At 41.1% G+C, this 144,179-nt stretch overlaps 2 protein-coding genes across 7 annotated transcripts; one reads left to right on the top strand and one right to left on the bottom strand.

Annotated features, from left to right (window-relative positions):
* Positions 1–1,602: 1,602 nt before the first annotated feature.
* Positions 1,603–20,528, bottom strand: DLEU7 (deleted in lymphocytic leukemia 7). Its single transcript, XM_053447924.1, is given in 6 exon segments — positions 1,603–1,869; positions 18,065–18,138; positions 18,141–18,196; positions 18,198–18,328; positions 18,330–18,738; positions 20,461–20,528. Coding segments are annotated over 6 exon segments (1,005 nt in total).
* A 51,426-nt stretch (positions 20,529–71,954) lies between these two features.
* RNASEH2B (ribonuclease H2 subunit B) lies at positions 71,955–139,384 on the top strand. Of its 6 annotated transcripts, none has more exons than XM_047853383.1 (11): positions 71,955–72,081; positions 96,652–96,723; positions 98,587–98,694; positions 102,178–102,254; positions 106,527–106,641; positions 116,802–116,866; positions 118,459–118,564; positions 120,924–121,005; positions 122,576–122,618; positions 127,037–127,117; positions 129,076–129,524. In XM_047853383.1, the coding sequence occupies exons 1-11, from the start codon at positions 72,030–72,032 to the stop codon at positions 129,181–129,183; spliced, it is 909 nt and encodes a 302-aa protein (XP_047709339.1). In that variant the 5' UTR covers positions 71,955–72,029; the 3' UTR covers positions 129,184–129,524. The 6 variants fall into 6 exon arrangements, 4 of the variants coding, with proteins under 4 accessions (XP_047709339.1, XP_047709330.1, XP_047709320.1 ...); XM_047853354.1 differs by lacking the exon at positions 71,955–72,081 and adding an exon at positions 72,232–72,693; XM_047853374.1 differs by lacking the exons at positions 71,955–72,081; positions 127,037–127,117; positions 129,076–129,524 and adding exons at positions 72,221–72,693; positions 138,834–139,384.
* The last annotated feature ends 4,795 nt before the right edge of the window (positions 139,385–144,179 follow it).

Raw genomic sequence — 144,179 nt, 5'->3', positions numbered from 1 at the left:
GAAACATTGCAAAATGAGGAAAAAACACAAGAACTGATACAAAGAAGCAAAGATATTCAATATTTCCTGGGGATGAGAGTTTAAAAAGCCTTAATATTTATTGAGATAGCTATTGATTACAATGGGCAAAGTGGCCTATAATGATGGGTCTTTAGAGAAAGAGTCCTGGGGTAATTTCACTGAGGAAAGAAAGACTTGACTATATAATATGGTGACAGTCCCAGAATACAATGTTTCTTAGGAATTGGAGAACCAAGGGCTAACAATTGTTTCCAAGAAATACATGCTCTTCTCTTCTGGCCCACCTCACCCTTATACACACACACACACACACACACACACACACACACACACACACACACACATGCACAAATACACACCTTTCATCTTCCATTTAGAATTCAGTCTCATTAATGTAATTCTCTTCTATGGAATAGTCAGTTACATCCAAAGAGAATCAATATATATACCTTTCATCATTATATCCTGGAATAAATTTTGGAACCAACTAGGATTAGAACATGTGGGATTAAAAAGGCTTTGATTACTACTAATACTTTATTTTTTAATAGCAGATCAACTCTCAGCATACAGACCTAGTTTTTCATTCCTTCAGAAAACAAGATGCACTGTTTACAATATACATTGTACTCTTTTTTTTTCTAAATACAATGCCATTTCTATTAAAATTTTAAGGGTAAGGCATCACTTTAATTTACTTTGGTTCTCAATACAGCCATTAAACGATACAATCATTAAGCAATAGGAAATTTAGTTTTTCCTAGCATGTTCAGATCATTGTTGCAAAAAAAGTTAGCCTCTCTTTTCCCAGCTCTAAGTATTTAGGGAAACCTGCCAGTATATGCACTCCCTCCTTTTTTTTCACAAGAATTTCCTACTTCAATTGGAATATTTAGAAACAGTAAGAAGAGCTACATGTTTCCACATGAGACTTTAATAATACTGTACTTTGTATTTACATATCATATATCCTTGGTACTTCATAGCTCATTATCATTATAAATTTACAAATCAGTACATGAAAGCACAAGGCTTAGAAGCAACTCTTTTCCTGTCCAACAGTAAGTTATTAATGCCAGGATTGGAACTCATAATTATTGACACATGTGGTCCTACAACATCTAAAGATCATTTTCATAACATGAAATGAAGTGCTCAGTAAGTAGAACATATCAATTATCAAATATCCTATTTATTCAAGATAATTTTGAGAACCATGAAGCTTTAACCACATAACCATATATAAATAACCATATTAAATAACCATATTAAACCTCATAGGCCTACATTAATATAAGTATAGATTAATGTATCATTTGATCAAAACTAATCCTTCTATGGATTGGTAAATATAAACATATATGATACAATCAGCTCTACCAAGTGGAATACATTTCAATCAAACAGTAAGCAAATATATCAACATACTTAAAAATGTGAACTACTGCTTTAAAAACCTGTCACCAACATGCTGTGATTCTGAAGGGTACAGATGCCACTGGTCAGACTGCTATATATGTCATCACCTCTCTCCTTCCTGGGAATAAAAGCACCCACTGTCTGCTGATTCAATTAGCAATGTCAGGTACCCAGTCCTCTTAGCAGTACTGGCTGTGGTTCTAATTCTGGTGTCTTGAGCATCCATATGTCTGGGAGATTCTGTAAGATCTGTCCCAAAGAAGCACAGGCTACCACGTGGGCATCTGAAGGAAGATTAGCAAGTGACTGAATCAGCTTCATGACTATTGTCTTCAAACACCGGTGGGCAGTATCCAGATCTCTGTCAAACTGTTGTCCTTGAATTTGTAGAGCCAAATGACTGCAGATGTGTCTAAACTCAACACGATCCTGAAATAAACAGCAAACACATACAATTAGACAGGTTATGGGACATTTGTTATGTTTTGTGTACCTAGCTTCCATTCCTGTCTCTTCTCATCACAGGACCTCATTTTTTCTCTCAGAGAACCTCTCCCCTCCATTTTCAGCCTATGTGGTTTGACTAAAGCTGACCCCAATTCTACGACTCCAGGGACCAGACCAATCGGAGACCACCCCCCTTCAGCCACTTGGAGTGGTCAGGAATGGACAGGTCTAACACAGACCAATAAGCCACAGTTCCAGAATGTCTGTTAGGTTGCGAAAAAGAAGCTCTCTTGAACTGGGGCTTTTAGAAAGCATCTTGTCACTCTAAGGGGAGAATCCAAATGAGAATGAAGACAGCACAGAAGAAAGTAGAACAAATGTATTAAAAGCAATTGATTCTAATGACATTGTCTGAGCATATTGACCCAGCAATACTTGAACAATAAACCCCAGGATTTTGGGGGTATCTGAGTCAATAAATATGCCTTTTTACTTAAGCCATTTGGAGTTGAGTTTCTGTTATTTGTTCCTAGCAGAGCTTTGAAGAATACACAGATAGCCTTTGTTGCTATTATTCCATATTCACTGTCTTCAAAATTCCAATACAGGATTTGTATTTGATAACATCATCTCAAGAAGTTTCCAATGCAAATTTAGAAAGAACAGTTCCCAGGTAGTTAAAAATAATGAAGTAACTAAACAGATTTTTAATCCCCAAATGGTTCACATTCTAAAATCCATTATATAGACATGGTATACTAAAATTATTCCAATAAATAATCAAAATTATTCCATCTCAGCGATAATGTTAAATAGATAACTTATTTTAAATACATGTAAATGACTCTCCACAGGCTTCCGGCTCTGGTAACAAGGCACACTTAGTTTCCCCGAAACCTTTTGCTAACTGAATTCTAAATAAAATAGAACAAACATCCTTTCTGATATTGCAAGAAAGCAATGGAAATTCCTAACAGCCAAAGATAAAGGAAGAGTAGATTATTTGAGCTGTGCATCAATACTCATCAAAAAAAGAAAGTCGGTCTCTAGCTGGGTTTGGGATAGAGGATAAAGTTGCCCCGAGGATGCATAACTATTGACCTTTACTACACAGCAGCTTAAGTTTGGAGCTGCCCTCTACACTCCATACCATATATACGTTACGGAAACACTCACGCTAAGAAATTAACTTAAAAAATTGGAACTGGGCTGAAATATCCACAGACACGTTGGTAAAAGCAAACAAGAGCCTAATCCATGGGGACACATCCACAGCCCATGCCCCACAGTAGTATTCTCATAAAGCTTTGTCAAAGACAAACTCAGAATATGAAATTTAAAACATAGTCCACCATGATACAGCAGATACCAATGCAGGGCAGGATTAAACTCCGAGTATTTCAGCTAGAAACTATACAATCTGTTTAAAGTGATTAAAAATATAAAAAGGAATCAAAACTATTTTAAGTAAAAACAGGCTTGAAAAAGAACCAAATACCATTTCTAGCATGACAACTATCATGACAAATTAAAAACTCAACAGACAATTTATACACCTGAATAAACCTCGGAAGTGAGGAATGGTAAACTGGATGGTTAATAGGAGAAAATTACTCAGAATTCAAGATGAAAAGTCAGGCATGGGAAATATGAATGAGATGTTAAGCAACATGGATGACAGAATGATGAAACCCACCAGATGCACTTCCAGGAGAGACGAGAGAGGCTGGGGGAGAGGTGGGGAGGCAATATTCAAAGAGAAAAATGGATAAGAATTATTTGAAATTGATCCAAAACATGAATCCAAGTTCATGAACAGAGATTCAGGAAGTAAAATAATCCGAGAACAGAATAAGTTAAATGAGATTAAAATCTAAACTTATTAAGGCAAAAGTACTTAAAAAAATTTTTTTTTCAATTTTTTTTTATTTTTGAGAGACACAGAGTGAGTAGGGAAGGGCAGAGAGAGAGGGAGACACAGAATTCAAAGCAGGCTCCAGGCTCTGAGCTGTCAGCACAGAGCCTGATGCGGGGCTCCAACCCAGGTACCATGAGATCATGACCTGAGCCGGAGTTGGACGCCCAACCGACTGAACCACGCAGGGGCCCCAAGGCAAAACTACTCTTAAAGGCAACCAGAGAGAAAATGGCTGATGGCTTCAGGAGATGACAAGTCAGACAGCCAACAACTGAGCTACAACCACTGAAGACAGAAAGGAATGAGATAATTTTTCAAATAATTGTCAACATAGAGTGGTTTTTTTAGTCCAAATAAGCTATTATTTAAATGTCAGGGCAAAATAAATATACCTTCACTTAATAGCACAACAAGAGTTACCCCACTGTCATATTTTTCTAGAGCTCTAATTCAGAAAGGAAATTTAATTCAAAAGGAAAGAATGAGATATAAGAAGCAACAGTGAACAAAGGAACTTAAAAATATGACGCGAATCTAAAGAACTGATTAGACAATTAGCTAACAATGAACTTGGGGCTTACAAAAGCAAGATGCTTCTAAGACGCTGAATAGGAGTAGCATGTAGGATGGAGTGGCGTTCTGAGGCTTTGTACGTATTCAGAGAAAAGTGGCAAAATTGATAAATATCAGACTTGTTAAGTATGCATGTGGGAAATGTCAGTGCTATCATTAAAGCACAGAAATAATACGTAAAGTTAAAACTCAGCAGACTTAAGAGGTATATTAAAACTTAATTGATCCTATCATTCGTCAGTAAAAATGAAGAAATATAAATCGAGGTGAAAAGAAAACATCAAATAAGCCACCTTTTGAAATATAGTGTTCATCAGATTGGATTTTTTTTAAAAATCTATTGGTACGTTCTTTATAAGAAACACATTTAAAACTAAAAACACCTAAAAACTTAAAACAAATGGATGCTAAAATATATACAAAGCAAACAGAAGCCAAAACAAAGCCAGAAAATTCATTATTGGGGATAAAATAAACAACAATTAATAAAAGAAATTATACCCCAAGATGTTATAACAGTTTTGTACCTGTGTGTGCCTAATATGATAATGTCAATTTACATTCAATCCACAAACATAAAAGCTGATTTTTACCCGGCTTCCTCAGGAACTAGTAAGTCAAACAACAAAACAATCAATCAACCTTGAAAGAAAAGATGGAAACACTAATCACAAGATGGAAACACTAATCACAAGCTTGGTCCAATAAGATAAGCAGATACACTTATTCTCAAAAACATACAGAAAAATTATGAAAGCTGATTATATTATAATAGGCCAAAAGCAAATTCTCAATGAATATCTAGAAGTCTATATCATACAAGTCACAATGCAAATAAACGAGAAATCAGTAACATAATCTTCCCAGTACATATATGACTTAAAAGTCGACTTCTAAATAATTCATAGATCAGTGAAAGAATAACTGAAATTTTAAAATTCTTTATACTGAACAATTATGGAAACAGTAGATCGCGAATTTGTGGGATCCAGCTGCATTGAGAAATACATACACTTAATGCTATAGATAAGTAAAGAATAATCACTGGAAAGTCCTGAGCTAAGAATTCAACTCAATAATTTAGGAAAAGGAAAACAACAACAACAACAACAGATAATCCCAAAGAAAATGAAAGAGAGAACTGAAAGCTGAAATTAGAGTTTGGAACTAGAGTTTTCTTCCTAATTCTGTACAGAAAGAGAAGGTATTCTTCTCCCTAACAAAAAATGCTGTCACTTGGGTTAGAAGGACGTGGGCTTCTGGCAAAGTGTTTATTACAGAACATCTTCTGGGAAACAAAACAAACATTCATCTATTCGATTCAGCAAACCATGGCAAACCATGGCAGCAGGACCCAGGTGACTTAGGTGCTGGGATAAAGATAAACACAAGACACCACAGTTCCCTTACTCAACTATTCACAGACACCCATGCTTCTTGTTTTGAATTCCTCTTTAAAGCATTCTCGCGTCCCTGCCTTTGTGTGTTGCTCCTTTCTGCTCAGAAGGTATCAAGGGGCTACTTAGATAATCTGTCCCCTACTTTATGGAGCAACCTATATTCCTGGAGCATATTGCTTGGGAATGGGAAAGTAGAGGGGGAAAAAAATGCCTCTGGACTACTTCCCCTAGATCCACATCAAGGGAAATTGTCCGCTTGCTTTATAGAAGTAATACAACTCTAAGTACAAAGTGGAAGGATCAAAGACAACATGCAAAGGGAAATTCAAAATTGAAGGAACCACCGAAATGTGTGCTGACGTGCGCCTATTAGCCAGTCTGCAAAGGCATTCATCACCCAAATAAGATTAAAATGCCTTTAAAAATATGTTTGTGGGCCTGAAATCTGAAGTCAATTTCACGTTTACTGTAAAGAATCAAAGAAGGCATCGTCTGAGGAAAGTATACATATAATAAAATTCCACTGCTGGGCTGTACTGGTCCCTGAGGCCCTGGGTAAACTTCAAATCCCTGGCAAGCTCTGCAAAGTCTCTCTATTTTACTCTTTTAGTACAGTATTTCTTTTTAATCCTTTCTCAAATATATTCACAGTCAAAGAAAACAAATTAATAGGCACAGGCTTTCCATGGGACTCTTAAGCCAGGGGATGGAAAAATAGAGCAGGTGGTTGCTTCTCTTCCTTTCTGAAGGGTCTGAAGGCCAACTGTGGATCCAATAATCATGGCCTCCAACTAAACCTCTACTGATTCTGTTGCACAGGCGGGGGCCAAAAATTCACAGCATAGAGGCAACGGAATATCGAATGGCTCATGGGCTTTCAGTAGAAAATCACATCATCAATATTCGTGATGATTTCCTGTATGGTGCTTTCCGTTCAATGACAGAGCACATCCTCCCGGCAGCCTTTATTTGACAAGTCCCAGATGCTTCCAGAAATGATGTAATATCCTACGTAGGGTTTTGAGCACATTGTCAGCATTAGCACTATGAGCAATCTAGAAGCAGGTTTTGGAGCTTCTAAAGCCTTGTGTAATTTCAGACTCTGGATATGAATTGTATTGATTGCTACAGTGGTCCAAACTGATAGCCAACATCTACATTTTATACGGACTCAACTAATCTACTGGGGTAATGGCCTCAGCCTGTTTGGCTCAGTTAATTTAAGTTAATAATTACGTTTATTTCAAACGTGTAAAATCTCCACTACATGCTTGCCCTCACTGGGTAAAAAGCATTAAGACATGAGTGCCTACTTTCTAAGGAGCTTCTAACCTAATAGGAGGATTGAGACACATAGAGCATATATCCAAGTGTCTAGGGAAATGGGATGGGGGCTATGGTAAAAACACGGAAACCCAATCCTACAGAAGACAAACATTTATAGACTCATAATCCAAGCACTGCAGAAGTTCATACGAAGCTCGTTCCGATGTGTGAATCCTTTCTATGGCATACCTGGTGTCCCACTGCTTGCCACACTGGAGGCAACCTGTGGCTCTAATCTTCAGAACATTTTTTCTTAATTCCTAGCCAAAGTCTGCCCTATAGTAGACAGAAGAGTGGCCTCCCGAAGATGTCTATGTCCTAATCCTCAAAACCTGTGAGCATGTTACCCTATGCGGCAAAAGGGACTTCATAGGTGTTAGTTAGGATGGGACAGCCCTCCAGGTATCTACAAAGACACCTGGAATGTGGGGTTGACTCCTTCATGAGCACTGGATTTGCCACCAGAGCCCTGGTTCTGCCCCTCTAATCGGCCATCTGCGGACAAGACATTTTATCTATGGAATAGTCAGTATTCTAATCTGTAAAATGGAAACAGCGACCACGTGGAGAGACCGTGAAGGTCAAATAAGCTTACGGTCCCACAAACTCTGCATTTATAAGGCACTCCATCAACCTAAGCTTGTGCATAGGGTACTCCGCTAGATGGTGATATCAGCAAGAAGGACAGAAGGGGAAGGAAGGACAGCAAAGCAAAGAAAAATATGTCCCATAGGAGTTGGGAATCTAACTGGTGAGATGAAACTATTTAAACTGTTCAGTAGAGATGTCACACAGGATAAGATTAAGGCTCAAATAGAGTGGTCGAGCTCACCTCATATCCATTAGGATGACCACCGTCAGAAAAACCTGAACACAACAAGTGTTGGTGAGGATGTGGAGAAGCTGGCACCTCCGGGCACTGCTGGTGGGAAGGGAAAGTCACCGAGCCACTCTGGAAAACAGTATGGAGGCTCCCCCCAAAAATGAAACGAGGAATTACCATACGACTCAGCAATTCCACTTCTGGAACATACAAGTACAGCCAAAAGACGGAGTCAGGGTCTCAAAGAGATACCTGCACATCCACATCCACAGCGGTACTCTCCACCAAGAGGGGGAAGCCAAGAGGGGGAAGCAGCCCAAGTGCCCGTTGACAAATCGATGGATAAACAAACTGTGGTATATACATAGGAGGAAATACTATTTAGCCCTTAAAATGTGCTATGACGTGAATGAACCTGGAGGACATTATGCTAACTGAAATAAACCAGACACAAGACGATAAATACCGTACGATTCCACTTAATGTGTGGTACTTAGAGTCAAAGTCACAGAAACAGAAAGAATGGTGGATGCCAGAGCCGGGGGGGGGGGGGCGGGGGGGGAGGAGAAATGGGGATTTGTTGGGTTTTTTTTTTCATTTTTAAAAAATGTTTATTTATTTATTTTTCATAGTAGAAGCCTTTATTTTTTTTTAATTTTTTTTAACGTTTATTTATTTTTGAGACAGAGAGAGACAGACCATGAACAGGGGAGGGTCAGAGAGAGAGGGAGACACAGAATCTGAAACAGGCTCCAGGCTCTGAGCTGTCAGCACAGAGCCCAACGCCGGGCTCGAACTCACGGACCGCGAGATCATGACCTGAGCTGAAGTCGGACGCTTAACCGACTGAGCCACCCAGGCGCCCCATAAGCCTTTATTTTTTTAATGTATTTTTGGGAGAGAGAGGAGAGAGAGAGCGAACGGGGGAGGGGCAGAGAGAGGGAGGGAGACACAGAACCTGAAGCAGGCTCCAGGCTCTGAGCTGTCAGCACAGAGCAGACATGGAGCTCGAACCCACCAACTGTGGGATCCTGACCTGATGTGAAGTCGGAGGCTCAACCCACTGAGCCACCCAGGTGCCCCTGGGGATTTGTTGTTTAACGTGTACAGGGTTTCAGATGTTCAAGATGAAAAAATTATGGAGATTAGTTGCACAACAATGTGAACGTTCTCTATACTGCTGAACCATACGCTTAAAATAGTAAACTTTATGTTATGCCCTTTTTTTTTTTTACCACAATAATCTTCTTTTAAGTGGTCAAGACCATCAGAGTTCTGTCCTGCCAGCCCTTGCAGAAGAAATGAGGCATCAGAGAAGTGGTGGGAAGAGTGTACCGATATTACGAGGCAGGTGATTCTAGGGAAAGCAGTATCGGCCCCCCAGGGAAAAGACGGCCCCCACAATCAGAATGAATAACATGAGCTACGGCCTGAAGTCAAGGAGGGGCTGGTACTGGGAAAGGGCCAGTCTGAAAGATCTCTGTGCTCCGAACCAGGACAGAAATTAGTGTGTGAGCCTTGAGCGCCACAGTAACGTCCCTGGACTCTTCCAAGCGTGGGGATAACTGGGCGAGCCAGAGTTTTAAGAACGCTGGTCTGGCCTAACCCACTAGATGCAGGATCCAAAGCCAGGCTCCTGACACACCCTGTCTCACTCAGTCCTCACAACAGTCCGTGAATGACAGGGGTTTAGAGAGATCAGGCAATGTACCCACCTCGCACAGCAAATGAGTGGCAGGGCTTGAGTTATCCTCTCTTCCCAAACTCAGATGTTCATCAAAGACCCGCCCCCAGATCAGAAACCGGGCTGGTACAGCAGTGATTCGCAAAGCAGAGTTTACTCTCCAGGGCAGGCAGCAGAAGGGGGTGGGGGCCTGGATCCCCCCCCCCCACCATAGACGCCACAGAGGGGTGAGCAGGGATACCATGAAAGCACGCAGCAGAGGCACCACACTAGCTTCGGGATGGAACAACAATGTCTGCAAGTGAATGTTTCTTCTTTGGCCACAGTCACTCTATTTTTCTTAAGGCTGAGTGTTACGAACCTCAAACTGGCATTGGTCACATACAAACTGAAAATTGGTCCATTGGCCCATCCCTCCTCCCTGCAACATAATTGAGAGGGTTTGGCTGTCTGGAAGACGGTCAAGGTGTGGAACCTTCTACACCCCATGCAAAGCCAACCCGTTAGCTAATCAGATACCTCCTAGCTGGAGCTCACTCTTCCGCCGCTCGGCCCTCTCCTACCTGGGAGAAAGGGAGGTCTCTTACAAAAACTGCCCACTTGCCCTTTGCTGCCTTCTGCGTTGTATTTATTAGGAATGCGCACATCTGGCACCCTGGAGCAACCGTAAATGCACCTGCAAAATCCAAAAGGGAAGAAAAGCTAAGCCTTTTTTTAGCTTCTTACTGAAAATAAACACTCCCATCGAAACTGAAGGCTTGAAGGCAAAAAGAGTCTGGCAGCAGCAGTTTCAAGGCTTGTTTTCTGAAACCAACACCAACGGATAGTAAAGTCAAAAACACAATATGACTTTATAGGCTCTACAATTCAGATAACTTTTAAGCAATCCATGAGGAAGATTTTTGGCTTTCCCCCTACCTCATCACCTTCAAAATCACTTCTAGATCTATAAAAACTAAACACCAGTTTGTATAGGCTTAACCGCCGGCTTTAAAATAAGTCCATTCTTTTGGAAACAGCAACATTTTAAGCTATATTCTCTTACAAGGGCCTCCGCAACCTTGTTTCTTTTCACATTTTCCTTTCTTGCTCCCCATGAACCTAATGCCCTCTACAGAGAGGATTGAAGAAAGAGCTTTTTCCCAGCTTTCTGGGATGAAGCCTGACCTTAATGAACTTCAGCTTGGCCAGCAGGCCGCTCTCCACTAAAGGAACACAAACCCCCTCCCCCAGACCCATCACAACCTTCTGCACTGGATGTGTACATAAAATGGGAATGCCATTTCTTTATTTAGAGGTGTGTTGTGAAAACCACGCTATCAGAAACAGTGTACTACAAACTGCCCCTTGGTTCATCAACATCTGGCTTTGAACTACAAGTTCACAGGGCCCCCCAGAGCAGCCTCCAGTTGCCTGGACCCCAGGTCAATCTCAAATAGATATGCAACTGTGTTAATAAAACACTCAGTGAAGAACCAAAGTATCTGCCAGTCACCATAAAAAGTCTATCGTCCACAGGAAATTAAACATTTTTACGTGTGGGATACCCAGTTTCAACACTCAAAAGTAACTAAGGTTCCTTATGCATTTGCTTTGGGTATGGTACCGTTTTCATTAGAAAAGTCCAGTTAAAAGCACTTTGCGATGGATACAAGCACTTGATTCAGGTACGTTCACAAGGCAAACCTCGAAACTGTAAAATAAAGCACGGCAGCATTTCCAGCAAGATGTTATATATAAGTAGTTTTATTTTAGGGCCTTTCTGCCCTATTTTTCCCCAAAGTTTCATTTTGGAAGCATAAATGCCCTGATTTTCTTATCATTCACATTATGAGCAATAACAAAGCTAGAGTTAAGCTACTTGAAGAGCAGTCACTGGGCCTTTATGTCACAGAAAAACATGATTTTATCCCCAGTGAAGGGCAAGTCTGTGGCTGTGCTACTAACCCTATAACCCTGAGCATTTATTTCTTCAATAGTATGTTCGTAATTTTTAAAGGCACAGTTCCCACATTTGCAGAAATTGGCTTCACAACTGATGTTAATGAGGAAAAAAGCAGTCATCACCAATGTCTTCCTCTGAGTGACCCAACATTCACACTTGCAGTTTGCAAAGAACATTAGCAGGGACCGTGAAGCCAAAGCCAATGGTTTTATGACCACCGCACTCGGTATGTAGAATGAGAAAACCAGCAAAGACTACTGAACATGAAGGAATGACTGCTAGTGGAATTAGCTCATTGAAATGAGTGAACCCACAGGCAGGTTTTTTTTTAAGCTTTATTTATTTTGAGAGAGAGAGAGAGAGAGACCCAAGCAGGCTTCACAGTGTCAGTGCAGAGCCCGATGTGGGTCTCGAATTCATGAACAGTGAGATCATGACCTGAGCAGAAATCAAGAGTCTGACACTTAGCCGACTGAGTCATGCAGGTGCCCCTCCAAAGGCAAGTTTAATCTGTAACAGCAGGAATGTTCTCTTGCCTCCGAAAGTTGGCATCAGCCATAGTTTCCATGAAACTATGCTCCAGAGCAGAACTCTTGGAAACTGTAAATGGTTTTAACTCCTCAAAGGAAGACAGACAAACTCAATCAGAGTGACTTCATAATTGGCTTGGTTAATGGTGTCTATGTGAGTTGGTCATTTTCAGCAGCTCTTAAAATCCTAGACTGCGTGTTTCTATGTTCCCTTTGAGCGGTGAATGCCTAAAGCATCCTTGATAGTTATTACCAGTTTGATAATGATTTCCTACATTTGTCTGGTGCTTTTTGTCACTATGTAAAGTGGCCATCACATAAAGGGACACACAAATGACCCAATATAATGAGCTAAATTGTGTCCCCCCACAAAAAAACTCATATGTTGAAACGTAACCTCTAGCGTGACTGTACTGGAAAAAGGACCTCTAGGGAGGTAATAAAGGTTATATAAGCTCGTAAGGGTGAAGTCCTAATCTGATAGGATTGAGGTCCTTGTAAGAAGAGGAAGAGACATCCAAGATCGATCTCTCTCTCTCTTTCTGCATGTACAGAGGAAAAGCCATTCATGACATAGCAGGCAGTCTACAAGCCAGGAAGAAAGCCCTTAACAAAACCCAAATTTGCTTGCACCTTGATCTTCAACTTTCCAGCCTTCAGGACAATGAGGAAATAAATGCCCGTGGGTTAAGCCCCCCAGTCTATGGCATTTTGTTACACCAGCCCACGCTGACTAAGATACCCAGTCTATAAGGTGACTGTTGTAGTCCAAGCAGTGTGCAGTGCATGGCACATACGACTGTACCCCGTCAACTGTACACACTCATGTACTTGATTTCAGCATGATATTCATAGCCCCTCTCTAATTGATTTGGTAGAAAAAGTCAGCTAAAACCACGTTTGGATCATGGGCCATGACTTCCCAGCTATGAGATCTTTAGCAAAATCCTAAATTCCTCTGAACCTCAGTTTCCTCTTGTAACAGACGTTTGTCAAGCTGATTAACTCTAGGCTCTCCAACAAATTTAACAAGACTCAGTACCGTGAAGCATTTTTTATCCACTATAAAGAATCTCACTTCATGTACGTTTGGCGTGTGTTTGATAATCTCTAAATATTCAAAAAGAATATTGTGTTGGATTCTTTAAGAAAAGACTAAAATACTATTTAAAAATATCCATTAGTATTGTGCTGAGAGTTTCTCTGCCTTCGAGCCTAAAAATTTCACTTCCTTAATTAATCCTCAGTGGTTTGATCAGGAAGTCATTCAGTGATAACGTCTCTATGCTATTCATAAGAGACATGGGCTAAAGCTGACCTCTGGAGAGCGGAGGCTTCTTAAAAGTCTCCCTGACTCTGCTTCTGTAAACTCAGAAAATTAAATAGAGTCCATGGGTCAGATCCATCAATATCAAGAATGCAACACAATAATAACAGTTGACAAGAACATGAGGCATCAACTTATTAATAATAATAATAATAGCTCAAAGGTATTGGGACTTTATATGGGCAGCCACTAGCTAAGACTTCATGTGCATTATCTTAATAACCCAGTAAGGTTAGATCCCTCTACCCCCACTTTACAGGCAAGGGGATTGAGGCACAAGAAGGATACTCTGTCCAAGGGCCTACAGCAGGCAGTGGCATAGTAGGTTTGAAATATTCTGGAAGACCAGATCACCGAGCTGTGCTGCACTGTCTCTGCTTTGGGTCCCTGCTGCCTATCACCTGGGCTGTGGGCTTCAGGCCAAGTGAGTCTTCCTCTCTGTGGCAAGTAACACTGTGAAAGAGACCTGATGTTGGAGACATTTCCACACACTTCCAAGTGACACACAAGTGTTATTTCCATTAGTACAAGTCCTCCTGAAATCATTCTGTGTAGAAAATCAATCTGCGTGTCCTTAATTTGAAAATATAGAAAACATGAAAGGAATTGGAGAAGACACACATAAATGGAAATATATTCCGTATTTAGGGATTGAAGGAATTAGTACTGTTAAAATAGCCATACGAACCAAAGCAACCTACAGGCTCAGTGCAATCCCTATCAAAATTCATGGCATACTTCAAAGAACTAGACCAAATAATTCTAAAATTTGTGTGGAGTTATAAAAGACCCCAAATAGCCAAAACACGATTAAAAAAGAACAAAGCTGTAAGGATCATGCTCCCTGATTTCAAGGTATACTACAAAGCTATACCACAATGCTGGTGCAAAAACAGACACACAGATCAATGGAACAGAACTGAGAGCTAGAAATAAATCCATACATATATGGGCAATTAATCTATGACAAAGGAGCCAATAACAATGAAGACAGGACAGTCTCTTCCATAAATGGTAATGAGAACCTTGGAGAGCCACAGGCAAAAGAATGAGACGGGGGTTACAAAACATAGGCAGTAAGCTCCCTTGACATCAGTCTTAGGGACACATCTTTGTGGATCTGACTCCAACAGCAATAGAAACAAAAGCAAAAATAAACAAATGTGACTACATCAAACTAATGAGATTCTCCTCCACAAAGGAAGCCATCACCAGAATAAACGAGCAACCTATTGAATAGGAGAAGATATTTGTAAACCAAACATCTGAGAAGGGGTTAATATCTAAATATATATAAAGAACTCATACAACTCAACAACACAAAAGTAAACTACTGGCTAAAAAACGTGCAGCGCATGTGAATAGACATTTCTCCAAGAAAGCATACAGGTGGCCAGCAGGCACAGGAAAAGATGCTCAACATCATTAATTATTAGAGAAATGCACATCAAAACCACAGTATCTCCTAACACCTGTTACAATGGCTAGTATCAAAAAGACAAGACATAGCAAGTGTTGGTGAGAGCGTGGGGAAAAGGGAACCTTTGTGCACTGTTAGTGGGAATGTAAATTGGTGCAGCCACTTTGGAAAACGCTATGAGGATCCCTCAAAAAATAAAGAACAGAACTGCCATAGGAGTCAGCTCTTCCACTTCTGGGTACTTATCCAAAATATATGAAAACACGAATGTGAAAAGATACACGCACCCCTGTGTTCACTGCAGCATTATTTTTAATAGCCACGATATGAAAACAACCTAAATGTCCATTGATACATAAATGGTTAAAGAGGTGGCTCCACACATGCACACACACACACACATAGCCATAAAAAATAATAAAATTTTGCCATTTGCGACAGCATGGATGGATTCAAGGGTACTATGCTAAGTGACATAAGGCAAACAGAGAAAGACAAATATTGTATGATTTCACTCAGATGTGAAATCTAAAAAACAAAACAAAAGGACAAACAAAATAAGGCAAAGACAAAAATCAGAGATACAGAGAACAGACTAGTGGTTCCCAGAGGGGAAGGGGGTGGAGGGGTGGGTGAAATGGGTGAAGGTGGTCAACCGTGTGGTGATGGGTTGTAACAAGACTTATGGTGGTGATCACTTTGTAGTATATACAGGTGTCAAATGATAAAGCTGGGCACCTAAAACTTACGTCACAAAAAATATATAGGAAGACAACTCTCCCGACTTTTTCGAGTTAACACCAGTGATAATGAAGCCAACTCTGCATAACCAGCCCCCTGGAAAGACAAACTACTGTGTCCTTAAGTCTGAGTTCTTTATAATCATTACTCCACAACCAAATGGAGATACTACCTTCTCTCCAAATAGAAAACCAAGAAAAATCCCAAGATGTTAGTTAGCCAGGAGGCAAATCATCCAGAGAAACCTCTGCCTGTTTCTCTCCCTTCTGAAAGTACTGGCTCTTCTCAGGAGCTCTAAGAACTCACCCTTGCAGGTGAGCAGCAGACTCCGGGAGTAAGAAAGTTGACAGCTCTGTTCCTAATGAGCACTCTGGACACTTCTAGAAAGTGGAAGCAACACATGCAGATGTCTACTTGTTTTCTCGGAAGGTGAATAAAGGACTGGGACTCAAGGTGCGGGGAGGTAAGGGAAGCTTGAGCAAGTTTATGGACTGAGGAACCGGCAGAGTGCAGGCAGCAGAGACTATATGGATGGGAAGGGAATTGATAGAACGAGGTCCAGGGCAGATGAAGGATTTGCTCTAGCAGCTAAGAGGAAGGCTACTTTGGTTGGGGGTCAGGGGGACCAAACAGCATTTCTTTATTAGCGACGAGAAGGAGGATGAGTGGAAATGAGATTCTTCAGGTCGAGAGGAAGCTGTTTGTGTCTGTCGGCCTCCATTTTCTCGGAAAAGGAGTGACGGGGTTGAGGTTTGGATAAAGAAAGCTTGAGGACGGTGGAACATGTTGAGGACAAAAGTCAAGTCGAAAGCGTTAAGAGGGTCACCAAGTAGAAGTGACAGCTGGGTGAAGTTCTGGAGGTGTGATTTGTAGGCCAGAGCAGAGAGCTCAGTGCGTCTGAGCTGGGTCAGGCCCTCGGACCACGGTCTCTGACCTGACCCCCAAACTGCGACCTCCCCGGCTGTGATTTATCCAGGGTCAGGTCCTCGCCTCAGCCATTTCAACAGTTGCCTTTGCCTGCAAGACGATTCAACGTCCTCTGCGTGACACACAGGCCTTTCACCACCTGACCCCAGCATCAGACCCCTTAGTCTCCAGCATCCTTTTATACCTTCTGCCATAGCGAGCTCATTTCAGTTCCCCCAAAGGCCCAGGCCCTTTCCTTGCTTCCGGGCCTTGGATCACACAGCTCCCCTGAAATGTTTTTTCCCTTTCATGTCTGCGAGGCAAGCATTCATTTTGTTTCTTAAAGATCACTTCCTCTGAGAAGCCTTCCGAGATCACCTAAGGTGGAACTCATCACTCGGTCTCTCCTCTTGCCAACCTACCTGTGCCCCAGATAGGTTCCTGACATCACACAGCGCTTCCTACTCCGTCAGTTCTAAGATGCACCTCTTTTCACGAAGTTTCAAAAATCTCGGAAGTGGCGATACATCTTAGAAACGGCGCATCATAGTTTAACTGGCAGGAGTTTTTATTTCTTTGGGGTGCCAGATACAAGGTGCATTTCACACGAGAGAGCATTAGTGAAATGCAGCTGCTTTTTTAACTTTCTAACATGAGTGGAGCAGCACTTCCCATTTTTGCCCCAAACCCTGACTTGTAGAGCAAGAAAAGCAACTCTTGAGGACGGTTCTAGGCTTTCTTCAACATCCCTCCCTCATTTCCTTCTGCTAGCCGCCTGGGAGGCAGCAATGAAGCAAAACTGGAAAGCCAGAAGATCTCAAGATCCGTGACCTTCAACCAATTAAGGTTAGTTAATGACAAAGCGGAGACTGGATCCCAACCCCCCCCCCCCCAAGGTTTCCACAGCCCCGCTGGGCCTGAGAGGCGGCCGCTATGTTCCCTGGCTCGACTGACTTAACAGTTTGGTACCGTAAGAGGAAACGTGCCCTACAGATATGAGCTGCATGACTTAGCAGGAGTTTAGCATTAGTATTCACGCTTCAACACCCGAAACCCACCCCGCTCTCACCCCACTTTATGAGAATTTAGGTTGACTCTGTAAGGCCTCTGAACTCTGCGGGGAGTTGGATTTATGCAAAAATAATCGTGAGTCTTAAGTGTGAAGGAACTTTAAATAAATCTAGGTGATTTTGTCATGCAAAAGACAGAGGGGACCTCATACGTGTATGCAAGGCTCTGGAGAAAGGGCTATTAATTTAGAAGGGGGGCAGGGGGAGCGGTCCTCCATCCACAGACCGCTGCACATGTGGAAAGGGCCTTCAGCTGGAGCAGGAAGCTGATTTATGTGAGAGACAGAAAGGAGTTCCAGAGGCAGGTTTTGGCAAGGCTTCCCTGCGTCTCGGCTCCGCAGTCAGGTGGGCTCCAGGTGGGCCCGAGTTCCTGGACTCAAGTCCCCGGGGGTGTCGCCTCCCGCGTTCTCTCTCGCCCGGGCGGAAGGTCTGTGGCCAGCGCGGCCTCGCAGTGGGCGGCCCCGCCCTGCCCGGGGATCCTGCGCCCCACGCGGGTGCGGGAGGCCAGACTCGCCTTCAGATGGTTGGGGAAGGACCTCTCCTGCAGGAGGGGGCCCAGCAGCGTCTGCTCCACGCTGACCAGCTCGAGGTCGAGGCCACCACGCGCGCCAGCGCGCTGCGCATGCCCATCTGGGCCAGGGTGCAGCTCAGCGCCCCCCTCGGCGCCTCGCACCGCTTCCGCTTCTGGGGAGCTGACCCGCGCCCCAGAACCCCCCATTCCTGCCCTCCCCCCATCCTGGCGCCCCAGGACAGGCCTGGCCGGCCGAGGGCCTGCCTATGCGACGCGCTGGGGCGGAGGACACGTGGTCTGGATCGCGCGGGCTCCCGGGGTCGCTCGGACCGTCCCCTCAGCCCCACTCCTGCTGCAGCAGCTGCAGAATCTGCAGAGCCACCATTTGGTGGCTGATGGAGGCCACTAAGGGGGCGGGGCTAAGCCGGCTTCCCTGTCGGCTGCTCCGCGCGCTCCGCGGGCAGGTGCAGCAGTGAGCGAGAGGGGCGGGGGCGTTTGGGGTCGCCAGGGTCACATTTCCTAACCCGCGGCCTCGCGGCCTCCTGGCCTCTCCCGGGTGGGGCCGGCCCCGCCCCCGCCCCCGGCCCGCAGTGGGTGACCCGGGCTGGCCGCTGAATTCGCTCCGTCCGCATGGGCGTGTGCAGACCCAAGGCTGCCCGAAGCGCTGCCTCTGTGCGCTCGAAAATCAGCCAAATGCTGAGCGCTGGTTTTACACCGACTCCAGGACTTTGCCGGGGGGGGGGAAGCGTGCTGCTTTGAGCGGATGCATCTACCTGCAGGGATGGCCAGCCCCCATCTCCTTTGAAAGAGGCCTGTCAGTGACCATTCGTGCCTCGGGTGCTGGAGGTAGCCGGTGAAAGACCCGCCCGGATCAAAAGTGCGAAGAGCCAGAGAAAGCTCACGAAAGGAAGACAGTGCCTGATCATGCCCCCCCACCCCCTTTCCCAACCCTGAGAATTTTCAGGAACTTCGTCAAGGCCTTGTGTTCCCCCAAACCAAACAAGGGGACTCGGGTATGGGAAGTCCTGCCCCTCTCTGCCTTGCCCCATGCCACGTGAGCTCAGAGGATCTGACCCCTAAAGTAGCATCAGGGCACAGCATGGCCGGGGGGGGGGGGGCGCTCCTGAAGTGACTGGGGAAGCGCGGGTCTGGTAACTGCCCAGATGAGGGGCCTAAATGGCTTTGTGTGAAAGTCCCAGAGGACAGGGGCAGGGAGGTTTGAAGCTAAATCCTTTTACGAGCCATGAAGCCCGAGACAGCTGTACAAATAGTTGCTGCTTTTAATTAAACTTAACTTCGCCGCGTCCTTGACTTAGGAGAGAAGACTGGGACATTTAAGCTTTGATAGATTGGAAACTATTGGTGTGTGGTTACATGTTAGGAGGGGGGAGAAAAGCAACACACGCTTGAAGAGAATGGTTGGAAGAGTGTTACAGAGCAGCATGGTCTCCGCTTTCTTCCCGCATGGGAAACTGTTTGCATAACTTAGCAGGTAAGGAGGGTACAAGCCCAGGGACAGACCCATAGACCCTAGCCCCGGGGGAGGGGGGGGGGGAGGTGGGGGAGGTGATGGAAAATGGGATTTCATTCTTCCTTTAGAAGGGAGAGTCCACTCTTGGTGCCGTCCAGTAAGAGCTGGAGAGACCTTTGTGTGGGAAGGCTGCTCCAATGAGTCTGTTAGTCTAAAGGGGAGTCCTCAGAGCTATGGGGTGAGATTCAGGGTCCTTTAAGGTTTCTTCAACTCTGGGATAACATGACCCCATATAATCCTCCCAATTCTCCAGCGAAGGTTCCTTCTAGTTCTCAGTGTTTTCTTCGCCTATGAAAACAAATCTGAATGCCAAGGTAAAGAAAACCTTTCTTAAACAAAAACGAGCATGTTCACACTAATTATAACTAAGTAAAAATGCATGTCTGTGCATTGACAGAAAGGAAATTACTTTGGAAGGAAGTAAACAGCTTAACATTGATGAGATTCTCTTGATGAAGTTACTTAAGTTCATGATAAAAAATTAAAAAAAAAATCTTTGAGTTTGTGTGTGTTTTAGTCCTCAAACACTGAAATACATTAGGTTTAGCGGAGACTGACCAGGAATAGCAAAAACTAAGCCCTAATTTGCACAGAGCACCTCAGATCTCCAGGCGTGCTCCTCTTTCTAGATAGGCAGGAAATCCAGCCTCGTGGGCTCACTCTTCCACTATCAAATGGCTGACTGCAAAACCTCCTTGACAGATGAAATTCCAGCCAACAGCAAAATTGAAATGGCTAGACACAGCCTGACCTGAGGCCCCACTGTTCTACAGAGCAGGCTGATTCTGAGACCCAGGAGACCAGCTGAACTTCAGGGACTATGAGAGAAGGGGCCACAGAACCGTGGGGTCCAGGGGCTGGTACATACTGCTTATACTGTCTGGGTTTCCTCGTATCTTTCAGAGAGCCCTGGATCGCCCGGCAACTCAGGGCCATCTCCGGCATCTGTCTTAGCCATGGACCACATTTTTCTTTGCTATGACCTTCTAATGGCTGATGTCCCAAAGCTGGAGATATGAGGCCCTAAGTGAGGAAAAGTATTCATAGGCTTATTGAGATGGGTCAGCAGCACAGCAGATCTACCTTTGGTTTAAACACCCCCAACGTTACACATGCTAGGCTACCAGACCAAGCAACTAATTACACACTCCCAGCTCACTATGGTGACAGTTTGAGGCCCCTGTGTAACAGAAGGCACACTCAAATTGGATGAGGTACTGGACACCAGATATTGTTGCTTCACAGTATCTATTTCACTCTTTAATGGAAACAACATCCTCATCACCCAGTAGCTATCCGTCCTCCTCCATGCTCAGTCCATGTAGTCAAGTAGGATGAAGCTGTCCCACTGCACAAGTGGACAGGGGCATCTTAGGCTGGGGCCACTTACACATCACATTCTCATTGTGAATGATCACATGACCCAACTGGAGCAAGTTTGACAATAATATTTAAGATGCCTTCAGCTGAATGTACTATATCAAATAAAATGATGGAACTAGAAGAAAGTGTGGACCAAAAGATGAAACAGCAAAAAAAGATGAATTCCTCTTTTAACAAGAAACCAATATAAAGGCATTTAATCAATCAGAATAAGCTATTGTCTCGGATCACACACCTTAAGGTAGGATGGCTCCAGGGTTGGTTAATCTCCAGGGGTGTCGCATCTCCAGGCATGCTCCTCTTTCCAGATACCCTGGAAATCCAGTTTCATGCAGCTAATCCTTCTTCTATCAAATGGCTGACTGCAATGATCCCTTGTGGATGTGGAACTAAGAAGATGTAAGCTCTGGAGCTTCTGCAGCCATCTTGTGAGTCTGAGGGATGAGCCTGTCCAGGAAGGAGCCAACACTCCAGAGAGAAGAGCAAGGGGTCCATAGAGAGAAGCCAGTGGCCTTACAACACACGTGAGCCCTACATTTGGCAGCATAACAAGATGACCCCACCTCTGAGCTCTTCAATTATATAGGCCACTGAAATCTCTTTTTGTTTGAGCCCCTTTAGGTTGAGTTTATGGCCTCTTGCAACAGAAAGTCACAATGAAAGCAAATTGCTTCACATAGCTTATAGGGTGGATACGATGTTACAATGTTAACAGGAGTGATCCTGTAACCCAGTGCCCCTCAGGCAAAACACTGCTAAAAGGTCCTTCCAACCAGTTCCAGCAACACCTCTGTCATTCACCTCAACTTTCTATTACTTCAGCACTCGTGGGGAAAACTCTTGGATCAAGTCCGGTATTCCGGACAATTGATAGGAGCATTATGAAATGAGCAGTGGAAACACTCATGACCCTGGGTGATGTGGGGTGAAAAGGAGAAGAGGATAGAAAACTCGGTGAAATGAGAAGCAATGTTCTATCTGTTAAGAAACTTGATAGAGTGTGGTAGAGGAATACGTATTCCGGCGCCTCTGTTCATCCGAAGGTTCTTTTCCACATGAGCAAAAGATATGAACTTCTTTCTTCTTTTCTCTCTCTCTTTTTGTCGTTTCTTCTATTGGCATACAGTCAATGCACAATGTTACACTTGTTTCCGATGTACGGCGAGTGTTAGACATCTCTACACGTTCCACTGCGCTCACCAAGAGTGTAGCAAGATACGAACTTGGATGTGGAATCTTGAAGAAGCCTGGCACAGTGAGGGGAAGGGAGGTGCAGCTACATGAGGCCTTCCTCAAAGGACTTGGTAGAGCCCAGATACATTTGAGCTCTCCTTATATACTTTGGCACTTTTCTCCAAAAGGGATCCAAGAGCATTCCAGAAATGGAGCTGGTAACCTTCAACACACCCTGGCAAAGTTCATAGGCGGGAGCAAAACAAAACATGTCCAAAGAGACCAAAGAGTTATTATTTTTGAATGAAAATTATGGTTGAGGAGAAACAGATGCTGAAGAGATATCCCAAGATAGGAAAATGTAGCGTAAAAGAGAAAACAATGGCCCTAGAAAGGATGGAAACCTGAAGAAGAAAGAGCAAAAAAGATCAAATTCCCTTTGTAAACATACAATTGTAATGTTTGAATATGCCAGGTCATAAAAATGCACGTGCAACTCCAAGTTTGGCCCAAACATTTGATTTTCAGAAAAAAAAAAAAGAAAAATGCAGTCCTGCCACGAAACCTCTGAACTGCCAAAAACAATTGTTTACATAGGGCAAAGTGTTTTCAGGACATCATATACGCACTGCCTGCCCAGACCCTATTAAACTGGTGAAGCTAAGTGAAGTTTAGTAAAACTGAGTGGAGAAAAAAAAGGGAAGTGTAGTAAAGGGAGGGGGAGAAAGAAGAAGTTTAAAACGCTGAGTCTCACCTGACTGTGCCGACATAATCTGATGTGCAAGTCACATCCTCACCAGAAAATGCAATTCTTTCTGGACATGTAAATCATTTTACTTGGTTCTGTCTTTCTGACAAATTTACCTCCAGGAGGAATTCTTGATGTTGGCAGAAAAAAAAAAAAAAATCAAAAGGGGATTTTAAAAAGCACAGATAGGATTTTTCCTAATTCTTGTAGCTTTGGTGGATGACTTTATGTTGAAGAGTGACAGAGTTGTTTTGGATTTCATGCTGCCTACACATAATTTCAACAAGACAACCTGGCTGGGTTTCCCCTTCAATTTCTGGTTACAGAATGTAACCCTTGAAGAATAACCTTTCCCTTGGAGGAAAAAAAGTTAAAAGCTGCTTAATTCCCTGAACTATTTGCAGGTTCTTTAATGTTAGGGGCGGGGGGCTCGTGAGGATGTGACCACCCTCATCACTTCCCATGGCCATCCTGTATTTCCAGTAGGTACTCTCTTAATACGATCTAAAGAAATATACTATTCCTTTCCTTATATTTATCCTCATTCCCCAATGCATTTTTTTTTCTCTAAGGAATTTTCTGTTCTTGTTCCCCAATTCCTCTTCTGTCAGGCTTTATGGTGGAGCAGGCATTGGTGTTTTTATCTACGTTCTCATTTCCTCCTCTCTCCCTTCTGTTTTTCCGGAGCTCTCTTTCCTAAGAGAAATAAAAGAAAGGCGGGGCAGGGAGGAGGGATTTGGGGAGGTACACAGTTCTATACAAGATCACTGCAAGATCACTATGCTTATGTTTCTGCGAAGTCAGAACTTCTTACTGGGAGCTTCAATCCAGTTTCCAACTCTTAAACCCTGCGTGAGGGGAGGGGGAACTCAAGCAGTTTCGAGAACTGGATTAGTGCCTTCCCACATTGGCAATCTGTGTTAGGAAAACAAGCGAGGCTGACAGATCTGCTTGTTTTATTTGTTTGGTCATTTCAAACCTTTGTTTCAAAATATTATTGAGAATAGTCAGAAGAGTTGAAATAAGGTAAAAGACATTTTAAAAATAAAGATGTGTTGAATATGACTGGAAGCAATCCATTTCCCCCCCCCCCTTGGAGGAAAAAGATATAAACTATTTTAAAACTTCTGTTTACAGAAAAACATGACATTGCGTATTTTGGCATTACGAATGTCTATATTTTAATCCTCATCATCTGTTTCTTTGTTTTTGTTTTTTTTTACTGTTCACTGTTAATTAGCAAGTGGGGTCTTACAGATGCTAATCTGACCATAAAACACCAATGGTCCGTAGAAGTGATCAAATTTCAAGCATTTGTTCAAAAAACCCATATATAAATTTTATTTGGTCTGTACTTCCCATTTGAAAATTGAAACCACATCCAATAGGATCTATAATGCTTCTGTTCAAATATCTAAGCTTACTCATAAACTTAAATTGTAGTCTTTAATGGATCATTCATAGATAATGGTAGATAATTTGTTAAAGAAGTGTTGAAGGAATTCTTAACATCTCCTTCATTTCAGCTAAGAATGAAATTTAATGCTTTCTGAGTAAATGTTAATTTTAATACATGATTCTATTTTACAAAGGCTTCGTTTTCTTTTTCTTAATTTTTTTTAGCATTTATTTATTTTTGAGAGATAGAGTGTGAGCGGGAGAGGGGCAGAGAGGGAGGGAGACACAGAATCCAAAGTAGGCTCCAGGCTCCCAGCTGTCAACACAGAGCCCGATGCGGGGCTTGAACCCACAAACCGTGAGATCATGACCTGAGCTGAAGTTGGATGCTCAACCGACTGAGCCACCCAGGTGCCCCAACAAAGGCTTCGTTTTTAAAAAAAAATTTTAAGTAAGTATTATTCCAAAGTCAGCATAAAATATAAAATGCGTGTGACGGGATGCCTGGGTGGTTCAGTCGATAGAACATGTAACTCTTGATCTCGAGGGCATAAGTTTAAGGCCCATGTTGGGCATAAAGCTTACTTAAAATAAAATAAATGTATATGATGAGCAAAAAAATATACCCTAAAAACTCTTATTTATCACAATTTACACTATGCTTCAAAATAAAACCTTTTTTAGCTTTCTTAAATTTCCATGTTAATATTTTAAGTTCCCAAATTTAACATTCATGGAAGCTAACAGATTGGGCTTTTGTGGATGATAGAAACACCTGCCTGTGGAATCCAAGAAAATCAACTTAAAACTATAAGAACAAGTGAAATTTATTTCAGCTATATATAGAGTCAACATACAAAAACTGATTAGCTTTCCTATATACCACAATAACTGATTAGAAGTGTCAGGGGGGAAATGGTCCATTTCATAATAACAGCAAACCTAGAAAATAGCTGGAAATACAGTAAACATGGACATTTTCAAGACTTGTGACAAAAATTATATGTAAAACAAAATTACTAAAAAACTGTAAAAGAAGATGTAAATTACTAAACTGTAAGAGAAGACCTAAAAAGAGAAAAATACTCCCTTAAAGATTCAACAGTCCAAGTGTATAAAGTTATAGATTTTCTCTAAATTAATCTAACAACTCAATGCAATCCCAATAAAACCTCAATAGGATTTTTATGAAACTCAGCCAACTCATTTGCAAGTTCATCCAGAAGAGAAAACATCAAAATAGCTTAAGAAAATTTTATTTAAAAACTTTTTTAATGTTTATTTATTTTTGAGAGACAGAGAGACAGAGCATGAGCAGGGAGAGAGAGGGAGACCCAGAGTCTGAAGCAGGCTCCAGGCTCCGAGCTGTCAGCATAGAACCTGACACGGGGCTTGAACTCACAAATCGCGCCATCAAGACCTGAGCCGAAGTCAGACGCTTAACCGACTGAGCCACTCAGGCACCCCAAGAAAATTTTTAAATGAGAAAAGTTAGGAGGGACTTTCTGTCCTGTGTATCAAAATGTGCTATAAGCTATACTAACTTTAAAAGTGTGATAATGGTACCAAAATGGACAAATGGCTCAACAGAGTCAGAGCCAGGTATGTGTATATATACTAGAAGCTGCACATATGGTAAGGGCTTTCAACAGGAGCAGGGATCTGATTTATGTGAGAGAGGAAAGCGTTCCAGAGGAAGCTTTTGGCACGGACTTCCTGCATCTCTGTTCTGCAGTCAGGTGGGCCCCACGTGGGCCCCAAGTTCCCTGCCTACACTGTGTTCCCATAAATGTATACAAGGTACAGTATATATACCCCACAAAGGAAAAACTGGATAGATTTTATTACATAAAATTGTAAAACTTTTATTTGATGAAGACCATAAATAACATTTGAAAACTAGTGAAGTCTGAGAAAATATATTTGCAGCATAAAAAACAGGCAAAGGATTAATATATGGACACACAAAAAGAAGCGATACAATATTTTAATGAGACAGATTTTAATAAAATATAGGCACAAGAGGGGCACCTGAGTGGCTCAGTTGGTTACGTGCCTGACTTCTTGATTTCAGCTCAGGTCATGATCTCACGGTTTATAAGTTTGAGCCCTATGTCGGGCTCTGACTAACTGCAGAGCCTGCTTGGGATTCTCTCTCTCTCTCTCTCTCTCTCTGTCTCTCTCTCTCTCTCTGTCTCTCAAAGTAAATAAATAAACTTTAAATATATATATATATATATATAGGCAAAAGAGATAGAATCAATGGTCTAATAAATATATGAAAAGATGGTCAACCTCACTAGTTCTTAGGAAAATCATGATCTCACGGTTTATAAGTTTGAGCCCTATGTCGGGCTCTGACTAACTGCAGAGCCTGCTTGGGATTCTCTCTCTCTCTCTCTCTGTCTCTCTCTCTCTCTGTCTCTCAAAGTAAATAAATAAACTTTAAATATATATATATATATATATATATAGGCAAAAGAGATAGAATCAATGGTCTAATAAATATATGAAAAGATGGTCAACCTCACTAGTTCTTAGGAAAATGCAGGTGCAATCAACATTGAGATATGGCCTTCTACTCCTCAGCCCCTCAAACTGGCAGAAATAAAAGCTGATTAAAATACATGTGGCCAACAATGTAGGGTAATGCCTACTTTCATATACCGTTAGTAGGAGTATACTAAGTCAACTGTTTTGGAGCCTTTTATCCTCCAGAAAGAGTCACATGCGAGGACAGTTGTACATACACTGTGTGCAATAAAGGAGGAAAATGCAAATAAACGAAATGCTTATCTGTAGGGGAATGGGTAAAGAAAATCATGGGACACTGAGAGTATATGTCTCTGTTACAAAGAATGCTGATACGAAACATAAGTAGAACTATAGCCCTTAACATGGAAAGAAGGAAGTCACAAGGCAATGCCCTCACCTGACAAATATTAATACTGATTGAGCTTCTCAACTGGTCAGACACTGTCGTAGACTCTGGGACACAGAAATAAGCAAAACAGGTCAAGTTCCTTCCCAGAGCAGCTTACACTCTAATGCAAGTTTGAAAATAAACAAATCAACAAATAAATGTCACCAATCGTGTTCAATAATCCCTGTGAAGAAAAAGCAAGCATTGTGTGTCATTTTACTGCGTTCAGCTGTAGGAGAGAAACGCAAGCAGCCAAGGCTTGAATAAATAAGGATTATTTATTTATCAATGTGTAACGGAAATTCAGGCTAGGGAGAGGGAAGCTGAGGGTAGCTTACCAAAGAACGACGTTCCTTCCAGCTTTCTGTTCTACCATCCTCATTGGTGGCTTTCGTCCTCTTGCCTACAAGAAGCATACTGGCTGTGTGATTCGTCAGCATTCCAGGCGGGGACTATTCTTTCTTCAGTAAGCTCTACACCCAGCATGGGACTTGAACTCACGACCCTGAGATCAAGAGTCACGTGCTCTACCCACTGAGCCAGCCAGGTACCCCTCATGGGGCCTATTTTAGATATGGCAGTCAAGGCAGTGACATCTGAGTAGAGACCTATGTGAGGTGGAGGGAGTGAGCCTTGAGCTGTTGGGCCTGAGGGAAAGGCTAGCAGTGAGGCCCATGGCAGGAGCAGGTCCATGTGTTTGAGAGCAGCAGGCTTTGTGGCTGGAGCAGAGTGAGGGCTGGGCTCAGAACACACAGGGTGTTCTGCATGGACCTTGGAGGTTTTTTCCTAAAGTTTTTATTTTGGAAAATATTCAACAGAAAAGTTCTAAGAATAATGAAAAGGACTCACGTACTCTTGATCTAGAATCTGGATCAGTGGTTGGCATTTTTGCCCCATTTGATTTATCTCTCACTCAAATCTCTTTCACTACATGTATTTTGTATAACCCATTCAAGAGTAAGTTGCAGACATCAGGACTCTTAATCCCTACGCACTTTTCATGAGTCCATTAAAACAAGGACGTGTTCTTATATAATCATGGTGTGATTGTCAAATTCAGGAAATTGAACATTGATTAAACACCACTGTCTAATACATCCAAATTTCACCAGTTGCCCCAGTAATGTCCTTTTCTTTCTGAATCAAGATTCAATCCTGGATCATACATTACCTGTAATTGTCATGTGTGTTTAGTGTGTAAGCTGGAACCATTCCCCAACTGCTTTGTCTTTCATGACATCAATCTTTTTTAAGAGTACAGGCAATTTTGGGGGAGGTTTTCCCTCAATTTGGGTGTATAAACGCTCTCTCATGATCAGATTCAAGGCCTGTGCTTTAGACAATGATGCTGCACAAACCACATGTCCTCCCCGGTGTGTCGTATCAGGAGGCACGCAATGCCGGTTTGTCTCGTTGCTGGTGGTTTATGCTTCCGATCACTCATTTAAGATGGTCTCCTCTGCACAGACACCTTTTCCTCTTGGTAAGTAATAAATCATTTGTGGGGAGATATTTGAGACTCTGTAAATATCCAGTTCCCCCCTCCCTCACCACCACCACCAATAAACTTTGACCCAATGGATCCAAGGACTTTAGACTTTGTATTGTGGGAAGCCACTAGAGGGTAATAGTGTGATTCCAATATTTTAAAAAATTACATCTGTATGTAAGTGCTCAGTGCTAAAGGCTGGGAGCATTGTTAAGCAAGTGATTAACTGTAGACTTCTACATTATTTAGGTATTTGAGAAGAATAACATGTCCTTGAACTACCTGGGTAATTGTTTTTAAAAAAGTGTGTTTTTTTTCATTGAAGTGTAGTTGACATACAATGTTTCAGTCGTTTCGGGGATACAACAGACTGATTTGACAAGTCTATACATTATGCTGTGCTCCCAGTGTCGCTCCCATCTGCACCATAGAACGCTACTAAAATACCACCGACTATATTCCCTACCCTGTACTTTTTATCCCCATGAATTAGTCATCCCCTGACCTGAAGCCTCTATCTCCCACTCCCCTTCACCCACTTTGCCTATCCCCTTACTCACTTCCCCTCTGGCAACCATCGATGCCTTCTTTGTATTTATGGGTCTGGGTCTGCTTTTTTTGTTTGTTTGTTTCTCTGTTTGTTTTGTTTTTAATATTCCACATGTAAGTGAAATCATGTGCCATTTGTCTTTCTGTACCTGACTTATTTCACTTAGCGTAATGCTCTCTAGGTACATCCACGTTGTTATAAATGGCAGAATCTCATCTTTTTGTGGTTGAGTCATATTCCATTGTATATATACCATGTCTTCCGTATTCATTCATCTATAGATGGACACTTGGGTTGCTTCCATATCTTAGCTGTTGTAAATAATGTTACGGGAAACACTCGGGTGCATGTATCTTTTCAAATTAGTGTTTGCATGTTCTTTGGGTAAATACCCAGTAGTGGAATTGCTGGATCGTATGATATTGCTTTTTTTTAAATGAAATTAATTTAAAATTTAAATTCCAGTATAGTTAACATACAGTATTATATTAGTTTCAGATGTACAATATAGTGACTCAGCACTTCCATACATCACCCGGTGTCCATCACAAGTGCACTCTTTAATCCCCATCACCTATTTAACCTGTCCCTCCACCCACCTCCCCTCTGGTAACTATCAGTTTGTTCTCTAGTTAAGAGTCTGTTTCTTGGTTTGTCTCCCTCTCCTTTTTCTTTCTTTGGTCTTTTTTTTTTTTTAATTACTGTACACAAGTGAAATCATATGGTATTTCTCTGAGTTATTTTGCTTAGCATTATACTCTCTAGCTCCATCCATATCATGGCAAATGGCAAGATTTCATTTTTTATGGCTGAATAATATTCCGTGTGTGTGTGTGTGTGTGTGTGTGTGTGTGTATAACCCATTCATTTTCTTTATCCATTCATCTATCAATCAATGAACACTGGCTGCTTCCATAACTTGGCTATTGTAAATAATGAAGTATCATAAACATAGAGGTGCATGTATCCCTTTGAATTGGTGTTTTTACATTTTGGGGGAGTACGTCCCAGTAATGTGATTACTAGATAATAAGGTAGTTCTACTTTTAACTTTTTGAGAAACCTCCATACCGTTTTCCATAATGATTGCATCAGTTTGCATTCCCACCAACAGTACAAGAGGGTTCATTTTTCTCCACATCCTTGACAATACTTGTTCTTTCTTGTGTTTTTGATTTTGGCCATTCTGACTGGTGTGAGGTGATATCTCAAGGTAGTTTTTTTTTTTTCCTTTCATTTCCCTGATGATGAGTGATGTTGAGCACCTTTTCATGTGCCTGTTAGCCATCTGGATGTCTTCTTTAGAGAAATGTCTATAAATTTCTTCTGTGCATTTTTAAATTGGATTATTTGAGGTCTTTTGGTGTTGGGTTGTATAAGTCCTTTATATATTTTGGATGCTAACCCTTTATTGGATATGTCATTTGCAAATATCTTCCCCCATTCTGTAGGTTACTGTTTAGTCTTGTTGATCATTTCCTTTCCTGTGCAGAAGCTTTTTATTTTGATATAGTCCCAACAGTTCATTTTGCCCTAGGAGATCGATCTAGAAAAATGTTGCTATGGCCAATGCCAGATAAGTTACTGCCTGTGCTCTCTTCTGGGATTTTTATAGTTTCAGGTCTCATATTTGGGTTCTTAATCCATTTTGAGTTTCTTTTTTGTTTTTCCTTTGTGTTGGTGTAAGAAAGTGTTCCAGTTTCATTATTTTGCACGTAGCTGTTCAGTTTTCCAAACACCATTTGTTGAAGAGACTGTTTTTTCCCATTGAATATTCTTCCCTACTTTGTTGAAGATTAACTGACCATATAATTGTGGGTTTATTTATGGGTTTTCTATTCTATTCTATTGATCTATGTTTCTATTTTTGTGTCAGTATCATACTGTTTTGATTACTAAGACTTTGTAATAGAACTTGACATCTGTAATCCTGATACCTCCATCTTTGCTGTCCTTTTTCACAATTGCTTTGGCCATTCGGGCCTTTTGTGACTCCATATAAATTCTAGGATCATTTGTTCTAGTTCTGTTGAAAAATGCTGTTGGTATTTTGACAGGGATTGCATTAAATGTGTAGCTGCTCTGGGTAGTATGGACTTTTTAACAATATGTGTTCCTTCAGTCTCTGAGCAAGGAATGTCCTTTATGTGTCATTTCTTGGTGTCACCTTCAATTTATTTCATCAGTGTTTTATAGTTTTCAGAGGACAGGCCTTTCTCCTCTTTGGTTAGGTTTATTCCTAGGCATCTTATTGTTTTCGGTGCATTGTAGATGGGATTTTCTTTTCTTTTCTTTTTTTTTTTTTTAATGTTTGCTCATTTGTTTATTTGTTTGTTTAGAAAGTGCAAGGTGGGGGAGGGGCAGAGAGAGAGAGAGAGAGAGAGGGAGGAGAGAGGAGAGAGGAGAGAGGAGAGAATCCCAAGCAGGCTCCACACTGTCAGCATAGAGCCTGACACAGGGCTCGAGCTCACAAATTGTGAGATCATGACCTGAGCCGAAATCAAGATTCAGATGCTTAACCTGCTGAGCCAGTCAGGTACCTGGGACTGTTTTCTTAATTTCTCCTTCTGCTGATTCATTGTTAGTATATATAATGTAACAGATTTCTTCATATTGCTTTTGTATCCTTTGACTTTACTGAATTCATTAATCAATTTTAGTAGTTTCTTGGCAGAGTCTTTAGGGTTCTCCCTATATAGCATCGTATCATCTGCAAATTGTGAAACTTTTGCTCCTTTCTTACCGATATGGATACCTTGGTACTTCTATTTTTAATTTTTTGAGGAAACTCCATACTATGAAAATAATTCTTCCAAAACATGAACAAAGTCTGGAGTCAGGCCGATATGGAGTTAGGCCCAAAACATCTATCACTAGCTGCGTAAATTGAGGAATTTATTTACTCTCTGTGATTCAAGTTCCTCATCTGTAAACTAAGAGTAATATTAGTTTTGTATGAATTAAATAAGAAAAAAAATATGTAAAACACCTAGTACACAAAGCAATCTCTGAATTCTTTTTTATTGTTTTTTCCCCTCATAAATTTCCAATTGCACTCTTTATAGTGGCTTCTTTCCATCAGATATGCTTGTTATTTTTCACATCTTAAAAATTCCATCTTCCCTCAGTCCAGTTTCTTTTCTTCCTTCACCTCTTGAAAGACCTGCCTATTCTCTGTGTGCTCACGTCCTCACTTCTAACTCTGTTCCCATGCTGCAGGGATTTGCCTGCCAAACTTCCTCCACTCCAGAAACAGGCCCTTCCCCGGGTCCCGTCAGCCTCCTGCTGTCAGTTCAGTGGTCACTTGTCAGTCTCTTAACCTTTCCATTCTTGGAAATCTCTCTTCTCATGGCTTCTGCTACCTTTGTGTATGGATGCTCTCCCAGATCTCAGGTTGGGCCTTCCCAGTCGTCCTTGTGGGATCCTGTCTCTTTGGCCTTTAAAAGCCAGTCTTCCTCTGGTTTCAGTCCTTGGCCCTCTTATCTCTTGGCTCCGATAATACAACACCTCCTCAGAGAATTCCTTCCCTAAACACCTGATCTGAAACACAGAGTCATTCACTGTTATATTTTTAGCACTAGGACGAATTGAAAATCTTATTTATTGATGTGTTTACATGTTTATTTTCTGTCCCCAGAGGTTCCCCCTCTGGATTGTAACTTCAGTGAGAAACAGATCTTGCTTCTTTAGTGCTTTTTCCTAAATGCTGACAGTGACTGACCAGTTTGATGAATGAATGAACTCTACACATTCTTTTTGAGCCATTTCTTTACTTCAGGCATTACCTGCTACGTTTATGATAATGACATCCCCAAATAAGACTCACTTAGCTCTCTCTAGAGTTCTGTGGATGAATATCAACTTGCCATGAGACATCTCTCCCTGGATATATCATGATCACTTCAAACTCAACTTATTCAGGACCGACCTAATTTTCTTCACTCTTTGTAACTACTCTTCCTGCTATGTTTCCAGCTCCTCTTCCAGTGTCCCAGACAAAAAACTAGATGTCATTCTTTACTCTTCCCTGTCCTTCACCTTCTCCATAAACTCAAGCCTTGTGATTTGTCCATCTGCCTCTGAAATATCTCTGTAACCAACCCACTTCTCTCCACCCACTACCTACACCCTACTCTTACCCATCATCATCATCTGACATCTGGGTGGCTACTACTTTGTCTTGTTTTCTCAGCTTCTGTTGTTACTACCAGTTAACTCATCTTCCATATGGCACTCAGAATAGTTTTTTCTAAAATACAATCCAACATTTAGAAAAACAAATGTTCACTAGCTTCTCATTACCCTGAAGATAAAGTATGAACACAGTAAGACAGCTTACATGATCTTCATGAACTTGACCATGTTCCAGCATGTGTCAGTTTCCAGCATCATGTCTCTCTCTTCCTCTTTCTCATATTACACTTTGGCCACTTAGTGTCCCATTCACACTCAGCTCTTCGGATTCAGTATACTTTCTCTTGCCATTGGAGCTTTTTCCTATGCCGTCCTTTTTGTCAGGAGCAGGGAGCCATTCTCTTCCTATTCTAACTTCTATTTCATCGATGCTTAACTTAAGTATCACTACTTCCAGGACACCCTCTCTCACCTTCTAAGGATGGCTAATTGTCTCTTCTATATACTCTCAAAAACCCCTATCATACCATTATATTAATTAAAAGCTAAAACAAGTAAATTTCAAAAATTCAGTAGTTTAACACAATAGCAGTTTGCTTCTTCCTTCATTGACTGTCCAGTGAAGATGCTCCTGGTTAATGGGGACAAGAAAGAAGGGCACTCACTCTGCACTTTAGGTGCCAGTGAAGATGAGAGCTGTGGAGATTTTTAGCACCCTCAGTAACTTTGAAAGCTTCACAAGAATATAGCACGGATTTCCATCTCAGGGATGCCATTGTTGCATTTTGGTCCTGCAGGGATCTGAGGACTTTCAGTTATGAAATTTTAGCTCCAACCTAAAACTTTAGTCTGTGTTGTGGTTTCATGGCTAAATATTTTGCATAAGATAGGATGTTGAGCATTATATGGCTTAAAGAAGTATCAGTCAGATAAAAGTAATACCCCTCACAAAGGAAAGACAAGTGTATGTGGCAGAGTGGGGCAGGATGTTTTCTTTATCCTCATCAATATCACCTCTAACTTGCTAGTACCCTGGGTTCTCACAAGGCCCGAGGTCTAGCTATGTCTCTGTAACTCATCATATGTGAGATCTTGAGCAGCGAATTAACTCTTTGGTCTTCGTCTTTCCGATTTGCAGCCTTTACATGTGTGATTTCCAAATATCCCTGCTGGTTCTGATTTCTATTTTGTTCATTTTTTCATTCTTTTATTCATTCACTCAACAACTATTACTGAATGTCTCTTATGTATAAGGCATTGTTCTGGATATAGCAGTGAACAAAACCAGACAAAATCCATACCTCTTGGAATTTATGTTCTATAAATCTGCTTCTTTACCATTAATGCAATACAAATTATAAGTGGTCAGAATGCAAATGTTTTGATGCCTTCGTTGATTGTGACTTACATTTCTTGATTTTTCTGATTCTAAAATGAACCCTCAATTGATAATATCCTGGATTAGTGAGGATGTAGAAAACGGAATGAGCAGTCTCTGAGCCTGTAGGTACAATGTAAATTAAGTCAGCCATTTTAGAGGATGGTTTGGAGGTATTATTAAGTTGTCAACCAAAATTTTAAATGCACATGCATTTTGATCCAGCAATTCCCCTCTGTGGAATATTCCTTATGGACACACCATGTTACCATTCTAAAAAAGGAAAACTATATGATTGTATCAACAGATACAGTAAAGGTAGTTGACAGAATCTCACATCCATTCCTGATAAAACTTGCAGCAAACTAAGAGTGGAAAGGAATTTCCTTAATCTGAAAAAGTACATCCTTGAAAAACTTACTGCTACACCATATGAATGGTATAAGACTGAAAGTTTTCTCACTAAGATTTGAGATGAGGAAAGGATATTATTCACTGTTACCACTTCTATTCAATATTGTTCTAAGAGATTCTAGCCAGTGTAATAAGGCAAGAAAAATAAATTATGCATCTAGTTTGGAAAAGAAAAAGTAAAACTATTTTTCTGTTTGCATTCAACATGATCATCTATGTAGAAAATCCAATGGGAACCTATTAAAAAAATCACTAGAAGTAACATTAATATAGCTTATTTACAGGATAGAGGTCAATATTCAAAACTCAATTGTATTTCTATACATTAACAACAAATCATTAGAAATTGAAGCTTTAAAAGAAGTGTCATTTATAATACATCAAAAAGTAAGAAATAACTAGGGATACATTTAACAAAACATGTACAACACTTGTGTGCTGAAAATGATAAAACATTGATCAGGGAAATTAAAGAAGATCCAAATAAATGGAGAGATATGCCATGCTCACTGATCAGAAACATTAAATATTATTAAGATGTCAACTCATTGTAAATGGATATACAGATTCAACACAATCTCATTCAAAATTTTAGTATTTATTTGTATAAATTTACAAACTGACACTGAAATTTATATGGAAATGCAAAGGCCTAAAATAGCCATAATATCTTTGAAGAAGAATAAGGTTGATTTCACAACTTTTTGTAAGCTACAGTAATCAAGACAATTTGGTATTAGAATAAGCTAGGCAAAGAGATCAATGAAACAGAATAGAGTCCAGAAATGGACCCACACATATGATCACTTGATTTTTTGACAAAATTGCTAACGTAATTATGTGGGGAAAATCATTTTAACAAATGGTGTTGGAATACTTGCAAAGGATTTAGAATAGTGACAATTAATTCTGAAAAAGAAGAATGAAACTATAGAACTTCTATACAGACATTTCAGATAATTTTTTTGACAAAACATCTATCCATGGGGGAAAGGAAAGTCTTTTTACTAAAATAAAGTGCTAGAAAAAAATTGGATACCTATATTTTAACAGCAAACTTCAACCCCCATGTCATTATAAAGAAGAAAATTAATTTAAGATGCACCACAGCCTTAAATGTAAACAATATGTATTTATACAGCTTCTAGAAAAAGAAATGTTCTTAGAGAGGGCTCCAAAATCACTAAAAATAGTTGCAAAACTATTGATAAAATGCACTTCATGAAAATTAAATTTTCTGCTATTTAAGAGCTATTGTTGAGAAAATAAATAGGTGAATCACAGACCGGAGAAAATATTTAAAATTAATATATGACAAAGGACTTGTATTCTGATACATACATGTTAATAATTGAGAAAATCCTATTTTTAAAATAGGCACAAAATTTGAACAGACATTTCACAAAAGAAGCCATTAATAGCCAACAGGCACAAGAAAAGTAGCTGAACATCGTTAGTCATCTGGAAAAGACAAATTAAAACCACAACGTGCTACAATTTCACACTCACTAGAATGGCTTAAAAAAAAAAGAAAGAAAGACTGGCAATAACAAATGTAGAGAGCATATGGCACAGTTGAAACTCTCATACATTGCTAGTGGGAGTGTAAAAAAATTGTACGAGCAACTTGGAGAACTGTTTGGCAGCTTCTTATAAAATTAAACATACATGTCCCCTATGACTCAGCAGTTACATTCCTAGGTACTTACCCGGAGAAATGCAAACATATGTTAACTAAAGGACTTATAAAATTATATTCACAGCATTCTTATTCACAATAGCCAAAAATTGAAAAAACACACATGTCAATCACAGAAGAGTAGATAAACAAACTATGGTATATTCGTGGAACAAAATACTTCTCAGGAAAAAAAAACAGTTTAAAACTATTTATGATTGCAAAATATGCCTAAATCGTACAGGTATTAATCTGATTGCAGCAAATGAACCAAAAAAGAGGACTCACCACAGGTGACGGAATTTTGTCCCCATGACCTTGGTCATATGGTTATGCTTGTGAATATGTTACATAACTTGGCAAAGGGACTTTACAGATGCAATTGAGGAAACTCATCAGTTGACTTTGAAATAGGGAGATGATTCAGGATTATCCTGGGAGGCCTAATTCACCATATGAGCCCTTAAAAGCAGAGGCTGAAGGGAAAGTCGGAGAGGTTCAAAGCTTGAGAGGAACTCCGACTGGTTTCAGGGTGGAGGAATCCATGAGGAAACTGTGCGAAGGAAATGGATTCTGCCAACAACCAGCGCTTGGAAGATGACCCTGAGCCCCAGACGAGAACTCCCCTCAGCCAACACCTGGATTTTGGCCTTGTGAGCCCCTGAGCAGAGAATTGAGCCATGCGGTGACAGATTTCTTACCTACAGAAACTGTGAGGTGATAAATGTCTGCCGTTTTAAGCTGCTCGGTTTGTGGCAAAGTTTTATGCAGAAATAGGTAACTAACACGCTATGTGATTTCATCTATTTTAATTACTAGAACAGCAAAATGGATCTATGATAATAAAAATCAGAAAATAGTTGCCTGTTAAAGGAGAGAGCTAACTAAAAGGGGCACAAGGCAAATTTCTGGGGTAATAGAAATAAGTGTTCTCTATCTTATTTTACACAGTGACTACTGCATGGTTTAGAAAACCTTCCAAATTCAATAAACTTTATATGTCCATCAAAAACAAAGAAACACAATGAATGCACACCAGAATGCCTAAAAACAAAACAAAACGAAACCGAACCAACCAGACAAAATACTGACAATAAGCGTTGGCAAGAATGTGGAACAGTTAGAACTCTCCGGCATTGCTGGCCAGAGTATAAAATGGTACAACCAATCTGGAGAATGTTTGGAGGTTCCTTAAAAAGTTAAATACACATTTTCCCCATAACCCAGCGATTCCACTCATAGGAATTTACCTAAAAAAATTAAAACTCTGTCCACAAAAAGACTTGTGCAGGAATGCCTGGGTGACTCAGTCGGTTAAGCATCCGACTTCAGCGCAGGTCATGACCTCGTGGTTCATGGGTTCCAGTCCCAGGTCAGGCTCTGTGGTGACAGCTCGGAGCCTGGAGCCTGCTTCAGATCCTGTGTCTCCCTCTGTCTCTGACCCTCCCCTGCTCACACTGTCTCTCTCAAAAATAAACACTAAAAAAAAATGTTTAAAAAATATATTTGTGCATCAATATTCAAAGCAGTCTTTTTCGTAATAGCCACAAATTGAAAAATAACCTAACATTCACCAGTAGGAGAATGGGAAAACAAATTGTGGTATATCCATACCATGAATACACTGTATACTAAGTGGCAAAGAATGATACGGCCACATGGATGAGTCTTCAAAATGGCATATTGAGGGGTGCCTGGGTGGCTTAGTTAAGCATCTGACTTCCTTCCGCTCAAGTCACGATCTCGTGGTTTGTGAGTTCGAGCCCTGCGTCGACTCTGTGCTGATGGTGGAAGCCTCCTTGGGATTCTCTCTCCTTCTCTTTCTGCCCCTTCCACGCTCTTTCTCTCTCTCTCTCTCTCAAAAATAAATAAATTAACTTTAAAAAATTTAATAATAAAATGGCATAGTAAGTACAATAATTTCGGCACAAAAGAATGTATAGTGTTGATTCAATTTACGTGAAAGTCCGTGAACAGGAAAAACTAACTATGGTGATAAAAATCAGAAAATGGTTGACTCTGGGTTAGGGGGATGGGTAATGAATTGGAAAGGGCCAGTAAGAAACTTCTGGGGTGATGGGAGTATTCTATATTTTGTTTTGGGTGATGATAACACAGGAGTAAGTAATTATTAACAATTATTAGACTGATAGCATAATGTATAAACTTGTCAAATCACTAAATTGTACACCTGAAACTAATGTAACATTGTGTGTTAACTATACTCAGATTAACAACAAAATTATTGGACTGAGCACCTGAGTTCTGTATATTATATGTCAACTGTATTTCATTAAAAACGAAAAAAAAAAATCCTAAGGAGGCAGGGATAGTATTTATTTAATCAGCATTCACTCTTTTACATAGTTAATTGAGTCCCTTCTATCTGCCCAGCCCTGTGCTGAGCTTTGCATTGGAAGACCATTTTGTTTTGACATTCTCTGTCCTGTTTTCCAGACAGATGTGCCTCACACCAGACATATTCCCTTCCTTAATGGCAATTTCATAATTTCAAACAGATCTCTATCACATCCATAGTGGAAAGCTACACATTATAAATACACTACTAACATGTAACATTTGTATTTCGCAACAACTATGGTATGAAACAGGACGTAGCTTATTTTCCTAGGAAATGGAAATTGTGTATCTGCGAAACGATTTGATTTAGAATTCTGGGTCCAAGCAAACCTTATGGGTTTGAAAGTTTTGAGATTTACGTGAAGGAAGACCGTGAGATTTATATTCCTTTTTCACCTATTTTTATGCTGGCGGGTGTCTACTATGGATTATTTATTTACTGCTTCCACCTTTGCTGATACCATCCAAGATGTTTTTAATATATTGCAGTGATTATAAAGATTTGAAAGTTTGCTGCTCAGTAGAGGGATTATTACAGAGATAGAAAGTTTACTTAAAAATTCCACTCAGCCTTTGCAGAGCATTTTGCTTCAAAATTTAAAGCAGTTCAGGAAAGGAGAAATACAAACGATTAATAAACCTATGACAGATGTTAAGGTCTTCTAACAATAAAAGAAAACTAAATTACGAATTAGGTACTATTTTTTTGCCTCTCAAATTATCAACGATTTTTAAAAGTGACATTATTCAGGTTTGGCTGGGATGGACCATAGGTTGCATCCTATGGTACCACTTTGGAAAAGCAATCTGGCATGTGTGTCTGTAGCCATCCGAAGGCAGGTGGCCCTCTCTTTTGCACACTGTTGTGTGACACTGAAACGCAATCATATAAGAACCATACAAAGTGAGGGGTGTCTTCACGGCTTTAGACACAAAAACCTCCACCCCCAAGCATCTGTGTAGAGGTATTAAATAGGGATGCCTGAAAAGATTAACTATATTTATTGAGGCATTGTTTATAATAAAAAATGGGAAGTAATCCACATGTCCAACAATAAGGAATTGGTTAAATAAATTCTGATGCTTCCATACAGTGGAACAGCACACTTCCATAAAAATCATGTTTTCAAACAACAGCTAAAGACATTTGGAAATGCTTATGATACAGTATTCAATAAGAAAGCAGGATGCAAAAAATTACATACAGAATGATCTCAATTTTATGTGCATCCGTGCAATCGTGCTCCCAAGGAATATACACACATGATACTATTTTAAATTGAACCAAAATGTTAAGAGAGCTCTTTCTGAGTGATGAGATTATGGGTAATCTGTAATTTTTCTTATAAGTTTCTGTACTCCCTGAATCTTTGTTATGAAACCGTACCTTTTATAGTACATTTTAAAAATCTGGACCTATACAGAGTAAAAAGTTCAAATTTCCAGCCTACCTCCCTGTACAGAGGTGATGGTCCAAACCATTTTCTGTGCCCTTGCATATGCCTGAAGTTGTATATCCATATTAAAAAAATGCCTTCGTTGAGGTGTAAGTTACGTATAATAAACTGCAACTTTTTTTTAGTTAATTTATTAACAGAGAGAGACAGCATGAAGGGGAAGAGCAGAGAGACGGTGAGGAGAGAATCCCAAACAGGCTCTGCTCTGTGCTGTGAGCACACAGCCTGAAGCCAGGCTGGATCCCAGGAACCATGAGATCACAACTTGAACCAAAACCAAGAGTTGGACGTTTAACCAACTGAGTCACCCAGGAGCCTCTAAACTACATCTATTTAAATTGTACAGTTTCATAAATTTGACAGATGTGCATCCCTGTTCAACTGGCACCATAATTAAAACATAAAACATTCCTATCACCCCCACACACAAATTTTTTCACGTCCCTTGGCAATCCAATATTCCCTCCACTAATCGATTTTTTGTTACTATAGATTAATTTTTTTCTAGAACTTTATAGAAACGAAATTGTACAGTATTTAGTCCTTTGCATTTAGCTTATTTTACTCATCATTATGGTTTTTGAGAGTCATCTATGTGGTTGTAAATAGACGTAGTTCTTTTTTATTGTTGAGTAGTATCTCAATGCATAGATATACTACATTCTGTTTATGTATTCACCTGCTGAAATACTGGGGTTGCTTCTAGTTTTTGACTAATATGAGAGCTCTGCTTTATCATTTAGTGCAGAAGCTTTTTATCTTGATGAAGTCCCAAGAGTTTATTTTTGCTTTTCTTTCCCTTGTCTCAGGAGACCTATCTAGTAATACGTTGCCACGACCGATGTCAAAGGAGTTACTGCCTGTGTTCTCCTCTAGGATTTTGATGGTTTCCTGCCTCACATTTAGGTCTTTAACCCATTTGAAATTTATTTATGTGTATGATATAAAAAAAATAGTCCAGTTTCATTTTTTGCATGTTGCTGTTCAGTTTTCCCAACACTATTTGTGGGAGAGGCTGTCTTTTTTCCATTGGATATTCTTTCCTGCTTTGTCGAGTATTAGTTGACTATATGGCTGTAGGTCCATTTCTGGGTGTCATATTCTGTTCCATTGATTCATGTGTCTGTTTTTATGCCAGTACCATGCCGTCTTGATTACTACAGCTTTGTAATATACCTAGAAGTCCGTAATTGTGATGCTTCCAGCTTTGCTTTCCTTTTTCAAGATTGCTTTGGCTATTCGGGGTCTTTTCTGGTTCCATACAGATTTTTGGATTGTTTGTTCTAGGTCTGTGAAAAACACTGGTTGTGTATTGATGGGAATTACATTAAATGTGTAGATTGCTTTGGGCAGTATGAACATTCTAACTATTTTTCTCCCAGTCCATGGGCATAGAATGTCTTTCCATTTCGTGGTGTCATGTTCCATTTCTTTCATCAGTGTTTTATAGTTTTCAGAGGACAGATCTTTCTCCTCTTTGATTAGGTTTATTCCTAGGCATCTTATTACATTTGATGCAACTGCAAATGGGATTGCTTTCTCAATTTCTCCTTTGCTGCTTCAATATTAGTGTATAAAAATGCAACGGATTCCTGCACATTGACTTTGTGTCCTGTGACCTTACTGAACTCATTCATCAGCTTTAGCAGCTTTTGGGTAGAGTCTTTGGTGTTTTGCTTTGGGTAGTATGGACATTTTAACAATACTCATTCTTCCAATCCAGGAGTGTGGGATGTTTTTCCATTTCTTTGTCTCATCTTCGATTTATTTCATAGGTGTTTTATACTTTCCAGAGCACAGATCTTCTATCTCCTTGGTTAGGTTTATTCCTGGGTATCTGATGGGTTTTGGGGCAACTGTAGATGGGATCGGTTCCTTGATTCCTCTTTCTGCTGCTTCGTAATTGTTAATTACATGTATACTGGATGATTTGCTATTTTCCCACAGGTGTTTTAAAACAAACTTTCTTGGGGCGCCTGGGTGGCGCAGTCGGTTAAGCGTCCGACTTCAGCCAGGTCACGATCTCGCGGTCCATGAGTTCGAGCCCCGCGTCGGGCTCTGGGCTGATGGCTCAGAGCCTGGAGCCTGTTTCCTATTCTGTGTCTCCCTCTCTCTCTGCCCCTCCCCCATTCATGCTCTGTCTCTCTCTGTCCCAAAAATAAATAAACGTTGAAAAAAAAATTAAAAAAAAAAAAAAACAAACTTTCTTAAAGGAATAGTTTTAGATGACAAAAAAAGTGCAAAGATAACATAGTTCCCATATACCCCATATCCGATTTCCTCTGTTGTTAACATTTGGGCCATCTGTGGATCTGCTTCTAATAACATTATTTGTATCTTGACTTTGGGTCACATTGTCCTATTACTGTCAGTAGCTCATGATATTGTTGTTTTATACTGGCCATGTGGTCTAATAGAGCAACAAGGTTGGAGGTAAATACTATCTACTCCTACTGTGCAGCATGGATCCTGCTCTTTTAGTCCTCTGTGTTTGAGGGGCTGGTCAACCTGATCTTTAGTTGGGCGGGTTCCAAGCTTTGTTGCAAGTTTTTGGATTCAGTTTATGACTGGTTTCATGAGCTTTAAGAGTGGGATCAGGACTTTCCTTTCGGTATGTCTTGAAACCCTAGAGCCTGCAAGACTGGAAATTTCCTCAAGCTTCACAGGCCAGCTCCCAGATTTCCAAACTATGGAAACCTGTCTGTGCTTTAGAACCCAGCCACCAAATTTTGGGGGTTGTTGTAGCATTTTCTTTGCCCCCCCCCCCCCCCGCTCCCACTCTGCCTCTTCATCATAGAAGTTTGGGATATCTATTTCCAGTCTGATGCCCTCCCTCCAGCTTTCAGTAGGCAGCTGCAATGTGTTGAGTAAGGGCCTGCTGTGCCTCCAGTAGGGGGCATTCCTGTCAGTTCTCCTGCTTTGCCTCAGTTTCTACAGGCTGCTTCCTGGCCCCGGGTGAGAGCCCGTGCTCTGAGGAGAGAACTCCTCGCAGCTTTGCTGGCTACACCCAAGCTTTGCAAGCCAATGCCTAAGAATCAATGAAATTCATGTACCTAAGAGAATCTCTCTTCCCACTCCGGTCGGCTTCCACCTCCAGCAGGCTGCTTTCCTGTACTGGGGAAGCCTTGATGTACCTCTGGGGGATATTTTTTGGCACCCCTGCCCTGGCATGAACTTTCAGTGTACTCAGCCCATGTACTCAGCACAGGTATCATGCCTGCCCACATACGATCATTGAAAGTGTGTTTACAGATAGGCTGGTCTCTCCCTTCCTTTGCTATACCCCTTCCAGACTGCCCTAGGGGTGAAAGCAGTGTGGGACTCCTCTTCTAGAAAGTACCTGATTCTTTCTAACATTTAGTTAATTTAGTTATTTTTGCCTCACGAATTCTCTGATGGGTATAAAACAAGTAAACAAAAACAGCAACAAATCCAACTATGATTTTTTAGCATTTCTGGCCTGTTCTTGTTAGGGTAAGAGTGACAGACTTGAGGGGTTCCTGAGTGGTTCCATCAGTTGAGTGTCTGACTCTTGATTTCAGCTCAAGTCATGGTCCCAGGGTCATGGGATCGAGTCCCATGTGTGGCTCTGGGCTGAGCGTGGAGCCTGCTTAAGATTCTCGGTCTCTCTTTCTCTCCCTCTGTCCCTCTCCCCCACTCACTCTCTCTCTCTCTAAAAATAAGATAAATTGTAAAAAAGAGATGAGTGACAGACTTGTAACTTTCTGCATCTTATACAGAAATTAAGTCTTGTCCCCTCATTAGATGTGCATTGTCCTGAGGGGGTGGGTTGTATACCTGAAATACACACACACACACACACACACACACACACACACATCCCTTTTAAAAGTGGCTAAACAATGCTTTAAAGCCTCAAAGTTCAACATCCATACTAATGTAAAGGAGCTTAAACTTCCCTTTGTCTTCAAAAATGCCCTCTAGAATCTCCCATATTAGTGATGGACTTTATTCACATAATTCTTTATCCAACAAATGCTTGTTGTGTGCCTACTGTGTGCTGGGGGCCATCTCAGGGCCTGAAGGTACAAGATAAAAGTCCCATGGAGCTTACATTTTAGTGTACTTGTAGAAAAATAAAAGGGTCATGATTTAGATGGGAGAACTCCCACAATGTACAAGTTCACCATACTCTAACATTGGAAACAGCCATTTCAGGAGCCAAATTATTAAGGATAATTTATTCCAGATCTCTGCTGAAATAAACAATGCTTCTGAGTTCTGTACAAATGCGTAGCCAGCAGGGAGCCGCCTGACTCCATCAGTTTCTAGGCATCTTTCAGCAAAGTCAGAGCTCCACAAGGAAAGCCGAGTATTCAGGGCCTCTGTGCATATGCAGGCATGCCCTGGGGTCTCAGGCTAATGAGGGGATTACACTCTTCTTTGTGTGCCATTATTTCATTGGTGACAGACTTAATGTGGACAGTAATGCTCACTTAATAAGCAATGCAGTATAATTTAACAGGAGTTGTGAGTGTACGTTAAAGTGAAGCTTCATCTGCAATTTGAAGAGCTTCATGTCTATGACAGAACAGTGAATGGAGAACTCACCTAAAAATAGTGACATCCCGAATTATGTTATTACATTCAGTTCTTTTACTTAAACTTCTTAGATGACGAAAAGTGGAAAAATATATTTCATGATTCGGGTATAATACTAAGAGCTTAAACCAGAAGATGGTACTATTCACCGAACGTATCACAAGACATGAAAGCATGTTTACTCACACAGTTTTAGCTTACCAACTGAATCAGGGTCATGCGTAATTTGTATTGATCCATAGCTGGCTACAGGCAGAAATCAGTGGCTGTGTGTTATGCATAAAATATGACTCTATCATGCAGATATATATGCAGACGTACATGATGGAATTTATGAGTGAGTATCATATCAGTACATAATGATGCTGTGCCTGAAGGTAGTCAGGGAAATAGATTTTCAATAGACTCTGATGTAGTAGCTTTCCTCTGGGTGGGGAAGAATTAATTAGATTAAGGTCCCTTCAAAGTTAGAGATGTTTTCAACACCTGTGAACTGGTGTTGTTCACATCATGCTAGGATCTGGGGATTCACAGATAAATAGAAAACAGTATCTGCTCCCAAGGGGACACAGTCTAGTGACAGAAAGTGATGAAAAACTAAGACTTAGAGGGATCTGGTAAGTTCCGTAGTAAAAGCATGAGCAAGGTACTCTGATATGGAGAAATGGAATCTCTCGACTTTTCCTGAAGATATTAAGGAAGACTTTGTGACAAAGGTGTCATTTATTTGGTCTTACAAGAGTCAGTATTTGCCAGGCAGACAAAGGGAGTAGATAATTTCAGACAGGCGGGCAAGTTCATGTCTCTTTCTTCACTTTTCCTTAACTCCCTGCCATTTGGCTTTTGTCTCCATACCTTAAACTATTCTGTCCTGAAGGACACCAAGCCATTAACAGTTTCTCGGGCTGCATTCTCTCCTTGGCCGTTCTGTCTCGTTTCACTTCATTAACCACTATCTCCCCCACGCTTCTTTAACCAGATTCCTCCTTTTGGAAGATCACTTAACCTGAAGTATGAAAATGACTGCAGGGAGTATTGGTTAGGATTGTATTGCGTTAATCAAAGTGAGAAATGATAGGGCCTGACCCGAGACTTGGAGTGCTAATACAGAGGGGGAATAGGTTCTATGGTGAGTCGAAAAACAGACCCTAGGGAGGAAGGGCAGATTGGAGGTACACTGTGGGAGGTGGGTAGGGTATGACCCCACCAGACTGGACTTAATGTCTTAGAACCTTGACAGAGCACTTAACTTCTCTCTCAGACGGGCTGTCATCCCTGGACACGTTATAAAACAGCTCCAAAAAATAATGTTACTCATTTCTTTAATTATTTTTAAAACTGTCTTAAAACACACATAACAAAATGTATCACCTTCCCTATTTTTAAGCGTGCGGTTCAGTGACAACAGTTACGTTCACATTGTTGTGCCACCATCATCACCATCCATTTCCAGAACTTTTCTCGTCTTTTACAAAACGGAAACCCTGTATTCATCAAGCAATAACTCCCCTAGCAACCACCGCTTACATTCTGTCTCCATGGATTTGACTGTTCTAGGCACCACATATAGATGGGAGTCATACAGTGTTTGTCTTCTGATGACTGACTGATTTCACCCGGCACAGTGAAGCCTCCTGGTTCATCCGTGCTGTGGCACGTGTTCAAATTTCCCGCGAAAGCGGAACAATATTCCATTGTACCTATTTAACGGATTTTGTTTACCTGTTTAATCATCGATGGATACTTGTGTTGCGTCCGCCTTTTGGTTATTTCCTTGCTTCTTAAGGCTGAAAATAACATTTGAAAGATGCTTATACTATTCCACACCGAAAATATCTGCAAAGTACCCATTCTTTAGAAAAAGCATAAATCTGTTATTTTTTTTTTTCTTACTAACTCACATCATGGAAAAAAGAGGAAAGCACCAAGTTTGATCTCAACCAGCACAGATTTCTCAGGATCTTCACCTTCTATTGAATCTTTCTGTTCTTCTCTCTGCTTTGCCCTTTCTTACCTTCTATGGTATCGTTAAGAAGAGATTGGCTGTTAAATAATGGTTGGAAGAGCCGACGTGTATTATGATCATTGCTTGATGGTCGGTGCTTGTTTTGTTTCAGTTACATCTTTGCCAAATAAAGCAAAGATGCACAGCTTTTCTTGTGTCTTAATTCTCTCATCTGGTTTCAATTTTCTTCTGCCAGAGGGGTATCTTTCACAGTAGTTCTTTTAGCAAGGATCAAGTAAATGTCCCAGGCTTTGTTTCTCTGAAAGTCTACTTTGCCCTCGCTCTTGAATGAAAATAATAAGACCATAGCTAGACCTGTGACAGTGAAACTTCAGAACGCCAAAGACAAAGAAGTCTAGAAACTTAAGAACTTCGATATAGACATTTGAAACAGCATTACAAGTTAGCAGTCTTGAGGAAATTGGCTATTCAGACAGACGAAACACCTAAACGTCAGAAAAGCAATATTGTAAAAGTTTGGACGAGAATAGAAAAATAATACCTTTATGGCATTAGAATAGAGACGTAATTATTATGTAAAATTCAAGAGCATAAACCATGAAAAATATAGTATACTTGAATATCTTAAACTTTGAAAAAATCCTCCACCCAGTACCATATAAAAATAAAAGAGCAAATAAAACAAAAACAAAAACAAAAACAAGACAAACAAAACAGAAGTACAAAAGCAAGATGCACACTAGGATATTTGCATAGTACACAGAAATTATTAGTATGTAAAGAATTGCAACCAATCAATAATAAAAAAAAAGCCCAACAGCCCAATAGAAAACCTGGACAGAGGATGTGAATAGGCAATTTATAGAAGAAGAAACATGAGTAATCAGTAACCAGGTGAAACGGTGGCTAGTCTCACCAGTACTCAGAGCAATTAAAACTAAAACAACATTGAAATGCCCAAGACACTCATTGGCTTGACAGAGAATACATTTTAACCTGACAACACAGAATGTTGGTGGAGATGTGGGAGAAGAAGAGCTCCTGAAAATCACTGGTTCTAGAGTAAATTGCTACACTCACTTAGGAAACAACTTAGCACTACCGCAGGAAGTTTACTGGGGAGTGACCGCAGGATGGACACCTGTAAGGGAACGAGAGGCGCCGAACCGGCAGAGGGGCAAGTTGCATCGCAGCTCAGCTGCAAAAGAGTCTGTGTTAATTCCATGGGGTGGTCTGGAGCTGCCTCTCCCTTCAGAGTTCCCCTGCATTGAGGCAACTTTCCATTGGCTCTCCTCCCCCATTCATATGCTCCCAGGCAGGAGGTGTGACTTTGGGCCAGGTATCTCCCTTTGGCCAATGGAAATTTTCAGAGAGGGAATCAACCATGGTCAACACTACCAAGTAGAGGAAAAGTACCTTGCATCTGACTTCAGCTCAGGTCATGATCTCACAGTTCGTGAGTTCAAGCCCTGCGTTGGGCTCTGTGCTGACAGAGCAGAGCCTAGAGCCTGCTTGAGTTCTATGTCTCCCTCTCTCTCTCCCGTTCCCCCGCCTCAAAAATAAATATATTTTAAAACAACTTTAATAAATAAAAAATAAAATGAGGATAATAATAATAATACCTATTCTATTCTACATGTCTCCCAAGGTTATAATGAGGATCCAAAGAAGCATTGTGTGTAAAAATATCTGGTAAATGGGAAACAAATATTCTGTAATAGTACAAAAAGTTTTCCATTTGTAGTCAGCAGGGCAGTATTGGTGACTTGACATCTGTTTTATCTTTTCTGAGAATGTATCATGACTATTGCAGCCTTCAGGCCTTCCCTGGCCTGGAATGGCTTCTTGTCTTTCCTCCACATAGTGAAGTCCTCAGTGTCCTTCAAGCACACTTTCCCCACCAAGGTGCCCCTCTCTTGAGCTTTTCTGAGTCTCTTTAGTGGAGTTTGTGGGATCACTATTGCATACTATCTTTCTCTGGCCATTGCTTTCTCTGGCCACTGTGTCATGTCACAGTACATGACAAAAACAGCGGACTCACAGTAAGTAAATGTTTGTTGAGTAGCGTTAAAAGGTAAACTGAGACATATCAAAATTTTTAAGAGCATCAGCCAAAATTAATTCGAATCAGGAGGTAGCCAGGAGGTAGAAAGGAACTCTGAGGAGCCATACAAAATGAGAGACTTTTATAGCCAATGTAGCAGGATCAAGGAAATGACACTAGGCAAAAAGGATGTTGGTGATTGCAAGATTACTTTCCTTTGGGGGAGAGCATTGTTCCATCAGGCAGTCTACCTAACTAGTACTGACCAGGTGATTCCTGATTGGTTCAAGATTCCATTTCTGGGAGAAGATTCCATTTGTGTAATTAAGTCTCAGTTTGGTGATGGGGGGCTTAGCATAAGCAACTCCATTTTGGATGTGTTGTTTTTAACAGTAGTTTAATAATCTCTGAGTTGGCTCGTATCCGTTCCCAAGAGCCCATTATACATATCACTTCCCAATTTTTCACTTAGTCATGTCAAGTTGGTAGCTTGAAAGTGGCAGTTCTGGGAGCGTTTCTGCCACAGGAATTGGTATATGCTACAAATTATAGCCCCATGCTCTACTATAGCCAACTGTTGACATTTATCAGCACACCGTCCACAAAGGTTCTGCATGAAGATGGTCTGCAACGGAGAAGAGAACACAGTTCCTAAGATGGAGTCGCAGCTGGTAAAGGGTACAGAAGGGTGGCCTGAGCCTTTAAAGGTAGCCTGCACTGGGGTGCCTGGGTGGCTCAGTTGGTTGAGCATTCGACTTAATTTCAGCTCAGGTCATGATCCCAGGGTTATGGGATCAAGCCCTGCATTGGGGCTTAGGATACTCTCTCTCTCCCTCTGCCCCTCTCCTCGACTGTCATTCATATATATGTGTGTGTGTATATATATCTCCATATTACAAGTACATGTGAGAAGGCTGCCTGATCTTTCTCCTTGAATTCCACTGATGCCCTCTTTTAATCAAGAGTATTACAACTATGATAGATATATAGGAATAGGGGAGGCAAGGTATTTTTATCATTACTGTCAGGGGTGTAGAAACAAAAGAGCAGTTTAAAAAAATCTTTAAAAGTATAGGTGGGGGGAAAATATAAAGGTTTGACCAAACTGTACAATTACACAATTAGTTATGGGGGGAAATGTGATTGCTGGGTCTTCGTATTTTAGCCTTACTATTCATGGCATTGAATATGTTAGCATATAAGAGATTTTGTTTAGAGTGAACGGGAAGTGAGAGAGGATATAATCTCCTGGAGGGTGCAAATGACAGCCTAAAGAAGGAGGGCATGGCGACCAGCCTGGGGTGATCAGGAGGAGAGTAGGTTGGGGCAGCATGATCCACAACTTTTTCTACTAGGTTTTTCAGTCCCTTTTCTTAATGCCAGTTATCCATTACCAAAAGCAAGATAAAATAGAGATTTTTCCCTCAAATTAGGGAATAGGGTTAATCTAAATCACATGTTCCCCTTTTATGAATTAATACACTTTTTAAAGGCATTGTAAGAGACGAGTACTTTTTGGCAAACCTCCAGCCAAATGCCTATCAAGATAATGCTTTCCACATAAGTTTAAATCTTCAGTCACCTGATTGATTTCAATGTAGAAATTACAGTATCATAACCTATCACCCTTAAGGGTAAAATCAAGAATAAATAAAGGCCAGCCTTTTGGTCCAACCACTTCCCACTCAATGAGTGATCTCATTATTGTCAAAATATTGGCCTACAGTTGTGGGCATCTGTGCTGCCGTGCACAGTCTCGTCCTCACTGCCACACAGGAAACAAGGCGGGGAGGGGGGGGGCGGGGTCCCTGGGCAGTGCAACATAGCGCTGGGATGGTGCCTGTTGTCTTCTTGCTCCTGCTCTGCTGTGTGGGCACTTGGCTGCAGCTCATTTTCTCTGGGAAATCTCATTTTCTCTGAGAAACCTTTCCCTCTGTAAAAGAAACATGAGTCAAAGATCGGAAAAGAAATTGAGGTGATGGAAGAGAAAAGCAAGAAAGGGAAGATGAACTACAGGGTGTGGTTTGAAATGCAAAGCCTGGGAAACAGAAAATTAAAACAGAATAGAGGAACACACATTTAAAAGCTTTGGAACAAAGTAATCAGAGAAACCAAATTTTAAATCTGGAAAAAGAATCATCTGATTATAACAACGGGAGATGGAGACTAGAGCATCCTGAAGTCTCCTTGATTACAGAGAAGGCAGAACTGGACCGAAGCGTTTCCCATGGTCGTTTTATGTCGTAAGGATGGTCACTAAAATTTTAAATGATGAAAAATAGCCTTGTAGAAGAAATCAAAGAACTCGTGTGAGTTAATATGGACCTGCCTGAATGAGTTAAATACATTCCCTCCCTCCTAGTGCCCTGCAGTAGTCAGCTTTCCAATTCTACGGGACCATGACAATCTCAGCTATGCTTGGGATTCTTTCACTTTATAATGTTGGTACCAAAGCCTTATAAAATGCTGTTTGCGTAGAGAACTCAGTGATGTTAAAAAAGCAATCATTCGTAAGAAAAATTCCGAAGGGAGCAGTAACACGAAATGATGAAAATGCCAAAGATATGAAAAATAAAGACAATTGTTACAAGACGCAATAGCTCTGAATGTTTGCTTTTATGTGACAGATGTTTTTAACCAAAGCTCAACGTTGGCTGTTTGAGTACACTTATGATTTTAATTTGTGCTCTATTCCCTTTTCATATCGATGTCTACTTACAACATCTGTGAAGGCTCTGTAACCTGAATTTGACAGGGGAAAGTGAACAGACTGCTTTTGGAGTGTTTCCATTGGTCCACATAACAGACTGTTAACAAAAATCTTAAATAGCTATTCTAATCATCAACAGCAATCTTACACAAATTAAATTAGACCCAAAGGGCCCGATTAACTTTAAAATGCCTTACAGGCATGTAACATAAATTTAACTTTTTTTTTTCCCTTTGGAGAAGAAATAGGATTTTTCAGTGTGAGTCAGATATACAGTTAAAAAAAAAAAAAAAGCCAGCATGCATGTTAGACTCATAATAACGTGGAGACAGGATTTCATTTTCTTTATCAGGAAACCACACTTATGTGCATAGAAATTCAGTTAGGCCACAACCAAGCTCCCTGTTTACATGCAAAGTAGATGCATTGAATGAGGTCTTATTGCTGAAGAAAAGAGGCATGTATCAATTGGCCTTAACGTTAAAATGATGCCATGAGCAGAGGTAAAGCTGAGCTAGAATTTCTGCGGTTCGTCAACCCCACCTACCAAGAAATAGGCTGAATTCATGATTTAAAGCATAATTAGACCATGAATCAAGGAAAAACCATTAAAAAAGATATCTTCCCTTCTCTGCTTTAGCTAAATCCCCAGGGGGTCTGTCCAAATTCATTTCTTGAATTTTCACTTATTCCAAATCCCAGCCAGCAGGTTCACCATCTATATATTTAATAGCCTCCATTCCTCACACACATTGGATATCTTCTCTTAGGCAACTTCCTTCCAGCTGCATGAAACATGTGACTTCTGCCCAAATCAGTAGCAGCAAATGAGAAACTTCGTATTAAAGACCATGAACTGTCAGAATTACCAAAGCTACATTTTGGACAGCCTATTGGTTTGAGGAAACCGTGTCTCTTGGAAAACTATCACAGACAACCTCCTTGGCAGGCAACACCCCCTGTGTTCTGGGGTGCACCTCAACCACTCGGAGGTGCTCTCTTCTCCCCACCTCTCCAGATGCTAGGTAAGAGTCTTGGGAGATGTTCATTGCCTGCAGAATATTCATTGGTACCTTACAGTACAAAAGTGCTTTTCAGAAACCTACCCTCTTCCACACATTGCTGGGGGCTTTGACCGCCACCTGGATCATCAACAATAGGACCTGACCTGATTAGTTCAAGTTCACGTCAATGGCCGTCTCCCAGGCACTGTGTTGGGCACATAATCTGAGATGAGATAGGCATGAGGTATTTCATGCCTCAGATAGACCAGGAAGCAAGTAGCTCCCGTTGCCACTGGCAGCCAAACTGGGACTAGAAACAGAACCAGTCTTAGGAGGAGACTAAGGCTTCTCTACCTTCAGGATCTGGGTAGAGAAATAAGTATTCTGGTTATTTATGCCAGGTGGAGTCAGGTAGTTTGATTCCTCACAGTCGAAAATACTTGGGGCACCGGGGTGGCTCAATTGGTTAAGTATCTGACTCAGTTTCAGCTCAGGTCATGATCTCATGGTTTGTGAGTTCAAGCCCCGTGTTGGGCTCTGCACCAACAGTGCAGAGCCTGCTAGGATTCTCTCTCTCTCCTTCTTTATCTGCCCCTCCCTTACTTGTGCACACTCTCTCTCAAAATAAATAAATAAACTTAAAAAAAAAAAAAAGAAAAAACTACTCCACTGATTTAAGTGGTCTTCTGAGCAATTTGTACACCAATATCTCAGAAGTTTTCCTAGAATTCAACCACGAGTCCATAAGTGCTGGACCAAAGAGGCTCTAAATAGCAGACAATGCACGGCATATTGTCTCCATTCTGCAGTGTTGAAGAACTGATTGTGAACCATGTGTGTGCGTGACTCTCTAGGACTGAGTTCTTTTCCCAAGAGACTTCCTCATGCAACTAGACCTCTTCTGCCCACCTGTCAGATATGTCCAGTGATACCCTAGAATATGCCAGGTTAAACTCAAGCTAGAACCCCAGGTACATAAATAAATATATTTAATGTATTTTCATATCAAGTTTGAACTGAAAAATGTTGTTTTGTTTTGTTTTCGTTTATCAGACTTAATTCCCCTTCGTTTTAGATAAAACCTAGACTGGAGAAGTGACTTGACCTGACTTGAGTCCGGAAACACTGAGGAGGCACAGAGGTAGGACAGAGCCCACATTTCCTGCTCTCCACTCAGTGCTCAGCCTGCTGCTCTGCAATCCTGAACCTTCGAGCATAACCCTCGTGCCCTTTTCCAGTAGCAGATGAGCATTCTACAAGCATTTTTGGGGGATCTGAAGTAAAACTGTTGAGATTCTATATTTTAGGAAGTCTGAATTTTTCATGGCTCTGCCGTGTTAAAACTGTTACTGCTACTTTCCAAGAAATTGTCCTCGGATGCAATGAAAACTTAAAGAAAAGAGTTTTAGGCTCCAGGTTAAAGGTCAGCCTAAACTGAATGATAAGAAGGTTATTCAATCATACCTAGGCTTCTAGGAAAAGAGTTTTAGGCTCCAGGTCAGGAAAAGAGTTTTAGGCTCCAGGTTAAAGGTCAGCCTAAACTGAATGATAAGAAGGTTATTCAATCATACCTAGGCTTCTTTCCTTCAGTGTGTTCTAAAGTAATTAAGAGTAGTCATTTAACAATAACAAAAATCCCAAGTTTTAACATAAAAAAGAAGCAGAGGGGCACCTGGGTGGCTCAGTCCCCGGGTTAAACTTCCAACTTTGGCTCAGGTCATGATCTCCCAATTCGTGGGTTCGAGCCCCATGTCGGGCTCTGTGCTGACAGCTCGGAGCCTGGAGCCTGCTTCGGATTCTGTGTCTCCCTCTCTCTCTGACCATCTCCCAACTGCGCTCTCTCTCTCTCTCTCTCTCTCTCTCTCTCTCTCTCTCTCTTGCTCTCAGATATCTCTCTCTCTCTCTGAATAAGTAAACATTTAAAAAAATGCAGAAAAACATGCAGACCTTTTATGTTGTACCTAATCCATACGAAATAGTTAACTGTGAAAATTGCTGCCAAATAAATCCTGGACACACGCTTTTCAGTACATCCCTGCCCGACTCAAGAACACACACAGGCTCCTTTCCCCTTCCATCCTTAATTCTAGAATTCTCTGGCTGGTTTCCAAAGCATTCCGTGACCACACACCACTAATCAACCATCTCACTTCATCACCTCCCATGTCCTCTGAAGCATCTGCACGATAGCCAGAAGCCTCCATGAACAACATTCTCTGACACTCATGAATATTCCTCCCTCAGGTCTGAGCCCACATTTAGCTGACATCTGAAATGCCCTCAACTCTCCTGTGATTGTTCAAGCTCCATCCATCCCATAGGGACTCATCATAAACCCCTCCTCAGTGACAGTGAGCCCAGCCCATAATCTTTCCTTGCGTTCAGAAGTACTTGCCGTTGATTATCAGTCAGTGTGTTGTTTTTCTAATTATTTAAAACATACGAGTCCTTTCTAAGTTGAGCGTACACTTTTAAGGATAAGCAGTAATGTTACTCTTCCTATATTCATTCTGCAGAGCACTTTGCACAGTATGGATTTCTAACGCTCCTCTACAAATGCTTATTGATGGGTGAGTAGAAATAACCTGTGGTACGGATGAAACCACACCTTACCCTGCATCACGGGTTCCCCAGAGCCCTGGTCACCACTAGTCCGTTGGTGTATGACAGCTTGTCATTAATTAGTACAGGCTCTTATAAGGGCTGAGGACGAAGTTTCTTGTTCTCTTCCTCGGTGTTCTTCCTGCCTTGCTGTAGATTCTGAGATCTGTTGAGATCTTCATCCCTGGAGAGTTCACAGACCAAATCTCAAATTTCAAAGGACACCTATGACATTGATAATCCTTTCTAGTTCCAAATAGGCTAGGATCTCGGCTATTTCAGCAAAGCTCTTGTTCTCCAAATCCCCAGGCAATCTTGAATGTCTTGCAGAGATATGTAGTTATTTCTAATGTCTAATCTAAATCTCTTTGGCTGCAACTCAAGTCTGTTGCCTTTATCCCAACCCTAAGTGGAAACAGGGACCAGGACTTTCTTTGCTGAAAAGCATGTCCACATCATATAACTGATTTCTTTAAATGTTATTTACCAGCCTGTCTTCTTTACAAATTAAGGATGTGGTATAGTGTTTTATATCTGGTCTCAGTTTTGTTTTTTTTTAATTTTTTAAAAATGTTTGTTATTTATTTTTTAAGGAGAGAGAGAGAGAGAGAGAGCATGAGCGAGGTTGGAGCAGAGAGAGAGGGAGACACAGAATTCAAAGCAGGCTCCAGGCTCTGAGCTGTCAGCACAGAGCCCGACGGGGGGCTCGAACTCACGAACCGCGAGATCATGACCGGAGCTGAAGTCGGACGTTTAACCACCTGAGCCACCCAGGTGCCCCAACAACAAATTATACTTTAAAAAAATAATAATAAAATACAGTAAAATCTTGGGGAAAAAAAGACATTCTAAAAATTTGTGTGCTATCAACAAATTCTTCATTCTTGAGAAATCATTTTGTACTTTGTGCTTTAAAGGCTCAAAATCTTTGGATAAAATTGCCTGTTGAATCCAAAGTGAATCACAATTAATAATCACTAATGATTTTTCTTGTAATTATTCTCAAGCAACTATTTTGGGTTTTTTTAGACTTTAAAAAATTTACTTCCCCATCCATTAACAAGCATTTACTGAGCATTAATTATATGCCAGGTCTTGCTATGGGAAAATAAGACAAGATAGACAGAGCCCCTGCCTCATGGAGCTTACAGACATTAAATAAATATGTAATCACAGGGCCAAGCTTTCACTACCACTGTAATAAGTGCTCTCCAGTGCCCTTCTTCTTAGGCCTCACGTAATGTGGCTTCTTTTCCTTCAGAACTTCATTGAAAATGTCATATCCTCTGAGAATCCTCTCCCTACCTGCCATGATTATCTGGTTTGGTTCAGAGCCCAGATGTAAGAAGCTTATCACAATTTACTATTATTGAGATTATTTATTCTAAAAAGTCCACCATCCTAACTAGACTGTAAGCTCCACAAAGACAAAGGGCCTGTTTTATCGTGTTCTGTTGTCTTTGCTGTCACTTGCTAGCATGACGCTTGGCTCGCAGTTGGAACTCTAAAAAATATTTGCTGAACGAATGGGTAAGTGAACCAATAATAGAAAGAGACCTAAGAAATGAATAGGCTCTGGCCAAAGAAACGGAGGACGTGAGAGGCGTGTTGGGTGGGGGTGGAGAGAACGTTCCTGTCAGAAGGAGCAACCTGTGTCAGGTCCTTGAGGGTGAAAGGAACATGGCATGTGGCAGGAACAGAAAGAAGACCAAAGAACCCTGGCATTACAGGAGGAAAGTAGTGGGCAGCTCAGCTCCTCTTGGCCCTGAATATCAAACTGAGGACTTCAAATTTTATTTGAATCATCATTGGAAGCCACTGGTGTGGTTTAAGTAGGGAAACGACTTGTTCAGCTTTTCTTTGTAAAGCTGCTCTATCCAATGTGGCAGCCATTAGCCCGGCATGGCTACTTAGATTTAGATTCATTAAGAATAAACGAAATTAAAATTTCAGTTTCTCAGTCGTACAATCCACATTTCAAGTGCTCAAAAGTCACAAGTGGTTAGTGGCTATCTTAACAGAAAGCACAGAGTGCTCAGTGGTTCAGAGGACGATTCCAGTTTACTGTAAAACTTGAACCTAAAAACCTAAATGTGAGACGTGAAACCATAAAACTTCCAAAAGAAAACATAAGCAGTAATCTCTTGTACATTGGCCTCAGCAACATATTTATGTGTATGTCTCCTCCGGCAACAGAAACAAAAGTACGAATAAACTGTTGGGACTGCAGCAAAATAAAGTTTTTTCTTTTAATTTTTTTTTTTTTTTTTGCACAGCAAGGGAAACCAATAAAAAGGCAACCTATTGATTAAGAGAAGATATTTGCAAATGATGTATCCAATAAGGGGTTAACATCCAAAATATGTAAAGAACCTATACAACTCAACGCCAAACAATTAAATAAATAAAATAAATAATCCATTTAAAACTGGTTAGAGAACCTGAATAGACATTGCTCCAAAGAAGACATACAGGTGGCCACAGACCCATGAAAAGATGCTCTATATCCCTCATCATCAGGAAAAATGTGAATCGAAACCATAATGAGATAAATCCTCTCACACCAGTCAGAATGGTTAGTATCAAGAAGACAAGAAATAACAAGTATTGACAAGGTTGTGGAGAAAAGGGAACCCTTGTGCACTGTTGGTGGGAACGTAAATCGGTGTTAACTCCTATGGAAAACAATATGGAGTTTCCTCAAAAAATTAAAAATAAAAATGCCATATGATCCAGTAATTCACTGCTGGATACTTACCCAAAGAAAACAGAAACTCTGATTTGAAAGGATACATTCACCTCTACAGCATCATTTACAATACCCGAGATATGATGATGAATAAAGAAGATGTGGTATGTATATATATATATACACATACATATATATGCACATATATATGTGTGTGTATATATGTATATGTGTGTGTGATGGAATATTACTCAGCCACCAAAAAGAATGAAATCTTGCCATTTGTGACAACATGGATGGACCTAGATAGTATTATGCTTGGTGAAATCAGTCACACAGAGAAAGATAAATATCATATGATTTCACTTATATGTGGAATCTAATAAAGCGAATGAACAAACAAACAAAAAACAGACTCAACTACACAGAACAAACTGATGGTTGCCAGAGGGCAAATGGGTGAGAGGATGTGTGAAATAGGTGAAGGGGGTTAAGGGCTACAAACTTCCAATTGTAAAATAACTAAGTCACAAACAAATAAACTGGAACCTATCCAACGGCAAATGTAAGAACTTTTTTTGCAGCGGAAAAAAAAATATTTAAAACTATAGCCCCGATTTAAAACAAATTTTGAGTTTTGACAGAGCAATTTAACAGTTCAGAAAAGTACCAGTGCTTATAAGCTCATAAAAAGAAGCTGCTCTCAAACATGTTGAGAATCCGTCAAAACATTTTGAGATACAGTTCTAAAATTTGTATTATCTGAAAACAAATACATCTAAAGACTGGTCTGGAGATAATGAACAGAAATCTATTAGCAAATTTACTAATTAGGGTTACATCTATGCTTTTATGGAAACACTAAACATTTGTTTATTTGAAGTCAAATCTCTTTAGCCAACTACCACGAACATTGGCTGCCTGTCAAAAATGATGTGCCCAAATTTCATATGTTTTACATCTCCTAGTAGTGATCCAGCCCACGCAGTATTTTTATATAATGACAGCTGTCATGAAAGCAGAATATCGTATATATACATTGGATTTTGATTAATGAGCTAATGGTAGTTCCCGGTCAAAGTCATTAGGCCCTGTGTGGTGTCTGGCATGCTCAGAGTTGATGATGTCGAGGACGTCATCCATGTGTTAGGATGTAGCTAAAATGAGCACATTACTGATAGCCATGCTTTTTCAACGGCAGATCACAACCTATTACTAGGGTGTGAAATTATTTAGTCAGTGCTATCGGGGTTGAATAAAGAACAGAAACCTAATAGACTAGAATTAGAGTCCATTGAACGTAATGCAAGTAAGTATTGGTTTGGGAAAAGTTTCAGTTGTGTGTCTGTCCTGTGACTGCTGGGTCATACTGTAGAACGTATTTCTTACTGTGGGTTACAGTGAAAATAGTTTTTTCATGTTTATTTATTTTTGAGAGAGAGAGAGAGAGAGACACACACACAGCGCAAGTCGGGGAGAGGCAGAGAGTGAGAGAGGGAGAGGGAAACACAGAATCTGGAACAGGCTCCAGGTTCTGAGCTGTCAACATAGAGCCCAAGGCGGAGCTCGAACCCACAGACCGTGAGATCATGACCTGAGCTGAAGTTGGACGCTTAAGCAACGGAGCCACCCGGGCGCCCCCAGATGTTACCTTTTTTAATGAGGCCTGCTGTGACTTCTTTATTCAGGACTGCAACCCTCCTCATACTCTTTCCTCGTAACCCCCCTTTCCCTGCTGATTTCATTCCTCCATAGTACCAGCCACCCTCAGTTGTACCATAGAATTTATTTATTATGTGTATTGTTTGCCTTTCTCCCTCTACTAGATGTAAACTTCAGGAAGGCAGGTATCCTTGTCCCTTGTATTTACTGACAACCAGAGCAGGGTCTGGCACATAGCAGGTATCAATAAATATTGTAGAATTAATTTAGATTGGCCCCACATCAAGAGAGACCAAGCATCAAATTCAAAATTACCAGATGGATTTTGCATTCATAGGTTATTTTCTGCATTTTATCAGAAACTTCTAACCCTTCTTAAAAAAGCAGGCATTCTAACTTACATTTGCTCCTTATAAGGCTCAGTCCACATCTGGTTCTATAAGCCATTAGACCAAGAGCCTCCACTAACTTCTTAGAATCCATCCCAGAGGAGTATAGCATAAGAAATGAGCCTCTGGTGATAATTTATAGATTTAATACAGCTAATCTAGGTAAAATCATCAAAACATGTGCCTCTGCTGAACGCGCTTATTTATCCAACATGGAAAATGAAATAGTAAAGGAGGTCAGAAAATAAATTACAGTGTCACGTGGTTTACAACTTAAAACTTAAGGAGAAAAGGGGATCAAGGTGATGGGCCCTGAAATTTTGGTTCCGAAGCCACCCAGTTCAGGGAATAAAGCCACCCAGTTCAGGGAATAAAGGTCCCCAGTTCAGGGAATAAAGGAGTTGGCTCTGCCACCCAGGTAGGAGGGTTATGTTCTTGGTACATTTCATTTATCTTTCACCTCAAACTTTCCAACATAGAAGCAGGGACTACTCCTGGCATCTAAGGGAATCTCCAGTGCCTTTTTGTACTTATTCCAAAACAAGTTACCTTGATCTGGTTAGTGTTATGAGCATCATATATGAAGTAGTTTCCATTTTTAAAAAGCTGGAAGACGGTTGGGGCACCTGGGTAGCTCGGTCAGTTGAGCGTCCGACTTCGGCTCAGGTCACGACCTCGCGATCCGTGAGTTTGAGCCCCGCGTCGGGCTCTGTGCTGACAGCTCAGGGCCTGGAGCCTGCTTCAGATTCCATGTGTCCTTCTTTCTCTGCTCCTTCCCTGCTCACACTCTGCCTCTCTCTCAAAAATAAATAAAGATTAAAAATTTTTTTAAATAAATAAGTAAATAAAAAGCTGGAAGATTGTGAAATAGATAAATAATTTCTGGAAGAAATGGTAGAAATATCATTTTGGGTTTGTGCATGATTGCAGTATGGATGCCATTTATAAAATGGCTCACAGAAGACATATTTGATGTTAGAAATAACAAAAGGAGACTTCAAATAGATTGACATCATATAAATAGCAAAAAACTCCAAAACAAGGGCACCAGGGTGGCTCAGTAGGTTAAGTGACCATCTCTTGGTTTGGGCTCAGGTCATGCATGATCTCATGGTTTGTAGGATCGAGCCCCATGTCAGGCTCTGAGCTGACAGCACGGGGCCTGCATGGGATTCTCTCTCTCTCTCTCTCTCTCTCTCTCTCTCTCTCTCAAAATAAACAAATAAGCATTAAAAAAAAAAACCTTCCAAAACAAAATATAACCAAACACTTCACAAAAGGGATGCCTACACATTTGGCCACTTATTTTAATCATTATCTTAATTTGTGCTTATTTACTTACCACACTGTTGTGAGAAACTTAAAGCTATATTATTTTTCCTTTTGTCCCCAAATCTATCCCCCCTTCCTCCCAATCTGTACTGATATTTGAGGAATTTGAACATAAACTCAACTTGAAAGCTTTCTTCTATCTCAGTGTTTATCTCCAAAGCCAGAAGAATTGCACCAAATCTTATTCATACTTCTTAATATTGTTTTTATTTTAAGCTACATTTTAAATAAATGGAAACATGTCTGCGTGGTTCCTGTCTACAAGAAAGATGACAGAATCTGTTTCATTATAGGCTTGTCACGGTTCAGTCAATATTGCCAAAGCTGTGGAATAAATACTGCAGCCTTTCAGGGTAGGGCAATTCTTTCACATCTTAAATCAATGTTAAACTTTTAAAATGTCTCTGTTTTTTTTTTCCCAACTCCAGAACAAGGGGTACTTACTTGGTTACAAATTCTTCACCTCTTGGCATGATCTTGATAAGAAATACATGGGATTAGGGGCGCCTGGGTGGCTCAGTTGGTTAAGCATCAACTTCGGCTCAGGTCATGATCTCACGGCTCATGAGTTTGAGCCCGGCATCGGGCTCTGTGCTGACAGCTCAGAGCCTGGAGCTGTTTGGGATTCTGTGTCTCCCTCTCCCTTGGCTCCTGCCCCACTCACACTCTGCACTCTGTCTCTCGCTCTCTCTCAAAAATTAATAAATATTAAAAAAATTTTTTTAATAAAAAAAGAAATACATGGGATTCATTTGTTTTGTCTAGAGGTCTTGATAGGTTTTTTTTTAGTGTGTTTCATATTTACACTAAAACGTAGAAAAAATATATAAGCACTTTTAAAAGATAATCATTTTATTAATTTAACTAAGTTCTTAAAGAATTAGGGATATTTATGAGCTAACAACATTCATTTGTTCTGTCTTGAGACCTAGATGATTTTTTTCGTAAATTTTCTCCATGGTTATGCTAAAAATAGAGAAGTTATAAGCTCTTTTAAAGGACAGTCTTTTTATTAAGTTCTTAAAGGATTAAGGATATTTCATGGACTCTGAAGAAGACTCTAAGACCTAAGAAAAGTTACATGGTCAATGTAATTACAAAGCTTAATGTGAGGGATGCCTGGGTGGCTCAGTTGGTTAAGCATCCAACTTCAACTCAGGTCATGATCTCATGGTCTTGTGAGTTCGAGCCCCTCGTCAGGCTGGGTGCTGACAGCTTAGAGCCTGGAGCCTCCTTTGGATTCTGTGTCTCCCTCTCTCTCTCTGCCCCTCCCCTGCTCTCTCTCTCTCAAAAGTAAACATTAGAAAGCTTAATGTGAAATTAAATATCCTGTAGAAGATGCAGAAGTTCCTCTTTAATCAATATTACTAATTTTTGCTGTTGAGCAAAATGTCGGGTGGACGTCACACTACCAGGAAAATTGTTCATCTTTGGTGATGCATTAGTCATATTTGGCAGTTGCAGTTCCTGTTTTCAGATGGTCGGACAGGATGAGTTCCTAAAATATCTCATTACTATTTGAAGAATATTTTACTTGTAGGCAGAGGGCAGCAGAAATGTACTGCTTTGATGTAATCAGTGAACGTGTATCCTCAACCCTCTTAATTGTGAGACCATTGGTAAAGGTAATTGAGACCAAAAGGGAGTAAGAATGTTATTCTTTAAACAGATTGGAGTGGGGGGGGCCCTGGGTGGCTCAGTCGGTTGAGTGTTCAACTTCAGCTCAGGTCGTGATCTCGCAGTTGCTGAGCTCGAGCCCCGCGGCGGGCTGTGTGCTGACAGCTCAGAGCCTGGAACCTGCTTCACATTCTGTGTCTCCCTCTCTCTCTGCGCCCCCCCCTCCCCAGCTCATGCTCTGTCTTTCCCTCCTCAAAGATAAATAGCCATTAAAAATAACAATTACTACAAAAAAAAAAAAAAAACAGGAGGAAGCACAGAGTAAAATGAAACTGGAAATTAATAATATATTTTTAGAGTACACTATTTATTTATTTAATTTCAAGTTAGTTAACATACAGTGTAGTATTGGTTTCACGAGTAGATCCCAGTGATTCATCACTTGCATATGACACCCAGTGCTCATGCCAACAAGTGCCCTCCTTAATGCCCATGACCCATTTAGCCTGTCCCCCACCTACCTCCCCTCTGGCAACCCTCAGTTTGCTCTCTGTATTTAAGAGTTTCTTTTTTTTATATATTAAATATGATTTATTGACAAATTGGTTTCCATACAACACCCGGTGCTCATCCCAATGTATTTAAGAGTTCCTTAAGCTTTGCCTCCATCTCTGTTTTTATCTTATTTTTCCTTCCCTTCCCTTATGTTCAGCTGTTTTGTTTCTTAAACTCCACATGTGTGAAATCATATGATATTTGTCTTTCTATGACTGACTTTGTTTAGCATAATACACTCTAGTTCCATCCACATTGTTGCAAATGGCAAGATTTCATTCTTTTTCATCGCCAAGTACTATTCGTGTGTGTGTGTGTGTGTGTGTGTGTACCACTTCTTTATCCATTCATCAGTCAATGGACGTTTGGGCTCTTTCCATATTTTGGCTATTGTTGATAGCACTGCTACAAACATTGGGGTGCCTGTGTCCCTTCAGACCCGCATTTTTGTATCCTTTGGATAAATACCTAGTAGTGCAATTGCTGGGTCATAGTGTAGATCTATTTTAAATTTGGAGGGGAACCTCCATGCTGGAGGTTCTGGAATCACATTCCAGAGTGGCTGCATCAGTTTGCATTCCCACCAACATTTCAAAAGTGTTCCCCTTTCTCCTCATTCTCACCAACATCTGTTGTTTCCTGAGTTATTAATTTTAGCCATTTTGACAGGTGTGTGGTTGTATCTCATTGTGGTTTTGATTTGTATTTTCCTGATGATGAGTGATGTGGAGCAGCTTTTCATGCGTCTGTTAGCCATCTGGATGTCTTCTTTGGAAAAGTGTCAATTCATGCCTTCTGCCCATTTCTTCACTGGATTGTTTACTTTTGGGGGGATGTTGAGTTTGATAAATTCTTTATAGATTTTGGATGCTAATCCTTTATGTGATACATCATTTGCAAATATCTTCTCCCATTCCATCGGTTGCTTTTAGTTATGTTGATTGTTTCCTTTGCTGTGCAGAAGCTTTTTATCTTGATGAGGTCCCAATAGTTCTGTTTTGCTTTTTTTCCCCTTGCCTCTGGAGATATTTCTAGTAATAAGTTGCTGCAGCCGAGGCCAAAGAGGTTGCTGCCTCTTTTCCCCTCTAGGATTTCGATGGTTTCCTATCTCACATTTAGGTCTTTCATCCATTTTGAATTTATTTTTATGTATGGTATAAGACGGTGGCCCAGTTTCTTTCTTCAGCACCATTTGCTGAAGAGACTTTTCCCATTGGATAAACTTTCTTGCTTTGTCAAAGATTAAGTTGGCCACACATTTGTGGGTCCTTTTCTGGGCTCTCTATTCTGTTCCATTGATCTATGTGACTGTTTTTGTGTCTGTATCATACTGTCTTCATGATTACAGCTTTGTAATACAGATTGATGTCTGGAATTGTGATGCCTCCAGCTTTGGCTTTTTTTTTTCAACATTACTTTGGGTCTTTTCTGGTTCCATTCAAATTTTAGAATTGTTTGTTGTAGCTTTGTGAAGAATGCTGGTGTTATATTGATAGGGATTGCATTGAATGTGTAGATGGCTTTGGATAGTATAGACATTTTAACAATATTTGTTCTTCCGCTCCATAAACATGGGATGTTTCTCCATTTTCTTTGTGTCTTCTTCAGTTTTTTTCATAAGCTTTCTATAGTTTTCAGCATACAGATCTTTTACCTCTTTGGTTAGGTTTATTCCTAGGTATCTTATGGCTTTTGGTGCAATTGTAAATGGGATCAATTCCTTGATTTCTCTTTCTGCTACTTCAGTACTGGTGTATTGGAGAAGCAGATGCAACCAATATCTGTACATTGATTTTACATCCTGCAACTTCGCTGAATTCACGTATCAATCAGTTCTAGCAGTTTTTTGATGGGAGTCTTCCAGTTTTCCATGGACAGCATCACGTCATCTGTGAAGAGTGAAAGTTTGACTTCTTCTTTGCTGATTTGTATTCCTTCTATTTCCTTTGGTTGTTTGATTGCTGAGACTAGGACTTCCAGTACTATGTTGAATAATAGTGGTGAGAGTGGACATCTTTGTCATGTTCCTGATCAGAGGGGGAAAGCTCTCAGTTTTTCCCCGTTGAGGACATGGCCTTCGTGATGTTGAGATATGTTCCTTCTATCCCTACTTTCTTGAGTGTTTTTATCAAGAAAGGATGCTGTATTTTGTCAAGTGCTTTTTCTGCATCTATTGAGAGGATCAGATGGTTCTTATCCTTCCTTTTATAATGTGGTGTGTCACATTGATTGATTCGTGAATATTGAACCAGCCCTGCAGCCCAGGAATAAATCCCACTTGATCATGGTGAATAATTCTTTTAATGTACTGTTGAATCGGATTTGCTAGTATCTTGTTGAGAATTTTTTCCTGCAGCTTCATCAGGGATATTGGCCTGTAGTTCTCCTTTTTAGTGGGGTCTTTGTCTGGTTTTGGAATCACGGTTATGCTGGCTTCATGGAATGAGTTTGAAAACTTTCTTTGCATTCTACTTTTTGTAACAGTTTGAGAAGAACAGGTATTAATTCTTCTTTAAATGTCTGGAAGAACTCCCCTGGGAAGCCATCTGGCCGAAGAGTCCTGTTTGTTTGTAGATTTTTGATACCTGATTCAATTTCTTTGCTGGTTATGGATCTGTTCAAATTTCCTATCTCTTCCTGTTTCAGTTTTGGTAGTGTGTAAGTTTCTAAGAATTTGTCCATTTCTTCCAGATTGCCCAGTTTGTTGGCATATAATTTTTCATGGTATTCTCTTATAACTGTCTGTATCTATGTTATTTGCTGCCTGTGTGGCTCAGTAGGTTGAGCGCCCGACTCTTGCTATCAGCTCAGGTCATGATCTCTTGGCTCTGAGACCCAGCTCCGTGTTGGGCTCTACACTAGTGTAAAGCCTGCTCGGGATTCTCTCTCTCTCCCACTGCCCGTCTCCCCACCCCTCTCTCTAAAAACAAAATAAAAATTTTAAAAAATATTATCAAATTAAAATATTAACTGCACAATTTAGAAAATACACCAAAGAAAGAAAGAATGAAAGAACAACTCTGGTTAGATTTTAGCCACCAGTCTTTTATTTCTGTTATTCTTCTTAGTTGTGACCATAGTTTCTGTATAAGTTTGTATCCTGCTTTTGAACATAAATATTTAAATGAAAAGTAGCCGATATTTGAAACATTTCTCAATTTATTGACTTGCTAGGTAATTCATGGCTTAAAAACACACATCTCAAAAGCATTGTACTGTTGAAATATTAGTATTATATGAGAGTAAATTAAATGAGTAATGAAGACATCAAGTTATCAAAATTTTCTGAAGTGTATGATAATTGCTTCATCTGTCATGCAGCAAACTATGTAATTATCTAATTATCTGATTCATGTGATCACGGTAGCCTATCTTTACAGATAGTTCAGGCACAAAAGTATATTTTGGAGTTTGAGTTGCCTGAGATTTCTTGCTACCTTGATTTTATGTAAATATATATGATGTTTATAACTCTATATGCACACCCAGACTGGAATGTGTAAGCATAGTGCCAATAAGCTTCAGCCAAAGACTACTAGAAACACACCTGTAGTTGAACAAGTTCAACTTGTCACTTGTTGCAGGGAGGGTGAATACACGCCATGGGAAATCATGGGTCTTAGTAAGATAGTGTTAGAAGGAAGTTTCAGTTGTGTGACCCGGGGGAGAACCTAAGGAAGCAGACATGGCCTCCAGATTGGGTGCTGTTGGAAAGTGGGACAATTCTGTGATTGAGGGTCTTAATTGAATCTCATCTGCAGGAAGGGAAAACTGGAATGAGGATAAAGCTGTACATGGTAAAGAAGTAGCAGTCACTCATTTGGTCTAAGAGAGGGGAGGTGTGTGGCATTTTGTGGGTGGCACAGTGACCTGTTGTTGTCTGTGCTTGGCCCAAACCATGAAGTGGTCTGGCTTTGTCTCATTTTCTTCTGGTTTCAGGGCAGGCTTGTGTGAGGCTGGTATTCTGGGAAATTGTTTTTGTCTCCTGGCAGAGTCACACGGTCCAGCTGTGAGCCCCGGGCCAGCTTCTCAATGTCAAGGGTGGTTCTTCTTCCTTTCCTAATAGCTTCAGTCATTTTTCTTCTAGAACTGGCAGATCTCACTAGTTGACACGTGCCACACTGCCCGTCTGCAACAAGTATAATCCAATTTTAGGTTGGGTTGGATAAGAGAGTGAACATAAAGGAAACATTCTCCTCAGAAAGGATGGTTCACTACTACTCATTGGTCCCCTTTGTAAACAATTGGCTCTTTTGAGAGCTGATCCCTTTCTCCTCCCCAGCTTATGCTCAATGTTGTCTTCTCTGTTGTCACTAGATGAACACTTGGCAACAAGACAAAAACAAGGCAACAATCTTTTCTTATGGTAAAAGTGATGATGGATGTGAATTTTCATTTGCATTTTGTTTTGAAAGAAGCATTCTCATAAGTTTTTAATAATCTCTAAGAGAAAGAAATTGTTTCTCTGCGCCTTAGCTCAAGGATTTTCTGCTCTGGTCACCACTAAGCATTGCTACAGGTCATTTGATTCTGAACGTCTTCCTCCCAGTTCCTTTTTTTTTTTTTTTTTTTTAAACTAGAAAGTGAACATCTCTTGCTTTTGGCATTTAGAAGAGCTTCTGTGATTCTCTATTGAATTCTCTACTTGCTGTTTCTTTCTTATTCTTTGGAGAATGACCTGCTTGACTTTTTGCATGTTAGCATGACTAGTATAAAAATTAATTTCCGTAATATTTTTTGATATATTGGAAAATCCGTGTGTTCTTGTTTGTAAAACTTAGAAATACCAGAAGCCACACAGTTACCATAACTGCCTATTTATCTACACACATATTTATTCAAAAGATATATGCTAAGCACATGGTGTGCCCATAAACTTCGTCCTAGACATTGGACACCAGGGCAGGAGGGAGGAAGGGTGAAGAGCCATCTATGGGTTGGTATTCCTGCTCGGGCACTTGCTGGTTGGGCATGCTGAGCAATTAGTTATCTCTCTAAATTTACATTCTTCCTCTGTACAATGTGGGGATCCCACTAATACTTCCCCTTAAGGCTGCAGGAGGATGGAAAGAGATCATCTGAGTTAAATGTTTAGTGCGGTGCTGTCACAGTTAGTACTAAAAGAAAGCCATTGTTATTTTTTGAGGATTAAGTGGTGAATAACTAGATGCTATCCTTCCTCAAGGAACTGGTGGAGGCTTGGGCTCCCCTACCTAGTGATGTACCTGGGAAGACTGGAGGCATCTCATTCATTCTTGGGGAGGGTGTTGGGGGGCAGCAAGACGAGTGCTGTAGAGAAGGAATTGCCTAAATAAGACCTGGTGGGTAAGTAAAAGTTGACCAAGCGGCGGTGGAGAGAGAGAAAGTGAAGGAATGTGGCTAGTGGAGAGCAGGGTGTCCCTGCAGTGGGAACACAGTGTCAAGTGCTCATTGTGACAAGGGCAGTTCCTTGTGGCTAGGCTGTGGACAGGGAGGGAGGCAGTGGGAAGTGTGGTTGGAGGGGCAAGTGAGGACAAGATCTCAAGGTCCCTCTGTTCAAAGCTTAGTATCTTGGACTTTATTTATCCTGAGGACAATAGGACTCTGGAGTCAGTTTCCTATATCACCACTGGTACCCCTTCTAAGAAGGTACTCAAACATTTTAAGTGAATAAAGGAAATCGTTTAGAAATGTTTGTTGGAACAGATTTTTTAAAAATGTTTTTATCCCTGGACGGAAACGCCAGAAAGTAAATTATACTCATTCATAAAACATAGTGACAGTCGCCCATGTGTGCCCTGGCTCCTCTCTTATTTGACTTTTCTTGCCCCCTCACTCTACCTGTCCCTTATCCTATTACCCTCCATTTTGAAGATGCCATTCCTTATGTGTTCCATCCATGGTCTTAAAACTGCATGTATCCTTTTAAAAGATACAATGTTTTAAGTGGGTTTTATTTTTTAATGTTTATTTTTGAGAGAGCCAGAGAGCGGGAAAGCATGAGCGGGGGAGGGGCAGGGAGAGAGACTGGAGACACAGAATCTGAAGCAGGCTCTAGGCTCCAAGCTGTCAGCACAGAGCCCCACGCGGGGCTCAAACTCACCAACGGCGAGCGAGATCATGACCTGAGCCGAAGTCGAACGCTTAACCCACTGAGCCGCCCAGGTGCCCCTTATGTGGGTTTTTGATTTATCTACTTGGTATTCTATTAGTCCTGCATCTTTTTTTTTCTCTTGATATGAAGCATCCATGTTGCTGTGTGTACATGTAGTTCATCATATGAACATCTAGTCCATTGCTTTGAACTGCCGCAAAGTCCATGTATAGTATGCACTGTAGCATTATTTATAATAACAGTTTGAAATAACTTAAATATTGCACACTAGGGAATGGCTAAGTAACCTTGGTACATTAGCAGTATGAAATAATGCCTCCTTTAACAATACTCTGGATGCCATGGGAAACATGTTTATACAATGCTAAGGGAGAAATGCAGACAAAATTGTCTTTACTCTGTGCAAACTACCTCCTGATAAATACATATTCATACAGCCAATGGCTGGAAAGGATCAGAGAATGAAAACAATTCTGTATGTCAGAGCAAGGGAACTGTGGGTAACGTTTCTCTTGTAGCTGTTAATAGCGATTATGGTGTGCCTGGGAGTTTAGCCTACACACGCTTTTCCCCTAGTATAATCTTGGGGGAGGGAAGAGATCAGAGCAATACTAATCTGCTGCCTGTCCCAGCGTTGGCATCTGGATGTCCCTCCTGAGGCAGAAGGGTGTGTCCTCCAGTCAATTTCAGCTGCATTTGCCACCACCACTCCCCATGGGAAATTGGACTGAAATTAAAACTCCTTTCAGAAGGCTGAGATAGATGGAGTTCTGCCAAAGTTAACTATCTTCAAGAAAAGTGAAGTGCATTAAGCTATGTAAAATATTATTCTTCCATTCGTGCAAAAAGACACGGACTTGTACGTGCATGGAAAATTTTTGGAAGAACAGACAAGAAACTGTTAACAGTAGTTGCCCATGGGGATGGAGATTGGGGATCTGGGGTAGGAGGCAGACAGATTTTTCTTTAAAGTATAAGAGAAGTATTTATTATTTTCTTTTAAGAAACCCTGTACCAGGTACCACTTTTTCAATTAAAATTTTATTTTTCAAAGTTTAAATCACCAAATTTCATGAACTTAACTTCTAAACATCGCTTTGATTAAAAAAAAAACCTTTTTTTTACTTTATTTGTTTAGAGAGAGAGTATGGGGGGGAGGGGGGTTGTGCAGAGAGAGGGAGAGAGAATCCCAAGCAGGCTCCACACTGCCAGTGCATGCAGGGCGAACTTGCGAACCCTAAGATCATGACCCGAGCGGAAACTGAGTCCCACGCTTAAGGACTGAGCCACCCGGGTGCCCCTTAAATATCCCTTTTAAAATGTCTTACATTTTTAACTCATTACAAAGATTCTCCCCAAATAACAAATTCGTATTTTGAGCACCTCTTTTTAGTGGTGAGAGCTAAGCCCAATTCGAAGACTACTTACAATGCATTATGAATCCACAAAGCACAAAATACTGTGACCTCAATTCCAACGCAGAATGCAACCGACAAACAAGATATACTAACAAGAATGACATCAGGATTAGAATCTGATGGCAGTTGTCCTTAACACGGATCTGCTGCAGGCTTTTTCCTCCACGCTTGGTGTTCGCGCTCCCCAACCCTCCGGGTGCGGCGGCCCCATCCGTCCCGGGCCCCCCCCCCCCCCCCCCGCTCCCGGGGGGGGGGGGCGGCCTCGCTCGCTCTCCCACCTGGGACTCCTTCCGCCGCCGGCCGCGCCACCACTTCGCGGGCCGAGGCTCCCCCGCCCGCCGCCGCGTCCCAGGGTGGCCGCCCCGCGCGCCGCGTCACTCCGCGCCCTCGGTGAGGACCTACCACTGGCCGCGCAGCGGAGGGGAGAGGCCGCGACCCTTCCCCTGCCGGCGGGCGACGCGCCACCTCTCGGGTCGCTTCGGCCTGGCGCTAAATTTAAAAACGTTCACAGGCGCGGCCGGCTGGCTGCGGAAACGAAAGTTAATTCGTCCCGCGGGCCGCCTCCCGGGCTCCGCCGGCCCCTCCGCGCGCCGCGCTAGCGGGGATACACCCTTCCCCCGCCATCTTCCGCCGGCTCCGGGCAGGTCCCGGGCTCCGCGGGTGAGGCCTGCTCGCGCCCCGCGCAGAAGGCGGGCGGCAGGGACGGCATGGACGGCGGGGACCGGGCTCGCGCCCGGCAGCACGTGTTCCTGCTTCCAGGTAAATACGCCCGCCCCGAGCGGCGGCGCGCCTCGCCCGGCCCTCCGCCCGCGCGGTCCGGCGGCGGCGGCGGCGGCGGCGCGCGGCCGGACTTCCACCTGGGGCGGCGGGGCGCGCCCCACGTCGGCTCTCGGCGGTCGCGGCCCTGCGCGCGCACCCCAGCGGGTCCCACTCCCGCGCGGAGCCCGGGCGCCGCGGGCACGGGCGCTGCGCGTCCCCGGGCCCCCGGTGTGGGACCAGATTCTCTCCCCGACGCGTCGCACCCGCTCTCGGTCACTCCTTACAGCTGACTGCGGGGTTTGCAACCCAACGCCGAAAGCGCAGAAACGGGCCGAGCGTTATTTCTCCCGCTGCGGTGGGCTGCAAGGAGCGGCCCAGGCCTGTGGAGAATGACGCGGGCTCAGGGTCTCGCGGCACGCTGTGGGGCCCGGAAGTGTCTGTTTCGGGGGGCAGTTTGCTGTCCCCGTCTCTCTCCCCACTCGGCAGCTGGCCCAGCTCTGGGTTCCTACTGGATAGGATCCAGTGAGCCCGGAAAGGCCTCAGACGCTGTGCACCTTTCTAACAAGGCCCAGATGATGGTAGGGGTTAGGACAAGTCTTCAAAGAAAGTCAGGTGGGTAGTTAATGAAGTGATGGAGCCAGGCCCTTTGTCAGCCTCCCCCTAGGTGGTGAGGGGCCATCCGGGGTCTGCAGAGGATTGGAGAAATAGATACCGCACGCGATGGGCTCCAGGAAGTGTCAGAAAGGCGTTTGGGACTAGGGAATGCAAGCCCGTCAAGTTTGGCCCTCTTGTAGGTTGATACATTGATATGATGGCATAACATTGGAAATAAGGAGAATCCTTGGTTCACTGTGTTTAATTTTTAGGTTTAGCTCAGCAAATGCAGTGTTTTTACAGCAAATAATGGTCTGATGATGTTATAGGTATCTAGCAATCTAGACTTTCATGGTGAATATCGAAAATTCTTACCTGACAGTGTGTCAAGAATATTTTTGTGTGTATGTTTCACTTTTTCTCCCTTTATAGTTATTACACACAATACGGTATACAAATTTAAGTGTGCAATTCAGCAAATACACTCCTGTATTTTCATTATGTACACGTACGTGTACACCTCTGTAATCATCCCCCAAGTCAAGATGTAGAACTTTTTCAGCAAGCTCATGCTTCCTGCTAGATAGCCTCGGGTCAGTGCTGACCTTTGTCACTAGAGATTTGTTTCGCCTGTTTGGGTAAATGTGTACTCCTATAGGTCTGGCTTCTTTCACTCAGTAGTATTTCTTGAGATTCATCCATATTATGTGTAGCAGTGGTTTGGTTTATTGGTCGATTTGTGTTTTCATTGTTGTGTGTATTTTATTGTGTGAATATCCATACTGTTTATTTCCTCTGCCGTGGGTGGACATTTGGATTGTTTCCACTTGGTAACTATTGTGAATTGCACTTTTTTTTTTAAGTTTATTTATTTATTTTGGGAGCAAGCAAGAGAGAGGGGCAGGGGCAGACAGAGAGGGAGAGAGAGAGAATTCCAAGCAGGCTCTGCACTGTGGGCACAGAGCCCAATGCGGGGCTCAAACTCACCAACCTTGAGGTCATGACCTGAGCCGAAACCCGAGAGCCAGATGCTTAACTGACTGAGCCACCCAGGCACCCCATGAATTACACTTCTAAGAACATTCTTTTTTGAGGCTTTTGGTAGAAAGAGGCACTCATTTCCCTGGCGTGTGTACCCAGGAGTTCCCATTGCTTCATATCTTCACCAGAGATTTGTATAGGCAGGTTTTTTAAAAATTTTGTATTTGAGAGAGAGAGAGAGAGAGACAGGGAGAAAGGCAGAGAGAGAGGGAGAGAGAGAGAATCCGAAGCTCAACATGGGGCTCCATCTTGCGACCCTGAGATCGGGACCTGAGCCAAAATCAAGAGTCCGACACTTAAACAACTGAGCCACCCAGGTGCCCGGAGATGTATATATACTAAAACCATTAAAGCAAATTTCAGGGTTTTGATAGAATCTAGCAAAGGCCTACTCGTATACATGTTTTACATTAGAAAAATCTTCTTCTTGTTTTTGTGACATCAATTCAGTGAGATTTTAAGGGTAGGAACTCCAATTCTTTCACAATCAAGTGCATTATTATTATTTGGATACACACAACAGCTGCTGATAATTTGAGTTTCTTATTTTGTTCTGTTTAATTGGTATTGACATTTTCATTCTTGAAAATGCATATATCCTCATCGTATTAAACACAAAAACCTGGGGCGCCTGGGTGGCTCAGTCGGTTGAGCTTCCGACTTCGGCTCAGGTCATGATCTCATGGTCTGTGAGTTCGAGCCCCGCATCGGGCTCTGTGCTGACAGCTCAGAGCCTGGAGCCTGCTTCAGATTCTGTGTCCCCTCTCTCTCTGACCCTCCCTCGTTCATGCTCTGTCTCTCTCTGTCTCAAAAATAAATAAACATTTTTAAAAAACCCACAAAAACCTTCATTAACTATTGCATCCCTGAAAATTAAAAAAAAAATTAATGTTTTACCTATTTTTGAGAGAGAGACAGAGACAAAGTATGAGCAGGGAGGAGCACAGAGACAGAGAGGTAAACACAGAATCCAAAGCAGACTCCAGGCTCTGAGCTGTCAGCACAGAGCCCGACGCGGGGCTCGAACCCACAGACCGTGAGATCGTGACCTGCACCGAAGTCGGATGCTCAACCGACTGAGCCACCCAGGCTCAGGAAATATATGCAATTTCCATATCCCTGAAAATTTTAGGTTTAATGTGTTTACTGCTGGACTGTGAGAAGTTCAGTCTGCTTCCCGTTCAAAGCTGAGATGTCCTGTGGCCTATGAACTCCTTGGAGAGGGCTGAGCCAGCCGCTCAGGAGCTGCGTTGTCTGGCTGGCTTGTTCTTTACCACTACTTGAGCTTCCTGTTCCTGCCTGTCTGGCCGGCCTTTAGTGCCACCTGCAGGCTTTGAGCATACAAACATTGGTGGTTTCACAGTTCCTGCAGTGCAACAATGCCACTCAAACTTGAGGGCGTAGGTCACCTGGGGAACTGGGCCCCACCGCCAGGGTTTTTGATTCGGTGGCTCTTGGGAGAGGCCTGAGAATGTGCATTTCAAACAAGTTCCCAGGTGATGCTGATGCTGTCGGTCTGTGGACACCACTCCGAACCCCTGCACTGAGACAGCCCTTGGGAGTGGGTAGAGAGGAGTAGGAATGGCCAGCCCCAGGTTTAGCTCTTTTTTCATGGGCCGAAATTTGTATCCTTAGGGGTGTGCGTGTAAGTCCAGGGTATGAGGCCCATCTTCACAGACACATATTTGTGGGTTTTTTCTAGCAGATGAGAAATCAGCTACGGTAAGCTATGCATTTGAGACAAGGAGACTATATCCTCCTTGGAGTGAGCACCATAGCGCCAGTGAAATTGGGCCCTTAATTAAGAAAACAAAGATTATAGATTTTTCAAGAATATTTGGTGGAAGCCGTTTCCACTCAGTTTTAGGAAATTTCTGGGATTGGAGGAACTTACTCTGTTACTGGAACACAAGCTCATTAACCAACAGATGAATAGAACTTTAGAGATTTACCTATGAGGCAAATGCAAAGCCACTGGTCCTTGGGATGACACTTTTTTCTTGCCATTTAGTTCATGTTGTTTATCAAGTTGTCTACAATAACATTGTGTTATATGTTGAAGGATATATTAAAAAGGACTATTTAGGCCTCTTGCTTTTTAATTCCTCTGGAGAAGTCAAAACTCCCAGAGAAACAAAAACTGAAACTTGGAAAGGATACTTGTGAGGTAGTAAGGCTTAGGGCCTTGACTTTCCTAGGCTGCCAGGGACAGAACTGCCTCCTGTGCAAGCAAGACAAGCATTTCTTGTAGTTTGGGATGGTCTTCGGTGTTTCTCCAAAAAGTCCTGTGGGTTCTAGCCTATTCACAGTTTTAGTTACTGTAAGAGACCATTAACATCTCTATCTTTTAGAATTTGGTATAAGTTTCTATCTCTCTTTGCTGCCCTAAGAATAAATGTTTAAGTCATATTCTTAATATTTTTCTCTAGTCTAGGTTTTGTACACTTGTCAGCTCTACTAGGTTGGGATAGACCCTAATGTGAAAGGTGGGCTGGGAACCAATTCACCAAGTATAGAAGTCTGTGTGGATTGTTTGTGTGGCTGCACCCTATGGCTGGACCATCTCCAAGGAGATGTCAAAACATTGGAAAACCGTAATGTTGTGTGAGGGAAGAGAGGAAGGACAGAAATGATCTCAGGACCACTAAATTGATTTGGGTTAGCTTAGGCTGAAAGCATCCCTCATTCAGCCCCCTGATTAAAAAGCCCCCAGATCAAGGTAGATGCCACATCACATTTTCAGCTGTAGACAAGTTTTGCAATAAAATTATTCACCTTTATCTCCAGAAAACACACATTCAAAAGCATTTTAAGAAGAATTGTATTTGTTCTTTCCCCACAGCATGAATCGTTCCAGCTTTTGCACGGTAGAGGATGGGTTGCTTTTGGGGGGGAGGTAAGAATCACAGGCCGGCCTGCCTGCCTACCTTAGACATTCCAAATACATTAATGAACCTTTTATGAGAGGCAGCATGATGATCACAAACAATACGATCCTCTTTGTCTCTCCAAATAGAATACAGAAATAGATTTGAAAGCATTGTGAGAATGCAGGCTTTAGAACCATGTTCTAATTAAAGGATTAAAAAAAAAATCAACTTTAAAAGGCAAAAGTAGTTTTTGTAATTAATGGTAGAGACAATTTATATTCATGTTATTTCTGATTCAAGTCTTGTAACTTTTTAATAAGCCCACAAGAAACACCTCTTATTTGAAAAAAAATAATAATAATAGTGTGAAGTATGTGGTAAAGGAAGAATTGCTATAGACCCAAATGACTTTTTTTTCAGTGACCCTAAAATGCATAAATAAATAAAACTTTTTTCCTCCTTTACCTAAAGGCACATGGTTAATGTCAGAAGAAAACTATAAGCAGATTTTTTGGTTTTTTGTGAACACTGTTTACACGTATGCATGTTTGTGTTTGGAAATCTAGCTTGTGGGCTGAAAGCTTCCTTACTTTCAGAAGAGCTTATTCACAGGGCAGGAACCTGTACTGTACTTGGTAGGAGATGGGGCACAATTCCAGCACTGGTTTTAGACAATCTCTGAATAACTAAGCTCCGCTTCTTGGGAGATTTGTCTTTTACTGAATAGTCTTCTGCAGGCCGTCAGCAGCACGGGAGTCTCTGAGTTCCCAGCATGGAGCATGTTTAACGTTTTCCACACAAATCCTGAGGCTGGTTTTGTCTTTACGAGGCTTTTTTTGGTGGCGGTTCCACCGACCTTTTCTCAGACGGCCACTGGATCTGCCCTATCTGAGCACACTCTGAAGCGGGTGGACTTAGTCGGTTGTCAGTTGTGCAGTCAAGCTGAGCCTGATACTGTCCCGCTAGTAATTGTTCCGAAAGATTTGGGATATTTATAAGAACTTTTAACTCTCACATATTTATCCTCCAGGGCAGAAAAGAGTTTTCATAAAAGGAAAGTAAGAAATGTTCACAATTTTTTTTTTTTCCTTTTTTTTTTTAAATTTTTTTTTAATGTTTACTTATTTTTGAGGCAGAGAGAGACAGAACATGAACGGGGAAGGGGCAGAGAGAGAGGGAGACACAGAATCGGAAGCAGGCTCCAGGCTCTGAGCCATCAGCCCAGAGCCCGATGCGGGGCTCGAACTCACGGACCGCGAGATCGTGACCTGAGCCGAAGTCGGACGCTCAACCGACTGAGCCACCCAGGCGCCCCCACAATTTTTATTTGAGTATGGTTGTCACCTAATGTTACGTTAGTTTTAGGTGTGCAACATAGTCTTCCAGCCACTCTGTGCGTTATGTGTGCTGTGCCCACCACGAGTGTAGCTGCTGTGTCACATTGGCTGTTCTCCCCATACCCTACCTTTTATTCCCATGACTTGCTCATTCTGCAACTGAAACCTGGATCTCCCACTCCCCTTCACCCCACCTCTTCTCCTCTGGCAACCGTCAGTTTGTTCTCTGTATTTATGGGTCTTTTCTGCTGTTTGCTTTGCTTTGCTTTGTTTATATTCCACATGTAAGTGAGATCATACGGTATTTGTCTTTCTTTGTCTATTTCACTTAGTATAATACCCTCTAGGTCCATTCATGTTATTGCAAATAGCAAGATTTCATTGTCTTTATGGCCAAGTAATATTCCATTGTGTATGTATGTATACACACACATTTTACATAAACACACACACACACACACACACACACACACACACAATCACATCTTCTTTATCCATTCATGTATTGATGGACACTTGGGTTGATTCCATATCTTGGCTGCCGCAAATAATGCTATAATAAATATAGGGATGGCCATAGCAACCTTTTTCTAGATAGGTCACCTAAGGCAAGGGAAACAAAAGCATGTCAAAATAAAAAGCTTTTTTAAAAAGTTTTGACTACATCAAAATAAAGAGCTTCTGCACAGTGAAGGAAACTGTCAACCGAATGAAAAGGCGACTCACTTAATGGAAAAGTATATTTGCAAATCATATATTCAATAAGGGGTTAATATCCAAAATATAGAGAGAACTTATACAACACGACATCAGGAAAACAAATAATTTGATTAAAAAATGGGCAGGAGACCTGAATAGGCATTTTCCCAAAGGAGACATCCAGATGGCCAAGAGACACATGAAAAGATGCTCACCATCACTCATCAGCAGGGAAATGCAAATCCAAACCACAATGAGATGTCACCTCACAACTGTCAGAATGACTAAAATCAAAAAGACAAGAAATAACAAGTATTGGTGAGGATGTACAGAAAAAGGAACCCTCATGCACTGTTAGTGGGAATGCAAACTGGTACAGCCACTGTGGAGAAGAGTATGGAGGTCCCTCAAAAAATTAAAAGTAGAATTGCCATATGAGGGGCACCTGGGTGGCCCAGTCGGCTAAGCCTCCAACTTTGGCTCAGGTCATGATGCCTGTGTTTGAGCCCTGCATTGAGCTCTGTGCTGACAGCTCAGAGCCTGGAGCCTGCTTTGGATTCTGGGTCTCCCTTTCTCTCTTCCCCTCCCCCACTGCACTCTGCCTCTCTCAAAAAATAAATAAACATTAAAAAAATTTAAAAAATACCATATGATCTAGTACTTCCACTACTGTGTATTTACCTAAAAAAAGCATAGTTTTTTATTTGAATAGCAGAAAAGGGGGGCACATGGGTTTTTCCCATATCCTCTAGGCATTTACCATGATGTTAAGACACAAACAGCTTATCAGTATTTTCTAAAGTGTTGTAATAAAACATACCTAAAACTAGATTTATGCTATTTGTTGGCTCTATGTCCTTGGACAAATTGCATCTTCTTTGTAAAGCCTCTATTTCCTCATCTCTACAGTGGGGAGAACAGCTCTTTCTCCTAAGCTCCCCTTTGCGACCCAAGATCTTAGTCGCAGACCTGGGACAGAGTGGGCATTCGGTAAACATTCACTGAAGGATGCGTGTCTCACGTGCCATTTTTTCCTGCGGTCTTGGCTACACTGCCCTTTGTCCTCCTTTTGCACTTCTATCCAAATCCTACCCCTTTCTTCAAGGCCTGGTTCAAAGTTAGTTTCCACAAAGCTAAGCCATTTGTATAGACCACAAATGAATTCCAGTATTCTTCAATTTTTCTCATTTGTCGATTTCTGCCTTTATTTCACTCTGCACTCATACTACTCGCTAAAATACTCAGGGTTATTGGGGTTATACAACATATCTCTGTTTGAATGCCCGTGACTTTGGGTCTGCCTGGACTCTCCTGCCTGCTCGTGTTCACGTTCTCTGCCTGCCAAATGCCTGCCTGTCTCTTAACCTCAGCCCCTGGCTCCTCCAGGCAACCTTCCCTCCGAGCCTCTCGCCTGTGAGTGTGCGAGCTCGCGGTACCTTCTCGGCCACCTACGCATCTTGTGATTATTCTGTCCACTATCCTTTTTATGTAAAGACGTATTGAACCCCCAGTACATGCCAGCAGCTGGAGAGAATCCACGTGCGTTCCGCCTGCATCACCACCACCGGCTCCTCAGTGCTGGGCACCTTGGCCTGAGGCTCCAGAGCCCTCCCCCTGCCCAGTGCCTCTGAAAGCAGAGGTGTGCCACTGAGGACTCCCAGGCTTTTTGTTCAGAGGTCCTTTATCTGTGCCTTTTAAAGATCTGCCTTTCTAGGTATACCTTGCCTTTCCAGGTATGACTGTTGCTAAAGTGGAATGGGCTGCCTGCTGGAGTGGTCAGATCTGCATGTTCTCATGCCTGTTTTATCATCTGCCTCTGAAACACCGAGGATCCAAGCTGGCCGAGGTCTCTAGGCGGAGCTAATTTCTCTGCAAGAGTCTAAGACATTTGGTGAGGCTCTGCTTTATCAGTATAGAATAGTATAGGTTAGACTATACTGCGCTATACTATGCTATACTATACTGTATATTTTAATAGTCGAATATTATTAGAACAGTAATACAGACCCAGTGCTGTATGGAAACTTTACCCAGTTCCCAGTATGGAAACTTTAGCGATGCGGAAAAATATAAAGAAGGAAATAATTTATCTATCATCTTGCCACTGAGAAATAACAATTTTGGGAATATTTCTTTCCAGTCTTTTTATATTGTATGTATCCTAGTGTGAACTCAGTGTTTTTCATTTTTTTCTCATTTTTCTATTTTTGGCTTTATTTCACTGTTTATTCTTTCTACTTATACTATGAATTTATTTCTTTTTTAAGAAAAAATGTTTAATGTTTATTTTTGAGAGAGAGAGAGACAGACAGAGCATGAGCGGTAGGGGAGCAGAGAGAGAGAGGGAGACACAGAATCAAAAGCAGGCTCTAGGTTCCAAGCTGTCAGCACAGAGCCCGGTGCGGGGCTCCAACTCACAAACTGTGAGATCATGATCGGAGCTGAGGTCAGACACTTAACCAACTGAGCCACCCAGGTGCCCCTGAATTTATTTCTATTGTAACAAATATACCAAATAAGTTTTGCTTCAGGGCACCTAGGTGGCTCAGTTAAGCCTCTGACTCTTGATTTGGCCTCAGGTCATGATCTCATAGTTTGTCCCTGCATCAGGCTCTGTGCTGTCAACGTGGTGCCTGCTTGGAATTCTCTCCCTCCCTCCCTCTCTGCCCCTCCCCTGCTCATTCTCTTTCCCTCTCTCTCTCAAAAAACAATTTAAAAAAAAGTATTACTTCACAGCATAGACTGCATATTTTGAATGGATTATCTTTAAGAGTGGGTAAAGACTGAAAATACAAACAGATGCAGGAGAGGTGAACGTAAATTCACAGAACCATAATGGCCACAATAGCAAGCTGGGATTCTTTGAAAGCCATTTGAGGTTGAAGTTTTTAGGACAACCATGGCCTCCTGCAAACATCCCTTGGTGTGCTTACCATAAATAGGATGCCAGTTTGAGTAGACCATGAATCTGGCTTGGTATGGAAATTACTATGCATTTAATGTTGAGACCTTCATCCTAATTGTGTTACAAAACCTGGCTTATACTTCCTTAGGGGTTCCCTAGCCAGTTCATTGATCCCTGGAAAGGGGGTAGAGGTGGGGTGGAGAGTATACAAGCATTGGAACTAGGGTGTTGCAGCACTTAGAGGTCCAGGGCTTCTGTCCCCCTGAGAGTTTACTTCCTCTGCTCAAACCAACTTCCTCCACTTAGTGAATAATAGGCTGCACGCTGCACCCACGCCTCAAATCCCCCAGTGTCTACTGGGAGAAGCTGCCCCTTTTCTCTTCTTCTCTTACAGCCTTTTGACTGGCTCCACTGTGATCACATGCAACCCCAGCTTCACCCTCTGTTAGCTGTAGCCTTGGAGGGGCAGCCTCCACTACAGCACCAGGTGGGAGATGGGGAGGACAGAGGGGTTCTGGAGGGTAGGGAGCACTTTTCCAGAAGAAGGAATGACAAGGCTGGGCAGCGCAAGAGCTAGCTGCTGCCCTCACCCCCCGGTGTGCCTGAGCTCTGGCCAGAAGCCTGCACTGTGTGTGATGGGGTGGTCTCAGCCGAGCATTCTCAGTTTCCCAGTTCTTGGGGGTCCCTTTGGCTAGATGGTGTGTAGGTGGGGCAGAGGTTTATCGTATGAAGAAGTAGATTTGGGCTGTAACTTGTGCTCTTCTTCGTTTACCCAAGGTTTGTGTAATTTCTAGGAAGCCCATCTTCTAGGTCCTGTGTCTTCTAGCTCTTATACCTTTGCAGTACACTTGGATGTCTGCTGTTGTATTTGACCCCCACGATGGCCTTGAGAATTAGTCAAGGCAAGCTTTATCATCACCATTTTATAAGACTTGGAGAAGTCAGACAATCTGTCCCAACACCCCACAGGAATTAAATGGCAGACACTCCAGGCCCTCCCTGGGTGTCTAGGACCCCTGCTATAGGCCAGAGGCCACTCTGCTGGCCGAGTGGTGGCATCCCACCAGGATGGGAGAGGCGGGAGGATCAGAAAGGGCTGGGGTTCCCTCTGTCGTCAGTTTGATGACCAGGGACCAGGCACACCGCCTGTCCTGGCGCCAGCCCTGGTTATCAGTAGACATCCCAGTCGGGTCTGTCCTTTCTGCCTCTCTAGAATATTCCTGCTTCGCAGATATTTCAAAAGCTTAGCTCCATCTGTACGTGTCGTTGGTCTTCGTGACTCTGAATTGCCCGCCACCCTGAAGTTCTTCATCAGTTTCTTCTTCAGCGCACAGGTCCGTCCTAGAAACATGGCTATTGATAGGGGCAGCCTTGAGAAAATGGAAAGTTTATCTTCTATGGCCTTGGTGAAGGCCAGTTTTTGGTTTTTTCTTTTTTCTTCAAAGCTTTAAAATCAAAAAGACATTCTTAGAGGAACCCATTACTTGAGAATTATTTTTCTGGTGCGTGCCTCTGTCTAGCTTTCTTGGTTTGCCTCCTGTGGCGTTGAAGGAAACAGAGTGCCCCAAAGCCAGGAAAGTGACCCAGATGGCAGTGGTTAACATCTTGGGAAGGGAAGTGACTTTGATGGCAGTGGTTAACATCTTGGGAAGGGAAGACATATAGTCATTGCTTAAATTAACATTCCTGGAAGTGGCAAGTAACTTAAAAATTATGCTGATTTGTCTTGCGTGCATTGCAAGTGTCCTAGCCAAGTGTTCCCAAGGAGCTGTCCCTGGCGATCAAACCAAAAGGAACCAAGGGGGGTGAATATGTTCTAATGGCTGAAGACTGCAAAAAAAATGAACCAGAACCTATTTAGGACAAGGTATTGCACGAGCATGAGAGTGATGCTCTCATCTTTTTTTTTTTTCCTATTAGATCTTCTTAAGAAAACTGAATAGCCTTGATATAGTATCTAAAAATAAAGTAAATGGTGCTTTGATGTCTGTCCTTTCTTCCCCATGTAACAGCGGGTGTGTGTTTCTCAGAGCTTATCTGCTGTGTGCCAAAAATCAGACAGGGTCACGGACAAATGTCCGTTGCTTCCAAGTCATAAGAACACTTGGCAAAAAGGTGGCTCTTTCTGCTGCCTCATGTCTTTGAACTTTAAATGATACGAAGAAACTTGTCTTAACCAAGAGAGGGATAAGAAAGAGCTGCCAAGTTTAAAAACTGGTTGATAAGTAACTTCGTATCAACGGCACAGCCCATACCATGTAGTCTGAAGATGAAAAATCATGTTGCATTTTGGCTTCTACAAGACTTCCTGACTAACTTTTCAATATTACATAATGGTTAAGTCTGTGCAGTGATACATGCTGTGTACAGGCAAGTTTTCTGTGAAAACTTGGGGGTGTATGTAACTGTGTAGAGGATGTTATATTCTCCAATGGGAAGAGCAGTTTCCTTTTCTTACCTTTGGTCAGACTTCTTTATCTGTTTTTATCACCCGATGTTTCTTGTTTCCCACGACAGATTTCTCTCTTCGTTTGTTCGTATATTTTTTGATCCAGCCCTTTTTGTCTCTCTCGCTTTCCCCAGCACCCCCGCCCCTCTCTTCCTTCTGGGGCACCCCTGGCAGTGTGGGAAGCCGGCTGGATTGGAGTGGGGGCAGCTGATTAGACGACCCTCTGGTCCTCAAAGCTGAACAGGACACAACAAGAGAAGACAAATGGGTCTGCGACGTCTTCGTTGTAAGAGAACAGGCGTGCAAGATAGTCACTGCGCCTCAGAGCTGCAGTTTGTGTTTTCTGAGTTAATGCGGATGGGATTTGAGATTAAGAGTTTCTCTCAAGTGTCTCTTAAATCTCGGCTCTCTGTCCAGCTACATAGCTCTGTGACCTTGAGCAGGTTTCTTAACTTTGGGCAAGGTTTTCACCCAAAAGAGTGGGAATCAAAATAGCACCTACCTTATAGAAATAGTATAAGGATGACATCATGTAACTTGTATCAGGGACGTTGCCTGGTGTGGTAGATGCCCAATACGTATTAGCTGTTATTTGCTGTTTTACATTCATCGGACACAGTTGTCTCTTGATCACTGGCATGTTTTCTTTAAAGTTCAAATGTCAGGAAGGTAGCAATGAGACTTTCCTTTCTGTTGAGGTGTTTAGATCGGGATGGTAAACAGATGGAGAATTTGCTGCTAGAGTTAATGGTGACCAGTGGGACATAAAATTGGGTCTTTATAGAAAACACAAAGGCCATAAGAAAACTGCCGTGGAGTTGGTTAGACAAAAGCTAGCAGGGCTTGAGACAATTGGCAATTAGCAAGTTTGAGATATCACTGAGTCCAAAATGGCCCAAAATACCAAGTACCTATGTCTGAATTTTTTTATTTTTCTGAAAACACTTTTGGCCAGCATGGCTTAAGTCATCTCTTACGTAAGAGAAAACAGTCAGAAAAAGAAGGGTGGGAAGCTTACTCTTTAAAAAATGCAATTTGAATCTTATTTTATTCAGCATAGCTTTAGGTGTTTCATATGAGTCAATTTTCTAGATAAATGAAGTTCAACTTGTTGGGTATCAAAACTTGTTTTACTGTTTCTTACTGAGCTTTTTCTAAAGTCAAACAACACATTCATGTAACATTTATTGAGCACATTCCATGTGCCAAAAACTGCTGGGTACTTTACTATATATTGGATTATCTTCATTTTCGCACCTAAAATGAATATTGTGTTTTGGCTTTTAGAAAAGGATATCCTGGTCCTAACTTAGTCTCTTCTTAACAAGCTAATCATTAAGCCCTTAGGTAATTCTGTGTTTAGAATTTTTAACCTTTATATTTTGATCTTATTATTCCCTGCCTATTCTTAATGTTTCCATGTCACTGAGAGAAAGGGAACTGATTTTTAATTGTTTATTACATGTTCTAGGCACTTTGACATATATTTAAGCTTAAGACAGACTTATAAAATTTGGGGGCGCCTGGGTGGCTCAGTCGGTTAAGCATCCGACTTCGGCTCAGGTCATGATCTCGCGGTTTTTGAGTTCGAGCCCAGCGTCTGGCTCCGTGCTGACAGCTCAGAGCCTGGAGCCTGTTTCGGATTCTGTGTCTCCCTCTCTCTCTGCCCCTCCCCTGCTCATGCTCTGTCTCTCTCTGTTTCAAAAATAAACAAAACATTAAAAAAAATTTTTTTGTCTTTAAAAAAACCTATAAAATTATTTTATAAATGAAACAACTGAGGCACACAGTTCATACTGTGCCCAAGTTCATACTGCTGAGCAAGAAAAGGAACTGAGAGTGGGTTATGCGGACCTCTCTGTCTCTGGATCTTGTACTCTTTTTTTGTGCTGACATTGTCAAAGAAATAGGCCTTAGTTACAACTAGGTTAATAGAGGACAACCCTTCTCCAACTCCCACTCTCATACACTTCTTATTCTTTCTAAAAGCAGATTTTTTTTCCCCTTCTTTAATTAATTTTGCTATCCTTCAGCTGTGGTAGATGCAGGTAAAAGTTAGAAAAAAGATAGAACTTTTAGGCTTGTGGGTAAGGAAATAGTCCATAGGATGACCCAGAATTTTCCAGATTTAAATGAAAATAAAAAAACTGTAACTTTTATAGAGCCTTTAATTTATAGTCGCAAGTAACTTTGTGTGCCTAAGGCCAGGTATAGACTAAAGAATTTATCAGAAGTCTTATAGCAATATGAGTTCTTTCCTCATGCTAAGCCTTCAAGATTCGGTGGGGGTAAATCCACCCCTCCATAAAAGCAATGAAAACATTGGCAAAGATGGCCAAAATCAACTTTTTCAAAACTCTTGAAATTAGCCAAAGTCTTCCAACAATCTGAGAAGTGTTTATTCAAGAAAAACTGCTGAATCTCATTAAGCAGGGTTTGTGGCATTGTAACTTGAACTGCTCACATCTCCCTCTCTCCAGGTCTACAGGAACCTTGAAAACCAACAGTCTTGCAAACATGGTACTTGTAAAAACCATCAGCATTGCAACCCCTGGATGGGACAGGCCTTGTTGGAGCTTCTCCAAATGTTCCATTCCCAGAGCATTGTCCCTATTTGACCTGTCTTGCGGTTCCCTAGAAAAGCTAGATTGGAGCTCAGAACTTGCTCTGCAAGAAATACCCTGTCCCCAGGGCCTTTGTCAAAAATAATCAGTGGCAATTGTTAATATATCAGCTCCTGAGGGAGCAATAGCAGTTGGGCAAATAAGAACCTGGCCAAAAACTTAAAAGGAAGATATGAGGAGAAGATATCCATAAGGGACTTTGAAAAGCTCTGACATATTCCTAGGAAATTAAAAGGCCGAGCACATATTCAGGACGGTATGCATGCCCAGGAAAGACCTGAGAGGGCCCTAATCTCTCACAGTTAGGTAAGCAGTAAATAAAAGGTAAGGTAGAAGTTTAAATTGGTTGAGTGTTGAGGGCATGTCCCAAAACACATGCAGAACTCCTTAGCAAATGTTGGAAGGCTTCTTTGTTCAAACCATTTAAGGGAATCTCTGACTACTCATTAGCTAACCACTAAACTAACTGAGACATCAGTGGTTACAAGCGTAACAGACTTTATAGGATTAGTCCAGGAAGGTCACTAAAAAAACAGCAACAACTACAATGATGACAAAAAGCAGCAACAACAATAAATCTTAGGGACTTGGGGCAGGGGGTTCTGATTTTCAGAATTGTCACATCAATCATTATATTATCTAAAATGTCTAGCTTTTTGTTTTTTTTTTTAAGGGTGTGGGACACCTGAAGAAATAGGAAAGTAGGTTTATACACAGGAGAAGAAAAAAGTAGTCAATAGAAACTGTCCCTGAGGGGGCCCAGTTGTTGGACTTATTCTGTGAAGATTTTAATCAGCTCTTATAAATACATTCAAAGAACTACAACCAATTATATCTAAAAAATTAAAGTATGGTAATGAAGTCTCACAAAATAAAGTATATCAATAAAAAGAGATAGAAATTATAAAAGAATATATAAATTCCAGAGTTGAAAAGTATAATAACTGAAATGAGAAATTCATGAGCAGGTTCAATAGCAGATTTGAGCTGACAGAGGAAAGAATTAGCAAAACTCGAAGATAAGCCAATTAAGATTATCTAGCCTGAGGAACAGAGAGATAAAAATATTAAGAAAACTGAACATAGTCTCAGAGACCTATAGCATACCACCAAGCATAGCTGACATATGTATAGTGGGAGTCCCAGCAAGAGAAGAGAGAAAGAGGTAAAAAGAATATTTGAAGAATGGCCAGACCCAAATTTGATGAAAAACATTACATATCTAAGAATCTCAACAAACTCTAAGTAGGATAAACAGAAAGAGATCCATGCCTACACATGGCATAGTCAAACTGTCAAATGACAAAGAAAGAATCTTGAACGCATCAAGAGCAAGTGATTTATCAAGTACAGAGATCCTCAGTAAGATGAATAGCTGACTTCTCATTAGAAATCAAAAAGCCCAGAAGTTAGTTGGATGGCATATTCAAGATGCTGAGAGAAAAAGACACTCAACCAAGAATTCTGTATCTGGCAAAACTACCCTTCATAACTGAGGGATTCTCAGATACAGAAGAACTGAGAGAATTCATCACTAGTAAACTTGACCCTCAAAAATCATGAAGTTAGTCCTTCCAACTGAAAGGAAAAGAGACTAGATGGTAACTTGAATCCACACAAACAATGCAGAGCACTGGTAAAGATAAATATAGATAACTACAAAAGACAGTAAAAATGTACTTTTGTTTGTAACTCTTTTCTATCTGATTTAAAATATAACTTCATAAGCAAAAAATCTAAAATGGTTGATGGGCTTATCATAAAGATAATTTATGTGTATATGTATATATGTACACACACACATAGATATATGGCACATAGTAATAGCACAAAGGAAGGAGGAGAAAAGGAATATATTGTGGGAAAATTTCTAGATACTATTGAAATTTTCAAGTTAATATTAATTTGAGCTACATTGTTGTAAGTTAGGTTGCTAATTATAACTCTCAAGACAACAACTGAGAAAATTGCTCCCCCAAAAATATAGTAAAAGAAATGACAAGGGAATTAAAATAATGCCCTAGAAGATATCTATTAAACACAAAAGAAGCCAATAATAGAGGAATACAGGATCAAAACCATATGATATATAGAAAATAAAGTTAAACGGCAGATATAAATCCTACCTTATCTGTAATTACATTAAAGGTAAATGCATTAAACATTCCTATTAAAAGGCAGAGATTGGCACAATGGGGAGGCATGATGCAACTATATGTTATCTACCAGGTGCACACTTTAAATTAAAAGACACAAATAGGTTGAAAATAAACAGATGGGAAAAGGTATAATGCAAACAGTAACCAAAGGAGAGTTGAATGGCTCTACTAATCATATGAAATAGACTTTAAGACAGAAATTGTTGCTAGACACAAGAGTGGATACTTTATAATGATAATAATGTTAGTCTATTATAAAACATATATACACCTAACAACAGAGCCCCAAAATATACAAACCAAAAACTGATCAAATTGAAGGTATATATACACAATTGAATAATATTAGTGGGAGATCTAAATAATCCATTTCCAATATGGCTAAAACAACTAAGAGGAAGATCATCAAGGGAATAGAAGACTTGACCAACACTGTAAAACGACTACAGAGACATCTATAGAACACTCAATAATTGTGGAATACACATTCTCCTTAAGTGAACATGAAACATTCTCCAGAAAAGACCATATCACAGGCCATAAAACAAACCTCAGTAAATTTAAAAGGATTGATATTATACAGAATATGCTCTCCAAAAACACTGAAGTGAAAATAGAAAGCAATAACAGAAAGAAATTTTGGAAATTCACAAATACGTGGAAGTTAAACAACACACTCTTAAAATAACCAATGGATCAAATGAATCGAATGAAAATGATACATTATATATCAAAAACAGAAGAGATGCAGACAAATGAGTGTTTAGAGCAAAATATGTAGTTGTATGTGGCTATGTCTAAAAAGGAGAAAGATCTCAAATAATCTAAACTTCCAGTTCAAGAAACTAGAAAAAGGAGAACAAACCAAACCCAAAGCAAGTAGAAGGAAGGAAATGAAGAACAGAGCAGAAATAAACAAAGGAGAGAATAGAAAAACAACATAGAGAAAAATCAATGAAGCCAAAGTTGGTCCTTTTGAAGAGATCAATGAAATTGCCTAATCTTTAGTTAGAATGACCACAAAAAGAGAGGGGAGGGGAGAGAAAGAGAAGATTCAAATTACTAAAATCAGGAATGCAAGAGGGGACATCACTAATGATCTTACAGAAATTAAAAAGGACCGTGGGGAACGCTATGAACAACTGTATGCCCATAAAATAGATAATTTAGATAAAATGCACAAATTCCTAGAGTGGCATAAATTACCAAAGCCAACTCAGGAAGAAATAGACAATCTAAATGGACCTATAGCAAGTAAAGAAGTTAGTAAATTAAGTTTCCCATAGGAAAAAAAAAATCCCAATCCTACATAGCTTAACTGATAAAGTCCACTAACCATTTAACATATTGGGGCGCCTGGGTGGCTCAGTCGGTTAAGCGTCCGACTTCAGCTCAGGTCATGATCTCACGGTCCGTGAGTTCGAGCCCCGCGTCGGGCTCTGTGCTGACAGCTCAGAGCCTGGAGCCTGTTTCGGATTCTGTGTCCCCTCTCTCTCTGACCCTCCCTCGTTCATGCTCTGTCTCTCTCTGTCTCAAAAATAAATAAATGTTAAAAAAAATTAAAAAAACATTTAACATATTAATATTAATCCTTTTTTAAACTTTTCAAAACAAAAAAGGAGAAAGAACATTTCCCAACTCATTCTGTAAGGCCAGTATTACTTTCATACCAAAACCAGACAAAGGCATAGGAAAAGTATAGATCAATATCCCTAGCAAACATAGATGCCAAAGTGCTCAACAACTAGCAAACTAAATCCAGGAGTATGTAGAAAAGGATTATAGAAAAGGATTATAGACCATGAGCAAGTGGGATTTATCCTAGGAATGCACGGTTAGTTCAACATACCGAAATCAATCAATATACCATTTTAATAAAATAAAAGCCCCAAACCACATAACCATCTCAATAGCCACAGAAACAGCATTTGAAAAAAATACAGTGCTTTTCATGATTAAAAAAAAAAAAAAAAAGTTAAAAAATTAGGAATAGGGAACTTTCTCAGTCTGATAGAGCACATCTATAAAAAACAGGTAACATGCTAACACATTTCATGTGAAATATTTTTACATGTTATGAAAATACTTTAGGTATATTGGGTTAAATAAAATATATCATTGACACTCATTTTACCTATTTTTAATTTTTATTTTACCGATTTAAAATTTTCTAAGTGACTCACATTTGTGGAATGCATGTTATTTCTGTTCTGGACCCAGGGCCTCCAGGTTCTGGTACATGTGGGCCCTATCCCCTGTCCTGTAGCACTGGATGATTGAGAGGTTAAGGGTAGAGCATGGGGATTGATGAAATGGGGTGGAGAAGAAGTAGACGGAGATAAAGGGGTGTAATGAATGCAGTCTTGCTCTGAGAGCCGGGGCCTTGTTTTATTCACAGCTGTATCCTCAGGGCCTAGGTTAATACCTGGGCTGGTAACAGAAAACTGGTAATAAAATAAAATAAAGATTGGCAATAAAACAAAAAAGATTCGGTAAGAAGGTGGTGTCTATTACTAAATGGTTATTTATTCAGCACTTGATACTTGTTAGGTCCTGCTGTGGGTACACAGAATCTAGCAGACAGGAATGCAGTTCAGTGAGGACATATGTGGCATCTGTCAATGGTCTGACCATGGGATGGATGTACGAGCTGCCATAGGGGAATACGGGAACTAGAGAGTGGTAGTTGGGGTTTCACAAAGTTAGCTTGTTGTTGCCGGGTTTCTTTGATTGCACAAGGCAAAATCTTTGCCTAGTAATTTTTTTTTTCACGTTTAGGGAAAATATACTTAATTTGCAGTCTGCACTTTATGTAAAATCACCTGATTTCCGAATATTGGCACCTAAATTCAGATTTTTTTTTAAAGGCGCACATCAAACAAAACCCTTCTGTGGCTTGGGTTGGGCCCAGGAGACAAGGGAAGATTTAGCTGGTGAAGTGAATGCATAATTCCTTTGACTTCTTAGCCATCAAAGCAAAGTACTTAACCATTGCTAGGCACCGGAGGCCTTAGACCTCCTCGTCTCTGTTGTTATCCTCTGTCTTAAGGTCTCAAGTTCCATGTATTTTTTCATCTTAGCAGCTGTTATATTTGGAGTCTGCATTTGTGTGATAATTTCACCCAATATCTTTCTCTTCCATGGAAAGTCCAAAAGCGTCTCATGGGTAGAGGCTGGGTCGGCTTTGCTAATCAATAGTTAATAAATGAATGACTGAAGTAGGGAGGAGAGATTAGTTTTAAAATCCATTGTGTCGTTGAAGAGGAAAAACAACCTGAGTATAGCATCTCACTTGGAATTCTGTGTTGAAAGATTGAGTCCAACAGCAGTTCATTTTATTGGCACGACAGAAAAGATGACTTTTTTTCCCTACCAAATAGACATTTCAGCATTATCTGCACTAATACCTCTCAAAGTATATTCCAGAGAACCCTGGCATTTGCAGCAGAACACATTGTCAGTATTTATTTGTACTTAGTAAATCCAAAGTTCTTACAGTTTGACATTTTAGGCCATACCTAATCCTCGGACTTAGTGCTCTTCCTGAGAAAAATGGAAACAGTGCTTCCCTCGTCTAGTTGTTAAAAATATATTTTTTGGCCCTTTGGTGTTTGTAAATTTTAATTATTTTAAGCTCTGCAGGAATGGGAAGGCTGAAGGAGACCTGGCAAGAATCACCACAACTGGCACTTTCTATTAAAAAAAAAAAAAGGAAACAGAAAAAATCAATAATGATTCACCGAGTTAACGGTGAAAGATTTACTGTGGTATTGATCTAAAATAAAGGGTGTATTGCCGAAAGAGAGAGGTCGCCTTTTCTGTGCCTGGAGACACAATGGAGATAAGCGAGGCTGGACAAGTGAGAAACGGCGGGGGCAAGGAGAGAAACCAAAACCTGTTTTCGTTTTGTGGAAAAGTTTTTAACAGTGCTAAACTTTATCCTGTACATTTTTACAAGTTGCAGAAAGGAAAGTCTTAAAAGATTCTTAAAATTAAATCGGTATGGTCCCATTTGTATCACATTCCCAAAAGCACAAAACTGTAGAGACGGAGAACAGATTTAGTGGTTGCCAAGGGTGGAAGATGGGGCAGAGGGTTCTCTGAGGGTCAGCACGTCCTGCGGCTCTGTATTTGTGAGCATAAACATTTAAGATTTTTTCCTCTTGGTCTTTTTCTCATTGTGAAATGACATGACCGGCTTTAAAAAAATTATTTTTTTAAATTCCAGTAGAGTTTTATTGGCACATACATACATTCGTTTCCGGGGTGGAATACAGTGATTCTACAATTCTATACACTACACAGTGCTCATCATAGTACGTGTATTCTTTGTCCCCATCACCTATTTCACCCATCCCCCAACCCACCTCCCCTCTGGTAGCCGTCAGTTATCTGTAGTTCAGAGTCCGTTTTTTTTTGTTTGTCCCTTTTTATCTTTTTTCGTTTTTTTTTTAAATTCTAAATATGAGTGAAATCATATGGAAAACGGTATGGAGTTTCCTCAAAAAAATTAAAAATAGAATTACCATATGATCCAGTAATTTCACTACTGGAAATTGACTCAAAGAAATGAAAACACTAATTTGAAAAGATATGTGCACCTGTATGGTTATTGCAGCGTTATTTACGGTAGCCAAGATACGGCAGCAACCCTAGTGTCCGTTGGCTGATGAGTGGATAAAGAAGAGATGATAAATATATGACGGAATATTACTCAGCCATAACAAAAGAATGAAATCACCATTTTCAGCAACGTGGATGGAGCTAAAGGGTATAATGCTAAGTGAAACCAGTCAAGTCAGTGAGATGACCTTCATTCCCGGTAATATTCTGTGTCTGTTATTAGCAGAGCTATTTCATCTTTGTTTTTATAAGTAGCATGATACGGGCGATGTATCTTCTTCCTTCATTGTAATCTGCTAGTGCTTTCAAGTGTGTCTCTTACAGGCAGCGTGTGGTATTACCCAACTTTTTTAACCAATCTGAAATCTTCTGCCTTTGAATTGGGGTGCACAGAGATTTATGTCACATGTGATGATTAATAGGGTTAGGTTTGAGTCTGTCAGCCTCTGTTTGTTTTCTCTTTATCTCATCTGCCCTTTGTAACTGCTTTTACTCTCTTTCTGCTTTTTTAAGACTGAGACGGCATAAGAAACTCACAACAGTATGCTTTCATTTCCCCCATCCTGGCCTTCGTGCTATTGTCGTCATGTATCTCATTTATATGTAGGTGGTGAGCCCCACACTAACTTGTTACTTTTGTTTAGTCAGTGATCCAAAGAGATTCAAGTAATAAAAAAATTCTTATTGATTTACCCCTGTAGTCACCATTAACGGCACTCTTCATTTCTTTGTTTAGATTCATATTTTCATCTGGTATCGTATTCCCTTTTTCCGGGACTTCTTTTAGCATTCCTTGGTAGTATGGGTCTGTTGGTGGTTATTGCTTTCAGCTCTTGCTGTCCGAAAAAGTCTATTTTAATCACCCTCAGTTTTCGAGGGTATTTCTCTCGAGGCTCATCATGTTTTCTTTTAGTGCTCTAAAGATGTTTCTATTGTCTTCTGGCTTGCATTATTTCCAACAAGAAATTTGCTGCCATTTTTAGTTTTGCTCCTCTGTACATAAATGTGTCCTCTTTTCTTCTGTCTGTTTTTAAGATTTGTCTCTTTATTACTGGCTTTGAGCTATTGATTATGATGTATAGTTTATTCCTCTTTCTGTCCTGTGGGTTTATTGAACCTCATGGATGTGTGGGTTTATTGTTTTCATCAGATTTGAAAATACTTAGCCATAATTTCTTCAAATGTTTTTTCTGTTCCCCACATCCCCTTTCAGAACTCCAGTGACATGTATATTATTAGGATGCTTGAAGTTGTCCCACAGTTCACTGATACTCTATTTATTTTTCATTCTTTTTTCTCTGTGTTTTCATTTTACATAGTTTCTATTGCTATGTCTTCAGTTCATTAATCTTTTCTCCCGCCGTTAATCCCATATAGTGTATTTTTCATTTTAATTTGGGTCTTTAAAAAAAAAAAAAAAACTACGTCTCTCTATTTAATTTTTTGTGCATGAGGAATACTGTTCTTATGCCCTTGCCTGTTCATTCTAACATCTGTGTCTAATATCAGTACCCTTCCCTCAATATTGATTTCTTTATTTTTCTCATTGTAGGCCATATTTTCCCGCTTCTTTGAATGCGCAGTAACATTCGATTAGATGCCAGACATTGTGAATTTTACCTTTGTGGCTGATGAATACTTTTGTATTCCTATAAATAATCTTGAGCTTCATTCTGGAGCACAGAGGAGGTACTTAGAAACAGTTTGATCCTTTTAGGTCTTGCTTTTAAAATTAGTTTGCTGGGACCACAGCAGCATTTAGTCTAGGGCTATCTGCTCCCCACTGTTGAGGCAAGGCCCTTTTGAGTACTCTGAATTGTGAGGTTTTCCAGCCCATCTGGAATTTGGAGCCCTGAGTGAGTGTGAGGTCCTATTCACACTCTAATCCAATGCGGGTAGCTCCTCTCCTGGCCCTCAGGTAGTGTCATCATATGCCTGCACTGATCAGTACTCCGTTGAGTACTCAAGCAGTACCTTTGCACATCTATGGCGTTTTCTTTTTTTGTAGCACTCTCCTTTCCTGTAAACTGCCCTGTGAACTGTAGCCGTGGTGTCTCTAGAACTCTCCGCTCCACCTCTAAAACTCAGGGAGTCTGCCAGGCTTCACCTGGGGGCTTCCATTCCGCTCTGTGGACCGGAATCTCTCTCAAAGCAATAAGCTGGGGCATTCACAGGGCGCACCTCGGTTGTCTCCCATCTCTCCGGGGTCACTGTCCTGCAGGGTTCAATGCCCAGTGTCTTGAAAACAGTTGTTTCATGTATTATTTTATTGTTGTTGTCATTGTTGTTACTGTTTTGGTTGCTTCAGGTGGGAGGATAAATCAGCTTCCTGTTACTCCATTTAGTTGCAAGTAGAAATCTCAAAATTAGGGTTTTTAAACCTTTGTATATTTAGTGTTACTATTATTTTAAGAAGAAAGTTGTATTTTAACCATGTATGAGTAAGCCGATTTCTAACCATGCTTGCTGTATTTAAGTTTATGAAGATCTGAAATGGGGTGAAGGGAACGTGGGCCACAGAAAAGAAAACACACCGAAGTGCCAGTCCTTACCCCAAAGCTCTCCCATTTGCTGTTTGGTAGGTTGTTGCTCTGCTCGTTTAGTAGAGCCCCTTTGTTCCTTTTGGAGAGAGATTCTCCAAATGACTTCTATGAACGTGCATTTAAAACGTCTGGAAGAAATGTTATAAATAAAATTGTCGTGATCTTTGTGTTTCGATCTACACAATTAAAACTTGGACAGGAAAATATTGTAGAGGAAACATACCGCGAGAACTTACTTCAACAGGTAATAAAGTGCATTTTAAAGCTATAATAATTGAAATATTGAAGTAATAATGCTAAAGCAGACACAGATTAGTGGACCAAAATAGAATTTCCATAGACAGACTTATAAATGTATTTTAAACATTCAGCATAAAGGAATTGTTTCAGTAATGAGTCCTTCAGAAGATAGTGTTGGGACAACTGGACAATTCACTGGAAAAAAAAAAAAAAAGCTGGATCTCCTCTCCATATCTTACACCCAGATATATTTCAGATAGATTGAAGATACAACGTTAAGGTGTTTGGAGAAAATACAGGTGATTCACGTAAGCTTGAGGAAGAGAAGCCTCTCTAAGTATGACCCAGAAGGTCCAACTCTAATGAAGTTAAAGATTTTACAAAGAAAAACCATATAAACAGAAGGAAGAAAAACCAAGTAAACTAAATAAGGTGAGCAACAAAGCAAATGCCCTTTAATCTTACAGACTGATTGTTTCTTTTCAGAATATTTCAAAGATGCTTCAAAGAAGATGAAAAGTGGGCTTATGTTTGTCAAACTGGTGAACCCGTGTTCAGGTAAGCTTTCCTCCTTTCTCTTCCTCACCGCCTCCGAGAACTGTAACTTTAATGTTTTTTAAACACTGCTGCCCCAAAGTGTATATACTTATTACCGTGTATGTTTGTCCTTCCTTAATAGCTTTGAAAGGTAAGCTGCCATTACTGGATGATCAAAACAAGCTTGACCTAAACATTTTTTGTTGTTGTAATTTAAATCTGTAGACCATTCACTCGTCAGAAATGCATGCAGGACAAAAAAGTGGCATGTTTGGTTTCTCTCGGAAAACGGACTAATTTTCTTTAGCTTTCTTAAGCCAACTCTTCTTAGAGTAGTTATCCAACATTAGCCTCCACTTATATTCATTTTAGTTGTAAAGTAAAATAAACAACCAGAGTGAAAAAAAAAAAAGTTTTTACTTGGCATGCCAAGATTTTGAGTGGTTTCATTTTTAGCGGTACTTTCCTTATTTTGTTCTGACCAAAAGGCAGTATATTCGTTCCCAGTCAAGGGGCGAATTTTTTATATTAAAAGCATTGCATACGGAGATACCTATTTTATTGCAAGCCGTTTTAGTTTAACTTTATATTCAGTGCATTTTGTTTCCTAATTTTTAGGCAAAAATGTTAAAGTATACCGTAAATATACTGTAATATTGATATTTGTCTTTATGTGGGATTGTTTTTTCATTAATTTATTTTACAAGGTTTATGTTATAAAGTTATTTTATAAGGCTTTGAGTAGACACCTAATACTTAGCAAATTAGAGCGTTGTGCTGGCGGGTACAATATTGAATAGTGAAAGCAAGGGAAAGCCAATGGGTAGTGCCTTGTTATTATTGTTGATGGAAAGACATACAAATAGAAGCCACAAGTGAGGCAGAATTTCCTGGCTTCCTCCAGTTTTCTTTCCTCAAGATGAAATTGAGTTTGAATTGAAAATGAAATCAGTCAGCTACGTTATGTGGCACTCCTCACTGGATGTGAGACTAAGCTGAGGTGGGCAATTTTTTTCAAGAGAAGTCTTAGGTAGTGGTAAAGGTCATAAAGAATCAAACGAAAATAAAGGTATAAAAAAAAAGCTAAGCTTCTTGTAAAATTTCCATTTTGTCTAAATTGTCTGTAAACAACAGAAGAACAAATGTTTGCATCTTCTACGTTGGCTGTGGAAAAATAAAGGCTAACATTTGCTGAGCGTTTACTATGTTCCGAGTACTGTTTTAGGAACTTTACATATATTCTGTCTTTCTACCCCTTACAAAAACCTGTGAGGTAGCTTCAGTATTGCTTCCGTTTTACCGGAATGGAAACAGAGGCACGGAAAGGTTTCCATAACTTCCCCAACGGCACACGCCAAGCATGTGGTATCCACGGATTCAAACTCAGGGTCCTTGACAGTGCTGTGGTTATAAAAAGATTTCATGCCTTGAAGGGCCCTCGCCTTTTCTCACTTCGAGCTGGCCCTGGGGTGTGTAGGGTCCGTCCCTTTCTTGGGCCCTCTGTGTGCAGAGCCACACGCTGCACTGTTGACAAGGACCCACATGCCAGCTCAGTTCATCTGGCTGAACCATTAGGTTTGGGTAGTTTAATAATGGGCTTCCCCTCATGATCTAATGGAGGATTCAGTGAGAGGCTTTGTAGCAGTTAAGATGAATGGCTTGTACTTTTGTATTTATTGGTTTAAGTTCAGTGAGGATTATAGAGCTGGAAAACAAGCATCTGTATATAATAGCTATAAGCTTTCCTTGGAGTCAGTTTGTGTAGAATATATCTATGTATGTTTATGTTCATATTAGGAACATTCCTCAGAACTATTGGACAGTCTTTTGATTTTGTGTGTGTGTGTGAAAACTTACAAATAAAAAACAGATTTGTCTTAACAGGGGAAGGAACCATTTACTTGTTCAATATGTGTCTACAGCAGCTGTTTGAAATAAAAGTTTTCAAGGAAAAACACCATTCTTGGTTTATAAATCAGTCAGTTCAATCAGGTAAGTGACTAGCGTATACGTTTCCATTAACTAAACACATACTCTAACTTTTCCAACCTTCATGTGTGGTGGGGGTGTGGGGGTTGGTACAGGCCTGTCTGCCCAGTTTGGAGTCTGGTCCATGCCTTAGCCTTCCTTGGCACCAGAGCAGGGCTTAATCAAGGGGAAAGGAAAGATAATTTGAGCAAGTTTAAATCAATACCTACATGTCTTAGATAGTAGGAAAATTTAAACGAATACCTCTGCTTTGTCTCCTAAAACACTGACATGTCCTTAGTCAGAAATTAGAGGATCTTCCTACCACTGAAAGTACAAATCTTTCATTTTCACTGCACATTGCGCAGACTGGGAACTCTTTGCTCTTCTGTTAGACACTTTTGAAGATTTTCAAGTTTTAACATCTTATTTCTTTGCAAATGGATACCGATATTGCTTCTAAAATAAGATAGAATATAACAGATTTTTTAATGCTTTGTCACATAAATCACTGCTGCCCCCACCCCAACATACCCCCAACACACACATATACTCAACACCGAAGAAAGTTCTGTTTCTTTTAATGTTCTAATTTGGGGGTAGTATTGACTCAGAAGGAAAAAGTAAACCGCATGTTGTTCTGATGGTTCTGGCAGTTGGGGGGAGTCAGGGATAGTTGAGGCATTCTGTATTCTCTCTGCCTATTTTCTCATTGTTTCCAGAGAGTGCTTTCTGTTTCTTTCTAAGCCCTCTGCTTTCTGTTGACTGTGTATGTCTCCACTTAGTGCCAAGGTAGAAAAGCCACTTTGTCTTTCTTCTTCTCAGACATTCCAGAACAAGGGTTTATTGCTGGTGATAAATTTCACATGCTTGTGTGCATGAGAATATCTGAAATGGCTTTCAGTTGCCAAAATGCAATGGCAGTCTGTGTATAGTCTGGCAGGTGGAAAGTATATATTCCGTTTTATTGTCACTGCTATGCTTATTCATTTGGCAACATATGAGAGTTCTAACTTCTAACTTAATACACTTGCAGTTGGGTTCAGCTCGATAGACACAGTAATATCCAGATGAAATTGGGATACATCGGGAGGCAGTGATTGATCATCTCTCCCTCTGAGCTGGTGCCTGCTTTTTTTTTTAAATAGACCTTATTTATTTGAGTGGTTTTAGGTTCACAGCAAAGATGTCTGCTTTTTTCATCATTGTCTTCTTTTAAACTTAGCCTTGAAGAAAGAGCTGTTTTTAAGAATAGCCACCAGGATATTAGAAACCTGTTCCTAATTTCTGACTATCATGGATGCCTCCTATAAAATGAGCTTACAGCTTGTTTTCATAAGTTTCTCTTCTACTTTTAATAAAATAATCAACTAATATAATATGAAATTACTTTCTTAATTTTTCTTTTACTTGCTATGAAATGGATTCACATATATAATTTAGGGTTAGAATTTCTTGGCTGTATAGATAGGTTGTTCTGCTAGGGAATAAAAGTAAGTACACGTGTTTCTGAAACCAAAATAAGGATTGGAGATAAAGGAATTGTTTATTGTTCCATTTGATGAAATTCCTCTTCTGGCTTACTCCCATGGGAGAAGGAGTCTTGGATGCTTGGAGGGGGCTGTGACAGAGGAAAGAAAAGTGGGGAATAGGTAGGCTAGTTTGTTTGATTCGCCTTTTTTCCCTTCAGCCTGGATGGTAGAGTTAGACTCTTACTGCAGAGTTTCCTGTTTCTTATGCTCAGTCTTGTTAGATTCCTTTCCTCTTGCCTTTTCTTCAGGAGTAGGATAGGGTAGGATGTGGATAGGGTAGGGTCTGGGGTGGGGAACCACCTTCTGAGCCTTCGATCATTGGAAGTTCCGAGCTGTGAACCCACAGACCATAGAAGGAGCTATGTATGGAGAGAATACTATTGCTTGCCCATGACCTCATCCTCAAAAGCGTAGGAAATTACATTTTACTGCAGCTTTATAGATAGACTTCTACAGGTTTCGTAATGTTTTGCTGGTTCACGTTCTGTCCATATTTCCCCCAATTCTTGCCTTTAGGGGTGGTGGGACGACCTCTGCTAAAAATGATTTCTAAATATTCCACACACACACACCCTATCTTCTTTATTCATTCATCCTTCAGTGGACACTTAGGTTGTTTCCATACCTTGGCTGTTGTAAATGATGCTGCAGTAAACATCAGAGTGCACGTATCTTTTCAAATTAGTGTTTTCATTTTCTTTGAGTAAACACCTAGTAGTGGAATTACTGGGTTATATGGTACTTCTATTTTTACTTTTTTGAAGCACCTCCATAATGTTTTCCACAATGGCTGCACCAATTTGCATTCCTGTCAGTAGTGCACAATGGCTCCTTTTTCTCTGCATCCTTGTCAACACTTGTTATTTCTCGTATTTTTGATTCTAGCCGTTCTGACAGGTGTAAGGTGATATCTCATTGTGGTTTTGATTTGCATTTCCCTGATGATGAGTGATGTTGAGCATCTTTTCCTGTGTCTGTTGACCATCTGGATGTCTTCTCTGGAAAAATGTCTGTTCAGGTCTTTGCCCATTTTTAAATCAAATTGTTTTTCTGGTGTTGAGTTGTGTAAGTTCTTTATGTATTTTGGATATTAACCCTCAATTGGATATATCATTTGCAAATATATTTTTCCATTCAGAGATTTCCTTTTGGTCGATGGTTTCCTTCACTGTACAAATCTTTTTATTTTGGTGTAGTCCCAGTAGTTTTTTTTTTTAATGTTTTTATTTATTTTTGAGACAGAGAGAGACAGAGCATGAGCAGGGGAGGGGCAGAGAGAGAGGGAGGCACAGAATCCGAAGCAGGCTCCAGGCTCTGAGCTGTCAGCACAGATGATGACATGGGTCTTGAACTCACGGACTCTGAGATCATGACCTGAGCTGAAGTCGGACGATTAACCAACTGAGCCACCCAGGAACCCCCCAATAGTTTATTTTTGCTTTTGTTCCCCTTGCCTGAGGAGAAATATTTATATACAATGGAATATTTTTTTAACTTGATTTGTTTGGGGAGAGAGAGCACAAGCAAGGGAGAGGCAGAGAGAGAGAGAGAATCCCAACCAGGCTTCATGCTGTCAGCACAGAGTCCAATGTGGGGCTTGAGCTCACGAACATGAGATCATGACCTGAGCCAAAATCTAGAGTCAGACGCTCAACCAGCTGAGCCACCCAGATGCCCCTCTTCTTTTTTTTTTAGATGTTTATTTAGTTTTGAGAGAGGGCACGAGCAGGGGAGGGGCAGAGAGAGAAGGGGCCAGAGGATCTGAAGCAGGTTCTGTGCTGGCAGCAGAGAGCCCAACGTGGGGCTTGAACTCGTGAGCCATGAAATCATGACCTGAGCCAAAGTCGGTAGGTTAACTGACTGAGCCACCCAGGTATATTTTTCAGTAAATGGTTTCCACACTGGGATTAAGATGAAATGACTAAGTTGTCTTTCCAAGACATTTAATTCCCTTTGTTCTCTTTTTAATCTATAGGAGGTCTTCTCCACTTTGCAACACCTATAGACCCTCTATTTCTGCTTCTCCACTACCTCAGAAAGGCTGATAAAGAGGTGAGTTCCCAGTTTGGGATATTAACAGTGAGGGAACAGAATACACTGTTTTAGCTTGATCTTCTCTCTCTCCTTTTAATGATCCAAATGTAGATTCCCCACAATTCACATTTGATTCAATTTAATTCAGGTTGGTATAGAACACCTGTATCACATGTGCCGGTATGGACTCGATCACTGACTCAGATCTGAGAAGCAGCACTAATCTCAGACTAGTTTTCCTGGGTCTTCTGAGAATCGCCTAGCCCTCCATGCTATGTACCTTACTTTTTTGACTCAGACTGACAGTGAAAATTTATCATTAACTACCCTTTGATACTACTCCAAAAATCAACAAGAAGTAGAGGTTTCTGAGAAGTTAGTTGCAATGTGCAATCTGAAACCCTGTTAATGAACTTCTCATGCTCTGTTCACATGAAAATCGATTGGCCTGTCTTGCACTGAAAATGGATTTTTTTTCCCATGTATGACTTTGTAATGTCATGCATTGATCACTTAGAAAATATTGTTTCACTGAATTATGCAGATCTTACAAATGTTGACACATCTCATTACACACACATAGATTCTCCCTCTCTCTCTCACATTTGTTAATATTACCACTGGTCTCATCAGAAAACTATTATTATTATTTATTTAGGAAGCTGTCATAGTGGCAGATATAACTTTTCTACAGTTCTAATTTTTGCTTAGAAGTTAAAGTTGTATCATTGGTTATAAGCACTGTCAGTCTTTTCCTTGAAGTGACAGGTTCACTTCTTTTATGTTCTATCAAATACCTAAGTCTAAATAGCCATTGTCTGTAACGTTTCCTTTTTTTTCCAGTTAAAAATGGTATCCTACAAAAAATGATTATTTTTGCTCGTGACTCAGTGACGCAAGCACTTTTCCTTGAGGTGATCACTGTGCCTGGGTAGTGGCAGAAGGACTTTAGCATCTGTCTTAACACACAGAGTATTTATGTTTATTTATTTATTCTGAGTGGGGGCAGAGAGAGAGAGAGGGAGAGGGAGAGGGAGAGGGAATCCCCAGCAGGCTCTGCACTGTCAGTGCAAAGCCCGCCATGGGGCTTGAACTCGAGAACGAGATCATGACCTGAGCCCAGATCAAGAGTAGGACACTCAACCAGCTGAGCCACCCAGGCGCCCCTAACACACAGAGTATTTAAAAGATTTGTACTCAGGCTCAAGGTTTAACTAAAAGTAGTTGCTTTTGCTCCTTGATCAAGGATATCCTTCAAGTGAAACTGGCTTTTTAAAAAAAATTTTTTTAACTGCCCTGCATGCCCATGAGGAGTACAGGGACTCCTGGGACAGTTTGTTGGCATGGCCGTAACTGGTGCTAAGGAGCCTGCAGTTTAACCCACCTTTGCACTTGAATCTTCAGTGCAAGTGTCAACACAGTGAAAACGCAGATAGCATCTTAGCATTATTGTGAAAATTGTTTTGAGTTTGCGGACCCCCTGAAAGGATGCTGGAGACTCCCAGGGATCTATCAACCATAGTTTGAAAATCTGTGAATTAACAACTTTAAGGAGTAAGTTGTTATTCAAACTGCTCAGAAGAATCTGGATTTTCGTACCCTGGTGTTTACTTACAGTTTAAATGTTTATAGCTCATCTTATTTAGTCCTTAGACCAAATTTCCAAAACTTCCATATTGTAGGTGTGTCAGTTTAATTTGCCGTAAAAACTGGAAGTAATAAAACTGATTTCAAACTTCTCAAGTCCTGCTTTCTCCTGATGCAGCTTAACTTCTTTTGTTCTCCTCCTTTCCTACATCCTCTGTCCTTTAGTGTGGATTAGTGAAGTTGTATTCCTTACTTTATTCACGGTGCTCATTATCATGGAGCCAGTCTATTTAAGGCATGTAAGCAGTGAGGCAAGTAAGTCTTATATCTCTAACAAACAGAAATGGTTCTGGTCACCACCACGAAGGCCCTAGTAGTATTCAGGGAGGAAGCTGAAAACTTCCATTGGCTCCCATTTGCTTTCTAAGATACATTAACAGAGAGAAGGCCGTGAACCAGTACCTGTAATGATGCCCATTTAAAGTGCCTCCCCACCATGTTGTAGTGATGTTTCCCTAAGACCATGACTGGGGTGAATTAACTCTCACCTTGGCCATCTGTGAGTCCTGAGTGTGCTGTGGCTGGTTCAGAATGGCACAGAATGAAGCAGAAATCCTGTTCAAAGTGGTGCTTGGCTTTCATTGTAAGCCGTCTTACTTCCTCTTCTGAAATACTTGAAATGCCCTATAAAATAACTCATGAGACATTTAGGTATTTCCTTCCCTGCATTTTAGACATGGTCTTTTCCTGTTTAGTTAAAAAATATCGGTATGCACTTTTAAAATGTTGACCATGGCGCCTGGGTGGCCCAGTTGGTTGAGCGTCCAACTCTTGATTTCAGCTCAGGTCGTGATATTGCAGTTCATGAGTTCAAGCCCTGCATGGGGCTCCGTGCTGACAGTACAGAGCCTGTTTGGGATTCTCTGTCTCCCTCTCTCTGCACCTTCCCTGCTTGTACTCTCTCTCTCTCTTTCAAAATAAATAAATAAACTTAAAAGAAATAAAATTAAAATGTTGACCTAGTCTTTTTTTTTTAAGTTTATTTCTTTCTTTTGGGGAGTGGGGGCAGAAAGATAATTCTAACTAGGCTCTGTGCTGTCAGCACATGGACTATGAGATCAAGACTTGAGCCAAAATCAAGAGTCAGACGCTTAACCGACTGAGCCACCCAGGCACCCCAGACCTAGTCTTTTTTAATCCTGAGATTTAACATCAGGAAAATTCCCAACTGTTGTTAACTTTATATTCAAAGCAAGTTGCCATTACATTTCCCTTTGGGGCATGTATGGTAAAGAAAATGAGAATAAAACGTTAGTTAATTATGAAATTATTATATCATAACTGTGTGGTAGTCCATTGTATATAATTAAAATATTTTTTTAATTGCTAAATATTTAAGGTATTGGTTGATCATGGGATATAGATTAAGGTAGAAGTCTAAGAGAAAGCCACTAACCAGCCTTAGTACCTATAATGATGCACATTTAAAGTGTCTCCCTCCTATGTAGTGGTGATGTTTCCGTATGTCCCCTTAAGACCACGGGCGGGGGGTGCAGAATTAACCCTAACCCTGGCCGTTTGGAAGTCCTGAGTGTGCTGTGGCTGGTTCAGAAGGCACAGAATGAAAGTCAAATTAAGTAAGTAAGTGAAAGTAAGACTTGGAAAATCCCTGGGTTATTCTTACTATCTGAAGGAAAAAGATAGCATTTAAATTGAGGCACTTCTTGCCACTTGTTGACCTAAGAGAAAGTATGACGAGCTTTCACATGTGCTGCTGAATGAATGAGATTTCATCTCAAAACCAAAGAAAGCTGCATTTTCAGAAAGAAAGATGATCAGTTTTTCTGTCTTCAAATGGAGTTGTCACTAAAACAGAAAAGCATAGCGAGATAAAAGTGGGACATGGGCAAAAGAATCCATTTTTTATAAAGTCTGGTATCGTTAAGTCAGGGAACTAATCATTTAGACAGACTTCACCCCTCCATGCCCCTGTACAGTTAAGTAAAAATAAACCTGACTGAGAAGAAGAATGTTCTGAATTCCTATGTTCTGCCTTCTGGCCCATTGGCTACCAGGCCTTATACACGTATATAGATGAGCCTGATTTAATATACATGCACCTTCACTGTACTCATGCATCCGGCCATCTTTTCTTTTATTACGGTCTGCATTCGGAAGTACTTCAGACAGCTCTGGCAGGAGTGGATTCATTTTGATAATTTTCTTCTTGCTGTGGGATTTCTTTCTTCAACCTGGAGTAAGGATAGGGAGCAGAGCAGTTTGCTCCGGGCATGATCTGGGCTTATTCCCGAGTGGTGGTCAGGACTCCTGCTCTGTTCACTCAGCTGGTTCTTCTTCATGTTAAATGGGTCGGAACGGCCCCGGGTAATATCTGCCATCTTCGCAAGCTGCCGTGGCTTCTCGCATTTTTTTCAGAATTTTGTTCCCCTGTTTTATCCAGTGGCTATGCCTTTGATGTGGGTAGTATGCTGCTTGGAACCCCAGTGCTTTCAAGAGCTTGCTGAAGGGAGCCGAGAGTCCGTGCTGGCACCAGTCCCAGTGTAGGGGTTCCTTAGGTGGAACCAGTGGCTTTGAACTTAGTTTAAAGGTTCAGTTACAAGATGATGTATCTTTTCCTCTTTTTTATGTGTGAGTTTGCCGACTGGAGTGCCTACATTCTGACCGAATAAAGTCTTTTTTCAGGGCAAGTTCCAGCCCCTAGATCAAGTCGTGGTGGATGACATGTTCCCAAATTGCATCTTGTTGCTGAAACTTCCTGAACTTGAGAAGTTACTTCAACATGTGACAGAAGAGAAAGGTATAGTACGTGACCTTTGAAATGAGGCTTTGGCTGCTGGAAAGGCTGGGCGTCCGTCCCACTGAATGTAATACTTGTTCTAGTTTGGTCATAGGAGAGGCCGACATTCAGACTTGCTTCCCCTTGTCAGTACTGGTCCTCTATTCTACTGGATTGTTCAGCCTGTGAAATTCCAACCAGTGGAATACAGTGGCCTGTCTCCTACAGGGCCAGGAATCGTGAAGCTTGGGCTTTGGTCTCAGTCCTTCTTTTAACTAGTCTGTGACTTTAGTTAAGTTTCTTGCCTACTTTCTGCCTTGGATTTCTCACTTGTAAAATTACATAAAATCTATACCTTCACCGAATCAAGAAGTGTTTATTGAGGGCCAACTAAGAAGCATATGTTGAGCACTAGGGTTAGACTCTAAGCTAGTTATAATTTTTTTTTTTTTAACGTTTATTTATTTTTGGGACAGAGAGAGACAGAGCATGAACGGGGGAGGGGCAGAGAGAGAGGGAGACACAGAATCGGAAGCAGGCTCCAGGCTCTGAGCCGTCAGCCCACAGCCCGACACGGGGCTCGAACTCACGGAACGTGAGATCGTGACCTGAGCCGAAGTCGGTCACCCAACCGACTGAGCCACCCAGGCGCCCCAACTAAGCTAGTTATAAATAAGACATCATCCTTTCCCTCACTAAGCTTTGAGTCTGCTGGGGACAAATGCAAGTAGGGCAATGACAGCAAGGAGTCACAGAAGTGAACTCTCGGTTTTCTGGGGATGCACAGGACAGATTCATACCCGGGCAGGTAGGGAGTGCAGAAAGTTGGGTATTGTGTTGCTCTCCTGGGGGAAATGACCTCTAAATGGATCCCTGAAGTGCCCTTAGAGCTCTAAGTGGAGCTCAAAGAGTAGCAGCATGACAGGGGCATCAATATATGGGAAAGTGTCATGTTTAGGAAGCTCCAAGGGGTTCAGGGTAGCCAGAGTATAGGATGCCTGGGATGCACTTAGGTTGGTAAGGAAGGAATGGGGTAGGATGTAGGGCAAGGACTCACATGGTGAAGGGTCTTGTATGTGTCTGACTCTACCTCGTGGTAGTGGAGTGTCAGCAGAGTTGGAGCAGGGCAGAGCTATAACGTGGAAAACGTGCCAGAGAAGCCAAGTCCAGGTCCATGGAGGCTGCCGCAGCGGTCTCAGCAGGAATGGTGGTGGCCTGAGCTTAGCACCTGCAGAAAGTAGCGCCGAAAGGGAAAACCGGCCTCATCTAGTGTTGGGCGGTAGTCAAGGAGAAGGAGGAGTCAAGGATGACTGCAGAGTTGTGCCCTGACCCGCAGTGAGGTTGGCGTCCTGGAGACACAGGTGAGAGGAGCAGGCTGCGGGTAAAGAAGAGATGAGTAGCAGATACTCTTCATTTGAATTCTGAGAGGAGGAAGTGAGTCGATAAGTTGATAAGTTAGAAACACTACAACCTTAGTGTCAGTGTCTCAAAAAAGTCATCCATGGGGCGCCTGGGTGGCGCAGTCGGTTAAGCGTCCGACTTCAGCCAGGTCACGATCTCGCGGTCCGGGAGTTCGAGCCCCGCGTCGGGCTCTGGGCTGATGGCTCAGAGCCTGGAGCCTGTTTCCGATTCTGTGTCTCCCTCTCTCTCTGCCCCTCCCCCGCTCATGCTCTGTCTCTCTCTGTCCCAAAAATAAATAAACGTTGAAAAAAAAAAAAAGTCATCCAAGTAGTTTCAGGGTTAACATGGAAATATAGCGTGGGAACCAAAACAACAGGCTGATGAGCTGTGGTTGTTCGGGGTCACGGTCGGTTTGGCAACTATGACAGATCTGAGACCAAAGTAGCAGTGGTTCCAAGAAGTGTAAGCTTACTGCGGGAGAGGGGAGAACCTTACTGACTGCATTTCACATTTTAGGTTCTGCTAAATTCACATTTGGCCAGGCTCAGGGCTCCCATTTTGGATATGGTGTGTGGCACCAAGGTTTTATTAAAACAGGCCCGTTAAAGACATTCCCTGATGCTGAGCTCGGAGAAGATGTCCATCGTTTTGTGGATGACAAATAGCCATTTCTGAAAGCTTAAGTAGTGGCGAATAATTACAAGTCATTTTAATTTTGCCAAGTTACCGGAAATTGAAAATGCAATTAATTCATTATCCCAGATTCTTACATTAGCTGAATAAAGAACAATTACCTTAAACCCAAACCCAGAAACCCAAATTCAGAAGCAACGTTAACACACTGGCATTTGTTAGCTTATAGCCTGCATTTCAAAGCAAGATCTTCTGTCTCTCTCATTCCTTCCTTCTTGTGTGCTGAACTTGTGACCGTTTACTGAGTCATTATCTGAACTCCCGTCGTCATCTCTTTCTGTCCTCGACATCGCCTGATCATTGGAAGTTCTACTGCAATAGAAAGTACGTGCCCTACACTTCTCTTGTTTGACCAGCTCTAAATAAACTTCAAAATACGATGCCTTTCCCTTTGGATCTTCCTGGAAAAAGATGTCTGACTCAGTATGCTGTCCTTGTATTCAGAACTGATGTAAAGAAAATATTTCACATATTTGTGTTCTGGATTAGGGGTGAAATAAGTAATGTGAGATTGCTTATGTGTATTTTGATGAAGAGGCCTTTTTGAGGGTGAAAAATAAGAGATCCTACTATTTCCTTTTTTTGTATTTGTTCTTAAAATTTTTGATGTTGCTTTTAAGCCTTCCATTATTTTAAGATTTACAGAATGCAGTTCTTTAGGGGAAGAATTTGATTATGAAGAAACTGTCAAGGCTTTTAGAGAATTTCATACATCTTTTAGTGTATGAAATGTAATCTGAATTACTTTATGTTTTGCCTTAACATCACTGAGACAGAAAGAAAAATTTGAGGCCTGGAATGTTTAGAAACCTGGTTTATGTATAGGCTGATACTATATCTGCTTTGAAAATGAAAGTACATGGGCAGGTAAAATAATTATTTTAATTAAAAAAATCAAAGATACAGGAAAAACTCAAGAAAAAAACCCTGCAAATATTATTTGTACCCAACCCCAATAATCAACAAATGTTAATGTTTTGTTACAGTTGCTTCAGATATTTTTGAGGAAAGAATTTTTTAAGAACAGTCTGGTAATCTGATCTCAGGATCTGATGGCTTGCAAGAAAACTTAGAAGTGTATTTACTATATAGTTTTGAAGAAATCATTCAAATTTTTCATCATCTTTGGTTTGTAAGACGAAGAGTTTGAAGGGTTGAGAGTATCCCTCATACATTGTATTTACTACTTTGCAAAGTTGTTCTAAATCACAAAATAAAGCTTTTTGCTCTTAGCTTTATAGCATTGAGATTACTGAATGACTAGGAATGACCAGAATGTGAACATTATTTAAATATTGCAATTAATAGTGTCCAGTATCTACCTTAAAGAGATGTGTCCGGAATTAATAGTGTCTGGAATCTACCTTAAAGAGATGTGCCATGTCCTACAAGTAACTGAGTGCCAAGAGAGTACTGGATATATAGTAAGTGCTCAATAAGTGTTCATACCGTTAAGGCTGCTAAATTAGAAATTTTAAATTCTTTGCTGATGTTTAAGTACTATATACACTGATACACATGTGTTTTTGAAGGTCCATTGCTAAATTATATTCAAATGGTTTAAGTAGAATGAGGATAATCAGATAACAATAAAAATATCTACCCTATAATGAGAAATTATGATGTATCATTTCTGTGCCTACTGCTTTACATATGTTATGGTATCCTTACAGTAATTTCCTTTCACTATTATTACAACCTGCATTTTTACAAATGAGGAACAGAGGCTCAAAGAGTTGAAGTTACTGGACTAGAGTCACAGAGGTAGAAGTGGTAGAATCAGGATTTGAACCCGTGTCTGACAGCAACTCTTTCCTTTCCTTCTTGCAACTGCAAAACACTTCCAGAACACTCCATTAGAATTGTCAGTTGGTGTCTCCTGTAAAAATAGAAACATCCAAAAAATCTTGTATACCCCGTCTTAAAAGGCAAAAAGAGATAGGAAAGAAGACAGAGAACTTCAATAACTTAAGGAAAAGACTTAAGTTATTGACTTAAGAGACTTATGAGACTTATATTGACATAATTGACTTATGAGACTAAGTTTCTCATCCCAACAATGAGCTTTCTTCCGTTCTCAGGTACCCATTCCCCTCTTTTTTAGTGATTGCCTTGGGTACTGGTTGCTTGTTTGAATTTGGCTTACTGTCCATTTATAAGTTAGTGTTTGGTTCTGTTCTGTGTTTTACTGCTAGGATTTTCAAAATAAGTAACAAAAAGGACTGCTAGGGAGTGGTCAGGTGATATCCATGAGAAGGAGCAAAGATAAAGAAGAGAGCTGATTATCTTTAATGTCCTTCTTTCCCCAGGCACTGTGCAGACAGAGCAAAACCTGAAACACTCACATTCCCCAGCCAGATGTTTTGATATTAGACTCCAGATGCTGTCTCAAAAGTCTATGGCATTTAAAGACCTGGTTAAGCCTGCTAGGTTTATGAGAACCTCCCCCTGCTCGCGTCATCCCTGCCGTCCCTGTGTCCCTACCGAGTAAACCCAGCCATGGTTGTTTGCATCCCAAATGGTGATGGTGGTGACCTTAGTTAACATCGCCTGCTTTGTTAGTGAAGGAAATGATGTGTCTCTGTTTGCTAGCTCTGGGGCCCAGTATATTTTTTGCCAAAGAAGCTCACATTCAGTGGAGGGATGACAGAGGAAAGGCCTAATAAAGGCTTATGAACTTCATCTTGAGTGTAACACTGTTTCATATTGCAAGCCAGAGCTGCGCTGGGCTGTCCGATGTGATTAACAGGAAGAGCCAGGAAAACTTACCTGATTAAAATACCCCAAGTACAGTTGCCAAGTTTCTATCCCCAAGAGGCAGGAAAAAAAAGAGACCATATGAGTTTCTCCGTTATGGAAAACATTGAGAAAGTAGATGTGAGAATGTGCTCTAGGCAGTTTGTTCAACAGTGCATCAGGGAAATTCAAGATTGTGAGCCGATTACCCAATTGCTGAACATGTTATTTAATTGTGGACTCACTTTTATTCCATCTTTATTTTGTAAACCCAATCTTTCCAGATGTTTGAGACCAGTTTTATCGGCACCAGACACATTAGGGAAAGAAACCTTTCCAGCATGTGCACATATTATCTAACTCACCAACCCTTGCAAATATTAAATTTAAGACATGAGCAAACATGTTATGGTATTTTTCATAAGTGTGGGTAATTCATAATTGTGAGCCTTCGTGGATATTTTGAACTCCCTTGCTTATCAAAATTTGATAATTTCAAAATTAAGCAGTAGTTTAGCACTTGATCCTTTTGTAGCATTCTGGGATATCCGAGCTGGATGTTTTTTAGTGACCATCTTGTCCTGGGAATGTTTAGTTAGAAACAAATTTATAATTAAAACCTTCCTAGAAAAACTCCTCCAGGCCCAACTAGCTTCATTGGCGAGTTCTGCCATACTTTAAGAAGAAATAATACAGTGGAATAAAAACATACCATTCATAATATTATCAAAGATCATGCAGTTTTAGAAATAAATATAACACAGTATGTGTAAGACCAGTACACTAGATATTATAAAATATTGCTGAGAAATTAAAGAATTAAATAGAGAGATATACCATCTTCATGAATTTGAAGACTCAATATCGTTAAGATGTTCCTTCTCTCCAAATTGATCTATACCTTTAATGTAATGCCTATGAGGCTTTTTTTGACGGGGAGTAGAAATTGATGAGCTGATTCTAGAATTTAAATGAATTTGCAAAAACCTGCAATATCCAGAACAATTTTGAAAAAAGAAGAACAAAGTTGTAGAACCTACACAATCCGATGTCAAGACTTACTCTAAAGTTATAATAACCAAAGTGTGGTATTGGTTTAAGAGTAAATATATAGATAATGGAACAGAATAGAGAATGTAGAAGTGGACCCACACTTATATAGTCAATTGAATTTTTTTCAGTGGTGTCAAGATAATGGGAGAAAAGACAGTCTTTTCAACAAATGATCTAGAAAAACTGGATATTCATATAAAAAACAATGTTAACCCTCACCTCACAGTCATACAGAAAAATTAACTCAATATGGATCACTAACTTAAATGCAAAAATCAAAATTATTGAACTTCTAAGAGGAAACTTTGTGACCTTGGGGATAGGCGAGGATTTCTTAGGACACAAACCCACTAACCATACAAATTGTAAATGTAACCATAAATTACATTTCATCAAAATTAATATCTCCTGTTTTCTGAAAGATACCATTAAGAAAAAAGAAAAGAGAAGTCATAGTTGAAAGAAAATGTTTACATGGCACATCTGATAAAAAACATGTATCTCAAATATATAAACTCTTAACACAGTACTAATATACATATACAGCCTAGTAAAAATGCAGCAAAAAGTTTGAACAGACACTTGGCAAAAGAAGATTTATAAATAGCCCATAGGCACATGAAAAGATGTTCAATATCATTAGTCACCAGGGAAATGTAAACTAAAACCACAAGGAAATGTCATTAGCATTCACCAGAGTGGTGTGAAATAAAAAGAAAAACTATAAATTGAGGAACAACTGGAACTCACCTACCTGGTTGATGGAAGCATAAAATAATATAACTACTTAACAATTTCTTATGACTCAGTAATTCTAATCCTAGAGATTTACCCAAGCCTTACAAAAACATATCTCCATGTAAAAAGACTTGTGCAAGGGTGTTCAGAGCAGCTTTTTTGTTTTTATAGCAACTTTTCCAAAATAGCCCCAAACTGGAAAAAATCGAATGCCCTTCGGTTGGTGAGTGCGTAAACAAAATGTAGGATATCCATACACAGGATACTACTCCATAATACAAAGGAAGGAACTATTCCTAGCTGCAACACAATGGGTGAATCTCACAGAAATTATGTGGAGCAAAAGAAGATGATCACAAAAATATACTTACTGTATGATTCCATTTCCGTGAAATTCTAGAATCAAGCAAAAACTAAACTCTAATGACGGCAGATCAGTGGTTACCTGAAGTCTGGGTAGGTGTAAAAGCATTGACTACAGAACGGCTCAAGAGAACATTTTGGGGTGACAGTTACGTGACCATATGTATACATTTGGCTAAACTCCTCAACTTGTACACTTAAAATGGGTGTATCAACCATATGCACATTATTCCTAAATAAAGGTGATTTTTAAAAAACTAAAGTAGTTACTGATCCAGCACAAGAAGCTAAGCCTCCTCATTTCTGATACAGTGTGTTTTGTTTTGCTTTGTTTTGTTTTGTTTTGTTTATCCTACCCCACAGCTCCCACAAGGTAATGCTGGAATCCAGTGATAGAATGTGGGAAGCAAGGCAGGAGTGAGTAATGGCTTTGAGATTCAAGCCTGGTTGACCAGGAGGATGGTTTGGGAGGAAGCTGAACTGTCTGTCTTTAGATACAGAGCCTCAGCTCAAGCCTTTGGACTTCCTGATTGGGTTTGTTTAGTCTGAAACAAAATGAACTCCTCCCCCACTGACCCCCCTGCAGAGAAAGGTATAGTTAGCCTTGGAGCAGGCGGAAGCAGAGCCAGGAAAGAATCAGAGGAAAAGTCATCAAAGACAGAAGAACCAAGAGGAAAATTTTTGTAGAACCTAGAACCATGGAGGAGTTTTTCCCACAAAGAACAAGGTCAGAAGTACTGAGAAGGGTAGAAGACCTAATTGATCTCAATAAAATGAGTATCAGATCCACAGCTCTGAAGTCATCTGGAGTAGGAATCTGGTGCCTCTGCTTTGGACAGTGACTTTGGACAATCTAGTTAACTACACTCTAACCCAGTCTAGGAAGGTAGGGACAAGCAATGGTTTTGACCTGAGATCCATTCTGAACATTCAATGAGAAATGTATATAAAGAACTTACAAAGGCTTGACTGTATATTTGTTTCTGATGCTGTTATCATTAACAAGCTGTCATTTAATCTTTTTTTAAAGTAATATTAAGTATTTGTTACATGCCAGGTGCTGTGCTATTGGCTTTGTATGGATCATGTCACATAATAGGTGACACTGTGCACTGGGTGGGTCGGAACCCAGGCAGTATGGCTCAGAGCCTGTGGTCTCTGCTTCTTCTGGTAGAGTATTAAGGAAGGGCCTACAAGGGGCTCAGGGAGTGGGAGAGAGGAAGGAAACTGTGGCAGATTGTGGAATGTTCTTGCAGGAAATGCGGAGGTGGAGGCCAGAGAGAAGTGAGCAGCCGAGTCAAGGTGGGATTTCTTAGGAGAGACCTGCACGCTGAGCTTCTCTGGAGATTTGTCTCAGGCAGTGACCAGAGCTTCTGTAGAAGTTTTAACCCATGCAGCAGCATACATTTATTAAGTGATTGCTGTATGCTCTCAGAATGCCCCTTACTCTTGCACATGGGTAGGACACTGTCTCCAGGGAAGTTGAGTCCAGCCTCGCCTGGTTCCACAGCAGACTGTTGGCCCCGGTGGTCCTGGCTCCAGCATGACAGACTTTGCCCCTTGGAATTCTCGGACTCCTGACAGTGCCACTTGCAGCGGTCTCCTTTTCATTACGCCAGTGACACACGCCGAGGGGATGGATGCAAAGGCCCAGCCCGTGTTCCATCACGCCTCCTGTTGCCCACAACGTGAACAACCGCAGGCTGCAATGGGGAGGAAGACTACAGGTGCTGAGGCCAGCCCCTCTCCCATCTAAGCCGTCCCAGGAATGCAAGCAATTTAACAAACTGCAGGAAACAATCCCTCCCTAAGCATTTCCACTTCCCACGATGATTATGGAAGAAAGAGAAATTGTCATTCTGCGTGGCTAGCAACATCACATGGGGCAAGTCTGCATCTGGCTTTAGGATATTGAAGGGTCCCCAAGATAACTCCTGCACTGGGCAGGAGGCTGGGAGTGCAAGCCCCGCCTCTGCTGACTGCACAGAAAGCAAGAAACTCCATGAATGAAGTGTTACCAAGGAACTAACAGCTCAGGTCACAGTATGCAAGGCTGGGTGGATTGTAAGGGGGGGGCAGTATAACTTCCAAGAGGGGAACCTTTTATCCCACATTATGGGCCAAGTCAAGCCTATCATAAATCTAAATTCCCCTGAATAGCTATGGTTAGACTGGTGATGTGTTCAAAGATAGGCATATCTTTTCTTCCTCCTCACTAATCCCACCAGGACAGTACTAAGTAGTGAACGAGATTTTTTTTTTCCCTGAATGTTTGCAACACACTTCATATGCATCTCCTTTTAGTTTTTGTTTTCTTTCTTGGGATTTCCATTTTTATTTTAGAAAAGAAGTCTTTCGGGGCGCCTGGGTGGCTCAGTTGGTTAAGCATCTGACTTTGGCTCAGATCGTCATCTCACGGTTTGTGAGTTCGAGCCCCGCGTCGGGCTCTGTGCTGACAGCTCAGAGCCTGGAGCCTGCTTCAGATTCTGTGTCTACCCCTCTCTCTGTTCCTCCCCCTCCAACACTCTGTCTCTGTCTCTCTCTGTCTCTCAAAGATAAATGAACATAAAAAAAATAAATAAACATTAGAATTTTTTTTTTAAAAGGAAGAAAAGAAGCCTTTCATTGAAAACACTGAGGTAAGCTTAAACTTATGTCGACAAATGAAGGTTGCTTGGCATGTTCATTTGCTGAGTTTTAAAAATCACAGATTTTCTACAGATTTGTTGGTAACCTTTTTTCCAGTTTTACTGAGAAATAGATGACACACATCACCTTATAAGTTTAAGATGTACAGCATAATGGCTTGACTTACATATATTATGAAATGATCCCCACAATACGTTTAGTTAACATCTATCGTCTCCTATAGGTGCAATAAAAAGACAAGAAAGAAATTTCTCTTTGGGATGAGAACTATTAGTATAATTTGATGATTTTCTTAAATTCCCATTCATTTAACGGTTGGATGAAACCTGAGTCACCCAAGTTCTGGCTTGCGATGATTTTTTAACTTCTCAAGTATGTTCTCAGGCTTAGAGATTGACTTTTTTAAGAATATAAACTGTTACAAAACATTTTTAAATTATTGTGGATGTTACATACATATCTTGTATACGCTATAACCTTATGAGTCTATTTTTTTTTTTTTGCTTAATCCACGCTTCTGTTTTGTTTTGTTTTTCTCTTTAATCCAGAAATAGACAAAAAGAAATATTACAAGTACAGCAAAGAGAAGACGATAAAGTGGCTGGAAAAAAAGGTAGAGTACGCCTCCAGTACCTTACAGCAGAAAGTTTTAATGCTCCTTTTAAAAAATATTTACAGAAGGAGGTAAGTGTGAATCTAAAGGGCCATGTTGTTTATCCAGCTAAAATACAGAAACTGTATAGAGATACCCAAATACTCTTCATCCTCCCTAACTCATGTATCTCTGGGTTTAGCTCCATGTTTTCCTTTGACCTGCATCCTCATTTCCCATGATCCTCACCCCTGAATGAAAGAAGTTCCCACCATTTGGTGATGGATATTTGAGTCTTACAAGCCAGATAATACCAGGCGTGACACGCACTTACTGCTTTCAGTCCCTGTCTCAGAGGTTCCTTTTGCTCACACAGCGAGGCAGGGGGCTGAGGCAGACGGGATTCAGGCCTAGGGGAAGTGTGTTTCACCTTCAGCATCCGGATGCTGGAGGGAACTTAGTGATCCTAACATCCCAGAACTAATCTCAGGTCTGGGGCAATGGTTTTCAAATAGATTCTGTGGGTCACAGCCAGTATTTCTCTTGAATGGAATGGGATTGGGGTGGGATGGGATGGGATAGGATAGGATAGGATAGGATGTATTACAATGTAGCACAGAGTAAGGGCAAGTATTAAGTATGGTTCTATGAAGCATATATATGTGTTGAAGTGCTGGGTTGCTGGGTATTGCTTACTGTAGGTGTAGTAGAAACAAACTCCTTTGAAAGCCACTGGTCTAAGAATATTGTGGACTTTCATACTGATTAAGAATCTCACCAGTCTAGGTCTACTGATGACAGAGTTTTTCAAGTTCAGTATAGTACTGATTCTGAAGATTCTCTTCTGTCTTGTATGTGGGAAACACACTTGTCGTACCATGTTACTGGGCACACGGGGAACCCAGAAACATGGAAGTGAACCTTGCGAAATTAATCAGGCTCCTACTATACAAAATAGTGGAAAGATTTTACAAGTGCCCCCGTGGTTCAGTTTTCATTTGCATGAGTAGCAGGTGAAAAATAAGGGTGAGTGCTGAGCAGGGTCTCGGCATTTAGGTTTTGTTGTTAGCAAGTGATGATGATGTGAATCGCAAATTCACATGTATATTTATCAATTGTGTTTCTTTTCTTAAATTCCTAGGAAGTGGGATATTTATATGATTTATTCCATTTAGAAAAAAAATTATTGCATATAAACTTTGTGCCAGGCTCTTTTCTAAAGGCTTTACATATATGAACTCATTTAAGCCTCACCACAATACCGTGCATTAGGTACTATTTTTGTCCCCATTAGATAGAGGCACAGAGAGGTTAAGTAAGTAGTCCATGGTCACAGAGCACAGCCAAGTAGCCTGAATCCAAAGGCAGTGCTCTCATACTGCGTAGGCATTTAGAGGTCCATGTTTTGACATCATCCCCAAATGCTGCCGCTGTTGCTCAACTCCTGTCCAAATGTGCATCTCTCTCTCATCTTCTGGTATCTGGTCAAGACATTTCTAGGTCCTCAGTTACTTCTTCCTGGATCTTAAATGGATCGAGGATCATCTGGAAGGTTGTGGATCTCTAAAGTTCCTTGGAAATACCCTGATGTTTTCCTTTTGGTTACTTTATAGGTTAATCAGATTGTGGCAGCCTTAAAAACCAATAATGTAAATGTCAGTGCCCGGGTACAGGCAACTGCATTTTTCTCTGGTGACCAGGCTTCCAGTGACAAGGAAGGTAAGGAAATCAGTTTTTTTAATATTATGTATTTATTTATTTATTTATTTATTTATTTATTTATTTATTTTTAATTTGAGAGAGAGAGAGAGAGAGAGAGAGAGAGAGAGAGAGAAAATGAGCATGAGTGGGGGAGGGGGCAGAAGGAGAGAGAGAAAGAATCTTAAGCAGGCTCCACACTCAGCGTGGAGCCTGATACAGGGCTCGATCTCAAGAATTATGAGATCATGATCTGAACCAAAATCAAGAGTCTGACGCTCAACCAACTGAGCCACCCAGGCACCCCGGTAAATCACTTTATCAGAAATTACTTTTGCCTGGAGTAAGTTGCTGATTTACAAATGCCTGCCTTATGATTTTAAAATCTTCATGTCCCAGAAGCTTCGCATTCGTGGCCATGTGTTCTCATAGATCTTGTGGCCGTGTGCACTTTGTTTCGGAACCAAGTGGTATTTCTACCATAGATCGCTGCTGTCACTAATCTATGCTTAAATAATTCCTTCGGCAAGTACGTATTTTGCAAAAACAGTAATAGCCACCCTAACAACTCTGGCCATCATTTGTTGAGATCATGTTGTGTGCCAAGCCCTTGGCTAATTTGCCAGTATACACACAGTATCCCAGCTAACACTCCCCTTAAGCCTCACTTTACAATGAGAGTCTGGAGGCTGCACCCAAAGCCACACACACAGCCAGTAAGTGGTGAAGCCGAGCCTGCCTGACTCTGGGGCCCACACGTTTCCCCTTTCTGTCATACTGCTGCGTGTCCCTAGGCTTCCAACGGGCTGCTTCTGTTTGCATCTTGGTCTCCAGAAGTGTATGTCCTACATGGATCTTAATATTTTGATCTTCGATGGAAATTGATGCCCTTGGCAATTTTTTTCTTTTAGATTCTTAAGGTACATTCTTTTGCTTTTTCCAGTGTAGTGTCCCTTATTTTTGTACGTATAGTTGAATAAAAACAGCTATGTAATACAATTAACATTCTCAACTGTGGGACAGAAATTATTCTGGGGGCGCCCGGGTGGCTCAGTTGGTTAAGCGTCCCGTTCTTGATTTCAGCTCAGGTCATGATCTCACGGTTCATGAGACGGAGCCCCACGTCAGTCTCCGTGCTGACAACGCAAAACCTGCCTGGTTTTGCCCCTCCCCTGCACTCACTCTCTCTCAAAATAAATAAATAAACGTTAAAAAAGAAAAAAACTTACTCTGAGTTTAAACTCCAATTCAATGTTCCCCTGTTCTAGACAGGCATACCACTCCAAAGCATCAGAATTTCATCATTAAAAATTAAAACTAGGACCAGGGATCTGTTTGTGATTGAAGGTAATTCAGGCAGTCCTTGATTTGCAGAAATCTACCTTAAAACACCTTACACATGTAGATGTTAGCAGGCTCCAGGCATTCAGGAAATGGTGGACAGCTCTGCTGAGCTGAGTTGACTGAGTTTACCAGCTGTCACTGGTTTTGACTGGCTTTAACAAAAGAGAAGGGGTTGAGTCAAATGGATGGATGGACCCCAGATTTTTTTTTTTAAGTAGGAGAAGGGATGTTAGACATTATTTAGATAGACCTCATTTTAAAAGTGAAGACTCATGGTATCAGAGAAGGAGATGACTTATCCAGCGTCACCCGTCATAGCTAGTAGACTTCTGTCTCTGAATTCAGTTGGGCGTCCGACTTCGGCTCAGGTCACGATCTCGCGGTCCATGAGTTCGAGCCCCGCGTCAGGTCGTGTGCAGACAGTTCGGAGCCTGGAGCCTGCTTTGGATTCTGTGTCTCCCTCTCTCTCTGTCTCTGTCCCTCCCCACTTGTGCTCTATCTCTGTCTCTCTTTCAAAAGTAAAATAAACATTTCAAAAATAATAAAAAGAAAAAGATGATGAAAAAGATCGGCCCCTCTTTGTTATGCCTAATTTTTCTACCTTGAAGTCACAGCATTCACATACCACAGACCATAGCGACTATTAAAATATATAAAAACAGGGGCGCCTGGGTGGCTCAGTCGGTTGAGTGTCCGACTTCGGCTCAGGTCATGATCTCGCAGTCCGTGAGTTCGAGCCCTGTGCCAGGCTCTGTGCTGACAGCTCGGAGCCTGGAGCCTGCTTCGGATTCTGCGTGTCTCTCTCTCTGACCCTTCCCCACTCGTGCTCTGTCTCAAAAATAAATAAACGTTAAGAAAAAAAAAATTTTGTTTTTTAAATAAAAAAAGAACAAATGATGAAACTGAGGCTGTGAGCTTAAATGAGTCTCTAAGGCCAGCTAGAGCCAGAATTTTAACTCTGGTCAATTTGGTTGTAAAACTATCATAATTGTTACTAATTTTTTTTTTCTTTCACTCTCCATTCTGTTTCTTTCAGAGGATTATATTTGTTATGCCCATGGTCTGGTATCTGATTACATCCCTAGAGAACTCAGTGATGACCTGTGTAAATATTTAAAGTAAGTATCATTCCTCTTCAGTCGTAATTAGGAAGTACCTCGGCGCTTCCTGGTCTCCCAGCAGTAGGTCCTTTATGGCTCATCACATCACATCACTATTTTTGATAAGAGAGTATTCTCGACTTACCTCCTGGACCGTGTGGTTTGAAGGTAATTTTTAGTGGACACTGGTGGATTGGAACAAATTGATTTGGTGGATACTGATTGCGGAAACTTGTGAATGTTAGGACTGGATTTTTGGATTGGTACGATTTTAGAGGGTAAACAGTATTAAAATTGATCCCCAGTTACACCTAACTAATTTGGTTCTTTGTGATGATTTTAAGAGAAATAAAGGTTAGAAGGAAAGAAGAGATGGCATGTGGAATATTCTTGAAAGCTACATGTAAAGGCTTTGTACCATATTTACCGTCATTGGATACTCACCAAATACCTTCATTTTGCCCAGCACTTGAAGCTGAAAGGATGAAACACAATCTGTGTCAGAGGGCAGAAAACGGGTTTAAGAAGGACCTGATTTGTGTTATGTCCTTCATAAAGATATTTAATATACTATAAAGACTTTACCTTAGGCTGAAAAGAATGTGTTTATTTTCTAGATTTTAGCGACTATTGTTAAGATTTTATGGGTGTGATAATAGCTTTCCCTGATTCTTCTAGTAGCTTTCTCCTCCGATACATAAACATAAAGCGACTTCTTAACAGATGCATAGTTGCTGTTTTTAGCAAATTACTTAGGTCCTACTTTAAAAAACAATCAGTGGGGGCGCCTGGGTGGTTCAGTCGGTTAGGCATCCACCCACCTCTTGGTTTCAGCTCTGGTCATGATCTCATGCATCGGGCTCTGTGCTGTGGCACAGAGTCTGCTTGAGATTCTCTCTCTCTCCCCCTCGCTCTCTGCCCCTCCCCAACTCACGCTGTCGCCATCTCTCTCAAAAATAAACTTAAAAAAAAAAAAAACAACAGTGGGAACTGGTTTCTAGTGTAGTTAAAGTGCTTGCAAAGCCTGCTTTCAATCAATAACCCTATCTTTCTGTTTAATATTTCCCTGGGTTTCTCAGTGCCTGTTTGTCTCATTGGAGACCTATGTCTCTGTAATCCCATTATTTTTTAGATTCTTTTCTTTACTCTGAAGTGTTTGAAGATTTGGGGAGAAAGATAGGTCAATTAAACTTCTCTTTAATTGAAGAAAAGTAAAGTTTGTGTGACTTTTTGTCAACAATTAAAATAATTTTCAATTTCATATATGTGCTGCATTCGTCGTTTTTGAAGAAAAAAAAAAATCCTACAATGCCAGAATGCAAATTTCTAGAGGCTAAAGTAAAGCAATTCCATTTCAACAATGAGTTCTAATTTTGTTTTTTAGTTCAGACAGTTTCACTACAAGGAAAATGAAGATTTCTTCATTTAGAGAAATTTCATTCCTTTCACTGAGGCAGTTGTACAGTCAGATACATGGAGGTGAAGCTATTCCCTAAAAGTGGGACTTGTAAGTCCTAAGCTGGCCCAGACTCTCTGTTTGCTTGTCTATGAAAAACAATGACTATGATTCTTATTTTTCACTCCTTAGGCTTCCAGAACCTTCAGCTTCATTGCCAAACCCTCCATCAAAGGTAAGGAGCTGTGACTAAGCTATCTTTGGGGCACTTGGAAAAATATTTCATTTTTACCACATAAGTTTAGTTTGTTCTAGTACATTTGAAAGCTTTTTTTTTTTTTTAAGTTTATTTATTTTGAGAGGGAGAGAGCACAAGCAGGGGAGGGGCAGAGAGAGAGAGGGAGAGAGAGAATCCTAAGCAGGCTCTGAGCCATCAGTGCAGAGCCCGACATGGGGCTCAAACTCACAAACTGTGAGATGGTGACCTGAGCCGAGATAAGAGTCGGATGCTTAACCGACTAAGCCACCCAGGCACCCCCATTTTAAAGCTTTCTAAATCCACCTTGCATGGACTGATGTTGTATGGATTAAAGATTGTAATGAGCTGTCCATCGGTATTTTTTATTTTTGTAGATTTTACCTGAATGATAAAGTGCTGTGAAAACCAGATAAGAGCTGGTTTTAGCCAGATACCTACGTAAAAGTCTTATAGACACGTGACGAAATCTTCCTGAGTCAGCCAGATCCTGTAATTAACTTTATTAATCATCAGGAAGACTCCATGTATAACTTAAACTCACTTTGCCAGATCTAATTGTTACTGGCACAGAGGTGAGCAGAGCATGATTTTTGTAACACAGAGAATCCTTTGAACGAAGATAGCCAAACTTTTTTTTTTCCTCCGCTTGAAATGATCAACGCAACTTTTGTGTTGCACAAAACCCTTCCTCTTCCAGCTGTTCTCCAACCGCCACCCACCGCTCCCCTGCTCCGTGGGCCGCAGCTTGTTTTTGTCTCCCAGATACAGAGAGTAGAGAAGGCAGCCATGAACCACACCTGATGGCACACTGTGGCGTCCCTCAGTCCAGGCCTGATCTCAGACAAGCGAGCGCTGCTCAGAGACAGGGAAATAAACACATGCATCAGCTTGTCAGTGAGGCCATTCTCCTGCCAACAGAATAATGGATGCCCTGAGAATGTACAGTGGACACGTCATGGATGTTAAAGCACTTTCTGTCTTCCCGGCCTTCACGATGGCCAACATACTCGGGATTGTTTTTGTTTGTTTGTTTTGTATCATGTCCTGTTAAAGTGCATCAGTAGTAGCTATGGGCCATTTTCAGCAGATCGTCCGAGGAGGGGCATCCTTTTCTCTGGAGGAATAACACTGGGCAGAGGTCAGTTGCTAAGGTCATTCTAGGTCAGACCCACACTTCTTCCAGTCTGGTAGTTAATCTCTGACAGTAAGTAGCTCTAGGGGACAGAGACATGATTGCCTTCCTGTAACTAAGGAGATGGGCATATCCGTTTCTCTCTCATATCTCTCCTTCCAAAACCTAAGCATCTTTCTCCCAAATATCCGTCTTCCATAGTAACTTAGAGATCACTTGTGAACAGATCGAAGCCTGTTCTTGAAGCTTTTGGCCTCTGATAGCATCCGGGGTAATGCATTTCATACGTTTGCTTTTAACTCGGTTTTCTGTTTTCCTATTTTAATTTCCAAAATGTAAATCATTTGTGATGTCATTCATCATTTATGATTTAGATCGGAGTTCAGCAGACTTACTCTGCAAAGGCCAGAGAGTGAATACTTGAGGCTTCACGAAGCAGCTGGTTTCTGTCACAACTGCTCAGCCCTGCTGTGGTAGCACAGAGACAGCCACAGACGATTCATAAACGAAGGCGGGCGGCCGTGTTCCAGCCAAACTTCATTTATAAAAACAGGCGGCCGGCAGGGCTTGGCCTGTGGGCGGTTTGCCAAGCCCCTGATTTAGATCTCCCAGTCCTGTTTCCCCTAAATCTCAGCCTCATCTCCTGGATTGTTTAGTTGCTTTTTGAGGTCTCCCGGTCTATTGTGTCTTCCTGGGGCTCCGGCGTGCAGAGTGTGAACTGCACTGGATGATGTACCACGGCTTAAACAGGCTTAGGGTAATGTCTTCTGTAGCTTTCTTGTCTGCGTCCAGGATTTGATTGATTTTTACAGTAATAGAGTTGACCGTTTTCAGGAAATACGTTCCAGTGGCTATTAGGTATCTTTGTATCTGTCTGTAACGATGGCACGAAGCCTGTCATCCTTAATATGTTTCGCATTATTTTCTTACTATCACATGTTTGCCTGTATTGAAGCCCTGCTTCCACCCGTCGCCCCCTTCCATCCTTTGAATTTATCGCTGGCAGCTGGCAGAGCCGAATGCAGTCAGTAGGTTGGAGACGCTCCTGAGCTCCTTCTTGCAGCTCATTTGTAAGAATCAGACCATCCTAGCATGAATCCCTGTGGTACTCTTCTGTTTGCCCCCTCTCTTTCCAGAACTGTACCCGCTTAGGCATACCCTTTGTTACTGTCTTTCTGAGCCCTTTTCTATTTCTTCTGAAACATCCCTCCAAACCTGTAGTGATTTGGTCTTTTAAATAACAAACATTCCGGGCGCCTGGGTGGCGCAGTCGGTTAAGCGTCCAACTTCAGCCAGGTCACGATCTCGCGGTCCGTGAGTTCGAGCCCCGCGTCAGGCTCTGGGCTGATGGCTCAGAGCCTGGAGCCTGTTTCCGATTCTGTGTCTCCCTCTCTCTCTGCCCCTCCCCCGTTCATGCTCTGTCTCTCTCTGTCCCAAAAATAAATAAACGTTGAAAAAAAAAATTTTTTTAAATAACAAACATTCAAGTGAGTGTAACAACTATGACTCTTTCAAGGGTATTCAACGTGAGCTGTGAATAACACAAGAAAACTCCAGGCAGAGCCTTCCACAATCAATTTCTGTTATTGTGAGCACTGACAACTGGTGTCTTGCTTAGCAGTGAGCCATTAAAACACCTGGACAAGTCAGTCATCTTACGAAACATTTTATATTTGTGAAGAAGCACTTTTCATCTTAACCTTTACCTTGAACATTTTTCACTTGACTTCCTATTCAGTGAAAAGTAAATACGCCCAAGGGTTTATAATGACATCTGTAGAACATTTTGCCACAGAGAAGGAAAGCAAACCACCTTATAACGTTAAGCTTTTTGCAGTTTGCATCCGAGCCTTCATCGTTATTCCCTGTGAGTTCCACTCTCCTGGCTGAAGAGACTTTTCTAGTAAAAATATGCATCACCTAAATACTCCTTACTGATCTTAATTTAAGTAGAAACATGTATTCTTAAGTTCCTTGTATACATACTTTGCTGGTAGGTAGTTCATTCGTGATAAGCTAGTCTTTTTCTTTTGAAGGTTCCCTTCTTAGATTGTGGTGTGCCCAAGAGAAGGTTTTGCCTTATAGATTTCCAGGATGCCCCTGTTTTTTTTTTTGAGTGTCACATAATGTTATAGATTCCCAGAACCGCTCTCCCCCCCACCCCGCCCTTGTTTAGAATGAAGTATTTCAAGACCTGTTGTTTTATCCCCTTGGGTTTCATTCATGTGCCAGGGTATCTTTTAGCCCTAGCCCTGCAGTTCTTTGTTTAGCAAAAGCTGGGATATGAAGAGGGAAGCCGGGAACAAATCTGCATTTCCCAGGGAAGAGTCATGTTAGATCTTGTCAACCCAGTGTCTCCACAAAGAACCCAAAGATCTATAGAAGACCAGGTTGTGGTCACTATGCAGTTAGTTCTCTGCGTTAATCATCAAGACTTCCCTGCCCTGTTGTGTGCCTTTTACATAGTAAATGTGTCACGATTCCTTCTATAATGGGACCATTAAGGCCACAGTCTAGCTCTTGACAAGATTCTCCCATTCCTTGGTGCACGAGGCTCATGTGGATGGTGAAAATATGAGGTAGAGGTGGGCTTGGTTGCACCGGGCCTCATGGAAAGAGCACTTGTTAAGAAATGGAGATCCCAGCCCTTGTCCTCTGCTAGGTGGCCTTGATCATTTGTTTAGTCTCTCTGTGCTTCCTTCTGCTGGCTTCATGCTTTGCAAGGTTGTCCTTGTGTGGACAAACTGAGAGAGTTCAGTTGAAAGGAGGTAAGATCATGAAGCTATACAAAAATGGTAACAACAGAATCATGGTGTGCCTTCTTCCTCAGTGGACGTTACACCAGCCCAGATGGTGAATGCAGTGGGGGTTCTGGCTGGACACCTGGCCCCCTTAAAGGAAATTCTTGTCTTTGACCCCTGTGCCTGCCTTCACCCCGTTAGACTGTCCTGGAAGTCAGCGGTCACCTAGATGCCTCCTGGTCCTGGTACATACAAAATATGTGATCAGTACCACTAGACTGCCCAAGGGGCTGGGTCGTGGGCTCACCTGATCATATCCCCCCATCACCAAGGCTGCTTTTCAGAAGGGACGTGTGGCTTCATTCCCCAGACAATTGGCAAAATGCAAAGTAAAGCCCTTTGCCGGGTCTGTTGTTCCATTTGGCCTTGATGTGGGTCCAGATTGGCCCTGTTGTTTTCTTTAAAATGGAGTGATGTGTCGAGGTGACATTTTATACCACTTTACTGCTCTAACATTGCAGAAAGTAAAGTTATCTGATGAGCCTGTAGAAGCAAAAGAAGATTACACTAAGTTTAACAGGAAAGATTGGAAGACTGAAAAGGTATGTGTGTCCAGCTGTAGTGGCATATTCTTGGATCCCGTAGGTGATCCTGCATGAGGACACGTAGGAACAATTACATGCTTGATGGTGATTTTACAGTTTTAACCATGAAGAATTGTTAACTTGCATTTCTGCGACTCAGTAATTCAAAATTGTGAATGGCAATGGGTATGTCAAGTCAAGAAGACTTGTGAGGCACGAAGGCAATATGCTTCGCAAGAGTGTGCCTACCCTTTGCTCTATATTAAGAGTAGGGGGGCGGGGCGCCTGAGCGGCGCAGTCGGTTAAGCGTCCGACTTCAGCCAGGTCACGATCTCGCGGTCCGTGAGTTCGAGCCCCGAGTCGGGCTCTGGGCTGATGGCTCAGAGCCTGGAGCCTGTTTCCGATTCTGTGTCTCCCTCTCTCTCTGCCCCTCCCCCGTTCATGCTCTGTCTCTCTCTGTCCCAAAAAAAATAAATAAACGTTGAAAAAAAAAAATTTTTTTTTTAAAAATAAAAAAAAAAAGAGTAGGGGGGCACAAAGAGAGGGGGCCTCCACAGGTCATTTTTTGTCAACTCTACTGCCTGGAAGCTTCCCGGAACTTATGACGAGGACCATAATTACTAATATGAAATAGGGTACAAATAATTTTCTAATCTGTGTTTATCCTTTTCATTTGATTTTTTAACAGCTTTAAGTTTTTCTGAGGATTAAATAATAGGAATTGTTTCTTCTTGTGATTTTCTCATTATTTTTATGCTTAAAAAGACCTTGCCCAATCCAAGATAAATTAACTTCCACTTGGATTTTAACATTTAACCCCCCACCTTAGAGCTTAATGGGTTTTTTTATAATTTTTTTCTTTGATCTATACGTAATTCATCTGGGCATGTGACGTCAGGGGAAAATCCAGGTTGAGATCTGGCAAGACAGCTGGTCACCTCAATGGCTTCTGTAAGCAGGGAAGTTTTGGCATTCTCTGTGAGAACTGCTTCTGCCCCACCCTTGGAACTGCTGCTTTCTCTTGTATCTATTTGGGCACCGCCCCAGGGAAATGAGGGGCTGGACCCGGCTGTCTGTTAAAGACAGGGGATAACTTGTCTCGAAGAGACTGCCACTTTTCACCATCCCGTGAGAAAATAAGCCTTCTAAAATATAAGTACAGAACGTGAGAAGCAAGGTTTCAGGGATCAGACACCGTGCCCTTAAAAGGTTCTCTGTCAATGACTATCTCACAGTTCACAGGGAGACACAGGAATTTTTTTCCTTTGCTGCTTCCCATCGCGTATGCTTCTGCTGAGAAGTTATGATGCACTGAAGGAAACTCGGCTACTATTTACCTCCTGTTAGTGCCCGTTCCAGGATGTGGCAACAAACCAAACCAAACCAAAACAAAACAGTGACCATAAAGAGAAATTTAAAAGGCAGAGTCACTTGAAGTCACCTTTTTGAAAAGTTCTTAGTTGGAGGAATCCCAGGGCAGTGGTCCTGCTGGTCTGGGATGCTCTGCAGTACAGGTTATCTTTTGAATATTATAGTGTTGGCCTTGGTTTCCCGGAGAGCCTATGAATAAACTCCAACAGTAAATTGTTGTGAATTATTCATCGTGCTATAATACCAGGCTGTAATTCCTCCTCTGACAACCGCAGCCTATGTCAGTTCCTTTGTTGGTGTTATTGCACTTAAAACACCCTCCAGAATTATTCCCCTAAAGTAAACCATTGGTTACAACATTCCCCTCCTTAGAAGGCGGCCGTTTTGCGTCCTGGTTCTTTTAACGTATTTTGTGTCTTAGGTCTGAATTCTGAATAGAAATCAGAACTTAAAAAAAAAAAAAATTATCATTCCCTTATGAAGCGCACGTTACCAGCAAATACTTCTCTTAATGAACCTTGAGACATGCGTGGTCTTGTTTGATTTGCATGTATGATTCATAAACGTTACATTTGTAACAATTGTTCTCTTATTTTCCTTAACAGAAAAATAACAAAATGACCGCAGCTCAGAAGGCTTTGGCTAAAGTTGACAAGAGTGGAATGAAAAGTATTGATTCCTTTTTCGCTGCAAAAAATAAAAAAAAAATTTGAAAAGACTTGAAACTTTGAAAATGAAATCTAGAAAAATTTTTCACCTTTTCCAGGTTCCGTTTTTGTCCTTCCTCCATGCCACTCTACCTCCTGACCCTTAATTACCACCTTTTGAAAAAAGAAAACAAAAAAACTTTTTTAAAATGAGGGCAATTTTCAGAGTCGAACATTTCTTGGCATTTGATTTTTGTGTTTCTGAACAAAATATGGGAAAGTAATTGGGTAACTTCATGGCCTGTGGCCTTCAGAGTCTTGTCTGACATCATGAAAAGTCATCAAGTGAACAGAGCTGATCTGTAGCTAGCCTCACAGTTTCCTCAATAAACGAACATGTGACCATATTTGAGTGTATGCCTGTAATTTTGCACAACTTTGCCACATGGTACCTGTAGCAATCTGGTTTTCAGGGTACCAAGAGAATTCAGATAACAGCTGTCAGAAACTACTAGTTTTCCAAAAGCCTTTAGTTTTTGGTAAATCTTTTGTTTAACACTGTCTGTTTTATGAGTACCTGTTCTTTGCAGAAAATAGAGAAAAGTATAAAATTAAAATTCGAATCTCCCACGTTGACACTGGCTGGAGATAATATGGCATGTGTTTTTATAAGAATAATTTTTTAAGGAATCATAGTAGTAATTTTATAATCTTTTTCCTTGACAACATCATTTCGTGAGCATTTTCCCAGGCTGCCAAAGTATTTTTCATAAATATGCTTTTTAAATGATGGTCATTTTAGGGGCGCCTGGGTGGCTCAGTCGGTTAAGCGGCCGACTTCGGCTCAGGTCGTGATCTCGCGGTCCGTGAGTTCGAGCCCCTCGTCGGGCTCTGTGCTGACAGCTCAGAGCCTGGAGCCTGTTTCAGATTCTGTGTCTCCCTCTCTCTGACCCTCCCCTGTTCATGCTCTGTCTCTCCCTGTCTCAAAAATAAATAAAACATTAAAAAAAATTTTTTTAAATGATGGTCATTTTAAATTATTTGGATACTTGATTAGTTCATGACCATGACATTTAGATTACTTACACTGTTTCACTATTTGAAGAATCACATTATAAGTAAATATTTGTCCAAGCCTTTATTTATTTTTTTATTTTGTTTAATGTTTATTTACTTATTTTTGAGAGAGAGCAAGAGCAAGAGAGAGAGCGAGAGAGAGAGAACAAGCAGGGGTGGGGGCAGGGGGAGCAAAGAGGAAGGGAGACACAGAATCCGAAGTGGGCTCCAGGCTCTGTGAGCTGTCAGCACAGAGCCCGAAGAGGGTCTTAAACTCACGGACTGCACGATCATGACCGGAGCCGAAGTCAGATGCTCAACTGACTAAGCCAGCCGGGTGCCCTTTGTTCAAAACGTTTAGTTCTCCCTTAGAATGGATTTTTAGATGTGGGCTTCCCAGTTTATAACTAAACTTTCCAAATACATACTTACAGGAAGATCTTTCACAGAAAGTGTATGGGATCTTGTACTGTATCATATGGTAGTATCAGTTCTTGTCTTATTCATGCCACCTGGTTAGCTTTGAATGTTATCTTTGCAAATAAGTGGGGAAAAAGGCATTTTATTGTGGTTTTAATTCGCATTTCCCTAATTAGTAATAATATTTAATATTTTTTCACATTTCCTTCACCATTTGTCATCTTATAGAGAATTGTCTGATTATGTCCTCTGTTAAATTGTTGGAGTGTCGGGGCGCCTGGGTGGCTCAGTCGGTTAAGCGGCTGACTTCAGCTCAGGTCATGATCACGCAGCCCGTGAGTTCGAGCCCCGTGTCGGGCTCTGTGCTGACAGCTCAGAGCCTGGAGCCTGCTTCGGATTCTGTGTCTCCCTCTCTCTGACCCTCCCCTGTTCATGCTCTGTCTCTCCCTGTCTCAAAAATAAACGTTAAAAAAAAAAAATTAAAAAAAAAAATTGTTGGAGTGTCAGTATTTTTCTTATGGACCCTAAAGATATTCTATAACTTAAAGACATTCTTGTTTGTCCACTATATTCATTGTTAATTTTTTTCTTGGCCTGTAAATTGTCTTTAATTTTGTGTATGACTTTTTTGTCATGCGGATGGTTTTGGTTTTTAAGTAGACGTGTGTGTGTGTGTGTGTGTGTGTGTGTATAAACTTTTCCTTTACATTGATGTTATACTTAGAAGGATGTTTCCCTTTGCAGGAAGGCTAACCACTTATTTTCTTCTAATTTTTCAATAATTAATTTTTTGTTTTATATTTAATTACTTAAATCATCTACAGAATTTGTGTTTAAATGTGCTGTGAGATAAAGTTCTAATTTAATTGTTTTCTCACCTGTTTATTTTTCCATTGGATCTGTTGGATTATTTTGTCAGGTTCTAAGAATAAGCTCCAATGAGATTTCTATTGAGATGTTGTTAAATCAGTAATATTTGGAGGCAAACAGATGTGTTTATAAAATTCATTGTTGTTATTCAGGCATGTAGTAGTTTTGCATATTTCCTAAAATCCTAACCATACCTTTCACTAACATTTGGTTCTCCATCTCCATATAGGTTCTAGATATTTCTCTTAAGGCATATCTCGAAGGTATTTTTGTTGCTATTAATGAAATCTTTTTTTTTCCTTTAGTTAGATCTTCTAACTGGCTATTTTGTGGCAAAGTTTTACATTTTTACATATTTATCTTTTAAATGACCAATTTACTAAACTATTAATTTAAATATTTTTATTATATTCATATTGGGGTTTTGATGCATAAGATACGTATCTTCAAAAAGTTGTGTGTAACTCTAATTATTATATCTCTTATATCTTTTATGTCCTTTTACATGGGTTAATACCTGGAACAGTTAAAGTATAATAATGGTAGTCATTCTAATTTGTGATTTGGTTAATGTACGTTTCCATTAATTCTGACACTAGCTGTAGTTAATATAAGGAATGTCTATTTTTGAAATTTCCTTTCATACTTAGTTTCCTTAAAGTTTTAATTAGTAATTGGTGTTGGCTGTTATCGTATCTTTCTGGCATCTCTTGAGATGACAAGAGAGTTTTTATCACTATTGAACTGTACTTGAGTTCCTACCATAAATTCCACCTGACATTAGATAAAGAATACCATAGTGTATGCTTTCTATGTGGTTTAGCCATGTCAGTTTGTTTTTCTGGGCTTTTACTTAGAATTTTTGCATCTGTATTCAAAAGTAATATTGCTCTTATGTTTAGCGTTAGAATTATGCCACCTTTCCATATTGACCAATGTTCTGGAAGGAATAATTTTGCATAGGAATATTCTAGTATTGAAACATATTAAAGAAAACGTTTGATAAAACCACCTAGCACTGAGACTTCTTTTTCATTGTTGTTACAGTCTTTAATCTGGAAGAACTTCCCACCTTTTCTTTGTCTTACTTGATCTTGACATTATTGAATACAGGCCATTACTTGGTAGAATGTTCTGTACTTTGAGTTTGCCTAATGTTTCCTCTTGATTAGATTTGAATGATACCTAATGGGCACCCACGGAGGTGATGATGCGTCTTTCTCATTGCACCATATCAGGAGTCACAGTGTGACCCAATACCAATGATGTTCACCTAGATTAAGGTGGTGGTAACCTTTGATACAGGTTTATCCACTGTAGAGTTACTGTTTTTAGATAGATAGATAATTTACAGATAAATACTCTGGGATTTTTAACTATACTATTCCTCATCAAACATTCGCCCACAAGGTTTAGAATTGACTGGTGATTTTTCTAACTCCTTCATTTCTTCTATATTTATTTCTTTTTATTTAGCTGGCATTTTTAAAATAAGGAATAGCTTTCCCTTCTCTACTTATTTTTCATCTATGAATTTATATCAGTTTGGACTTGTAGATTTTTTACTTTGCCCACTGTGTTATATTAAATTATTTTGTTATTCATATTGTCCCAGAAGGGCCAGTGGGAGCCCCTTTTAGCTGGCCTCTGTATCTTCTTGGTGTGTTTCTATTATTCTTTAATACTTCCTTTCTTCTTCTGTGACAGTTTATTCCAGGCTCTGGTACTCCTTCTGCCCAAGCCATGAATCGGCCTTTTTCCTAAAAATCCAGGGTTCCTTATCATGGAGAATGGTATTTAGAAACCAAAATCTAGGCACAAAATGTGCTCATTGCTTCTATCAATCGATATGCATGGTTTTTGTGGATTTCTCTCCTACCCCCAGTTCACCAAGAGTTTTGATCAGGAATGGGTATTGAATTTTGCCACATTTTTTTCCTAATTTATTGAGATGATCATGTAGTTTTCCTTTAATAGAGGAATATCTCTTAATATGTGAAGTATAATGATTGATTTTGGAAAATTAAAATATCATTAAATTCCTGGGAAAAACCCTACTTGGTTTATAGTGTATTATTCTTTTCACATACAGTATTGTGTTTTACTTCCTAATATTTTGTAAAGGATTTTTGTATCTCTGTTCATGAAGGATGTTGCTCTGTGGTTTTCCTTACTTGTAATAATTCTGTCTAGTTTTAGTGTCAGAGTAAAACTGACCTTAGAAAATAAATTGAGAAATATCCTCTCATCACCTATTTTCTGAAAGAGTTTATATGAGATTACTAATTGTTGCTTCCTTTTATGTTGGACAGAATTCGCCAAATGAAGCCATTTGGGCCTGGAATTTTCTTTCTGGGGAAATTTTTAATTACTAATTCAATTTCTGTAATAGATAGAGAGCTATCCTAATTTTCTTCTGTGTGTGTGCACCAATTTAAGTAATTTCTGTCTTTCAAAGAAATATGTGTTTCATCTGTATTGTGAAGTTTATTGACATAAGTTGTTTCTCATATTTTTATTATCTTTTTTATATCTGTGGATCTGTAGTGATTTTCTTTTTTCATGCCTGATTGGTCGTGTGTCTTTTTTTGTTTTTGTCTTTGTTTTGTTTGGTTTGGTTTGGTTGATCCAACTAAAAACTTTTTAACTTCTTTGATACCTTCAAAGATTCATTGTCTTGTGGCTTGTGTGATTTCTGATGAGACATCTGTGATAATTTTTGTATTTCCTCTAGCTTATATAAAGTGTGTTCCCTTTCCTCCCTGGCTTCTTTTAAGATTTTTCTTTATTGTTTTCAGCAAGTTGATTATGATGTGTTGATGTGGGTTTCTTTGTGTTAACTTGTCTGTGGGCCTATCGAGCTGCTTGAATCTTTGAATTTGTAATTTTTTATCAAATTTGGAAAATTTCTGGTCAGTGTTTCTTTAAATATTTTTCTGCTTTTTTTTTTTCTTCTCACCCCCTCAGCTTCTAGGACTTCTATCTACACGTATGTTAGACCACTTGATAATAGCCCACCAGTGCTCTCACTGAGTTTCTGGATTTTGTTTTATGTTCCATTTTAGACAGTTCTCCCATTGTGTTTTCAAGTTTACTTTATCTTATTCTGTGTCATCTTCCATTAACCTCAGCTAGTAAATTTTTATTTCGAATATGGTAATTTTCAGTTCTGGATTCTCCATTTGGTTCTTTTTTATGTCTTTCCATTTCTCTTCTCAAATACTTCACTATAGTTACAATAGTTGCTTAAATGTCCCTGTCTACGGGTTGCATCATCTCTGTCACTTCAGGGTCTCTTTCTCTTTCTTTTTTTCTTTACTTTTTAATTTTGGAATGATTTTAAATATATAGAAAAGTTGCAAAAGCAATAGAGTTTACATATACTTTTCACCCAGCTTCCTCTAATGTCAACACCTTATGTAAACATAGTATAATGATCAAACCCAGGAAATTTACAATAATGCAATAGTATTAACTGATTTACCACCTTATTTGAGTTTCACCTATTTTTACATTAACGTTTTTCTGTTCCAGAATCTTTTGAAAACAATTTTTAAGTTTATTTATTTTGAGAGAGAGACAGAGTGAGCAGGGGAGGGGCAGAGAGAGAGGGAGAAAGAGAATCCCCAGCAGGCTCTGTGCTTTCAGCATAGAGCCTGACGCAGGGCCTGAACTCATGAACTGCAAGACCATGACCTGAGCCAAAACCAAGAGTCAGACGCTTAACCGACTGACACTCCACGGCTCCCTAGGCGGCCCTCTACTCCAGAATCTAATCCACCATCACACATTGCATTTAGTTGCCCTGTCTCCTCTGATTTTTCTAACATGTGAGTCTCTCAATCTTTCAATGACTTTGACAACTCTGAGAATACTGGTCAGTTATTTTGTAAAAATGCTCCTCAGTTTTTGAAACTATGCTAATATCCTGTTTTTCATGTGATCATTTCATAATACTAAGAACTGATGATTCTAATAACCACGCACACTGTATAGCATTTATGTATTTCTGCTGTTCTGAGCACTTTACATATAATAACTCCTTGAGTCCCCACAACAGCTACAGTCGTAGGGCAGGGTGACATAGGAGCCAGGATAGTGACGTCTAACCCAAAGAGCTTACTTAAATCTCTTGGTCCTTCGCTTCTGTTACTTAACATTATTTATCTTTTTTGATTCATGTGCTGAGTTCGGGGTGAGCTTCAAAAACTTCTGCAAACTATAAAACCACTTAGGTACTTACACAAGAGCCTCCGTTTTCACCAAACCATACATAATTCTGAAGCGGATCTCAGATTACCAGCGTTCTTTTCTTTTTTATGTCTGGTTTATCTTCGATTTAAATGTTCCCTGTACCTCGGCTCTCAGGCTCTCTCGTCTTTCGAGGCTTATACTTCTCTGGTCCTGCGTTCCCGAGGAGATTCTCCTCCATCCGCTTTAATGTGGATGTCAAGTGGATTGTGTTGTGTTAGTTCGGGTGTGTTTCTCGTGTGCTGTGCCCATTCCCAGGATCATGTTTCTCTCATGAGGAGACTTAGCAAGACCCGAAGGCAATTTGGAAGTGAGAAACTAAAAAGCATCCCTTTACTTACCCAATGTACAGTGTTGCTTTTGTTATATGCGAACTTATGACACTAACAGGAAACAGGTATCTGAATCTGTAAAAATGTAATAAAGTGAAAAGTGACCAACAACCACCGTGTTTCCAACTGAACTAAAAAGTTTTAAAAAGTAAGAATAATTGGTCTAAAAAGACCGGTTAATTTACAGTAGCTGGATTATACTGTCCCTGGAACCTGCCTTAACTCTGTGGGCCCGGGCGCAAATCACTAGCTTTGCTGGCCCACAGCCGTGTGTTCCCTGTGAAATGAGTGTGGATCAGTGAGTCCTTTTATGTCCTTCCCTGCAGTTGCTGCTGGGTGGGGAGCCTCAGCTCCTATATACCCAGGAGAAAAATGCTTCAGAGTTAGTGTCCATCCAGTACTTAGCATGCACCAGGCACTCCTCTGAGTTCTTTAAGTGGATTATCTTACCTGTTTGACTGGAAGAAAGTCTGAAGGAAACCTGCCAACATGCTCGTTCTGGCTCTTGCGGTGTGCCTGGCATAGACTTGTCTCTTTTCTTCATTTTCCTTAGATTACATTGCCTTGCAGCGAAAAACAACCGTGAAGAACACCACTGGGGGGAAGTAATAACCAAGGCTCACCAAGTGCTCAGCAGATCCTTCCAGAAACCGTAGGGCACAATTGGCTATTATTTCCCCCATTTTACAGTTGGAAAAGCGAAGTTCACCTTCTGTGCCTGAGGTCACTCGGCTGATAAAGAGCTGAGCCGGAAGCTCACCTCAGGACCCTGACTCCCAGACCAAACTCCCTCTCTCCAGAGGAACTGACTTCCGTCACACTCTAGGAAGTCATGCCATCACTAGATTTGAAAGACAGTCTCCTCACATGGTTAGGACGGACCACCTCCGTTATTAAAGGTGATGGAACTTGCTAGACGCCGTGTATCACATACGTCCTCCCACAAGCCCTCTCTCCAGGACTAATGCAAGCTCTGGAGAGCTCCAGAGTCAGCTGCATTGAAGAGTCAAACCTCTCTGTAGAAGACAAAGAGCTCCTGGTCCAGGAAGGGAGGTGTACTGGTATTTTCTTAGTGTCCTTAGAGGATGGCCACAGGCTTTGACTCATCTGAATAATGGGAAGAAGCGATCAGGCTTATACACCTTGCATACACTGGTGTTTATACACTGCTCAGGGTCATTAGACTGACAGAGCGGTTTCCTACCTTGTGTTTGAATAGCCCTTTATGGTTTCCGCAGCCACCACTTCTCAGTAGCTGCACTGATCCTTACAACAACCCTCTGACGTAGACCAGAAAGGGAGGGTGTCCCTGTTCCCAGTTGGTCACGGTGGGTGGCACAGACTGAGAGTGGCTGAGCCCACCGCTGCCCTTTTACCCTCCGGCCCAGGCCTCTTTCCTTTCAGCCTACCTCAAAGGTACCTTACTCATGCCGTTATGTGTGTAGCTTTATGGCCGTTTCTCCTTCGCTAGTCTGTTTTAATCGTGAGTTTTATCTTAAGGAAGGGACACTCAGATTTCCTGGGCTTCATCTTCTTGCCGTATGCAAAACGGGTTCTGCAGGTCCGTGCATCCTCAGCAGTGGTGAGCCAGAATTTAAGGAAAGCCTCTACTTAGCTGGTGCCTCTGCACGTCAGATCTTCAATTCAGCCTCAGCATTTTAGCCTTTCCTGTACTTTGGTTAATAAATGTTATTTTGATGGCCTCACGTTAGTCAAGCCCGTGTGAGAGGGAGGAAAAACACCATATGTGATTTATAGAGGAATCGACTTCTTCACACATGTTAGAAGAGGTGTTACCTTACACGTGTGTTTGAATCAGAAGATGTGTAAAGTTAAAGTTAGTCATGGTATTTGCTCCTTGAAAAGAGAAAAAAGCCAAGGGACAAGCGCAGATCCATTTATTCCTTTAAAAACATATACCGAGCACCTGCTACACGCCAAAAGTCCTGGGCGCTGGAAATGCTGTTGTCAACGTGGCCAACAAAAAACACCTGCCTTCAAGAAGTTTCTGGTCTGTGAGCAGAGAGGTGGGCATGTCATGTGGTGCCAGGGCTATGGCAGAAGGGGAAGGGAGGGTGATAGTCCTGGGGAGGCAGGTGCTTAGGGAAGGTCATCCCCCATTATGGCACGGAAATCTGATTTCCATTAACTTAAAAAAAATCTTTGAGAACACAGCTCCAGAATAAATGATGTTTGAACTTGGACACGGAAAACAGCGGATCGTAATTACACGTGTTCAGAGTCAAGTCTTCTTTAGGGATGACAACTTCCGCCAACAAGTCTAGAGATACCTATTTTTTATACACTGGAGTCCACATAAGGCCTCCCACTGTCTCATAAAAGGATCTGCGTTTAACAAAAAAGAAAAGGCAAAGACTAGAAGGATTTAAGAATCCTTCATCGTAGAACCTTGTTTTCATAGGTTTCTTATATTTTTTTTTTTTGCTAAAATGATGGTGTCCATTCCATAAATTCGGGTGAACTGAAGATTTCGTCTTTCACTCCATTTGAACAGTGGAAAGAAAATACGCTTCCTCCCCACCCCTGCTCCTGGAGGAGACTAATACTAGCTCCAGAAGGAGCTTGGGGATGGAGGCTGGCCACGACGGGAGCCCTGGCCCTTACCTGAGGTCTTCCCTCAGAGGCAGAAGTTTAACCACTGCTGTTTCTCAGAACTAGAACAGCCCGCCTCGCTTTTCTGTTCTAGAAGGTGCAGATAGTGCTGGGGGTGTCAGGTGACTGCTTCTCCTCGGCGGAATACAACATATGTTTTCCTTTTCTCTCTAGGTGGCAGCACAAAGACAGAGAAGGGACAAGTGACAGCCGTTCCACTCGAAGCTTGGCTGCTTCTTCTAGGACTTCAGATACTCTCAAAGGGCTAAGACTGTTTCTTCTGCGCCTCCTGGAAATTCTCCAAATGCCAAAAGGTGTATTTTAAAGAACTACCCACTGATGATTCATTTCTTCTTTGACTGCTACCGCCCGTCCATTGGTTAATGGCATGCCACCCTGGAGGCAATTCCGTCCCTGGAACTTGAGAGCAGCCTCTGGGTGTGAATCCGCCTGAGGTCTGAGGAGCTCCAGCCACACCGCCCCTCTGCCCGCAGCCTGTCTTCTCTTCCACAGGCTCGTGCTTCTGATTTCAAAGCAGTGGGAGGAGGAGGCTCTTTGTGAGATTGGGGTCCTTTCGAAAACCTGACCATGCTGGCCTAGAAGTAATGCCTCCCTGGGGTCAGGTGAATGTGTTTTAGGGATGTGTGTGCCGACCATAAGTACTTGATTTCCACACACTAAAAGCTCTGTTGAACCAAGTTTCTACCCCTACTTAAAAAAGAAAGAAGGGGAGGGGAGGGGAGGGAAAGCCTGACTTTTCTTTACTCCTTATTAATTTGTCAGCTCCTTCTAATTCAATGTGGTAGCTGAACATGGGTATCTTACGACCTGCTGGAGTTATAAACATTGACATTTTTAAAAGAAGCCTAGTATGTGTGTTATTACTATTTTTAAAAGTGAGGACCTAAGACATGGGGGAAAGTGGCAAGTACCTGCCAGAAAATTTCATGGGGAAATCGATGCACAGTGAGTATGTTGTAGGGGGCAGTGGAGGGATTTGTGCAAAGACATCCAGGGATTTGAGCAGGCTCGTCCATCGGACACACAAGGGGAGCAGAGTAGAAGCCACTCGGTGATCTTCCTGCATTCAGACAGGACCCCGAACCTCTTCTTAAAATAGCTTTGTTTCTAATTCTCTAACTCCAGCAGGTAAGTAGAGCCTGGTTCTGGAAAGTACTTTGTAATTTTTTTACCCATCTCCTTCCACACAGAGAAATTTGCATTAACCTTGAAGGACTTTTAATATTCCCGTGCTCTGTAGTTGGTACGTGAGCCGTCCTCTTCAGAAACCCAACTCTAGAGAGCCAGCTGTGGAACGAGGGTGTACCTACAGGCTTCCAAGAGGGAGCACTTGGCACAAATCACCTGTTTGGAATCCAGGCCATTTGGGTAAGAACCAAGAGCCTGACACCTAGTTCAACATACGGTTGTAGAGTTAAAACCTGGCCTTTCCCGTCCTCTCCTTGCATAATCTCAAGCACTGTCCTTGGGGTCCAGTATATATTTTGGCCCAGAGCAACTGCCAGCCCTGGAGTTTTACTGCAAAGTGTGCTATGTATCCGGGAGCAACTCGGTTAGCCTCTCAGGACCTCGTACCAGGGCAGGAGAGCCAGCGGATGTGACAGCTGTCCCTTATCTCTTTCTCCTCCAGAAAGACACTGCTGGGAAACCTTGCGTGGGCACCAGGCTCCCACATGGACGAGGCTTCCCCAGCTTGAGAAAGTCTTGTTGGAACAGTTCTGAGTCTTCCACTGGATCCACTTATCAGTTGTGTCCTTGCTCCTCTGCTGTTTTCTTTTCTCCTCTTCTCCTCTCCCTCGCCCTGTCTCTTGCTACACACACACACACACACACACACACACACGTACACATACAAATACACACACAAATATACACACACATATGTACACATACAAATACACACACACACACACACACACTACCTCAAATATAACCCACTCCTTGGTGGCCAAAGTCATGAATACGGGTGACACCTAACTTGTCACCGGAAGCCCCACTCTCTTACCTGTGCCCCGACCTCATATTTCATTGACCTCGGAACTGTGAAGAACTACCATCACTTTAAATTCAACACACCTAAAATTCTAAACATTCGTCACCTTTTTAATCTTTACGCAGCAATTCATGAGACATTCCCAAACAGTTTAAAAGACAAGAGAAGGTGAAAACAATCCCCACCCTCACCACTGCTCAGGCTCCTCTAGGTGACTGTTTCATTGGCCCTGAGCCAGCTCCTTTTCTTAGCTGTTCAATTTCCAATATCGAGTTTCTACCCTTTTCCAGCTGGCAACCCCACACTCACTTTTCATGCAGTCTCTTTCATTGTTTCATCTACGTGGTTTTCATGTCATATACTTATAAATGCCGTATATATTGTATGTGACTATGTTGTCTTACTGGTTCCTTCTTCAGAAATAGTTCACAGGGAAACTAAAACTAAAATAGATCAATGGCACTAAAACCCCAGCACTTTCAAAAAAAAAAAAGCCCATTCCTCCACACGCCCGCTGCCCCCAGGTTTAAGGTTGTTGCCCACCTGGATTGTCGGCAGTCTTGAGGGTAGAGACCATGTGGCCCGTGTCTCTAGTCCCCACAGAGCTGAGCGTGTCTCACGTGTTCCCCGCTCAGTACAGGAGTTGCCGATGCACAAATACAAGGAGATCCTCCTTCCTCGTCAAATTGTCAAGGACTTTTAAAAAACAGTCCCGCGTAGAGCCAGAGAGGGTGCTGGAAGTGAACACTGCTGGGAAGAATATAAAAAAGGACAACTTCGGGAGGCCGAGTGGGAAAATAATATCAAAGGCCTTCAAATGCTGCATTCCCTTTGCCTCAGCTGTGCCCACGGTGAGCCACAGAAGAAATAATCACGAATGTGTACAAAGATTCAGCCACACTGTGTGACCCCCCTCACTGGAGAAAGAGAGAGAGAGAGAGAGAGAGAGAGAGAGAAAAGCATGAGAAAGCCTGCACAGGATTTCTCCCGACCACCTGTGTCTTTGTCCCTTATGATCTGGCTGTATTCCCTCCATATGCCGCTGTAATGAATCTTAGCTGGGAATACGGCTATTTGCCAACTCCCATGAGTCCTTATAGCAGATCTTCAAACACGGCAGTGGTCTTGAGGACTCTCCCAGCACCATTGTGTCCCCAGAAACTTGCACAGTATTTGACATTTATTAAGTGCTTTATTATCTATTTTTTAAATGAAAGTGAACATGACTTCAGAGGGCTGGGGCTTAATCTATCCTGTGGAAATTCTCAAAAGAACTAAGAAATATTATAATTTATTAACTATATCCCCATGACCCAAATAAAGAATGCACAAACCTCCCAAAAAAGCGGAATAAGAAATGATTCCGGAAATTTAATACAGTCAAAGCCAGTCAGAATTTTTTCTCAAGACAATGAATTTTCTGTGTCTAAAGTCGGGGGAGGCACGGGGAGCAATGGGCTAGAACCTTCGCTCTGGCCCAGATGCATCTTCCCTGGCTTTCCTGTCTCCCTGCTGCCCCACCACCCATTGGCTATCACATAGAGTGACAGCATGGGGAGCAGTGAGTGAGTCCCAACTTCGACTGCGCATTGGGAATCATCTGGAAGTTTTAAAACACAATGACGCTGGGGCCTCTGCTCTAGGAATTCTGATAGAATTGGTCTGAAGTGTAGTCTGGGCACCAGGATTTCAACGTGCAGCCCTCCCTGACACCCGCACTGCCCTTCTCCCCCCGCCCCTCAGGCCATGTTTTTTTGACAATCATATTTCACAAGGCCCAGGCTTCCCGTCAAGGCCAATTTATCCTTATTTTTGAAAGACTTCTTAAAACTTCTGTCTTCTGGAGTCTTCGCTCACAACCAATAGGCAGGCACACTGATAAGAGGAAGAAATAACACCTTGTAATCTCGGCAGGGCAAGAAGAGGGGAACAGTTAGGACATGCAGTTAGAAGAACTCAAAACCATAAAAATCAGGATGATTTCAGAGTGGGTCACTCCCAGGAACATCCCTGTAGGGCTGAACATCCTTCGTGAGAACGTTGTGTTCAACAGTGAGCGGTCTACACCACCACTTGGTGCCATGCCCATCATACTACCTCACTTTACGTATAAGCTGAGGCCAATTAATTTTAATATTGGTTGCGAGTATTTGGCAAGAGCTCAATATCAGTGATAAGGATGCGTATGTTACATACTGTCTTGGGGAAGCTCTCTCCTCCAGTAAATGTAAACCCATGCATTTGCTATTTTTAAACTTTTCTCGAGGGAAGACCGCAGACCATGAGGCGCAGCAGCCGTTAATTGGCAAAGCTGTGAGCTCTCCTTGCAGGACCCAGCATGGCTGCTCAGGGAATCCGGGAGCGACGTGTAGTAAATTGGGTGAGGTCAGGTTATCCAGGTCTTGAAAGCCAGGCAGAGGAGTTTGGCTTGGAAGTGGATGGAAACGTAGGTTCTCAAACAGAATAGAAGAGCCACAAAAAGAGATACGGATTGTGGGATACAGGCTGGAAGGTTCCATGGCGAAGGTGCACCTGAGCTGGGATGATTGGGATCTAGGCAGGTGCGGCCTGAGGCGAGGCCCCAGGGAGAGTGAACTGTCCGTGCGCGCGCAGACTGCGTGCGCCCCAGCCCTTCCTCAGGATGAGAGGCAGATGAGAACTCAGGAGGAAACAGTCTCAGCACCTAAGGGCTTGGAGAACCTCTTTGGGATCTGATGTCACTTTTCTCTGCCTGGTGCCATGGCCTAAAGGTGGCAGCGATAATTCCAAGTTGAGTGGTGGTTCGAACCCGTGCTCCAAGGAGACACCACAAAGGCTAACAGGTCTGTGAGGAGCGCCTGTCCAGGGGCCCTGGAGTCGGGCAGGCCCAGGCAGGGCCCCAGGAGACCCCATCTACCCAGGTGCGGAGGAGGAGTCAGCTTTCAAAGCCCCTCAAGTCAGCTCTCCGTTGTTAAGCCCAGAGGTAAGTAATCCCTAAATGGGCACTAATCATTTTACTGCTCATTTATCTTCCCAGGCGATGTTTTTCAACACAAGTGTTTATATTTCCAAAGAATAAAGACTTGTAAAAAAGGGTAGCGGAGGTTATGGCCGCAGGAAACTGGCTCCCAGTTTCCTCTGCTGACAGGTTTATAAGGCCAAGGAAGTTCATAAGGTAAAAATAATTTCTAAGCAAATGTATTTTGAGGAAATGAATTTTTCGCCTTTTTATTCTTTTAATAAACATGAAGGTTATTTGCATTGATTTCATTAGTGAACAATCAAAAACGGTCGAAATGAGGTATGGAATAGTTTTTAAATGTGAACCAAAGTACCGATGGGTTTTTTGTTTGCTTTGTCTTGTTTTAAGAGATGAGCTCCGTGAAAGGTGCCTTGGGTCTTCTAATAGATGTAGTTTGTCTAGTTTAAAAATGGCTGATTTGGCTTAAAATTAATTAAAGTTTTAGTAAATGAATACCGTGTTGTTTAGAATATAGTTTCCAGAGCATTAGCCTGAACAGGCATAA

The sequence above is a fragment of the Prionailurus viverrinus genome, chromosome A1, assembly GCF_022837055.1.
Source record: "Prionailurus viverrinus isolate Anna chromosome A1, UM_Priviv_1.0, whole genome shotgun sequence".
Lineage (NCBI taxonomy): Eukaryota > Metazoa > Chordata > Mammalia > Carnivora > Felidae > Prionailurus > Prionailurus viverrinus.
The sequence above is the reverse complement of the archived record's forward strand: the minus strand, read 5'-3'. Positions and strand labels throughout refer to the sequence as shown.

Coding starts and splice junctions, on each gene's coding strand:
- RNASEH2B (XM_047853354.1), top strand. CDS start 72,471: ATGACGCGGGCTCAGGGTCTCGCGGCACGCTGTGGGGCCCGGAAGTGT. Junction 96,724..98,586: donor ACTGGTGAACCCGTGTTCAG/GTAAGCTTTCCT, acceptor TTGTCTTAACAG/GGGAAGGAACCATTTACTTG. Junction 106,642..116,801: donor ACATGTGACAGAAGAGAAAG/GTATAGTACGTG, acceptor TCTTTAATCCAG/AAATAGACAAAAAGAAATAT.